This window comes from Lotus japonicus, chromosome 2, assembly GCF_012489685.1.
Source record: "Lotus japonicus ecotype B-129 chromosome 2, LjGifu_v1.2".
Taxonomy (NCBI): domain Eukaryota; kingdom Viridiplantae; phylum Streptophyta; class Magnoliopsida; order Fabales; family Fabaceae; genus Lotus; species Lotus japonicus.
This window is the reverse complement of record NC_080042.1, coordinates 55,182,013-55,326,191: the sequence shown is the minus strand read 5'-3', so window position 1 is coordinate 55,326,191 and position 144,179 is coordinate 55,182,013. Positions and strand designations below refer to the sequence as shown.

The 144,179-nt window shown below is 36.3% G+C and overlaps 8 protein-coding genes, 2 long non-coding RNA genes and 2 pseudogenes across 15 annotated transcripts; 6 read left to right on the top strand and 6 right to left on the bottom strand.

Annotated features, from left to right (window-relative positions):
• The first annotated feature begins 8,109 nt into the window (after positions 1 to 8,109).
• On the top strand, positions 8,110 to 12,861 carry LOC130738403 (uncharacterized). The gene is made up of 4 exons (XR_009019380.1): positions 8,110 to 8,325; positions 10,206 to 10,385; positions 10,980 to 11,064; positions 12,230 to 12,861. It is a non-coding gene; the product is annotated as an uncharacterized LOC130738403 (long non-coding RNA).
• Positions 12,862 to 29,795: 16,934 nt separating this feature from the next.
• Positions 29,796 to 34,965, top strand: LOC130738402 (uncharacterized). Its single transcript, XM_057590379.1, has 4 exons — positions 29,796 to 29,961; positions 33,142 to 33,435; positions 33,825 to 33,984; positions 34,512 to 34,965. Exons 2-4 carry the CDS (start codon positions 33,298 to 33,300, stop codon positions 34,703 to 34,705), a joined length of 492 nt encoding a protein of 163 aa, XP_057446362.1. The 5' UTR covers positions 29,796 to 29,961; positions 33,142 to 33,297; the 3' UTR covers positions 34,706 to 34,965.
• Positions 34,966 to 37,142: 2,177 nt separating this feature from the next.
• Positions 37,143 to 39,808, bottom strand: LOC130735461 (uncharacterized; annotated as a pseudogene).
• Positions 39,809 to 41,184: 1,376 nt separating this feature from the next.
• On the top strand, positions 41,185 to 43,459 carry LOC130738401 (embryo-specific protein ATS3B-like). The gene is made up of 3 exons (XM_057590378.1): positions 41,185 to 41,469; positions 41,624 to 41,737; positions 42,927 to 43,459. Exons 1-3 carry the CDS (start codon positions 41,344 to 41,346, stop codon positions 43,260 to 43,262), a joined length of 576 nt encoding a protein of 191 aa, XP_057446361.1. The 5' UTR covers positions 41,185 to 41,343; the 3' UTR covers positions 43,263 to 43,459.
• Positions 43,460 to 60,112: 16,653 nt separating this feature from the next.
• Positions 60,113 to 64,639, top strand: LOC130738400 (DEAD-box ATP-dependent RNA helicase 7-like). Its single transcript, XM_057590377.1, has 14 exons — positions 60,113 to 60,707; positions 61,114 to 61,248; positions 61,337 to 61,477; positions 61,615 to 61,726; positions 61,902 to 61,972; positions 62,064 to 62,218; positions 62,302 to 62,413; positions 62,597 to 62,698; positions 62,789 to 62,849; positions 62,936 to 63,104; positions 63,207 to 63,303; positions 63,428 to 63,522; positions 63,736 to 63,869; positions 64,137 to 64,639. The coding sequence occupies exons 1-14, from the start codon at positions 60,225 to 60,227 to the stop codon at positions 64,325 to 64,327; spliced, it is 2,058 nt and encodes a 685-aa protein (XP_057446360.1). The 5' UTR covers positions 60,113 to 60,224; the 3' UTR covers positions 64,328 to 64,639.
• Positions 64,640 to 65,794: 1,155 nt separating this feature from the next.
• LOC130738399 (mitochondrial metalloendopeptidase OMA1-like) lies at positions 65,795 to 69,126 on the top strand. The gene is made up of 3 exons (XM_057590376.1): positions 65,795 to 66,930; positions 67,128 to 67,279; positions 68,598 to 69,126. The coding sequence occupies exons 1-3, from the start codon at positions 65,980 to 65,982 to the stop codon at positions 68,845 to 68,847; spliced, it is 1,353 nt and encodes a 450-aa protein (XP_057446359.1). The 5' UTR covers positions 65,795 to 65,979; the 3' UTR covers positions 68,848 to 69,126.
• Positions 69,127 to 73,292: 4,166 nt separating this feature from the next.
• On the bottom strand, positions 73,293 to 89,591 carry LOC130738398 (cysteine-rich receptor-like protein kinase 25). 4 transcript variants are annotated; one of them, XM_057590374.1, is made up of 8 exons: positions 88,801 to 89,591; positions 86,675 to 87,936; positions 75,404 to 75,544; positions 75,197 to 75,318; positions 74,918 to 75,128; positions 74,123 to 74,360; positions 73,870 to 74,023; positions 73,293 to 73,734 (listed from the first exon to the last, which is right to left on the bottom strand). In XM_057590374.1, exons 2-8 carry the CDS (start codon positions 87,825 to 87,827, stop codon positions 73,405 to 73,407), a joined length of 2,349 nt encoding a protein of 782 aa, XP_057446357.1. In that variant the 5' UTR covers positions 87,828 to 87,936; positions 88,801 to 89,591; the 3' UTR covers positions 73,293 to 73,404. The 4 variants fall into 4 exon arrangements, 3 of the variants coding, with proteins under 3 accessions (XP_057446357.1, XP_057446355.1, XP_057446356.1); XM_057590372.1 differs by lacking the exon at positions 88,801 to 89,591 and having other exon boundaries at positions 86,675 to 88,477; XR_009019379.1 differs by lacking the exon at positions 88,801 to 89,591 and having other exon boundaries at positions 73,594 to 73,734; positions 74,235 to 74,360; positions 86,675 to 88,486.
• A 13,335-nt stretch (positions 89,592 to 102,926) lies between these two features.
• LOC130738397 (cysteine-rich receptor-like protein kinase 25) lies at positions 102,927 to 115,561 on the bottom strand (annotated as a pseudogene).
• Positions 115,562 to 122,494: 6,933 nt separating this feature from the next.
• On the bottom strand, positions 122,495 to 124,572 carry LOC130736662 (uncharacterized). Its single transcript, XM_057588464.1, has 5 exons — positions 124,048 to 124,572; positions 123,601 to 123,978; positions 123,336 to 123,550; positions 122,964 to 123,252; positions 122,495 to 122,764 (listed from the first exon to the last, which is right to left on the bottom strand). Exons 1-5 carry the CDS (start codon positions 124,570 to 124,572, stop codon positions 122,495 to 122,497), a joined length of 1,677 nt encoding a protein of 558 aa, XP_057444447.1.
• A 5,458-nt stretch (positions 124,573 to 130,030) lies between these two features.
• Positions 130,031 to 135,036, top strand: LOC130738396 (uncharacterized). Its single transcript, XR_009019378.1, has 3 exons — positions 130,031 to 130,167; positions 131,288 to 131,390; positions 133,806 to 135,036. It is a non-coding gene; the product is annotated as an uncharacterized LOC130738396 (long non-coding RNA).
• Positions 131,916 to 134,730, bottom strand: LOC130738394 (cysteine-rich receptor-like protein kinase 25). Of its 2 annotated transcripts, XM_057590367.1 has the most exons (7): positions 133,863 to 134,730; positions 133,523 to 133,660; positions 133,312 to 133,433; positions 133,034 to 133,244; positions 132,660 to 132,729; positions 132,405 to 132,558; positions 131,916 to 132,274 (listed from the first exon to the last, which is right to left on the bottom strand). In XM_057590367.1, the coding sequence occupies exons 1-7, from the start codon at positions 134,728 to 134,730 to the stop codon at positions 131,960 to 131,962; spliced, it is 1,878 nt and encodes a 625-aa protein (XP_057446350.1). In that variant the 3' UTR covers positions 131,916 to 131,959. The 2 variants fall into 2 exon arrangements, with proteins under 2 accessions (XP_057446350.1, XP_057446351.1); XM_057590368.1 differs by lacking the exon at positions 131,916 to 132,274 and having other exon boundaries at positions 132,416 to 132,897.
• Positions 135,037 to 139,315: 4,279 nt separating the features above from the next.
• Positions 139,316 to 143,099, bottom strand: LOC130738395 (cysteine-rich receptor-like protein kinase 25). Of its 2 annotated transcripts, none has more exons than XM_057590371.1 (2): positions 142,021 to 143,099; positions 139,316 to 140,013 (listed from the first exon to the last, which is right to left on the bottom strand). In XM_057590371.1, exons 1-2 carry the CDS (start codon positions 142,820 to 142,822, stop codon positions 139,997 to 139,999), a joined length of 819 nt encoding a protein of 272 aa, XP_057446354.1. In that variant the 5' UTR covers positions 142,823 to 143,099; the 3' UTR covers positions 139,316 to 139,996. The 2 variants fall into 2 exon arrangements, with proteins under 2 accessions (XP_057446354.1, XP_057446353.1); XM_057590370.1 differs by having other exon boundaries at positions 139,316 to 140,143; positions 142,021 to 143,095.
• Between the last annotated feature and the right edge of the window lie 1,080 nt (positions 143,100 to 144,179).

Here is a 144,179-nt window from a genome sequence, read left to right as displayed (position 1 = left end):
AAAATATCTACATCCTTATTATGATTGTTGTTTTATTCTTAGTATCTTAAATTTTTTATAATTAAAGTATTGATTTATGTATCAAATAAAATAACAACTAGCATGGTAAGAAAATCTCCCCAACAGTTATGCTATGTTTGGTAGAGAAGAGAGAGATAGAGAAGAGAGAGTAGAGAAGAGAGAAGTTGGGTATAGAGAAATAGGTGAGAAATAAAGTAGATTTAGAGGTTGTTTGATATGGTAGAGATAGAAGAGAGAGAGAAAAGAATAAATGAGGTGGAAGAGAGAGAAAAGTAACTTTTTGATTAAAAAATTTTTTTTTAAATGAAAAGTGAAATTAAGTGGGGTCAGAAGCAAATAGTGGCGGTTTAAAACCGCCACTAACTGCAAAGAATAGGGAAGAAAAAATAAAAAAGCAACTTTGTTCAATCTCTTCGCGTTTTGCGAAGACCAGAAGAAGGTGAAGAAACCCACCCTCAATCTCTCTCTTGTCTACAGTATTTTCTTACCAAACAAAGGTTGTTGGTCCATCTCTCCCCTATCTCCCTCTCTTCCATCTTTCTCTCTTCCATCTCACCACAACCAAACATAGTGTAATGTTTTGTTTGTTAGGAGAGAGTTAGAGAAGAGAGAGTTAGGGAAGAAAGAGTTAGGGGAGAGATAGTGAAATCACTCTTGTTTGGTTTGAAAGGAGTGAGGGTAGAGAGAGATACAAACGTGGGATCCACCAGCTTAATTGGGTCTCCCTAATTTGAGAAGAAATTGAACAGTAAAGAGAGGAGTGAAAAAATCACGTGATCTATACCATTATGTCATTGTTTCTGACGGTTTTAACCTTCCACATCATCATTTTGGCTGAAAAAATAATAATTAATTGGAAAAAGTTAACATCTATATCTATATATAATATAAAGCAAAATCACTCCAAGAACCATTTTGCCACGTGTCAACACCACAATGATTTTACTACGAGAGTGAATTTAGGAGTTTTCGTGCCACATGTCATTCTCTCACGCAACGGTTACCATTCCTATTCACTAGACTACTAGAAAGATATTTCCCACCCACTAGAAAGATAACTTCCCACCTCAAAAAATAACTTCTACCATCTAACTTCTCACCCACTCTCATCAGAGATCACATATCTCTCTCCCACTATGTCTTTCTCCTTTGAAAATCACACATCATGTTCCAAAATCTTCTTTTCAACCGTAAAGAAAAACTGCATTCAAAAACACTTCTTCTATAAATTCCCCATGTCTCTTCATAATTCATCCATCACTATTCCATCTAAAAATTACCATGGCTTAGTCTTACTGTTGACGATGTCTCTTCCATTTCAAAATGAAAAGTATGGGTGGAGGGTTATTCTGAAGGTGGTGCAGAAGTGGTTGACTCCAAGTTTCGACCATTCAAAACTTCCTAACTCAATGGTGTTAGTTTTAATGGATGCAAAGGTTCGACTTCCATGTTGTTTTATAATTGATATATCGATTAGACTCGATGTTGGTTTAAAATTTTTAAGTCTATCCTGTTCACTTACCTGTTCTCAATCTACAGGGTGACAAGATCCATGGCACAGTGTGAAAGACTCATGCTTATAAGTTTAATCCTTTGTTAGTTGAGAGTTGAGTATACATGTTATCATATTTCACTGTTAGTGATAGCACTCTTGATTTCCGTACAACGTCTCATGCTCACAAGATATATAATCTTTGAGTTTGATTAGGTTGTTCAAACCCTAACCAATATCCCTATTCATATGTTTATGTTTCTGATATCATGTTCAATGATCCAGATCAAACCCTGTTAGTTGGTGAGATTTCAAACTAAATTTGTATACATCCGTAAGATTATTTGTAATCTACCATATTTTGTTTGTCTTGCAGATATGATAGGGATCCTCACCGACTATAGCGACGAGTAGGAATTCAAAAAAAATCATCAAGTGCGAAAGAGGATTACCATACAGATTGAACAAGAAGGGTAATAATTAGTATTTTTAACAAAAATGCAAAATCTATTGAAATTTTGAATCCATGTCCCAATTATTGTAAATAACAATTTAATCATAAGTCCGTTGAAAACAGAGTGAGGGTTGAGTCTGCATTTTTTGGAAGCTACATCTAGGAGCTACTCTCTGCTTTATCTTCACGCAATTTGACCAACACTTTCTATTTCTTCTTCATAAAAATCAATCATAAGTATTCTGTCTTAAACTTTTGACACTAGCTGCAAAAACGTCTAAAGAGATCGAAAACATTTTAATATCATAGGTTGGTTTTTATCGATATACTATCTTGAATAACCAACACACATTTTCAACAAAATAACCACCCCACTAACCCTACAACTTAATATTATATCTAAATTTTTTAAAAAATAAAGAATTAATCTCTTTTATCAAAATGAATATTATAACTTAATTTTGATAATAATAACTACCCCACTAACTCACAACACATATTTCAAAGCAAATAACCACCACCTCACTAACCTCACATTTTAATATCAATGTGAATTCTATTTTACTTTTTAAATAAAAAATCAATTTTTTATCAAAAAAAATAATACATCTTAATTTTATTAAAATTACTACCCCACTAACCCACAACACACATTTTTCGACCAAATAACCACCACCCTAGTAACCCAACAACTTAATATTCTATCCAATTTTTTTTAATAAAAATGAATTTCCTTTATCAAAATAAATACTATATCTTCGGGCATTCCATGGACAAGATCCATGTCAAGATCGCTCTCTAAAAATGTCTTTTCCCCCTATTTTTTTTCTTCTTCTTTTTTATTGTTCTTTGTTCCTTACTAATCGTTCAATTTTCTCTTTCATTCTCGGTAAAAAATAATTAAGAACTCATTTTTATAGTGTTCTATTATTCGCTTCTCATTCCAATAATAGGTTATTTTATTCTCGATTCACTATGGTTCTTATGTGATTTTTTGATTTTTCTTTTGTACATGTCCTTTCAATTGTTTCTATCTGAGGACAGTAAACACTAAGCTACTTGGGAAACTACCAAAGTAAAGGGTATCGACAGAACGGGGATTTCAAAGATGACGTTTCTGATAGGTTTCAGAAGTTGACGTTTCTAGATGAGAATGAAAAGAAAGATCACAATGTTTTTCAAAGCTCTAGCAATGGATTCAAATTTCATCATCCCCAAGTGTAAGAAGAAAGTGTATAATGTTTACACTGTTGAAGAGATTGGAAGACTCGGAATAATCAAGAGGTTCAATTTCGTTGAAGATTAGAAATAAATTTTTAATTATTTTACTTTTTCTCTCCAACAAGTGGCTTGGAATTGGCTTAATTTGAGCTTTTATATGCTGTAATTTCTATAGTGGAACCACAAAGTAGTGGCATGTTCTATTTCCTTCTTTTATAATTTTAGTGTTCCTTCTTCCCTTTAAAAATCAATTAGAAAAATAAATATAATAATACACTATTACTTATGTTTTCCTTCTTCTATGATCAAGTAAAAAACATATATTGTACGTGGGTCAGTTTAAAATTTATCATTTTTTCAATTTTTACATGCGATTGCTCGAGTCACAAATTTAGCAAATTAGATTACGAAATAAATCATAGCACACAACTTTTAATTTTGGTTTTTTTTTCTAAGTCTGGCAGTCCATTAGATGTATTATTTTTTGTTATTAATTTTTTATGGTAACTTCAGTTATTTAAAATATAATTTCATGTTAAAAGTGCATTTTACAACAATTTCATTTTGTACAAATTCGAGGATAAAGCTCCTACATGCACATACATTTTACATGAAAGTACTTTCATGTTAAAACTTATAAGAAAACTAATTTTTTATATAAATTAACTATTTTTTTCATAAATTTTTAAAGAATCTTAAAATTAAATATATATATATATATAATTATAAAAATTTGATAGTAAAATTATGTTGCTAAACATTAATATATATAAAGATATAATCATAATTATCTACAATTAAATTACACCTTAAAAAGTTACGACGAGGAGGAATATTCTACATAAAAATAATTTCATCTTAAATATAATTTTAAAATATATTTTAATATAAATTTAGTACTCTTCATAATTTCTTAAATATAAAGGTATGATAATTGGATGATAAAATTCGATGTGTGAAGATTAGAATACAATAATATGTGTAAAATTTACATTTATTTATGTTTAAACTAGATGATAAAGAGTTTCAACGGGAATAAACATTTCACATAAAAATATCTTATGTAAAAGTTAATAAAATAAATTTTTTATAAAATTTCACTACTTTACACTATAATTTCATGTTAAAATTGTGTTACATAACAAGATGGACTTACTTTTTTCAAAAATTACATTGTAAAAAGAAATAATAGGAGAGAATATTTTAGTATTGAAATACTGTAATGATAATCCTAATACAAAGTTAAGTTTTTTTATAATTTAAGTACATTATTAAAATTTTATGAATAAGTATATATAAAATTTGTGTGAAATATTGTAATATGAGCATTTTAATTCCATCGAAGTTTTAACTTTCACAAAAAATAGTATCAATATCTCACTTTTTTATAAATCCATGTATTGAACTTTTGATACGTTTCTAAAACACAAGAGGTAAACCCTTTGTGCAATGCACTGTTACACATTTTCGACCAAATAACCACCACCCCACTAATCCCACAACACACATTTCAAACCAAATAACCACCGCCCCACTAACCCCACTACTTAATATCTATGTGAATTCTATTTTATTTTTTAATAACAATAAATTTTTTATCAAAATAAATATTATATCTTAATTTTAGTAAATTAACCACCCCACTAAACCACAACACACATTTTCGACCAAATAACCACCACCCCACAACTTAATATTCTATCTGATTTCCTTGTTGTTTTTTATGATAAGAATGAATTTCTTTTAGAAAAATAAATATTATATCTTAATTTTGTTAAAATAACCAACCCCACAAACCCACAAAACACATTTCAACCAAATAACCACCACCCCACTAATCCCACAACCTCATATTCTATCTGATTTTTTCTAATAAAAAATTAACATTATTTCTTAAAACAAATCTGATTCCTCATTTTTTTAAATCACCCTACTCTTCGACAACACACATTTTCAACAGTTACAACTTTGTGTAACTGCACAATTTTACTTTATTTTCTAAATTTTTTAACGTGTTTTCTATGTTCCTTTGGATTTGGATATTTCTCTTTTTACAGTCCTTCATTTACCGATCTCATAAAAGAGTTTATGTTTCATTACTAATAACATGCATATCATTGTAGGATTTCGAATAGAGAATGATGCTCTCATGAACCTCTGCTTAATTGAAATTAAGAAACTTCTCTATTGCAATGGAAGGCCACTTAAAGAATTCTCATGTATGTCATATCCCCGATTTTCTGAAAATCTACAATTTGAAAACAAGTTTGTTGTCGACGAGTTGAATTACAGTAAACATGAAATGTGTGATACACATGAAGCACTATTAAAGTCTTTGATTACTGAGTAATCCGAAGTGTATAAACAAGGCTTTGTTCAATCATTGAGGGTTTTATTTTTTATATGGATTTGGAGGTTCAAAGAAAACATTTATGTGGAATACATTGTCTTAAGTTTTAAGATCAAAATGACTCATTGTTTTGAACGTGGCATCAAGTGGTATTGTTTTCTTTGTTGTTACTTGAAGGGAGGACTGCTCATTCATGATTTTCTATTTCTATATCAATTAATGATATATCAACATGTAATATCAAACAAGGATCTCAAAAGGTTGAATTACTTAGAAAGACAAGTTTGATCATATAGGATGAAGCATCAATGTTGAACAAACATTGTTTTGAAGCATTAGATAGAACCTGAATGACATGATGAAAACCCGTTTGAATTTTGGTTATGATAAATCATTTGGTGGTAAAGTTGTGGTCATGGGAGGAGATTTTAGGCAAATTCTTCCTGTTGTTCGAAAAGGTAGCCGAGAAAATATCATTGAATCTTCAATTAATTCTTCATACTTTTGGAACTCATGCACAGTATTGAAATTGACCAAAAACATGAGATTACAAATATTTTCTTCATCATCAACCAATGAAGAAACTAGAGAATTTGCATAATAGATTCTCTAGGCTGGAGATAGTACATTCAACACAATTGATGATGCTCAAATCATGATAGAAATACCACTAGATTTGTTGATAGAAAAATCACACGATCATATACTTAGCTTGGTGAATTTTGTTTATGTTAAAATGATTGCAAACATGAAAAATAATTCGTTCTTTGAAGAAAGAGTAATTTTGGCACCAACCCTTGAGAGAATTGAGCATGTCAATAATTTCAAGTCATCCATGGTTCCTGGTGATGAGAAGGAATATTTGAGCTTTGACACTACATGTAAGTCTGTTGAGGACACAGAGGTAGAAGATTCACTTATTAGTTCTTGAATAACGTCAAATGTTCAAACATTACAAACCACATACTTATTTTAAAGGTTGATGTTCCTATTATGCTTCTTCGGAATATAGACTACACATATGTTGGTTTATACACATAACTTGCTTGATAGTAATAGATTTGACAAAAAATGTCATTGCAGCATCAATTCTAACAGGTAAAAAAATGGGAGCAAAACGTTTTTATCCCTCGAATAAGCTTAATATCATTTGACCCTGGATTACCGTTCAAATTCTCAAGACCACAATTTCCTGTCACTTTATGCTTTGCAATGACTACAAATAAGAGTCAAGGTTAATCCTTATCTCATGCTGCCTTATATCTGCCTATACCATTTTTCACTCATGACCAGCTCTATGTTGCTCTTTCAAGAGTGAAATCAAGAAAATGGTTGAAATTATTGATTTGAGACGATAAAGGAAAGGGATAATCCTCTAATTGGTCCCTGTGGTTGAGTGGCCGTCTGAAATTAGTCCCTCCCGTAAAATCTAAGTCCTCGCGTTTGAAAAGTGTGTGGAAATTAGTCCCTCCGGCGAGGACCTGCTACACACACTTTTTCAAACGCGAGGACTTAGATTTTACGGGAGGGACTAATTTCAGACGGCCACACAACCACAGGGACCAATTAGAGGATTAACCCTAAAGGAAACCTCTCAAACGCAACAAACAATATTGTATACCAATAAGTGTTTGACAGCATCTAAAAGGTTCGATTTATAATGATCTAAGTTTTTTTTATAACATTCTAAATTTGATTTTGTACTAGAATGGTGAAAAGTCAAATTTTACACGTTCATCCTTTTATATAGTGGAACCAAGATTCAATACAAGTGAACTACAAAATTTGTATTCAAAGTAGCCAATATTATAACTATAGGAAATTATTTTATTTCAACGCTCATTAAAACTTAATTTTATTTATTATCATATAAAGCAAATCTATTCTATACAAATCGATGTATTTGCTGCTTCCTTAGCACAAGACTTGGATTCTCTAGATGACTAACATTGAAGATTTCTATAAACACACTCATCTACTCATCAGACAAATCATATATAATATAGGGTAGCTGATGTTAGTACTTTATCATTCATTAATTGTTGTTTGTTTGTTTATCTATATTGAAATCTTCAACTTACAATTTTTTGTCATTGCTATATTACAATCACGAAATTCTTATTTTCGTTTTCGTGCAACTACTAATTCTTCTATATCAATCATTATGGATAAAATTCGGAAGTAAAAACTCGCCGTGCAACGCACGGGTGAACATACTAGTTTAATATAAAAAATTAATTTTTTCTCTCTCTTCCACCTCATTATTTTTCATCTCATTCCCATTTATCTCTATCATACCAAATAACCTCTAAGTGTTTAGAAGAGGGATAGAGTTGTTAAAGAAATAATGGATTAGTGAATGAAGAGTCACCCAAACCACATTCCTAAACCGCGGGTTGACCCGCCATGTTTGCGGGGCGCATGGTTTACGTGCTCTTTTTTTTTTGACCCGTCCCGCCCTTCTTTTGCAGGCTTGTGGGATGAGTCCGCGTAACAGAGTTAACATCCCTAATCACACTACACAAATACCCCTTATATCAAACAGTGACTTAAAGGAGTTAACAGCGTTACTTATATTGACAAAAAAAAACCATTACTTGTGACAAAAAGAAACAGCAACAATGCTTCATTAACTAGAGTATTGTTCATCTTCTTTACCTTCACCATCACACAGTAACAGTGCTTCCCTCAATACTTCCCTCTTCCATCCAACAAGCCATGTAAACGAAGCAGCAAGATCATTGAGAGCTTATATCTGGTACAGTGCTTCTCTCCGAGGAGTGTAAGGTACACAATTCCACTTCACGCTTACCCACCCATCAAAAACATGCGAGAAATTTATGTGGTTTGCTTCATTTTGCACTTCTTGATTATCGATGAGTCTGAGTGAAATATTTGTGCTTGATAACCATTTATATGACTGTTTGTGCATATTTTGTGAATTGAGCACAAGGTGTTTGTTGATTTGTCTGACCCAACAAGTTATGGTTACTTTTCTATGTTTGGAAAAATTTCCTGCAACCATTGACTAGTATGTCGTAATTCTGTATGTGTGACTTCAAATGTTTCAACAGGGGAAAATTTACTCTTCACTTTCAATTAGACTAACTAGATTAATCAATTAAGAAACACTATGTCACCAGAGTTAATTCTTTGCTTCTACTAGAAATATCACAAGTTATACCAATTGACCCCATCTATATATTACATTTGAAATGTTATCAAATAGCGGCTATGGCGGCATAGCGGATTTTTGGCTAATCACGACGCCGCTATTGCCCGCTATAGCACGCTATTCCCGCTATTTCCGCTATTCGCCGCCAAATAGCGGCCGAAATAGCGAATTTTTAGCTCACCGCGATCGCGATTTGATAACACTTCTGATTCTGATTTTTGTTATTGAATGGCACTGATGAATAATGCAAAGCACCTTGAGGATGTTCAAACACTTCGATATGTTGGAATAAAGGAGTGAGCTTCTACCCAATGATCTGGATCTCTGGGTTAAGTACCCATCCAAAAAAATGGGTGTTACCTGTGTGTATCCAAAAAGTCATGGTTATTTTTCATCCAAAAAGAAGAAACGATTCAGTTTCCTTTAAATTGAGATTCAAGAACCAAAGACAAAGAGAAAATACGTAAATGATTGAGTTTCTTTATATTTCTAATATAGCGCAACTACGCAAGTTAACGGTGTCTAGTTAAGGGAGGTTAGTGTTTTTTTAAAATCAGAGGGCGTGTGTGTCATATGGGTAAACTTAAAGGGTGGTTAGTGTAATTTTCCCTAATTTTTTTTATTTGGAGGACCATTGCAGCTTCACAAGACTTGGGGTGTTGTGCTTTTAAGATATGGTAGATATAGTCATAGTTGATAATTGTTTAGGTAATATTTAAATTAAGGTCTATCTAAACTTGATGCCTATTGCTCAGACCAAAGGGCTGGATGGAAGTTGTAATTTTGTTTCATTGACATATGATAGATCTATCATTCATTGTCTATTTTCTGAGATTACACCCAAAACTTGGATAAAACTTATTTGTATTGTTATTAATGTGGTATACAAGTAAAGAAAGAAGTTAAAGTTAAGCCACATAAGGTTAGGCATGTGTCTGTAATATGGGCTGTTAGTTTTTTACTATAATCTCATGCTTATTCTCTCTTGAAATTGTTGTACTTCATAGTGTTGAGCCTATGACCATGTTTTATGCTAAATTATGTTATGCTCTGCTTGATGTTCCAGTAAACAGTTGCACTATTTGCCAGATTTCTTCTACTCCTATAAATAACTCTTGTAAATGTTATATATTTTTGTTGTCAGTTGGATCACTTTGTTATGTTCTGAATAGTGATTTAATTGGATCACAGAAAGAGTTTTAAGGAGTTGTGGTTTAATTGCTCTTCTTCCCTTTGCTTTCTCCCTCTCACAACACCACTAATTCTTCTTACTCTTTAATCCAGCCTGCTTTTCATCTTCTTCCTTATCGTATCAGTTTTTTTATTTACTCTTTTTCTTTCTTAGGAGTATTCAAGTGTTTATTATTTTTAAAAATTTAATATTACTGTTTGGGATTTGTTTTTATTTTAGTTTACTACTATTGTTAATTTACTAATGAATTGTTAGCTTGATATTGGTTCTCGTTCCTTTCTTTGTTTTCTTTTCTATCAGAATGGTACCTCACATTGTGAAGACTTTGTGTTGTGTAACACAAATAAATTTGGATATTTGGAGATAGGAGAAGGCTTATCTTTTTCTATTTTTCTTTCAAGTTTTGGAGATGGGAGAAGGTTGAAGCTATGGTGTGTTAGTCATTGTATTTCATCATCTCTCTCATTCCAATCAGCCAAGGTAAGGGTAGAGTCTAGGTTTCTTGATGAAAATTTCATGAAAGCATGATTAAGGGTTGAATCTTTATGATGATGAATGATGTGTGAGAATGCATGAGAGGTTTAGGGCTTGATTATCTGCCATATGCGTGTGATGCCTACTGTTTAAGATGATGAGATGATGGATGCTATGCCTCTTTGCAAATCACTATTATAGATGTCACCCTTGCTATGATTTTTGCTTAGATCTGATTCATGATGATTCATATGCCTAAGATTGATTAAATTCTTAATGATTATGATGAGATGTTGCTACTGGAATTTAGAGGAGGAATATGTGCTGTATGTTTGCTGGAACATGGCCTAGAAACCTTGGACTCAAATGGTTAGAAATTAATTTGAAGGTAAAAGTATCACTGCCAGTTTTCTGTATTGGACAGCGAGCTTCAGAGCCTAATATCACCTAATTCTGGGTCTCAGATGAAAAAGTGATAAACTATAAAGTTGTAGATTTTCAAAATATCTTTCCAGGCATGTATAGTATGTCAACTGCAGCTGAGAAATGAATTCTGGAGACCAGTTTTAATGCACACTGTTCCTGCTGTCTAAATGCTAGGGTTCGAGTAGAAGAGAGACTTGGACAGCAAGGAACAGATTATCCAAGCTTCATTCTTCCCTTCTTTTCAGATTAAGGAATCAAGGTAAGGGCTGATCTCTAGGACATGGGTAGAGTTTAGGGATTTCTATGTGAAAAGCTATGATTTCATGTGTACAAAAATGCGGTTTTGATGGATTTTTCTTTAACTTTTTGATGTACTGTTGGTTGCTGATTGCTACAGGAAATTTTACTATATTTGTGAAGCTTGGGTGATGCCATGATCAGTAGGTTAATGTTTGGCAAATGACCCTAGGTCTTGTGTATGGAAACCATGATTTTATGCCAAATTTGCCTAGATTTTCACATGATTTTAACATGCAATTTGTAACATGATCAGTTATGGAATTTTGTGAGAAATTGCTTATTGTTGATTGGCTGGACATTGGCTTGTGAACTTGATATGGAGGGAAGAAAGTGTTTTTGAAAACCCTTGAGCCCTTCAGGGTTCGACCAAGCCATTTCTGTGGTTCTCGGCAAGTTTTCTTACTTCCATATCAAGCACAAGTTTATGTGTTGGCTTGGTTTATGAAGTTTCCATAACTGAAGTATTGTTATACATGAGAACATGACTAAGTGCTTAGTATAGCTTATATATGCTTAACTTGGTTACTGCCAAAAGGTCGCTCATTTAGCTGTAATTCCTTTTGGTGCTGTGGTTATTATTGTGATTAAGTTGCATAAGTCTTGTGAAAATGTTAAGACTCTAGGTTGACTATTAGAGCCCTAACAAAGAGAATTGAGACTTAATCGCTTGCAAGTAAAATGTGATGTAATTGGAACATAGGTCTAGTGATGACTATGGACCATGAGAACGATGGTACCGTTAGAGACAAACGGTTACTTGCACGCGAGGGTGTTTTGTGGGTTGTACGGTGTGTCCCTACGTGATTTGGTTGACTGCGGTCACCTTGTGATCTTGTGGGCGTACGGTGTGTCCCCCACATGATCGAGGGTTGTACGGTGTGTCCCCTCCGAGAATTGTTCATCTGCGGATGATCGTGATTATGTCCATTGGTGTTGAGGTGGTTGTGTGAATGGTGAGGACGTTAGCCTAACTGAACTTAGGTGACTGACTATGATATAACGTAAAGATTATGCTTATTATACCTTGTTATTTATGAGAATACATGAACATGTGAATGTTTCTATGAGAACATGTGATCTGACCCTGTTATTTGTTTATGTGCTTATTTGGGGGGGGGGGGTAGATGGTGACCACCACGATATTGGAGACTATCGTGAGATGGGAGATCGTTCTGAGTAGGCCAGCAGAAGACCGGCTTTGGGGGACCGACGGTTCCGGAGTCCGGAGAGTCTACGTCGGCGATGCGGAGCTCTTAGGGAGGAACAGATCTGGGACGGTTGTGGAGAGGCAGATCCTTAGGGATGGGACTGTTGTGCTGCTACATCCTTCCGCTAGGTTTCATCAGACTACAGTGGGTGAGGAGGAAGAAGATCCTTCGGAGGACACTACAGTGGAGTCACGGTTGGTCGAGGAGGAGGAGGCAGTGGAGTCTTCACCACCAGAGACCAAGTCGGGAGTCTGTGCGCAGCGTGTACCTGGGCGTCCAAAGTGCTTTAGAGTGGGACCTCGGAAGAGCGTGATAAAGCTGGAGCAGTCTAAGAAGAGAGCGCGTGGAGCGGGAGCTGACGTTCCGGAGCGGGATCAGGATTAGAGTGTTCCTTTTTGTGGCGCTGAGAATTCGTGTCGAACTACTATTTATCATTTTTATTTTCGGGGTTTTCTTTTGATGTACTTGATGTAGGGCTTTAGCCCAAGGTTTCATTTATGTACTTTGGAATTACAGTTTCTTTTAATTACGAGTATTTTATTCAGAAATGCATGTCTTATTTATTCCGCAAATTTATTCGTAAGGTTTAAGTTTCGCAATAATTGAACTTTTGTCATTAAAACAAGATTAATAATTGAACGACGAAAATTCTTTACGAAAATGGTGATGTTTGGTTTACTGTGTGACACTCGAGAAATCGGGGCGTTACACTTTGAACCAAGAACACAAGTCTACCCCAACTTTATATGCTCAATAGGATGTCAATATAAACTACTGTTCCCAATAATTTGTCCTTGGCTGCAGCACCCCTGTTTCTCTTTTCACAATCCATGCTGGTGAATTTTGCTACTGCTTCTAACTCCACTCTTGATAGCATGACCACATATATAATCCCCAGCTTCACACTTCTAAGTGTGATTGTTAGTGCTCTCAATAGTTGCGCAGAAGTTAAGTTGCCACTTCCTTCCTGAGATGACATGGTATCTTGATAAACAACATTCAAATCTTTGTGGTTTTCCCCAAAATTGCATAAGAAAGTCTTATGAATTATCCACATATATTTATCACAGAATTCAATTTCCCACACAAAAGAAAATAGATGTGCATGTCGCCACTTCAGAGTATTGATCTCAAGCCTTTGGAGTCTCAAGTTTTGGAATTCAACTTCTAATTCATTGGAAGAACTAAGCCAATTTGATGGATTACCTGTTTGCCCATGGGTCAGAGGTTCCAGAACCTGAGAAAACTCCAATCTCCTGCCAGGGTCCCATTGCTTGGAACTTAAGAACCTGAGAAAACTCCAATCTCTTGCTTGAAGAAGTGATGGTCAACCACAGAAAATGAGTGTTCATGGGCAACAATCACATGAGCAAGAACATGTCTTGCGTTTTATTGGTGAAGCACATAAGAAGCGTTATAACTCCTCTTTTTCTCAATTTTTTTTTTGCTTTAAACCCTTATTTTATTATTCTATGCACCTTTGCAAGTGATGGGACCCTCTAGGTCCTGAAACATAGCTATGGCAGCTTCAATCTGCTTGTAGGATTTTTCTCATGAACCTTTGTAGTCTTCAAGATTGAAGATAGCAGAAAAATCATCATAAATTACTCACACGCGTCTTGAAATTTCTCCTCTCTTTTAGGAGTTAATACCCTATATATAACACTATCTCAAACTTTTTCAATGACACCATAATTTACATACACTTTCATAACTAGATTCAAGATATGAGCACAACGACGCTTGTGAAAAATCCAAACACGAAATAAATATCATTTAAAATATGGTCAATCATCTTATCATTTGCAGAACAATTATCATGGGTCAAAGTGGACAACATATGAATGCATCAACTCTGGACACAGTATCACAGATTGTAATCGAAGGAAAAAATTCAAGTTGTTGCCACAAAAAGTTCAGAACAAACACCTTTAGCCAAAAAAAGTCCATTATTCATACTGTTCTGGGGTAGATCTATCTGAGGTTGGACAAAGTAAATGTCGAGGTAGAGAAACTTAAAAAAGAACTGAAGAATGTAGAGGTCGTTGTAGGTACGGAGCCAGCGATAGAAGATTTGCAGAAGCTGAGTGAAATTCACAACGCTTTGGCAAATGGTTGTCAGAAGATGGCCAAAGCCAAATTAGAGGTCCAAGAGCATGAAGATGGTCTGAAGAGTTTAGAGGCTGTTGAACAAGAGAGCTGAAACAGAGAATGGTCCTAGTGAGTAAGCAAGAGGTCATGTGTAGTCTTTGTATTAGGATAACTTGGGGAAAATAACATTTGTAGTAGGATACGAACTACCAGAAAATAACTTCAATACATTATAAATAGTTTTAACTTTAGACAATTTTCTTTTATCATTTTCCACTCATCTTCACTAGGTATAGTTTTATACAAGGTTATTAAAACTAGACCGATGAACAAACCGGTGAGGGCACTGGTTCAAGGTTCACTAGTTCAACCGTAATTAAATCGTGGTCCAACCGGTTTTACCGCTATAAAGGAAATATATAATATAGAGTATAACATACGTACACTCGCCATCCTCGATCATGATGGTAGTCTTCCCACATAAGACATTTTTTGTTGCAGCAGCTGGGAACCTCATGATGATCACACTCATAGGACCTTTGTTCCAATCGATGTGTGATAAGAAGCTACTGCTACAAGCCTATCTACTAATTGTCGTTGTTACACTGGTGTTGGTCCTCTTTTTGCTGTGGTGCGCCTTCATATGGACCAAGTCCGCTGCCTTTTCAAGGCTATTTTCCAGACCAGGATACAATCTTTTGGCCAACGTGTATTTCTTTGTGGTGGCCTACTTTTATAACATCAATGTGAATTATCTCTCGCCGTCGCTACAAGTCGCAAAACGTGGATCAAAATCAGAAAATGAAGCTCTTACCAAAGCTTTCCCTAGGCTTGTCTTTTACCTATTCACCCTAACCAGTGCTAATGTTGTTCAGCGTATTGAGCTGAGATTGAGGACATGATTTCTTCATCTGGTAAAGGCCTCCGTGATCACTGGTGAATTTTCCTTCACCGTGAAAATTTCAAATATGCTTCATGTTGCAGGAGACAATGTGTTATCCACACACTATTTCATACACGGTCTAGTATTTACCTTCGGATGGTTCATCCTATTTTCTAATGATGCAGTTGAGGTCATTACGAAAATGAATTAAAGTGGTGACGTGAGGACCTTTGTGATAGTGGTGGTGAGGATTTTTGTGGCGACAACAATGAAGAACTGATGGTGGTGAGGATCTTAGTAGTGACAGCAATACTAGTGAAGAATTGTTGAATGGATCAAGTCTTTTTAATTTTTCTATTTTGCAATCCAATTTCCAATTTAGCGATTAATTTGTACTCTGCAGTACTTTATTGTTCTCTTGAATTTACGGTCTGTATGGTTTTGTTTATTCAACTGTGAGACACCTTATTTGATTTAAAAAAATAATATAGAGGATAATATTGAATAAAAAACAATGTCATCACTACAAATTATACAACCAAAATATTCGGCAAATACAATTATTTGTCTATTGAAATAAAAGAAATCAATTTCAAAAAAGAAATATAAAAAGTCTCTTTAAAAAAAAGAAATACACCGAATCGGCGGGAGGTGGAGGAGCCACCGGATCGGCGGGAGGTGGAGGAGTCACCGGATCGGCGGTAGGTGCAGGAGCCACAGGAGCCACCGGATCGGCGGGAGTGGAGAAGGAACCAGATCCACCGGATCGGCAGGAGGTGGATCGGCGAGGGGAGGTGGATCGGCGAGGTGGAGGTGGATCAGCGAGGTGGAGTAGGAGGAGAAAGCTCATTGGGCGGGAGCTGGCGAGCCATTGGGCTGGAATCAAAATAACTTGTTTGTATCTTGATTTCGAAGCTTAAAGTGTTATATAACTTTATGAGATTAATTGTTTTTTTTTAAATAATTATATAAGATCAATAACAATGACTCAAGTTTATATCAAAAAAAAAAAAATACAAAAAGTCTACTAGCACTAATTTTTTTTTTTGTTGAAAATAACTACTAGCACTACTTAAAAATATTGTCTTAGTAATTAATATAAAGTGGTGGTTTGACTTTTTTTTGTTACATCAGAAAATTAACAGAATAACAAACGACTAAGGAACAACTAAGCGATCCTTCATGATGAGGATCTCCAGCTCCCGAGTGGAGAACTTGGTGAGGAAGCTCCCTTCCTAACTAGCCAATCCGCTGAACGATTGCAATATCTACTAATACGAGAAAGCGAGATGTCCGAGTTACGCTGGGTGGCTTGGCTATGTATTTTTCGTGATATTTATTTCTACATGCCCAAACTTATTCTCAAGTTTAGCTTCATTGTTAATAAAAATTAAAGCCCAAAATAATCAGCCCACCAAGAAACCCTAGTACAATAAAATGCCCCCCATCAGCCTTCACGTTTATCATTCATCTAGTTAAGTAGCCACTTTGAAAAAATTAAAAAAAAAAGCAATCTCCTCTCAAACGTTTCCTTCATAGATACCGGGAAGATGGAGTTCGTGCAATATCAAGGTGCAAATCTGAATACTTTGATGCTTCTCTGGACTTTTCTTCTATCAACTACGTGTCATCTTTGCTTTCTTAAGTTGCAGGAAGAGAACTTTTGAAGAACGACGACGTCATTTCTCAAGCTAGCTCACAAACCGTTGAATTGGAAAACCACCGGTTTTCACCCGGTTGGCCGATTTTTCATTGCTTCGGTTTTCTAACACTATCTCTAGCATTTTCAATGGCACAAAAAATTATAGACACTTTCACAACTAGATTTAAGATATAAGCACAACGCAAGTGAAAAATCCAACTACCCAATAAATATCATAAAATATAATCAATCATCTTATCATTTCCAAAACAATTATCATGGGTCAAAGGGAACAACTTACTATCTAAATTCCAATCCATCAAGCATTGAAGCAAAACATGACCAAAAGCTTTCCATTATGAGGAGCACGAACATGAATGAACCTAATATGAATATAAATCATTAACAACAACATATTTTGAGGTATTACCTTACAAGCCGACGGTAGAACCCATGAGTCAACAATGGAGTGAGTTGTGACGACCATATAACCCTTGTTTTTGCCAAACAAATTTTTTTGAAGAAGTGATGGTCAACCACAGAAAATGGGTGTTCATGGGCAACAATCACATTAGCAAGAACATGTCTTGCGTTTTATTGGTGAAGCACATAAGAAGCGTTATAACTCCTCTTTTTCTCATTTTTTGTTTTTGCTTTAAATCCTAATTTTATTATTCTATGCACCTTTGCAAGTGATTACACAAGTGTGTTGTTCCTTGCTTTCGATCACCTAAGAGTTTTGCTCCACAATGTATACAAATACCTTTCGGGTTTTCGTATAATATTTTACGGCAAATTATGCTCTCTAACTTAGCCATCATCCAATGGAGTAGTTGAACTAAATGATTGTTCGATAGACATTTTACAAATAAATTAAAAAAAATGTCAGTGATCCAGACATAATGACCAGTTTGTCACTATAACTTTTTTATAAATTAGCCATTAAGTTAAAACAGAGAATGTGTAATTTTAAATGAGAACAAAACAAGTCAACAACAAAAGAGTTAGAAGAGAAACAAAAGGAAGAAAAACTGAAAAACAGTAAAAAGAACATAGAAATCAAAAGATCAAAAAGAGGAATGAACAGAAAAATAGAAAAGAAAGTTGATTTTAAGTTTTATAAGAGAGAGTAGAGTATTCAAAAGAACAAAAATAGAAAATAGGGCTTGTCGAATAAAACAAAAGAAACAAGGCACGAAAAAAAGTAGAAAAAAGAAAAAACAAGGGCATGAGAAGGAAGAATATTGAAAGAGATGAAACATAATATAACAAAAAACAGTAAAGTAAGGGGTTGTCTAAATGACCCATGCTAAAATTTGGGTTAAATAACCCATGATCTAGGTGGACCAATCATATTTAAAATAAATTGGTTGAATCTTTTATATTTTATTTATTAATTTATTTATGATTAAATATGTTTTTGCCCCTAACTTATACACATGAATCTAAATTGGTAGCTGAAAAATAAATGCAAAGGCTTTAGTCCTTGAATTAATACTCCATATTTATTATATACATATATACTTTTGATGATAAAAAAACTCTTAATAATTGATTTGCTGGAAAAATGATTTCTCCCTCTTTTAATTCACTGTAGAAATCGGAATGGTTTAATAGGTGTTTTTAAATAATGAATTGTTTTACTTCACTTTTTATTGCATCGAAAAAAAAATGAGAAGACTATTGAGGGAGTATCATTATGTAAAGTGGCAGCGGTATGATAGCTATGCTAGTGGTACATGGTTTGATGGAAGAGGAAGGAGGATGAAGAAAATGAAGAAAAAATTCCTAGGTTTTCAAGATAGAAGAGTTTCTAAGATGAATTTTTGAGTTTTGGAATGAAGATATGAATTTCTAGGTTTTGAAATAATTATGAAAGGAGAAGGATTTAATTTGATGGAATTTTTTTGGAGGGATTGATGAAATAGATGTGAAAAATCCACTTGAAACCATTTTGAATCAAATAAAATTTCAAGTACTAAAGCCTTTGCATTTTTTTTTTCAAGTACCATTTTAGATTCATGAATATAAAGTAGGGACAAAAACATATTTAACCATAAATAAATTAATAAATAAAATATATAAAAAATCAATCAATTTATCTTAAATGTGATTGATCCATCTAGACCATGGGTTACTAAACCCAAATTTTAGTATGGGTCATTTAGACAACCCCCAAATCCCCGTAAAGTAAACGGAGAAGGGGAAAAAGGAAAGTCAAAGCATAATTCAAAGCCCTAAGGGATGTTTGAGAAAGAAATGGTCATCCAAAGATGATGCAAAGTAAAGAGCTAACCCTTAGTGCCAACACTTTTATGAACTCTTTTGATGACTAGCACTCGAAAGATAACCGAGCATGAGATAAAGAGCAAAAAAGTTGGCGTTTGTTTAATGACTTTTTTCTTTTTTCCTTATTCATTTTGTATTCCGATCCTACATTCAATATAGTAGGGTTACTCTCCTGTCACTCTTGAGCACTACTAAACATACTACAAACTGACTTTCTTATTTAAAGGTTAGGAACTTGTGTTTAAAAAACTTCTTTGATATTTTGGCCCTTCCATGTGTTGTTGTCAAGCTCAGCCACTAGTGACAGTGTGTGTCTCCTAAAATCGGAATATCTAAAAGTGTGTAGTGTGTTAGTGTGAATTTATGTTGAGAAATTGATATTGGTGGTGGGTAGTTAAGTGGATTTCTTCTTAAACATGAGGGAATCAGTTTGCCTCTGAATTTGTTAGGATCTTTTACCATGGATTGGGTAGCTAATCTTTCAGGTTTGTTCTTTGATGTTCAGTTTGCTTGATTCCATGATCATACCACACATGGCTGCATCCCCCGAAATAAATTGTTAATGATTAAAAAAATATAGAAGGTAGAAAAGAATGTAAGTAGTAAACAAAGAGAACCATAAAAGGAGTGTTTTGATCATATTTTCAACTTGTTTACAACAAATATTTAGTGAACATAGAAAGTTAAGTTGCTTGTAGATAGACACTTGAATTAGTAGAAAATTTCATGATTTATAATGGTTTTCTTACTAGTGTAAAAATGGCTCTAGTGATTTTAAAATTATTAAAATGCTCGGTTTTTCCCACTTAGAATGAGATTCTTGCAGAAATGTGTTTGTTCTATGCACATGGAGTACCCCAACCCATTACAAGAAGAATAAAGATATAGAGAAGAAAGGAAAGATAGAAAAGGAATAAAATTTGAAGACACACAGAGAGGAATAGCTAAAAGAACAATCTAAATAATAGAGTTAAAGCCATCATAGATTGTGAAACCTTCCTATACTATACCAGCAACTAGCCCAAATTAACCACCTCCATGGCCAAGGCAAAAACTAGACCCTTCATGGTGGAAACACTATAACCCAACCACACTAACATTAGGTAGTTATGCCTGTGTTGATGGACAAATAAATGGTTTAGGGAAAGCCATATACTCTAGCATAGATCAGATCACTAGTGCAGCGTGCAACAATGTAGTACAATTAGTCTATAAATATATATAAACCAGCAACAAATCACAACACATGTCTTGTTTAATTAGCCTATTTATTTAGTGCCAATAATATGCACATCAATGAAAAATAACTTCATTTTGATAATGACATAATAGATGAGTCAACGTCAAAGAAAGAAGAGGCTCGTGGCCAGTGATTTTATATATGAAGATGTTGAATCATTTTACTTTGATGACTATGATTTTGTGCTACATTATCCTAAGTAGGCGTTTGAGAAAGCGAAAAAGGTTATCATGGGACTGTCACGAAATAAGTTTAATTAGAGAAGTGCATTTTCATAGAATTATTTTCATTAGTGACTTAGCCTGTGATGAAAATATTAGAATGGATAGAGCTGCATTCCATAAGCTATGCACAATGTTGAAAATAGTAGGTGGTTTACTTCCTACAAAAAAATATGGGTGTTGTAGAGTTAGTCGTCATATTTTTTACATATATTGGCACATCATGTTAAGAATAGAATGATAAAAAGACAATTTGTTAGGTATGATGAAACAATTAGTAGACACTTTTCAAAAGTGTTATTGGCACTTTCCGGCCACCACCCTGACAGGACCCCCTTTTCGACTCATGCCACTAGGAGCTAGCTCTGCGGTCATGCTGTCTAAAAACGTTGGGAGGAATCCCCCATGCCGCTAGGAGCTCCGCAGTATTGGCCAACCAGCTCGCAGTGAACCTGTCTCTGCAGAGCCGCACTCTAGTTGATCTTCTACTACAAATCAGCTGACATTTATGCAAATGTACGTCTAGGCTTATTCATTTTTGTGTCTTAAAATTCTTATCTTCGTTAAGAACATAACGGTAACTTTGTAGATGGTGACACTGGTTCACAGTCCACTTCGTTCAGTGATCTTTTAAGGGGTAGTAAGTATATTGTTCGTTCCCAAGTGGGAATGCTGGCGATTAAAAATTGATACCCTCAATGTGAAGTTCGATTTAGTCTAGCTCGGAATTGATTGTTTCAAGCTCTTTCATGTGTATGGAATTTTCTTTTTCAACCCGCCTAAAAGCGGGGCGGGCTACCTCGTATGCGATGCGGGTTGGAAAAGCTTAGTCCGTCCCGCGTAGTGGCGGGTTCATGGGCTGACCCGCATAATAGATAAAAACAAGTTTTAACCATTAAAATTATGATTTTAGCTTTAAAAAAACAGATTTTGAACCAAATTTTGACTCATTTTTCTTGTTTGTTTGACATCACTCCTTAAAGCATCTACATCTATCATACTCATTAAAATATCTACACTTCATTTTATACAATTTTCCAAATGCCATATCATCTACACCATTTTACTAACTTTTTACTCAAACCCAACAACTCTTATTATTTATATATTTTATTATTTATCTCCATTTTAATTACTAATTATATTAATTGGAAGTGCTTGTAATAAATACAAGCTCACTTTTCAAGTCTAGTGTAGAGTATCTATTCTCACATACTCATTTTTGTCATGTTGAAATTGAATATGTACTTAATACTAGATACTACCATTGGAGATGCTCTTATATTATATGACTGCTTCCTATATATTAATTCCATTTATTGGTTCAGTCAAGCAAAGTAATCAAGGTGCATATTGTGCTACTGCTGTCCAAGGTTCCAAGTTGCTTCATTGTTTTCCAAGTTAATCAATTTACGTTTTTTGATTTCACCCACCTAGGTGGTTGATCTGTGTGATCAAAATTGAGGAACATCCCTTTGCACCTAAATTACTCTCACCATCACTGTCCCTAACACAATACAAGTAAGTATGCACCTTAAAGAAGAAACCATTAACCATTCTCCTGATGGTTTGTTCTAGGGAGTGGCCAATCTGATATTAAATGGTACTACCACCTTTCTGTATTATCTTGTTCTTTCGTTTTTGAGGATAACGTCCAACTTTTACTTTCCTTCTCATTAATATATTTTTCTATATAAAAAGACACCGATCTTATTGGTATACTAGCAACAAACATGTTATCAGGCTTTCATACACAGGGTTGTCTCAACCAGGGCCGGTCCCGATATTTTGGAGGCCCTGGACAAATAATAAAAATAGACCCCTAACAATATTTTTTTTAAAGAACATTATCTATTTAAATTGTAAATATCATCAACAACTTAAAAAATGTGACTAACATAAACAAAAACGTCATATCCACTTATCTAGTGAATTAGGTAGAAGATACCAAGGAAACCATCACGTTCCAATGCTAATTAAGCTCTTAAATATGACCAACAAATATCAAGTTACTTGTATCTGCAATTCTCTCTTATTAATTGTGAACACCTTCAATAGAGAAGTACAGAACTGGTCTTAAATGCAACTACTTTTTTTTGGGAAAGCTTAAGATTTTTTTTTTCTGAATAATGTAAAAAAAATATTTATTTAGCAAAAAGGGGTGGGAAAAAAATTATTTAGCAAAGTATGGTAGTTTTTGGAGAAAAGACCACGGGCGCGGTGCCCCAGTCAAAAAACTGTGGCCAGAAGTCTGAAAAGGCAACGGTTCCCTCTTAGTGTGGTAGAACCCAGATCTCATAAAAAGCTACGGTTTCTAAACTGTTGCCTAAAGATTTTAGGCAACAGTTTAGAAACCGTAGCCTTTGGAAATTTTTTTTTGGGCCCCTCTTTTTAGAGGCCCTGGGCTGTGGGCCTGCTTGCACAGGCCCAGGGCCGGCCCTGGTCTCAACCCTTAGGCCAGCAAAGCCCTCGCTTTAGGCCCCAACATTTTGTAGGCCCCAATTTTTTTTTTAAAACAAACTAGTATATATTGTTGGGTTTTGAGAGAGAGAACAAACTCAAAGTGATTTGAGAGAGAGAGTAAAAGTGGGAGGAAATTGATTCTATTGATTTCTGTTATGCATTCAATACACATTGACCCTTATATAGTCAACACATTCTAACAACATTAAGACTAATGAGTAAGGCATTAATTACTCACTTAATTAATGCCTAACCCTAACTACTAATTTTGTATTAACTTCCAACACCCCCCCATAATGCAAAATTCTGGACAGATTTAGCAGTAAAAAAACAGCATTAAAAATGCTTAAAAAAACCTACTATCACCATCCATCACTTCACACACTTAGTAACAACTAAGTATTCTACTGGATGAAAGTAACACCAATTAGTCTTCTAAAATCTTTGAACTTGTCTGCACGTAATGGCTTTGTCAAAATGTTTGCAAGCTGTAGGTCAGTACTGCAGTGCTTGATTCTAATCTTCCCTTTGCTGACTTGATCTCTGAGAAAGTGGCACTTGATCTCTATATGCTTGCTGCGTAAGGTCTATAGCAGATCTATTATCCACCAGTAACTCCACATAATCACCAACACTGATTTGCAACTCAAGAAGCAAAGTATGGAGCCATAATGCTTGACATGCAGCTGAGCAAGCAGAGATGTATTCAGCCTCACATGTTGAGAGAGCAACTACTGATTGCTTCTTAGAACACCAAGAGATAGGAGCACCTGCAAAGGTAAAAATGTACCCCATAGTACTCTTTCGATCCACCAAGTCACCACACCAATCAGAGTCTGAATAGGCTACAAGTTGTAGCCCAACCTTCTCATCTTGGAATGGAAACAAGATGCCAAATGATAATGTTCCTTTCAGGTACCTCAGAATTCTCTTGGCAGCTATCAAGTGAGGATGTCTTGGCTCACTCATGAACCTGCTCACCAAGCCAACACTGTATGAAATCTCAGGCCTAGTGTGACAAATGAACCTTAGACTCCCCACCATTTGTCTAAACTCAGTAGCATCAACAAGAGCTTCACTCTCACATTTATCAAGCTTGAGATTCACATCAGCTGGAACCTCTGAAGCATTGCAATCCCACATCTGAAATTTCTTCAAAACTTCCATAACATACTTCCTTTGATGCATGAACAACCCTCTGTCAGTTTGCATGAACTCCAAGCCTAGGAAATATGACAAAGCACCAAGATCAGTCATCTCAAATTCTTTCTTCAAGTGACTCTTGAGAGTTTCAATTCCTGAGATGCTGCTGCCTGTGATCAGTAGATCATCCACATAGAGGCAGAGAAACAAAGCTCCATGTTCCTGATTTGCTAGAGCTTTAAAATATAGACCATGCTCCACTGAGCATTTCAGAAACCCAGACTTGACTAAGAAGGAATCAATCCTTTTGTTCCAAGCTCGAGGGGCTTACTTTAAGCCATAAAGAGCTTTCTTGAGCTTGAGTACCTTGTCTTCACTTCCTTTCAGAACAAAACCAGGAGGTTGCACTACAAACACCTCTTCTTCTAGTGGACCATTGAGAAAAGCTGATTTGACATCTAACTGCCAAAGAGTCCACTTCTTCCAAGTTGCCAAAGCTACTAACAATCTCACTGTCTCTAACCTAGCCACTGGTGCAAAGACTTCAGAGTAATCAAGGCCTTCTTTTTGCATGAAACCTCTGGCAACTAACCTGGCCTTGTGCTTTGCAATAGTGCCATCAGGTCTAAGTTTGGTCTTAAAGACCCATTTAACAGTAATAGGAACCTTATGAGCAGGCAGTGAAACAAGTTCCCAGGTATCATTCTTCTCAATGGACTTCAGTTCCTCTTTCATAGCCTCTTTCCATACTTGACTAGAGAGAGCTTCTTCAAAGCTAACTGGTTCAGAATCAGCTAACATGGCTATAGATTGCACAAGATCTCCCTCATCATTAATAGTATCATCAGTGAACAGTTGATATTCTCTGAGATGTGGAGGGAGGCTTCTCAGTCTTGATGGTCTATTATTCAAAGAAGGAGGAGTAACTGGAGGAGCTCCTGGTTGTTGTACTGGAGCCACTTGAGATGCAGGTTGTTGTATCTCATTATCTTCTTCCCAGTCAAGTAATATACTTGTCATAGTGGGGGACAACTCTTTCAAATCCTTCCATGAGCTGGCTTCATCAAAGTACACATCCCTGCTGAATAAGACTTGATTTGTCCTGGGATTGTATAGTTTATAGGAACCTGTAGAGTTGTAGCCCACAAACACAAGAGCCTCACTTTTGTCATCCAGTTTCTGTCTTCTTTGATCAGGAATATGCCTATAGCAAAGAGAGCCAAATATTCTGAAGTGTGTCACTGAAGGCTTCACTCCTGACCATGCTTCTTCTGGAACCATGTCTTGAACTCTCTTAGTAGGACATCTATTGAGAACATATACAGCTGTAGACAGCTTCACCCCAGAAGCTATGAGGAAGAGATTTGGTATTCAACATGCTACGAACCATATTCAGGATAGTTCTATTTCTCCTTTCTGCAATCCCATTGTGTTGTGGAGTATAAGGAGCTGTTATCTCATGAACAATTCCTTCTTCTTTGCAGAAAGTGCTCATCTCTCCTGAAGTGAATTCACCACCACCATCAGTCCTAAGGACTTTAATGGCCTTCGCTGATTGCTTCTCAACTAGACTCTTGAATTCTTTGAATATAGAAACCACTTCACTCTTCAGTTTGATGAGATACACCCAAATCTTTCGACTCCAATCATCAACAAAAGACACAAAGTATCTACTTCCACCAAATGATGGTACTGGGAAAGGACCACACACATCTGAGTAGACAATATCCAGAAGTCCATTTGCTCTTGAGGGTGTGAAATTGCTAAAAGAAGTTCTCGGTTGCTTGCTGATCAAGCAACAATCACACACTTTGCTAGGATTCTGAATTGGAGGTAAACCTTTTACTAAGTTCTTTGATCTCATCATAGTCAAGTCTTTAAAATTCAAATGTCCAAATCTCCAATGCCATAACCAGGCATCTTCAGTTAAAACTGAGGCATTTAGACATTGAGATTCAAAAGCCTTGAGTTGAACATGGAAGGTTCTATTTGAGGACAGTTTTGTTCTCAAAATCTTTCTACATGAAGGATCAAAAATTTCCAGGAACCTTTTCTTCATGCTAACATCAAAATCCTTCTTAACTAGCTGCCCCAAACTAATCAGATTACTGGTCATGCTAGGAACATACCACACTTCAGCTAATAATACTTGTTGGCCCTTTTTATCACTGAACATAATATCTCCCATACCCTCAGCATGAAGGATTCTACCATCAGCAAATCTAACACTGCTTTTTCTATTCTCATCAAAATTTATTAACCAATCTCTATGACCAGTCATGTGATTTGAGCAACCAGAATCTAAACACCATCTATCATCTCCATCTAGCACACTACTAGTTACCATCATTAACAATATTGGTGTTTCATTAGAAGTTACCTCATGGTCTTCTCTTGCCAGATTTGCTTCATCATGCTGCTTGTCCTTACGGTTTTCACCTTGTCCAGGAGGTGCCTTGCACTCAGATGAAAGGTGACCAATCTTGTTGCAATTGAAGCATCTAATTTTCTTTCTATCAAGCTTTCTTCTGCCTCCACGCCAATTGCTGGAGCTGCCCCTTTTCCCAGATTCTTCATCAGGGTTTTGATCTGACTTGTCCTGATCTTGATTCTTTGCACTGCCAGCCTTCGAATCACTCTTGGTATCTCTACCTTTGCCTCGATTACCCTTGTATCCACCTCTGGAATAACCTCCTTTCTTGGAAGATTGAACCTGCAAAGCCTGATCTTGAGGCTTGTCTGTGGATCTCTCCATGAGCCTTTGCTCATGTGCTTCTAGAGAACCTTGAAGATCCTCTACTTTCAGGGTATCAAGCTTTCTTGATTCCTCAATGGCAACAACTATATGATCAAAATTTGGGGTTAGAGTTCTCAGAATCTTCTCCACAATGGTCTGATCTGTAATCACCTCTCCATTTGCCTTCATTGCATTCGTATGTGTGATCACTCGATTGAAGAATTGAGCAATCTTCTCATTCGATTCCATTTGCATCAGCTCATATTGTCTTCTCATCGTTTGCAATCGAACTTTCTTCAACTGCTCAGCCCCTTCGTTGCAAGTCTCAAGAATCTTCCATGCATCCTTTGAAGATTTCGCAGCTGCAATCTTCTCGAAGTGGGCTTCATCAACTCCTTGATGAAGAAGACAAATTGCCTTGAAATCCTTACGTTTGTTCTCTTTGTGCGCAGCGGTTTGTACTTCAGTGGGCGCTTCACCAAGATCGGAGAACCCGTTCTCAACGATCTCCAAGACTTCTTGAAAGCCCATGATGGCCTTCATCTGAACGCTCCATCGATTCCAGTTCTTCCCATTGAGTACTGGAATGTTCGCCGGAAGACCCATGTTCGTGTTGGACATCGCGAGTCAGCGAAAACCAACTGAAGAACAGAACAATGGAAAGACGGTGGCGAATCAGAACAGGAGATAGGAACGATCGGCAGCACGGCGGCGACCACCATGATCGGTGCCGTAGACGAAGTCTGTGAGGTCATGAATCCAGGCCAAGAAGAACGAAGCTCTGAATACCAGTTTGTTGGGTTTTGAGAGAGAGAACAAACTCAAAGTGATTTGAGAGAGAGAGTAAAAGTGGGAGGAAATTGATTCTATTGATTTCTGTTATGCATTCAATACACATTGACCCTTATATAGTCAACACATTCTAACAACATTAAGACTAATGATTAAGGCATTAATTACTCACTTAATTAATGTCTAACCCTAACTACTAATTTTGTATTAACTTCCAACATATATTTCAAAGGAAATTATCCAAGAATAGACCAATTAAATAACATATTGAGTGCCTATAAGAATGAATCTATTAAGTGCAACATTTATTTTTAATTAAATTCAATTTATTGAGTATTTTGAATTGATAAAAAGCAGAAGAGGAGTGTGACCTTTCATTTGATCTCTTTGAATTCGTCTTAATTTTGAACATTCATTAAAACCTAATGAAAACTCAAATATTGATAGACTGGATTTATTTACAGAACTAAATATCTTAAAAGAAATTATACATGTAGAAAATGATACACCAATTGACATACTTAATTATGTAAAAAAGAATTGATTATTTCCCAAATGCATATATTGCTTATAGAATAATATAACAATTCTTGTAAGTGTTACTTATGCGTAACGTACTTTTTCAAAATTAAAATTAATAAAATCATATATAAGATCAACAATATCTTAGCAAAGATTAAATGAGTTGACTTTATTATCTATTGAAAAAGAAACTTTAAAAGAATCGATTATGATAATTTAATAAACGATTTTGCATCTCAAAAAGCCCAAAAATAAATTTTATTTAAATTATTTATATAAAAAAATTAATTTTATAAATGTTCAATTCTTAGAGTTCGCTTTAGGCCTTAATATTGGTTGAGACGACCCTGTTCATGGATGAGGGATATTGTTCTTCTATGGCACCATCAATTTATATGTACTGTAAATAATCAACTAGCATGTATGGCAGAAAAATCTCCCCAAGAGATCATTAAGTTTTTAGATGAGGGATAGAGTTGTTAAAGAAACAATGGATTAATGAATGAAGAGTCACCCCCAAACCACATTCCTAAACCGCGGGTTGGCCCGCCATGTTTGCGGGGCAGGGCGCATGGCTTGCAGTCTCATTTTTTGTGTGACCCCATCCCGCCCTTCTTTTGCAGGCTTGCGGGTTGAGTCCGCGTGCCCATTTTGACAGCCCTAATCACACATTCACACTACACAAATACCCCTTATATCAAACCATAGTTATAAAACTCGGACCGGACCGGCCGGTTCGACCGGTTGAACCGGGAACCGGACCCTTGACCGGTCCGAGCCATTAAATGGATCGTGCATGTAATTGAACCGGTATGAACCGGTTTGGACCGGCCGGTTCAGGTAATAAACCGGCGACTCGGCCGGTTTTTTTTGGACCGGTCAGTCTTTTTTTTTTTTTTCTGATTTTTCTTTTTTTTTTTTGTCGAAACTGTTTTTAATGGTCAAACTGTAATTAATTTACATTTAATGTTAATTATTTGGTCAAATGATATTCAATTGAGAGTTATTTAAAAAAATTGTCATGGCTAGGACTTGAACACAGGACCTCAAGGAGGAAAGCTAATCCAAATTTCCACTACACCACCTTACTTCTTGTTTAGAAGAATGCATATTATTTTATATATATGATATACTAAGGTTATATTTTAAATTATTATAATTTTTTAATATAAACCGAGTCAAGCAATCAAACCAATGACCCAGTGGTTGAACCATTGACTCATTGACCCAGTGCCTCGACCGAGTCGATCACCGGTCCGAGTCTGATAACACTGTATCAAACAGTAACTTAACAGAATTAACAGTGTTACTTATATTGAAAAAATAAATTCCGTTACTTGTTTTTTATTTTTTTAGGTAAATGTTAGTTGTTAATTTTTTTTAGTAAATTAATCATTTCTGAGTTCGAATCGGAATCCTTCACCCTTCATCCTGCCCGTTGTGACAAAAAGAAACAGCGACAATGCTTCATTAACTACAACTAGAGTATTGTTCTGTTCATCTTCTTTACCTTCACCGTCACACAGTAACAGTGCTTCCCTCAAGCCACGTAAACGAAGCAGCAAGATCATTGAGAGCTTATAACTGGTACAGTGCTTCTCTCCGAGGAGTGTGCCTCAGCCAAGGTACACAATTCCACTTCACGCTTACCCACCCATCAAAAACATGCGAGAAATTTATGTGTTTTGCTTCATTTTGCACTTCTTGATTATGGATGAGACTGAGTGAAATATTTGTGCTTGATAACCATTTATGTGACTGTTTGTGCATATTTTGTAAATTGAGCACACACAAGGTGTTTGTTGATTTGTCTGACCCAACAAGTTATGGTTACTTTTCTATGTTTGGAAAAAATTCCTGCAACCATTGACTAGTATGTCGTAATTCTGTATGTGTGACTTCAAATGTTTCAACAGGGGAAAATTTACTCTTCACTTTCAATTAGACTAACTAGATTAATCAATTAAAAAACACTATGTCACCAGAGTTAATTCTTTGCTTCTACTAGAAATATCACAAGTTATACCAATTGACCCCATCTATATATTACATTTGAAATGTTGTCAAATAGCGGCTATAGCGGCGTAGCGGATTTTTGGCTAATCACGACGCCGCTATAGCGCGCTATTCCCGCTATTTCTGCTATTCGCCGCCAAATAGCGGCCGAAATAGCGGATTTTTAGCTCACCGCGATCGCGATTTGATAACACTTCTGATTCTGATTTTTGTTATTGAATGGCACTGATGAATAATGCAAAGCACCTTGAGGATGTTCAAACACTTCGATATGTTGGAATAAAGGAGTGAGCTTCTACCCAATGATCTGGATCTCTGGGTTAAGTACCCATCCAAAGAAACGGGTGTTACCTGTGTGTATCCAAAAAGTCATGGTTATTTTTCATCCAAAAAGAAGAAACGATTCAGTTTCCTTTAAATTGAGATTCAAGAACCAAAGACAAAGAGAAAATACGTAAATGATTGAGTTTCTTTATATTTCTAATATAGCGCAACTACGCAAGTTAACGGTGTCTAGTTAAGGTAGGTTAGTGTTTTTTTTAAAAACAGAGGGTGTGTGTGTCATATGGGTAAACTTAAAGGGTGGTTAGTGTAATTTTCCCTAATTTTTTTTATTTGGAGGACCATTGCAGCTTCACAAGACTTGGGGTGTTGTGCTTTTAAGATATGGTAGATATAGTCATAGTTGATAATTGTTTAGGTAATATTTAAATTAAGGTCTATCTAAACTTGATGCCTATTGCTCAGACCAAAGGGCTGGATGGAAGTTGTAATTTTGTTTCATTGACATATGATAGATCTATCATTCATTGTCTATTTTCTGAGATTACACCCAAAACTTGGATAAAACTTATTTGTATTGTTATTAATGTGGTATAAAAGTAAAGAAAGAAGTTAAAGTTAAGCCACATAAGGTTAGGCATGTGTCTGTAATATGGGCAGTTAGTTTTTTACTATAATCTCATGCTTATTCTCTCTTGAAATTGTTGTACTTCAAGGTGTTGAGCCTATGACCATGTTTTATGCTAAATTATGTTATGCTCTGCTTGATGTTCCAGTATTCTTTCTCTAGCTATTGCAGTAAACAGCTGCACTATTTGCCAGATTTCTTCTACTCCTATAAATAACTCTTGTAAATGTTATATTTTTTTGTTGTCAGTTGGATCACTTTGTTATGTTCTGAACAGTGATTTAATTGGATCACAGAAAGAGTTTTAAGAAGTTGTGGTTTAATTGCTCTTCTTCCCTTTGCTTTCTCCCTCTCACAACACCACTAATTCTTCTTACTCTTTAATCCAGCCAGCTTTTCATCTTCTTCCTTTATCGTATCAGTTTTTTTATTTACTCTTTTTCTTTCTTAGGAGTATTCAAGTGTTTATTATTTTTAATAATTTAATATTACTGTGTGGGATTTGTTTTTATTTTAGTTTACTACTATTGTTAATTTACTAATGAATTGTTAGCTTGATATTGGTTCTCGTTCCTTTCTTTGTTTTCTTTTCTATCAGAATGGTACCTCATTTTGTGAAGACTTTGTGTTGTGTAACACAAATAAATTTGTATATTTGGAGATAGGAGAAGGCTTATCTTTTTCTATTTTTCTTTCAAGTTTTGGAGATGGGAGAAGGTTGAAGCTATGGTGTGTTAGTCATTGTATTTAATAATAGGTAACACTTTTTGACATTCATAGAATCAAGGAGCTCAACTTTGGTGACTTTTGAGGTTATCAATTATCACTTTTCCGTTTATCAACTATGGTGGATACAAAATGTGATGATAACAAGAAATTGTAGTTTGACCGCCTAACCCTAGCATCCCTAGCCCAAAATATTGCAAGTCTATAGGAGGCCTAAGGTCAAGGTGTCAAGTGGAAGTGGGAAAAGCAGTGGCTTAATGGGGGGGGGGGAGTTAATTAAAGAGAGACCAGCTACGTGTTTAGGGACGTTGGGGCTCAGGTGTAGGGAGTTCCAATATGTTGCATTTTCTGTAGTTGGCTTGTGCCTGGGTAGAGGTCTTATCTACTAGGAGCTTTGTCCTCTGTTCTTCCTTTTTCTGTAATTTCATTCACTTTATATATATGGTCAAACTGCTCCCTCTGTCTGGTAGGAAGTTGTCCTGCTATCATAGTTTTTCTTTTCCTTTTGTAAAACATGATATCCCAAAGCTATCAACTATTGTGCACTGCTTGCTTTAGTTAACAAATATGAAGTAACTATTACTTTGAAATCAATTACCTTATGTGTTAGTATGTAGCTGGTTAAAATGTGTTTTTTTATTCCTCTAATTGCTCCGTAATGCATTTTGCTTCTAGGTTCTGAAGATATCTACCCATTTTTTTTATACATGATTCGTGCCTATTTTCCATGTTTATTTGGTTCCTAATCCTAACTTAAATGTTATGTAGGTAATCAAACACACCGTATATATTTGCAAAACATAGTTGTGGCAAGAAAACTATAGTTTTAACCATCAGAAGGCAAAAGAGAGAGTGAAAACCTTCAGAACAACAAGCAAAAAGTTAATTTTAAACCTGGTTGTCTGAGGAGATCACAATAGAATAAGATGAGAGTTGAGAAGATTAAAGATCTTTGTTTTCTATTTTTCAGAAGATTAAAAGATAATGAAAAACTACAAAAGTCAGATACTAATTATGCCAGACCCTTTAGCTTAAGATCCAATAAACGTTTTTCTATAAGATAATAAGAATGATAAAAGTTGTTCTGTACTACAGGTTTTAAACTGCTTACAGTTTTACTTCAATAAGCTTTTACTTAATATGATTTAAGCAGGTTGGGTCATAATTCCACGAGTAGCCTCACCAATATCCACCGCGGTTGAGCAATGACTGAGTTGAACTGTTGAGTGTCATCGTCTTGTTTTTCCCTCACAATCTAACTGCTGCTTGCTTGTTGCTGCCAACTCTATTCGCAATTTGAAGCTGCCAAATGAAACTGAGGGTTGTCTGCAGGAAACTTTACGACTATGTACGCTATGATCTCAAAGAAATTGCTTTTCCTTCATCTTTGCCTGACCCTCCTGACATGAAAAAGCGCCTGAAATTGAGCTGGGAGGAGCGTATATGGGTATGCTGATTTCCAGTAATTTTTCCCTCTTATATTGCGTCAACTAATTTTGGCTAGTTTTACCTCAGATGATGATAGTGTTTTTATCTTCTGGGTTTTCAATCTTTAGTTGCTTTCCATGTAAGTTTTCATCTTTATCTCAATTCAATGTAGTTTTGTTCACACCACCTTCAAAGGGCCATGTATATTGAAGTGGCCATTTGTTAATTTTTTTATTGATTTCAACACTCACAAAGAACTTATTGTGGTTGTCATGTGCATATGGTTTATTTTATTGATGTTGTCTGGGGATAAAAATGCAGTCTTGGAGATGCTGAACTGAATCGTTGTTAAAATTGAGCGGATCAGCTATTGGTAATTTAAATTGTACTGAAACATTCAGCATTCAGGTTTTGAAGAGGGCTGCTAGGCTTTATGCTGCTAGCTGGGTTCGTGACATTGGTCCTGATCTTCGGCCAGATGATTATAAGAACGATGATATGACTGATGAACCAAATGGTGATAAGGAAACAACTAAAGGAAAAGAACCCTCAACACTGGAGGATCTTGGTACCATCTCTTTCTCTGGTTTATATCATGATGCTATTTGGAACTAATGGTCTTTCAAAATCAAAACTATTATGATGAAAGTACAGTGATGCTTGTCAAAGTGAACTTACTGATTACCTATATGTAAACTTCTGCTCAAGTAATCTTGTGTGAATTATTTAATCTACACACACTGAATATCAAGTCAAATGTGCAATACCCCCCCCCCCCTCTAAGATTTTTTTTTCTTCAAAAAGACTCCATGATGGTCACGAACAAGTCATAGATTTTCTCTAGAACAAGTGTCCTACCCCTTGCTTATTCTGCGCTGAGTAGAAGAATTCTGTTCTTGCTATTGTTGCAGCCCCAACTTCTGTTTTCTTAGTTTTATGCTATGAATCCTATTGTTTATAACCCCCATCTCCCTTCTTTTTGTTTTAGTTTTCCTATCATATTTTCCTAGGTACTTTTCCTATCGTTGCTCTGAATAATGAGTTTGTGATGGTGATTTTGACCAAGCATATGTATCTTTTACTGGAAATATACAGCTGTAGCTGCCAGAGGGGGAATGGAGACTCTAAGACCTGCTTTGCAGCGTGTGTATATGACCAGAGCTGCTTCATACAGAGATGCTCTTAAAAGTTTTATACAAGGGTACCAAGAGGGTGTTCAGCAAGTAATGGAGAAGATAGAAGATTCCAAAACTAAAGAAGATGGCGATATACCAAAAAAACCAACTTGAACTGGTTTGTAGTAGGCAGTGTCTCATTTCTACTCCTGCAGATCCACTGATTATTTAGACTCAAGCATGCAGCTTTCAGAAATTAGTGGTAGTACCGATTTTGTTTGGGCAAATTTTTTCTTATACCGAATTTTAATTTTTAAATTGTGTGCTTTACTGTGATATTAATGGTATGTTTGTTCAACAAATGGTAGCATTAGCACTTTGTGATGCCATGCTTCTTTAATAGCTATTGCAAATGGTATGTTTTTTTAATAGCATTGCATATGGTATGTTATCTATCATATATTTGGAACCAACCAAGTCTTGGTCTAGTGAGGATACAAGTTTAAACACCGAAAAAGTCATATATTGAGAAGGATTGTCACAATTTTGTGAACAGGTGTACACTCAAACAAACACAAAACATATATTTGGAATTTCCCCCTCACACGTTTAAATAATTGGTGACTACAGGTTCAATAATCTCTAGAGGCTAAATAATGAATTTCATGTCATTATCTGACAATGCACGTGATGCATGCCATAGGATTTTGCAATCTGTATTGGTATTATTCTGAGGACTTTGCATTGGAAGTTTTGAACTATTTGTAAGTAATCACATCTTCAAACAACTTTGATGTTTTCACTTTTTTTTTGTTGTCTTTCATCTTATTTTTACTCACTTTCTCTTCGCCTTTCTCTCTTCTTTTCTCATCACATCATTTATCATGTTTTTCACCTCTTTCTTTCTATTCCTATATCTCTCTAAAGATGAAGTTGAAATTGGTGTGAACAAAGCATTTTCCCATCTTCAAATTATGATTGTGAATTTGTCATATTCTTCTTCCTGAGCTTGGTTGTCTATTCTATGAAAGCTAGGCGGGATGGGGGAGTTCTTTCATTTGATCCTACCAGCATTTGCTGTTGACCAAAAAGCATCTGCTGAAGGATGCATAGAAAATTAGTACATTAAAGCTCTACTTTAGCCCCTAGCAGATGAATCATTTATCAACTTAGTTCTTCAAATAAACTTTGTCAATTGAATTTTTCAAATTCAGAATGCACAATTTTTTTTTCCATCCACCTATTTCAAAGTAACATTAATTATCCAACAACTTCTCAACAAGGAAAAAAACATAGCATTGCCTGTTATCTAACAACTTCTGGAACACTATTATTATCTTTCCAGATGAAATTCACAGGGTGTTTGGTAAGCATTTAATATTTTCAAAATTTTATTCAATTTAAACTATAAAAAACTCAATCAGAAAAAAATTATATAGGAATGTTAACATAAAAAATTATTAAAATAATTGTTAACATAAAAAATTTTAAAAATAAATTATTCGAAAGGTATCTCAAAATATTCTAAAAAATGTGAGGTTAGGAATCTAACAATTTCAGCTTTAGTACAAGTTTTAAAAAATTTATTCATGGATATGATGAATTCCCAAGCATGTAACTTACTTGTGATCATGTTTTGAAAAAATTAAAATGAAAATTACTTCTCACTAATACTTCACGTTTTATATTTTTTAATTAAATAATTTTAAAAACATTCATCAGAATAATATATAGAAACCTAATATACTTTTTATTTTATCCGAAAATGATGTGGCTGGTAAATACAAAAAGATATTTAAATAATGAAGTTTTCTTTTAGTACATCGAAAGGGGTTGTCTAAATGACCCATGATAAAGTTTGGGTTAAATAATCCACCATCCAATCACATTGGAGATAAGTGAGTTGGAATTTCTATATTTTATTTATTAATTTATTTCCAATTCATTTATCTCCAATGTGATTGGATGGTGGATTATTTAACCCAAACTTTATCATGGGTCATTTAGATAATCCCACATCGAAAGGGTTGTCTAAATAACCATTGCACCCTCTAGAGATTGATCTCTGCACCTTCTCCACTCAACTCATATTTTCCCTAACTCTTACCACTTGAGTTATCATTTTGGGACAATGAAGTTCGTTTTTGAGGATTGGATAATTTAATTTATATTTGACCGTACAAGATAAAATAAAAACATAAGACCATTTACAATGGTTAAACCCCTTCAACACCACTTTTTATCTTCCCAACACTCAATATCATTTTCTCTCTCTAATTCAACACTCATTAAACTTTTACCCACTTCAATGGTTTTTCATTCAACACCCTACCCCACTACTTTTTTTATTTCATATTCTTATTTAATTTTATATTTTAGTTTTTACGATTTACATAAAATTACAATTATCGATTTAAATTAAATTAAAATAATAAACACTTAACAATTTTTTTTAAATATAGACAATAATTTATTTTATTTCTTTAACTTAAAATGCAAGACAACAAACTAAGCACACAATAATTTATTTTATTTTCTTAACTTAAAATGCAAGACAACAAACTAAGCACACAACACACAAATAACGTAATTAGTACGATACAAATCATCTTCAATCACGACACATTCCAAACTTTGCCCATATGTGCTTCACTAGATCTGCTTGCAGTTCGTGATGAACATTTGGATCACGCAACTCGGATCTAGCACGCACATGATTTGCAAAAGCGAGTAACACCCCGGTCGAGTATGGTTGCGGTGTACTAGATCCACTTTCCCCAGGTTGCTCAAAATCGGTCAAACATTGAGAATATAAGTCTCGTTCATCCTCAACAATCATATTATGTAATATGATGCATGACCTCATGATGATACCCAAATTAGCTATGTCCCACAAGCGAGCTGGTTCACGGATGATTTTAAAACTAGCTTGAAGCACTCCAAATGCACGTTCGATGTCCTTCCGACATCCCTCCTGATATTTTGCAAATAACTTATCGGGTTCGCCTTGAGTAAGTCTAATCGATTTGACGAAAGTTGGATAAGAAGGGTAGATACCATCAGCTAGATAGTATGCCATATTATAGGGACGTTGATTCACAAAAAAATTTACACTTGGAGCCTTTCCCTGTTCCACGTCATCAAACACTGGTGACCGGTCTAGAACGTTTATATCGTTCAACGCTCCCGGACATCCAAAAAAGGCACGCCAGATCCATAGATCATGAGATGCAACTGCTTCAAGAATAACTGTTGTGGTTCCCTTATCCCCTCTAGCAAATTGACCTTCCCATGCTTTAGGACAATTTTTCCACTCCCAGTGCATGCAGTCAATACTCCCGATCATGCCTGGGAACCCTCGCATTTCACTAACATGTAGTATTCTTTGAAGGTCATCTTGGTTTGGTGCTCTCAGGTACACTTGCTCATACAATCGTGTGATTCCTTTACAAAATCTATGTAAACACTCCAGTGCTGTAGTACCTCCTATTTTGATGTACTCATCTACCGCATCTGCTGCCACACCATATGCTAACATTTGCATTGTTGTGATACATTTTGCTAAGGGTGATATACCTTCTTTATTGGCTGCATCAACTCGCTGGGTGAAGTAGTTATCACTACTTGAAAGGTCCGCAACGATTCGAAGGAAAACATGTTTTTGCATCCGGTACCGACGACGAAACATTGCATCGTCATATGTAGGCTCATTGACAAAGTAGTCGTCAATTAGCCTTTGGTTTGCCGCTGCATGATCTCTATTGAGATATTTTCTACTACGAGGTGCACTATCTTCCAATATTTTGTTTCGACGCTCTCTAAATCGGTTGACTATATAAGTTTCTTCAATTTCACAATTTTGAAGGTATGTTGCCATATCAAAAGGATATTCAGATGAATCCATTTGTTGTGAAATTTGAAGTAGATTGGAAGAGTTTTGGGATATTGGTACATCAATGGATCTATGAGTCCATATATATAAGTACATTGAATGGTGGACACTGACAGATTCGAAATAAGTTATCAACTAGAGTTAATAATCGGATAAGAACTAGATTCGATTTGAGTGGTACATATTCAAACACAATAACCCATACATTAAAGCCAAACACTACAGACTTGACACCACTTGAAAATTATTAAAGCAAACACTACAGACCTGACACCAATTGAAAATTATTAAAGCAAACACTACAGACTTGACACCACTGACAAATTATTAAAGCAAACACTACAGACCTGACACCACTTGAAAATTATTAAAACAAACACTACAGACTTGACACCACTTGAAAATTATTAATGCAAACACTGACAGACTTGACACCACTGACAAGTTTGACCGAATACAGACAAATACTCGATTGAAATTAATTTCCAAATAGCTCTTGGGACAACTGCTTCAACAACTCTTTCTTACGGTCATCGAGATGCTCTTCGGAACTTAGCTTTAGATACAATTTCATCAATTGGTTAGCCTCTTGTTGCATCAAGGCTATCTTGTCCAATCGTTCAAGCTCTTTCTCCTTGATTTGTTTGTATTCAGCCCACTCTTTGTCCACCACCTCCAAGACAGCTTCTCTGCTTTTCTTGTTACCCTTTTTTTTAGCTGCCTCCCTACCCATTGGACGAGCAATTGATCCTATAGAGTTTGAGCCACATGCATCACTCTCGTGAGATCTCTTAGATCCACTACTTCCTAAGCCACAATTTCCTCCTACTTGACTACAAAAATGTGGTTGATCACGGAGAGCGTGCCATTCTGCCATCAATGTAAATTGAACATTCTTCCCACTTGCGTATAATTCATGCGCTTTTGCCAAAATATCATTCTCCGACCAACCGCTTCATTGCAAACGCTTAGCGTAAGCGCCAATCCATTTACCCAGTATTTTGTTCATATAATTAAAACGGTGTCGGCATGCAACTCCATCGCATGGAGGATCAAATGAGCAATGCTCATTACAATACTCAGCAATTTGACCCCAATATGTTTCTCCTTTCTGGTTTCTCCCGACAACACTGCTTGTTCCATATTTAATCCACCCGCTAATTAGCACCGAATTTTGTTCAGTGTTCCATGCTGGTGACTGGGTTTTCTTGCTCTTAGGAGTTGAATCCTCTTGATTTGGAGTGACTTCATTAGCAGCTGTCATGTTGGCAAGAGTTATTTGTGTTGAAAATTCAGGAAATTCAGGTGCACAAACACTCGGAAATTTTTCATTCACCATTGGCATAATCATTAAACAGGGGTGTTTGAGATAGATATCTCATCATAGATCCATGATGTGGATGAAAGTTTGAAACAAATGATGACTGGTTAAAATTTGGTGCCAAACCAAAATTATGTATGTTTTGAGGACGTTGGTTGGAAAATTGATTTGGATCTTGATAATTGTTGGGATTTTGGTAGTTGGAAAATTGATTTGGATCTTGATAATTATTGGGATTTTGGTATCTAACTGAGCATTTAAATGAATTCTGGGTGTTGAAATGATAATTGTTGGGTTCCATTTCAAAACAAAGGCTAATAGAAAGATGATAATAATAATAGTGAAAAACTTGGTTTTTTTTCTGTGTCCAAATCAAACGAACCAAGTCTCTATTTATAGAGGAAAAAAAATCATGAATTTTGGTTAAAAAAAAATTTCCAGAAATTTTTTTTTTTTGCAATGAAATAATTGAGTTCAAAAGATTAAGATGATAACAATCCAGACATCCAATCAAGAGGAGCCACATGTCAAAGTAATGAAGCCTTATCCTCTTTCTCTCTCCGCGTCGCTGCTGCGTGTGGTGCACGCGCCTGGCGTGACCACACGCAAGCCGACACGTGGCTCCGAATATCAGACCTTCAACATGTTGAGCTCTCTCAACACCTCTCTCCTCCACATCATCTTCAACAAAACTCTCAACACCACTACACTATCTCAACAAAACTCAACCCCCCTCTCAACACCACCATTGTAAATGGTCTAAGAAGATATAATGAAGATGAACAGAAGTTAAATATTTCAAAAAATAAAAAACATAAGTTGAATTAATACTCTCACACCCAGTGTTTTAAAACTCGACTCGGTGATCGACTCGGACAAGGTAGTGAGTCAATGAGTCACTGATCGAACCAGTGAGTCATTAGTTCGCTAACTTGACTCGGTTTGTATTAAAAAAAATATAAAATTTATAATATAAATAATTATTTATGAACTTTTGTATGATTATAACGTTGTTATATCATATATATAACAAAATATGCACACTATTACACAGAAACGGAAGTGGCTTGGTGGAAAGGCTTCACCCATTCTCCTACCGAGTTGCCGAGTCGTGACCGAGTTGATGGCATCATAACCGGTCCAATTACAGAACAAATCCAACAAGCAGCTCGGACCGGTCAAAGTACCGAGTCACGGTCGGATCGGCCGGTCCGAGCCGAGTTTTAAAACTATGCTCACACCTTTCATCCAAGGAAAATATCCATAAACGAATATAAAATATAAATTTGTCAGGAACCTTGATGCGACGTCCAATAAATATTTTATCATTTTCGTGACCCCATTACATTGATTTGAATAATCAAACCAAACTCGTGCAACGCACGGATCCTACAGCCAGTAAAAAATAAACATTTATCGTGAGAAACATGGACATGAAGCAGGACAACACAACATCATCGCATTTATTACCTTTGATTCCCTTCTTTGGAAGACAACGTTTTTGGCTTTTTGACTTTAAATACCACACTTTTGTAGCCTAATCTGGTTCTAACATAAGAATATCTCTGCACTTTTTGCTCTTCTAATTTTCCCAGAAAGATGATCAAGCAGGTTTTTCTTCTGTTCTGCTTTGTCTCTGGACTCACCCTTTCAGTCTCAGAGTCCAAATCTGCTTCTATGCTGCAACCTCATGTTGCTGAGGACTTTGATGTTGGCTATATTCAGGTACTGTTAACAGTTCTTCCCATGAATAAAAAAAAAAGATACCCTTTATTTGTTTATTTATTTATTTTTGTTAATTTCTGGTGGAGCTGATTTTATGTTGGATATTGAAGGCCAACGTTTTTATTATTTTTATTTTTGTTTGTGTGTTGAATAGATGAAGAGTGAGCATAACTGTTCTTATCTGGTGATGATTACAACAAGCTGTTCTTCACCCAAGTTTACTACTGATAAGATCAGTATTGCGTTTGGAGATGATCAAGGCAACCAGGTTTTGCCCTTTCCTTTCTTCTACTTTCATTTATATATTATTATTTCTTTTATGATTGTTAATTGGTTCAAGATAAAAATATTAAAAGAAATATGAATGGATTTATTGTTTATAGGGGATTTATAAACTAATCCTTGATTAAAAAATTGTTTGGAATTCATTGAATAATTATGAGTAAGATGAAGACAATATAACAAAAGAGATTGACATACCAAATACCAATCCTTAAAGTTTTTGATTAAAAATGTCTTGTTAGATTCTGTTAGAAAAACTGAGTTCCTCTTGGGGAAAACCAGAAAACTGCAAGTGAAGAGAGAAAATTACAGACTTTGCATAAAGACTGTAATGAGGATTTTGGCTCCTCTAGAGGTACTCATTTTGGACTGTAAAGTAAGCTATTATAACCTTTGATTGAGAAATCAACGGTTACGATTTAAAGAACATCATAATGTGCTATTGCTATACATGTGCAAGTATGTGATCACCGATAACAATCAGAACGGTTGGTTTTTCAATCAGCGGCTGCCATGACTTACTTCAATCCCCAAAGTGAGTGAGGGAGTCACTTTGGAGTAGTCAAATCTCTATTACGAGTTTTTCATCGATAGCTTATAAGCTTCTTTCTATACATAGACTGCCTTGCAAACCAAAAGTCTCACACTAAAGTAACATATTTTCAATAGGGTTGTTTACATCACCCAAGATTTATTGTAGGTAAAATCACCCTAGCTTAGGTGATCCAATACTGTTTTAACATATGTCCTAGAAAATTCTAGCTCATATATGACACATGTTAAAATGTGATTAGGTCACCCCCTAAGATAATTTTACCCAATATTTACCTTGTATGATTTAGACAACTCATTTTTGAATACCCAGTATCATTAGTACTAGGCTATCATGACTAAATAGGTAGTTATAGCTGAAAAACAGAGAAAAGTCTCAAAATCTAACAGATTCTCTTGGTGTTTTTTAGCCTTCACTCGTAGGTTCAAGTCCCCAATCAAATTGAAGTCAGAATCATAAGTATTCAGTATTTTGTAAATGATATCAGGCCAAAACACTAACAAATTAACAGCTTGATAGGTTCACTTTTTAGTTCATGTTTTGTGAATTGCAAATTAATAGAAGACTTTTAAAGTTACTCTTTCTTCTGGTTTTGTTTTCCTTTGCAATACTGTTGGATTAGGTATATGCACCAAGACTGGATGATCCAATTTCAAAGACATTTGAGCAGTGCTCTTCAGATTCCTTTCAAATAGATGGTGCATGTGCATCCCCCATTTGCTATGTGTACCTATACAGATCTGGTTCAGAAAATGGTTGGAAGCCTGAAAGTGTGAAAATCTTTGGATTCGATGCAGAGCCTACTACTTTCAAATTCAACACCCCTATCCCCAATGATACATGGTACGGGTACAATTTGTGTGAAACACCTTCTCCTCCGTCTTCTTCACACCAACTTTCTGCTCAGAAATGGCTTATTTGTGTGGTTCTAGGATTTTTTCTTAGCTTTTTGATGTAATGTGAGGCACTTATAGTTACATGTTCCACGTCAACTTTTGATATTACCACTAAACTTATTAGAACTTGTTGCAGAAAAAAATAGGGGCATGGGATGTGTAAAATCTTATTAGTACTTTATATATGCTGATATAGAGACATGAGATGTGTAACACCTTTAACTTTTGTTGGATTATATTTAACTTAGTGTTTGAGTAAGGTGAGCTCTGTATAGAACAGAGTGTTTACATTGGATAGTTGTTGAGCTAAGTTTGGAAGAACATAAACGTTTATATAAGAGGAGTGCTAGGCTGCTAGCAACAAATTCTTTCAAGGTTACACTCCAATACACTCATTATGTTTTGTATTTTGCACTATTAAAGGATTATAAACTTAAGTTAATGGTCCTTGCAAATGTATTAGATTAGTTTTCGTATACTTTTAACTAGCCTATGATTAGGTTGTCAAATCATGTTGATTTCGTATAATTTTAACTAGTCTATCATTTATGTTGATTCCAACTTCATTATTTAAAGGATTATATTTTTTTTTACTTTAAAAAAAAAACTTCATTATTTTTTCGCCTTGACAATGTAACTCTAACATTGTGGTGGATGTGCTTGTCCTCTTCATTCGCTAGTCTCCATTGTTAAATCATTCTCTTATGTGTTTTTTAATCTAACTAGTAAGTTACCCGTGCATTGCACGGGTCGCGGTCGGTTGACCGCAATTGATTTTATTTAACATTTTTTTTTAATTTTTTAATTATTAAACATAAATTAATATTTTTGTGATAAACAATTACAATATATATTTGTGTTTATAAAGTACATATAATATTCGAGATTATTTTAGCACATAGTTTTTTTTTAAATGTTTGATTATTTTTATGATAAATTTATTATGTGCCAATATTTTTTAAGTTTCTTTTCATAACTAATCTCTATATAATATAAAAATTTATCATGATAGAAATAGAGAAAATTCTTTTTGGTACCATAGATATTTTCTCGTTAATTAGTGAAATTATTTATTTAAATATTGAAAAAATAATTTATACTTAAAGTTAATGTAAATTCATTAAGAATTTTTAAAAATTATTATTTTTGTTAGCATAGATATTTTCCCCGTTTATTAATGAAATTATTTATTTACACATTGAAAAACTAATTTCATACTATAAGTTAATTTAACTAACCCTAACTAAATGACGACATATATAACTAATCTATATATAATATAAAAAAATTAAAATTTATTATTTTAGTCAGCATAGATATTTTCCCCGTTGATTAATGAAAATATTTATTTAAACATTGAAAAAATAATTTTATAGTAAAATTTGATATAAGTTAACTCTGTATAAATGAAGATATAACTAATCTCTTTTTTTTTTGACAACAAAAGATGAATATTATTAATATCAAATGCAAACATGAGAACAACCCTCTCATGGCTAAATCATTTGAGATATAACTAATCTCTATATAATATAAAAATTCTTCATGTAAAATTTTTAGAAAAATATTATTTTGGTTAGTATAGGTATTTTCCCATTGATTAAAGAAATTATTAATTTAAACATTAAGAAGATAATTTTATACTATAAGGTAATTTAATTAACTCTAAATAAACGATGTTATAACTAATCTATATAGAATATAAAATTTCATAATGTATGAATTTTTAAAAAAATTATGATTTTATTTAGCATAAATATTTTCCCCGTTGTTTCCCATTGATTAATGAAATTATTATTTAAATATTGAAAAATAATATTATACCAAAATTTAATGTAAATTAACTATGTATAAATGAAGATATAATTAATATTTAAATAATATAAAATTCCTCCTGTAAGAAATTTATAAAAATATTATTTTATTTACCATAGACATTTTTCCCGTTGATTTATGAATTTATTTATTAAAAAATAAAAAATAAAACTCACTTTATACTAAATTTTAATATAAATTTTGTATAAATAAAAATATAACTAATCTCTATATAATATAAAAATTAATTATGTAGAATTTAAATATTATCATTTTAGTTACGATATTTTTCCCGTTGATTTATAAAACTCTTTTTAATCATTGAAAAAATAAGTTTGTAGTAAAATTTAATATATAAATTAATAAAGATATATTATCAAAAAAAATTAATAAAGATACAATTAATCTCTATTTAGTATAAAATTCATTATATAGGAATTTTTAAAAAATAATTTCAGTTACCATATTTATTTTCTTGTTGATTTATGAAATTATTTATGCCCGTTGATTAAAAAAAATTATTATTTTCAGTTAGCATGTACATCAATAAGCTCTTCAGTGTTTACAATTCTCATAAATCATCCCATTATCGTCCAATTCGGTCAAACGATTTAACAAACCATTTTGAACCACAAAATACATAACTCAAACAACATATTTAAACCAAACAACAAAATTAAACAGTTTTAGATGCTTAAAGAAAGAAGGTTGTAGCCTTGCCTATAACAGGTCTTGCCTAACGAAAGCAAAGTGACAGAAAAGCTGCTTTAATAGGTGCTCCCCGTTGATTAACGTGAAGCTTTGTATGACTTTTAGTGAAGACATCTAAGGATTTTAAAGAACATAAAAGTGCATTGGACACATTAGCCCTCCAAAAAGCGATTATACAAAGCATATTGGCTAGTTTCTTGCTTTCAGAAGATGTAAAACTCAGTTCATTACATTAAATTTCCAAAAAGTAGAAAATTTAAGCTTTGAGAATTCTTTAAAAGCCTTGTTGTCAATTAACAGCTACTTAAAGTTATAAATTTCAATTGCAAACCTAACATACTAAAAATCAAACAAAACCATACATGAAAGTACATTGGACACATTAGCCCTCCCTGGATGAAGGACAACAACGACCTACAGCACACACTTAAAACATATACAGAAAAGATTACTAATCTTATCAGCATCTAGAGCCACCTCTAGTTGTTCCAACATTGTCACATATCACCCGAAGGCCTCAGCAGCTTAGAAACCAGATGCAAGTTAGTCTGCAAGAATAAGCATACTATTTAGTATTTAGCTATAGTTTCCATGAAATATTAAGCAATGGTTGTTAAAATCTCCAACCACCAGGATTGTGAGGAGAAAAAGACGCAGATAGGAAAGAAGAGCAACATTAGATGACAGCTATTTAAATAAATGTTGGATAGAGTGAGAAATTCATTGTTAATTGCATTCATGAACTAAACAGATTCCTCTTCTTAATCTTCTCATTCAGCAATGCTTCTACATGCTATTTGGTGAGAATGTCAGAGAACCAAACAAAGAGTTCTACGAATAGAATGACAATAGAGAAAAAAAACACTATATTTGACTTGAATCTAATATTTGACTCTTGACATATATCTAAATGATTGAAACTATTTTTCTTGTCCTCAAAGTTACAAATTACGCGTTGAAGTTGCAAACATCTCGCATTATATGTAGAAAGAAAGGGTTATCCGTCTTGGTTCTTAATGGATTAATATCATCATGTTCTTTAAAATAATTTAGTTGTGGATGGACTTTTACTTTAGAATTGAAATGAGCCTTATTAAATGCTCAAGGAGAAAGTCGAATCAGTACCAAGGAACTCTTTAATTTTAGACCCATAAATAAAAACAGCATTAACAACATCCCCAGCAGCAAGGAATGTATTCAACTGATAGTAAAAAGTAGGAAATACAGAACAATTATAAATCAAGAACAAAGTAGAAGGGATATTATTCAATGGGGAATGAAGGAAGCCAGCAGATTATGCACAATGGAAACCAATTGCAATATATATACTATCTAATTCACCATAAGGAAGATATGATCATTGGAAAATAGCTAACAATCATAGCTCACCTGTATCAGAATGGTTATTTGAAGCAGCTCCACTCGGAGATCTTATCATAGTTCGCATCCAATTTGTTTTGGACTCTATTCTTCTTCTTGCTGATCATCTGTAGATATCAAAGATAAATGTCAGTCAATATCTAAAGAAGTAGCCCAATTTGGTTTTTCAAGAACTTATAGTTCTGAAAAGCTAAAGTATGCTGGTAGTTTCCAACTTCAACTAAAAATCAACAATAGATCAGATTAGTATAATAGTATGGGTAGAATGAAATATTGAGATTTCAATAGAGTATAAAGACGAGTTTTTTCTAAAAAGCAGATTAGTAATAAAAAAAAGTACACAAAATACATAGTATAGAGAGGCTTACTTTGGTGATATAAACACAAACAAAACAACACATGATAGTAAACTTAACATTGGATCTTAGAGGATAATAAATCATGAAGAATAATCAAAATTTATACCATGATTTAAACTTAATATTCACAATTACAGCACATGATAGTAATATGTCATCATTGCAATTATTAGCATGAGTAGTTGAACTGTACATTATTAGCATGAGTAGTAGAAACAATACAATTGAAAGGGGGGAAAAGCTTTAGCAGCAAAAACATGTTAAAGAGCAAATGCAGCTTCTATCTTGAGAATGAACTAACCTTAGAGTTGAGGGATTCTGTTTGTAAAACCACGGGTGATCATATTTCGTCCCGTCAACCCAGAGATTCAGTTCTGTTGCGCAAAATAGAGGAAAGAAGAATCAGACAAAAAGAAACCAAAAGAAAGATATAATTATAAAGATGAAGTCCAATCAATACTAATATCTAATTTTCTCAATTTCAACAATACTAAAATCTAATGAAATTTGTTGAAACTGTGTAGCAATTTGCCAGCCTCCAACAGAAAAATTGTTTGAAATATATGCTTTAATCATTATAGAAGATTAGAACAAAATCCCATACATAAGAAGATGAAAACCAAGGATTGTAACGGAAAATCAAGAAAAAATTAAGCTCAAAACATTATATCTACGCATATTAGGCTTTTGAAGACTAATTTTTGCAGAAATAAAAGAAGATAATAACTAAAATTAGAAAGGGACCTTGGTTATCAGTGAGATTCCCATCTCTAACCTACAACGTATTTAGGAACACCGAACACCAATGAGATTCTCAATTCAAATCACAATGTAAGATATAAACTAAAAGAGCAAGGAAGAAAATTCAAAATTGCAATTAGAATTATCTAACAAAAAATTCGAATAAGATGAAAATGGTTTAACCTTGCATCAGATCCAGACAGTGAGATTTCACGGGTTTGGGTAGCAGACCTAGGGGCAGTGAGGCAGAAATCTTAAGTGAGGGTTTCAAACAGCAGCAGATCCTCTTACCCTGACCGCGCTGCAAGGAAGGAAAATATTTGTGGATTGCGACAAACAAAAAAGGTTATGAGGGGAGCTCCAACTCTTCGGATAGCAAAGAAGACCTTTTCTAACAGATTTTGTCACAAAACAAATGGCAAAGAAGACCTTTCCAGGTAGAGTTCAATTCAAAGTTGTAGAGAAGAAGATTCAGATGAGAGATGCTTGTAGAAGACCAACTTAGAAGAACAACAGATGGATTTTTTTGGTTCTTCTAGAGATAAAATCCGGATTTGGAAAGAGATAAGATTTATTCAATTTTTTATTATTTCTCTTTCTAACATGTCTGACCTTAGCATAACTTTTTCAAAACAAATTTTTGAATTAGGGAGGGAAATTCAAAGAAACAGAGCAGAACTAAAAATGAAGGAGAAAACTTAAATAATCCAAAAATTTGAGAGAAGGACACGTAACCCAGTTAGGGGTTTCTTTTCTTAGAGTATATTGATAATAAAGCTCTTGGACAATTCTTTCGGAACCCCACATGTAGGTGCTGGTATAGTCCCGAAGGTTATTGGTATAGATGGTTGAGACATGGAAATGAGGAGGAGGAAAGGAGACAACATGTGGTCTAGGGATATTACTAAAAGAAAAGACCTTATTATTGGCGGCTTTTACTGAAAGAAAACCGTAGCAACATGTCGTTGTTATCAGGCCATCGGTAAAGTGGTAAATAAATTTTTGGTAGAACTAGTTACCGCCAAATTACAAATGGCTTTACCGACGACCAAAACTGGTGGTAATTTCAAAATTTGAAATTGTCGCCGCCGATAATTTCAAAATTGAAATTTCCGTCAGGGAATAACTTTGCGGGCTTTTTTATTTATTATTATGGACTATCAACAATTAAAACCGTTAATAACTTATAAATAAGCGTTTGCAGACGCTCTTACTCACAACTCCTCCTCCTTATAGAATTTTTTAATTTATTTTTATTCATCAGAAAATCTCCTTAGAATTTTAACATACATAATCTACACAACAAATTTTGATATGCAACTAATAACTCTTTAAACCATAAACCAAAAAACTTGTGTCTAGGAGGGTTATGTTTTAAAGGAATGAGTTGGTGGTGGAATTGGAATGCAGCCTGCTGGTTCCACACCTAAGAATACTTAATTCACAGTTAAGAATACTTAATTCACAGTTCTTCACGACACCTCTTAAATCACAACCTTATGGCAGCCCTCACTCACTATTAGACTATTAAAATTATAGTCATTCCTTTTCCCAACCTTTAAGTATTACTCTCTCCGTTCCTATATAACTGACACTTTAAGGTTGTTGCACAAGTATTAAGAAATAACAATTAATATTCTTAATTTATTAAAATTACAATTTAACTTTTTTTTTTTTTGAAAATGAAATGTATATTATTGATAATGATGCCTGAGCCAAAATTGTGACCCAAGACTAGAGGAAGTACAAGATGTCCAAGAAAGACCATTACAACAGCAAAGGTGCAATAGGAAATGCACAAACCCACCACCAACCCACAGAATAGCTTCTAACAGAATCCCAAGAGGTAGCCTCATTAAAACCTTGCTAGGAAAAACCCAATGGGATAAAAACCTAGCAAGGAAAAAGAGTACCACCGACTTGGGAAAGCCAAACTGCAACTAAAGAAATTAATCAAGACAGTAGTAAATATTCCTTTGCAAATCCGTAGTCCGTAGCAGACTTGAATAGTCATCAGTAAAACAGCTCCAAAACCAAACAGGAAAAATAGCATAAACCACACAGCAACGAGAATAAAGCAGCAACAGTAAGCGAAAAACAGATATCAGCAACAGCAAACAACGACGATAGCAACAGCAGTAACAGCAACAGAAAAACAGATATCAACAACAGCAAACAACGATGACAGCAACAGCAAACAACGACGACAGCAACAGCAGCAACAGCAACATCAAAACAGATATCAGTAACAACAAACACCACAACGACAACAACAACAGCGACAGCAACAGCAACGATAACAACAACAACATCAGCGAATGTCCACAGTATCAGCACCAGCATACAGCAGCCAAAAAACAGCAAGCTCCAACAACAATTAGCGGATATCGAAATCTCAGCAAGGCACCAACATACATTGATATTTATTTTTATTTTTTTTTAAATATGCAGCAGCACCTAAAAGCTTCCCACGGCCTCTTCAGACACCAACCACCGATCCAGGCGAGACCACAACCCGTCATTGCGGCTTGAGAACCAAGTGTACTCTCCATTGTTCAAAGGCAAATCCAATAAGTTGCTGTCCTGCACAAACTGTTGGAAAGATAAATCACCCGCATCTAGAACACCTCCTGAGGACCGTTCGGATCCAAGCAAAACTGCATTAAAATCACCACCAAGACACACTAACCCCCCATGACGCATAACTCGTTGCATTAGAGCCTCAAAACATTGTCTGCGTTCCACCTCTGAATGAGGGCCATAGATATTTCCTACCAATACTGTATTATCAAAATTAGGGAGCTTCACAGTCATTAGAATAAACCATGTTTCAACTGCCACTGTCAAGACCTGCAGATAACTCTCCCGCCACAAACACATCAAACCACCTGCTGATCCCACAGAAGAAGACTCAGCATGCTGCATACTCATACTTTGAGACCAAGAAGCTACTGTACGCTGCCTCTGTTCATTCAATTTAGTTTCATGTAACAACACAAGTTCTGGTTTCAGTTGCATCACTGCCTTTTTGACTGCCTCTCTTTTTGTTCTATCTCCGAGCCCACGGACGTTCCAAGTCAACCACGGACCTGACATATTAACTGAGGTGGGGATGATTTTGACGAATTTGAGCCTCTAAACCACGAAGCATCAACGCTTCTGATCCTCGCGGTTTCAGACCCAATTGTTTACCAAGTAGCCAAGTTCTCTGCGTTCCACAATTTAACTTCTTATTATATCATTTATCTCTCTTATTAATTCTAACTTTTTAATTTTTCTACCATCAATAAATGAAGGGTACAATTGGTAAAGTATAATTAATGCTCTCTTGAACTTTGTAAAGTGGCAGATAATTATGAACAAAATTCAGCTAGAAATAGTGTCAGTTATATAGGAACGAAGGGAGTAATCAGGTTAAGTTTTAAACCCGAACTCGTCTCTATATCCAAAGAAATCTGATAATTAAGATACATGTTTAAGAAAGACTGAGCTACAAAAGGGCGAGTTCATGTTGACTCGGTAGACAAGTTGAATGACAATCTCAAATCTTATAAAAGAATTATAAATACTTCTCACTATGTAAAACCAGTAGTTCCCAATCATATTATGAATTATAGAAGAAGCTACACTTATATTGGATTATTTGCACCACAACTTGTATGGTACAATGTTCTAATCTAACTATACAGTGAGATACATATCTCATAGGAGTGTTCATGGGACGAATTGAGTCGAGTTGTACTTGTCTTTCACCCAATCCTAAATATTGATAGAGCTAGTTTTTAAAACCTAAACCCGTCCAGAAACCCAATGATGTTCAGGTTTATAGCAGTACTGTTTTAGTGTTTGATTGTAAATTGAGTTTTTGTGTACAATTGGAAGGAACTATATTGGAAAGTTTGTAGATTAGCTCGTCGAAATAGGGAAACAAATAATCATGTTTGGTTGGACTTGTAATTATTACCATCAATATAACGTTTGATTCTTTTAGTTTTCCTATGATATGAATATATGATAGTAATGATCTTGACATACAGTAGTAACATGAATAATCCAATTTATTGGAGAGGAAGAATAGGAAAACTTCTAGTTCAAAACAGAGTAGGAAAACTTCCATATGAATCATACTGCCAAGAGAAGATATTGGTTGTTCTGAAGTAGTTTTTTAACTGTCAAGCATGAGATAGCTCTAATTTAAGTGGTAGTCTTTTTCAATAACAGAAAGGCTATGTTTCACTCCATTACCGTGATTTTTTGGTTGCAGGCTTGCAGCATAAAAATATTTGATTAGTTTTCATGCTAGAAAACAGTTTTTTATTAATAATTTAGTATATTGATTTTTTTTAAATTATTTCAAGATTTTGAAGAATATATCTTTTATCTGCAACCACTTTTTTCAATTAGTTATATTTAGTTTTCAAAATAATGTTTTTTTATAAGAGAAGGGTACGCCCCAGCAAACAAAACGCTATTCAGAAGCGGGCAAACAATTAGGAGAAAAACCTAGGTTGTCTTGAGCAATATAGCACTCTCCAAACGGAGAGGAAAAAGTATGCAAGCCAAAGGGAAAACCAGTAGTCACACGAGCTAAATAATCCGCAAGCGAGTTGGTCTCATGATGAACATGCTGAAACCATATTGACCCATGAACCTCCTGCAAATGACATATATAATGCGCTAAATACACGAACTGATGAGATTCATCAAGGGGGTATTGAGGAACTGAACCAGTTCCATGAAATCACTCTCAATAACAACTCTAGGTATCTTAATGCTCATGACCATCTCCACAACATTTAAAACCGCATGCAACTCTACCAAAAACACATTATCCGAAGTTAATTTTTATGTATGATAATTTTCTCCAAACTGATGATATTCAGGGGTGATTAGGTGGATTAATCGGAACTCTGTTAAAATAATATTGAATTTGGAATATAAAAAATGAAAAAAAAAATTAGTAAAAGTAATGCAACATGAAACTAACACTTTGTTTGTTAGGAGAGAGTTTGGGTAGAGAGAGATGGGGAAGAGAGAGAGTTAGGGGGAGGAAGGAAGAAGTATGTGTGTTTGGTAAGTGAGAAGAGCGAGTTAGAGGAGAGAAAAAGTGGTGGGACCCACCACATTTTTTGTCTCTCCAAATTGGAGAGAGATAGGCTGGTCCGTATTTTTTTTTTTTAATTCTGATATTTCACACTTTACTGGCAGTTTGGACCACCAGATGTCACATCAAGCCCCCAGAAAATTGTTTAATATGACAAATTAATATTCTTAATCACAAATGTACTTTATTTGCTGTTTCCGACCGCCAGTAATTGCCTTCTAAACTCTAGAAATGTTTTTATATTACAAATATTCATTTTTAAATACAAAAAGTAAAACTCTCTCCTCTCCATTTCTCTTCTCTTTTTATCATACCAAACAACCTCTAAATCTACTATATTTCTCACATATTTCTCTCTACTCAAATTCTCTCTTCTCTATCTATCTTTACTCTACCAAACAGAGTGTAAGTGTGAAAGAGTGAGTCCCATTAAAATGTTGATGTTTTCAATTCGTGAGGATATATATCTTTATATCAAAGGAAATAAGTGAATTAAACAAAAAGTTTTTGAGGTGAATTAACGAGCCAGTTACTAATTTCTCTCGACAAAATGTAAGGAAGTGAAATTAATCATAACAAAACATTAATATTTATATATGTTTGGATTCATGGTTCGATCCATAGTTTACTGTCTCAAACTTGAAATCCGAAACTGAATTCATCGAATTTTTCCTTCCAAAATTCAACCCTATCCTGTTTTGTATTTTGCACTATTAAAGGATTATAAACTTATGTTAATGGTCCTTGCGAATGTATTAGGATTAGTTTTTCGTATACTTTTAATAACTAACCTATGATTAGGTTGTCAAATCATGGTGAGTCAGAAACCGTAAGCCACCTTTGGTTGAACTGTCCAGTTTTTAAATGTTTTTGGTTTGCTTACCCGCTTATGTAACACCCCGATTTCGGTGGCGTCACTTTAGTAACCAAAAAGAAACTTAAGCAGAAAAAAACGTGAATATTTTTTTTCGATAATATAAGCAAGACTGAAAGAAATAAAGCTCGACTACGAAAGATAACAGAACTAATATACAATAATAATTACAGCCCCCGCTGTAAGTAGCAAACCACGTCACGAGTAAACCTCCAGTGACGGGAAGTAACAAAAAGTAACGCCCGTAGGCAAAATGTACAATCCAGGAGAAAAGGTTAAGTGTCCGCAACACAAACCCTCCAAAGTGAGGATGAGTTAGCCCAAACGGCCTAAAACAAGACCCCCTAGTCCAACCAACTCTCCGTGATTCCCGTAGAGAAACCACACAAAAAGCTATCGGTAGGAAACTACCATGTCCCCAAATAGAAAACATGACGGTCAGAGCTAAGACTCTACTCCTACACTAATCCTGTCTCGAGGAGCTCACACTAACACTCAATCCTACATGCTAGCGTGATCGTCGTCCGAATCTGAATCCAGAACGACCAAGTCTGTGTACACCATCCTCAGCACTCCTTTCGTCAAGTGTCCTAAGCTGTCGACACGATCCTCCATGATCCTCCCCGAGTACGTCGCTCGATGGCCAGCGGGGTCGACCACCCACGCGCCGGAGTCATCCTGATCTATCATCTCGTATCTACTCCCCCCCGAAGGGTGGACCATCGTGAACCAGTCCGCCAAAGACATCTGACAATGGGCGTAGTCCGCCAAAGCACACACAGAAGACGCGAGGGTCAACTCCAAAGAATTATGTAAATAATATTTCCAATAGATACAGATAAGAGATAGTCACTTAGGCTTATAAGTTAGAGATAGCATCCTAGGGTTGTATATTCCACAATGAATATAAACAACAGTAATAACAAATAACATGCATCAAATACGATTAACAAGTATCAAACACACTCAACAACTAAGTCAGTATGCATGGTGCATGAAATGCAAATGTCGGTTAACCCAGTTAACCAAATGCATTCCGGAAAAAGGATGGACATCAACGGATCAGCCCTAGCACCAGCCACGATGGGACCATTTCGGCCCGCGTGCCTCTTACACCACACAAAGGTAGCCAGATCAGCATAAAACCCGAAGGCCTGCCATTTTGGTCTGCTACTAAGAGTCACCTAACAGCGCTCTTACGCGGAAATCCGGGTCTTATGACCATTTTGGAATCCATCGAGGTCCGGAGTTCGTCCCGTGTTAATACCTCAAATTGAGTGCATGAATGCAAAGTGATTAGCCAAACAACGTCTCCGACCTCACTCGACACGTCGCCACGTGTTCTAGCTAACTTATTGTCTCTAAAAAGAATACCCTAAGGTAAAAGTCGATTCTGCGACAAAATACAATTAATCATAAACTGAGTGCAATCACTCATGATAACTCTTCGAGTCACCTGTACTTTCACGAAGTCTCACGCTTCAGTGAAATCTCACACATTCACAAAGTCTCACGCTTCAGTGAAGTTTTATGCTTTCACGAGGTCTCACGCCTCAGTGAATTTACACACTTGCACGAAGTCTCACGCTTCAGTGAAGTTCCATGCTGTTCACGAGGTCTCACGCCTCAGTGAAGATCCATGCTTTTCACGAGGTCTCACGCCTCAATGAAGATTCACACTTTCACAAGGTCTCACGCCTCAGTGAAGCTTCTCGGCTCATCCCTTGGATGGCTAAACAAACTGCTCAAAGAGCGAAGGAGTATCAACATACTCAGAAACTTACAGTTTTCCTAAAACTTGGACTCGACGACAATTCTCATTTTTCCAAAACTGATATTCAATTCCAAAGCTTGCATCCGAGAGTGTTATCATTATTTAAAGATTTAGAGGTTGTTTAATATCTTATGAGTTTTCCTTGTAAAAATAGCTTCCTTTTAGTCTTATCGTATTTCCTACGAGTTTTCGAAGATTCTATATTCCCAAGTAATTCCCAGAGAATGTCTCGATCCACTAAAACAATAACAAGGCCCGAATCTCCGTTCGTCCTGTCAAACTTTCCCAAAATCTCAAAATAAAATCGGCATGACCTGCCCGTTATCCTCACTCTGAAGCATAACAGATATATGTGTAATAGCATAGTTAAGTCAGCACACTCCAACAATCATGGCACATATATCAACACATCCTAGATTAATCATGTAACACTTAGCATATAGGGAAAATATCACACATCCTAGATTAACCACTTAGCATATAACATGTAAGTCAAGCTCAAAAACAGTCAATAGATGAATAATCATCATTGTCAGCCGAAGCCTCAGAAAACATTTCCCAGTCAAACACAAACAAGTGCATAAACAGTAAATCAAGTCGAAAGCGTCGACACCTAAAGCATTAACTAATACTTCAGTGAGTAGCCCTCACCTGTAGATTCTCCAGGGTTCTCTTCGAACGTTCCTTCACAATCAGCTCCTTGTTCCTCGGGAAATTCCTCAAAAGAACCTTTAGAGTAAAAACCACAGAATTCCATCAGAATCTATCAAAAACTCAGCAATCAATACTCACTAAGGTTACACGAAGTAGTATATACTCCGAGGTACGATAATCTAGCGCGAAAGGACAAGTTTTTGAAAAAGAAATTTTCCTCCTCCTCCTAGGGTGCTCTCGGCCACACATGGTAATTGTGTGTGTCGATTTTTCTTCGATCAAACTTGGTTCCTAGGTTATTATTAGCCGTAACTAAGGTTATTCTAAACTCGGAAAAATTATCGGATCGAAAACTGTCGCAGGGGTATTTTGGTCAATATTTTTAGCTCAGAATTTCAAAATTGGAATTTCGAAAAACAAATTAGATGGGGACGTCACCTACGACGTTTATGACAACTAATCCTACTAGCACTAAGCTAAGGCGATAGTTTTCATCCCAAAGGACGGAACTTTGTCCCAAAATGGGTATTTGAAGCAGAATTGAAACTCGACGGTAGTTTTTCGAGAATCGGCGTAATATTATTCGCTCAACATGCTCAGGAGCACGTAGGGAAGATGTTTAGATAGAAAAATGGAATTATCTGGATAGTTTTGCAAAAACCTCAAAACTAAGAGCACAGAAAGACATAGTGAAAAGCTACGGAAACGACGATCAGAGGTAAGGATTAGCGACTATACCTCGATACCTTCAAGTAGCAATTGTTGGATCGACGATCAAGCAAGAAACGGCGAAAATCTTCTCTTCTCCCTCTCCTCTCAAACTCGCGGCCTCTTGGGAAGAAAATGGGTAAGTTTTGCAATTTTTCTCATTTTCTTGCTATATATAGAGGATGGAAAAACGCTGGAAAATGAAAGTTTCGCGATTCCGATTTTTCCGGCTTCATTCTCCGTGAATTCTAAGATAGGTTTTGGCGACAGAATTCCAAAACTCAACAGAGGTTTCCTTGTACTTTAGGTGACTAATGCAAAGTCGGTGTAAAACTATTTTACCCGATAAGTTACTTTTTGCAATGGATGTCGGAAGAGAAAACTTCCTTCTGAAGAAAGATTGAAAACATCAAGAGAAATGGGTGTACGCGTGTGGAATCTTCATTTGAAGCTCCGAATAGAAAAAGTCTTGCTGCTACGACGGAGGTTGTGGAGTGGCACAATGGTGGAGGCTGAGGCCTTAGCATTCCGGTGGGCGATTGGATTAGCTATTAACCTTGGGTCCATACGGGTTTGCTTTGAGACGTATTGTCTCACTCTAGCTCTTTTAGATGTGGAAGAAGCCTCCGGACAGGAGGAACTACTTAGCTACTATTTTTAGTGATTGCATGCTTTCAGTTGTGTCGTTCTTTAGATTTCGTATCTGTTGTTTTTGTTCGCCGTTCAGGCAATGTTGTTGCAGACTTTTTGGCCAGGAATGCCGCCTCATACGCCGGTTTTGTGTGGATTGAGGAGGTACCGCCTGAAGTCGATGTTTTTATAACCGCAGACCTTTTGCCTTCTATGCCCCTATTTAATTGATAGCAGGTTCTTTAAAAAAAAACTATTCTATCATTTATGCTGATTCCAACTTAATGATTTTTTCGTCTTGACAATGTAACTCTAACATTGTGGTGGATGTGCTTGTCCTCTTCATTCGCTAGTCTCCATTGTTAAATCATTCTCTTCTGTGTTTTTTAATCTAATAATAAAGCTTTGGACAAATGGACAATTCTTTCGGAACCCCACATGTAGGCGCTGGTATAGTCCTGAAGGTTATTGGTAGTGATGGTTGAGACAGAGGGAAATGAGTAGGAGGAAATGAGACAACATGTGGTCTAGGGATATCACTACAAGAAAATACCTTATTATCAGCGGCTTTTACTGAAAGAAAACCGTCGCAACATGTCGTTGTTATTAGGCCATCGGTAAAGTGGTAAATAATTTTTTTGGTGGAACTAGTTACCGCCAAATTACAAATGACTTTACTAACGACCAAAACTGGTGGTAATTTTAAAATTTGAAATTGTCGCCGCCGATAGTTTCAAATTGAAATTTTTGTGAGGCAATAACTTTGCGGGCTTTTAAAAATTTTATTACGGACTACCGACGATCAAAACCGTTAATGACCTATAAATAAGCGTTTGCAAACGCTCTTACTGACACAATTCCTCCTCTCCTTATTGAATTTTTTTAATTTATTCTTATACATCAGAAAATTTCCTTATAGAATTTTAACATACATAATCTACACAACAAATTTTGATATGCAACTAATAACTCTTTAAACCATAAACCAAAAAACTTGTGTCTAGGTGAGGGTTATGTTTTAAAAGGAATGAGTTGGTGTTGCAGTTGGAAGCAACCCCATCTAGGATGCAGCCTGCTGGTTCGAGACCTAAGAATACTTAATTCATAGTTCTTCACGACACCTCTTAAATCACAACCTTATGGCAGCCCTCACTCATTTTTAGACTATTAAAATTATAGTAATATTTTTTCCCAACCTTTAAGTATTGATCAGGTTAAGTTTTAAACCCAAACTCATCCCTATATCTGAAGAAATCCGATAAGATACAGGTTTAAGAAAGTCTGGGCTACAAAAGGACGGGTTCGGGTTGACTCGGTAGACAAGTTGAATGAAAATTTCAAATCTCATAAAAGAATTATAAATACTTCTCACTATGTAAAACTAGTAGTTCCCAATCATATTATGAATTATAGAAGAAGCTACACTTGTATTGGATTATTTGCACAAAAACTTGTATGGTACAATGTTCTAATCTAACTATACAATGAGATACATATCTCGTAGGAGTGTTCGTGGGACAAATTGAGTCGAGTTGTACTTGTCTTTCACCCGATCCTAAATATTGACAGAGCTAGTTTTAAAACCTGAACCCGTCCATAGACTCGAAGAAACCCGATGATGTTCAAGTTGATCGGACATGAGCCAGGACAATTCTAGGGACAAGGTCGAGTCCTATACACCCTAATGACCCTTTCGATCACCCGTGACTCCAACCATGATCAATATCCTCTATTCTTAAATAATGTCTCATTCTTTATCTCACAAATTAGATTGTGTCATATTAACTAAGTCATCAATTTGAGGTTATAAATTTTATATCCATATATATTTTTTTTGAGTGATGTAGCATTGGTCTAAAATTTTAAGTGGCTTAGCATAAATAGGATCTTCATCCTAATTTTTTTTTAAGAGTAAAAAAAAAATACTATATTTTTTTTCTTATGTTGGTATTTGTGTGCAGACCAATCCGGGTCACAACAAAAACAACCCATACCACTCTGAAGTAAGAACCCAAAACCGCAAAACGTTCAACACGTGAGAGTGCTAAAAATATCAGGTTATAAATCCAACGGCTACAATCCAAAGAGAATAGGGTTTCACAATCCAACGGCGCACAACAATCCACCTCCAAACCTATAAAATCCCCAAAACCTTAACGAAACCCTTCCTCTTTCATCTCCTGCTTCAACCGCAACTCCCAGCCACCGAAGCAGGAGAATCAAAAAAACCCTCACCGAACCCCGCCGCCACATTCGATCATTCCCACGGCGGCGATGCCTTCTCTACTCCCTCTCTCCAACGGCGCCACCGCCATGAGCGAGAGTCCCAAAGACAAGTCGAAGAAGAAGAAGGACAAGAAGAAGAGCGAAACCGTCCAAATCGACGCCGATTTGGAGGTGACGAGCTCCAAGAGCAAGAGCAAGAAGAGCAGCTCGAAGAAGCGGAAGAAGAGTTCCGATGAGGAGGAAGAGGAGCAGGAGAGGAGTGAGACTAGCTCTGAGCTCGTGGAGCCGAAGGCGAGTAAGAAGATGAAGAAGAAGATTAAGTTTGATGAGGATGGTGAAGAGGAGGAGGAAGAGGTGGTGGTTGAGAAGAAGAAGGAGGATCCGAATGCGGTTTCGAGGTTCAGGATTTCGGAGCCGTTGAGGGCGATTCTGAAGCAGAAGGGGATTGAATCGCTGTTCCCCATTCAGGCTATGACGTTTGATACCATTCTCGATGGTGCTGATATGGTTGGTCGCGCTCGTACTGGTCAGGTCTGTAGTTTTCTTCCTTTCTTTTGATTCTCTGTGTTTGTGAGCTCATGAGTTTTGGAGAATGAAATAATTGTGTAGTTATCTTCATGGATGTAACTTTTAACTAAATAAATTTCTCAAATATAAATTCATCTCCAAATTTTTTAGGTGTGACTAAGTAATTCAGATTTGGTAAAAAAAATCTGGGGATGATAAATTAGGTGACTCTATGATAGATAAGGAACTAAGTAGTACCATGTTTATAACCAAAACAATTTTATTTGAGAGTTAAGTAGAAGTCTTTGATGAGTGTAATGTGATTCGGACCACATGATTAGATAATTTGGAAGCCGCTGTCCGAATATTTTGCTTTCCACTTGTCTGTAAACTTATATTATCTATCTTTTGCTTCTTTGGTAAAATGCAGGGTAAAACTCTGGCCTTTGTGTTGCCCATACTTGAGTCTTTGACAAATGGTCCGGGCAAAGTGGCAAGAAAGACTGGTTATGGGAGGTCTCCGAGTGTCCTTGTGCTTTTACCTACTAGGGAATTGGCCACTCAGGTATGATATGCATGAGCTGGTTGTTAGAGTATGTTTGTTTGCCATTTTATTTATGCGTACTTTTCTGTTGTGGTATATTTTGTGTTAGGTGTTTGCTGATTTTGAAGTTTATGGTTCGGCTATGGGATTGAATGCTTGCTGTTTATATGGTGGTGCTCCATATCATAGTCAAGAAAGTAATCTCAAACGAGGTGTTGATATTGTTATTGGAACACCGGGTCGCATAAAGGTTAATTTTTATTTCAGTAATACTTGTTTGGATACATGTAGTGGTTTTTCATTTTTTTCTATGTGATTGTTAATTACTGCAAAAGTCGATTATAGAAGCTTCACTCTGTATTTAAGACTATCAGTAAATTTGTATAGGACCATATTGAGAGGCAAAACCTTGACCTGAGCAAACTAAGGTTCCGTGTCCTTGATGAGGCTGATGAGATGCTGAGGATGGGTTTTGTTGAAGATGTCGAACGCATTCTAGGTATGATTTTGCCTAAATGTAAATTTTGAAGGCTTTATTGTATGAATATCTGCGCCAACTGTTGTGACATGTCAGTAGTTAACTATCTGAGATTGTCTACTTTTAGTTGAATTTGGTATTTTTTCTGGTTCTGTAATATATTTCAGCATTACAATGATCTGTTTTATTTTTGCAGGTGAGGTAGATGATGTTAATAGAGTTCAGACACTTCTTTTCAGTGCTACTTTGCCAGTCTGGGTTAAGCAGGTATGCATCTATCATCTTTGTCGCCATTTCATGTTCTGATTGGGTTTTATTCAGTTGGATTTTTAGCTTATCCAACATTTTTTATTGCCAGATTTCTACAAAATTTCTGAAACCAGATAAGAAAACTGCTGATCTTGTTGGGAATGAGAAAATGAAGGCTAGCACCAATGTTAGGCATATTGTTCTTCCATGTAGTAGTTCTGCCAGGGCGCAGCTTATCCCTGACATTATTCGCTGTTACAGCAGGTGATTTGTTGTATTCAATTTGTGATCGTCACAATATTAAGTATGTTTAGAGTTTAGAATTGACTTTTTGCATGTTGTTTCAGTGGAGGCCGAACCATTATTTTTACTGAGAAAAAAGAGTCTGCTTCTGAGCTTGCGGGCTTGTTGCCTGGAGCAAGAGCTCTCCATGGTGACATACAGCAGTCACAACGGGAGGTAAAATTATATACAACTTTTGATATGATTATTGATTCTGTAGATTTTCATTGAACGGGTGTTGCAATGGTGACCTGTCCTGGAACCTTTGATGTTGTATTGGACTCTTACGTTTGCTTTATGGTTTTTGTTTTAAATTTGTAATGAAGGTTTGAGTGCCACTCTGTTTCCTGTTCCTTGCAGATTACGCTGAAAGGTTTTAGGTCTGGGAAATTCATGACATTGGTGGCTACAAATGTGGCTGCTAGGGGTCTGGATATTAACGATGTTCAGTTGATTATCCAGGTACTCTTATTCATATATTTAATTTTTTATGATGTTATAAATCATTCTTTATATTCTTGTTTATCTGATGTGACATTGTATCTGATTTAGTGTGAGCCTCCACGGGATGTAGAAGCATATATCCATCGATCTGGGCGCACAGGAAGAGCCGGTATGTTTGGAGTTTGATTATTTGTTAGGATAGAGAGATTGATGTTACCAAGTTTTCCGGTTACATATTTGGCTTTCGTTTTTCAGGCAATACTGGAGTTGCTGTAATGCTTTATGATCCAAGAAAGTCAAATTTTTCTAAAATAGAAAGAGAATCGGGTGTGAAGTTTGAACACATATCTGCTCCCCAGCCTGATGATATTGCCAAAGCTGTTGGTGGGGAAGCTGCTGAATTGATTATCCAAGTTTCTGATAGGTATTTGCTTACTGCGTTTAACAGTGTCTTTTGCTGCTGGGTAGTTTTTATATTATTCTTTATTCTTATGTTTAATACTGCGAACATGTGTTGTAAATGCAGCGTGGTTCCTGCATTCAAGTCTGTTGCTGAGGACCTTCTGAAGAACTCTGGTTTATCAGCTGTTGAGTTACTTGCAAAAGCTCTTGCCAAGGCTGTTGTGAGTCCAATCATTTTCCATATTCTCTCCTTGTCTTTTCCCTACAATTTATTTTTGTTTTACAGTAAAATCTTTATCTTCTCTTTTTTTCTTCTGATCTGGGAAAACATCATGTTATTTGCAGGGTTTTACTGATATAAAGAAAAGATCACTGCTGACTTCCATGGAGAATTATGTTACATTACTTCTCGAGACTGGAAGATCTATCCACACCCCATCGTGAGAACTTAACTACAGATAATTAGGACTATCTTACTTGTATCAGTATCTTGGATGATCTTAGTGCTTATAGTCTTGTGGTTTGGATATATTACTATTGAGTGTAGAGTTATTTAGTTTTCAAGGTTATCAAACTGCACTTGAATTATCAGTTTGTTTTTTTGTCATGCATTTTGTTGTGTTTGACCTTTTGATTTTGTTGGTTGTTATCAGCTATGCTTTTGGAATCTTGAGGAGATTTGTGCCTGAGGAGAAGGTTGATGGTGTGCAGGGTCTTTCTCTCACTGCAGATGGAACTGGTGCTGTGTTTGATGTACCAGCCAATGATTTAGATGCATTCCTTGCGGGTAAAATTTTACCTAACTGTTGACTTAGTATTCTGATCATTTTAAAAAGAATTCGAACTTTTACCTTTTCCGACATAGATATTCTATATGGACTGGCATCCTTAAACTTTCATTGCTTTTCATGAAGATTGTAATTATGACTAGGTCAACCTGTCTTTCAAGCTTTAACTATCACTAGACACTAGTTTACAATTAGCATTGTAAGAATTCAACATGTAGCTTTTAGTCTTGGTCAATATATTCAATTCTATTGTGTTTGCTCTTCAGGTCAGAAGAATGCTGGTAATGTAAGCCTAGAGGAGGTAAAACTATTGCCACGTTTGCAAGAAAGGGACCAATCAAGAGGGGGCAGAGGGGGTTTTGGAGGTGGCGGGAGTAGGTTTGGGAGAGGTGGCCGTGGGTTTTCAAGTGGTGGTAGAGGTTATGGAGGCCGAGGTGGAGGTGGTAGGAGATGGTAAGAGACTATGAGTTGAGTGATCACTATGCTCATTATGATCAGGGAGCATAATGGCATTAACTTTTGCTGTGTTATCTGCTGCCACCACCGCCCCTCAATTTTGCTGGCCGTCTAAAACCCTACATGGGGTGGTCTAATTTTTGATAATTCTTTATGTTCAGTGTCTCCCAATTAGTTCAATTTTGACAGGAAAATGTACTAGTTAAGTTTCTATATGTGACAAACAAGGACGAGTTTTTAAGTGTATGATTGATTATGACATCGACAATGGTGAAAAATATATATATTCTGTCATTTATTTGTGTTTAGCTAATTTATTTTCTTTTCTTCACATGGTTTTCATATTTGCTCTCCCCTGAGCGTTCAATTTTTATAATTCTCTTAATAGAGTAGAGTGGAGTTTGTTTATAAATGAGTTTTACATGTACTCGAATAAGCTGGAAGCTGTAGCTTCTCCTTGAATGCGTGTACAACGATTTGATTTTGATGTATCGTATCAGATTATCAGGTTTTTGAACATTCAACATTCAGGTATATGTTAAAGGACTAATAATAATTTAATCTATGGAGCTCTTTCACTATTATTGTTACATGCCTAAGTAATTTAATCTTATAATTTTATTGTCAGATCATGAAATAATTTGATGAAATGTTAAGCGATTTGTTTGATTAAGAAACAAGAGTTAAGTAAAAAAAACTTACCAAAAATCACCTGAACACTATTTTAGGAGGAACATAGATATAATTAAGACTTGAAAAAATAGCGAATAATTTTTTTTTATAAGTATTTACATATTTAAATCAATTAATTTTGAAATATTATTTTTAGTATCTTTATAATATAGAATTATGAAGCTTAATCTAAATAATCATTTTAGATATTAACAACTATCACAAGACTCGAGCTACAAGTCTCGATCTATACAAAACACACTGGATTTTTTGTGTTTCTTTCGGTTTCATTGATAACAGAAGAGCCGTACTCTATAGAATAGGGGCACTAGCATTTTATTAAAAAATGAAAAATAACTTAGAACCATTATTTGAATGTTGAGTTTCTCTACTAAAAAATTTGAATTTTTTATCTGTGTTTATAAGAAAAAACTTATCTAAATAATATCAAAAGTTTATTTAGATTAATTTTTGATATATTATTAAAAGATTAACTTTAACTAAAATTACATTTCAAAAAAAACTAAAATTTAATTTTTTTTTTTACATCGGAAAGATAAATTGCACCCTCCAGGTTTGATTCCGGACACTCCCTCACCTAACGCATATGTTCCTAGCTCTTACAATTTGAGCTATCATTCGTGACACTAAAATTTAATTTGAAGCTAAATCTTAAAAATTGATTTTTTTATGGTACTTAAAAATTGATTTTCAATTAATGTAGTTTTATAAATTTTAATTAGTTAAAAATAAATTTAAAGGATTTATATATGTAGAGAGTGACGGTGTTGGTCTTCTCACGTGTTTCTGTGTTTTTCTCTGTCTAGATCCTTCGAGTTCTTTGCGAACTCTCCACGTTCTACCGCTTCCATTCACCTACATGTTTCGATTCTCCACTGACCCATGAATTTCGCACTGTTCTAATCCGCTAAATTTCATCATCTTCTTCTTCAGTTTCGATTTTCAGTTTTCGCCATCATCATGTACAGAAGAGCAAAGATTGCTTTCGATGGTTTTCGAAGCTTGACTTTCAGGGTTGCTCCTCAAAATCCATCTTTTCGATGTAACTCGAGGATTTGGCCATCTGGGTATTCGAATTCATGCTCAAAAGGAGCTAGCTCTAATGGGTTCTCTTCGTTTTCTTCAATTTCTCAGAGATTAAGCACAAGAGGTGTTGGTGTTAATGGGGTTAATGGGGTTAACAGGAACTTTAACAATCTGTTTCTTTCTGGGGGTAGGAGATTTTACTATGTGGATCCTTACAATGTGAAGCATTTCAAGCCAAGAGGGCCAAGGCGATGGTTTCAGAATCCTAGACATGTTTTCATTGTTGTGGTGGTTGGTTCAGGTGTTTTCATCACTTTGTATTTTGGGAATAGGGAAACAGTTCCTTACACGAACCGAACTCATTGGATTCTGATGTCTAGACCCATGGAGAGGAGGCTAGGGGAGTCTGAGTTTGAGAAGATGAAGGCAGGTTTTAAGGGGAAGATGTTGCCTCCTATACACCCGGAAAGTGTGAGGGTGATGATGATAGCTCAGGATATCATTGGTGCATTGCAGAGAGGGTTGAGGAAGGAGAATGTGTGGAGTGATTTGGAGTATGCATCACAGAATACCATGTTGGGTGAAGAAAGTGGGAGGGAGGCATTGCATGTGCTGGCTGAAAATGAAGGGAAGATTGAAGGGAAGTGGCATAGGGAGGATGAGATTCTTGATGAGAAGTGGGTTCAGCAGAGTAGGAAAAAAGGTAAGGAACAAGGGAAAGAGCCTAACACTGCTCATTTGGATGGTTTGAATTGGGAGGTTTTGGTTGTGAATGAGCCTCTTGTTAATGCCTTCTGCTTGCCTGGTGGGAAGATAGTTGTATTTACTGGTTTGCTTGAGCATTTTAGAAGTGATGCAGAGATAGCAACTATTATTGGACATGAGGTATAACTGTGCTTGGTTTAAGGCTTAAGTTTACTAATTGTTTTTTGTTGTTTAACATATCTTGGAGACCCATTGCTTACACATTAGATTAGAACTTGCTAATTTATTATTTTTCACTTGGTGGGGTATAGCTTTTCTTGTTTCTTATTGTTGTATATGCAGACATATCAACTTATGTGGGTCTTCCTGTTAATTAGGTTGGACATGCTGTGGCTCGACACAGTGCTGAGGGGATTACAAAGAATCTGTGGTTTTTTATTCTGCAGTTGATTCTTTATCAAATTGGCGTTATGCCTGATCTTGTCAACACAATGTCATCGCTTTTATTACGGCTACCTTTCTCGAGACGGTATACATCATTCATTCTCTCTATTTCTAACCACTTGATTTCTTGTGCTGTTCTTTGATTGTACTAGAGTCATTTGAGGGAAACATAGAGTTTGTCATGAAATGTTGAAATAGATATTCATAAAACAGTGCTGCTGCTCTGGTTTTCCTAATGAATTTCTATATTCCTGTCTGTAGACCAAATGTAGCTAAAAGCTTTGTACAATTTTCCATCAATTTGACTGTTAGAACTTGAGTACTTGTATTTTTCTTAGATGTGAAATTTAATTTGAGTTAGATATCAATTACTATTCTATGAATAGTTAGAGTTTCTGTTACTTTACATGAAGACTCTCATGTCCAATAAACATTAGGTATCTATATGCAGTCTACTCTCAGTTTGGTTAAGCTTATGAAAATAACATATGACCTACCTATAAGCTACTTTCATCTTATTCTATTCGCCTTCTTTGACTAGCTTATCAATAAGTGCTTCTACCAAATATAAACTCTTTTGACTTATTCCAGCAAGCTTCTCGATTAAGCTTATGGATAAGGGCTTACGTGGTAAGTATTTATGGGCATAAACGCTTGCTTCTCAATTAAGCTTATGAATACGGGCTTACATGATAAGTATTCGCTTAATTATTCTGTAACAGGCACACCCTGAACACAATTTCTGGGAGTGAGCTAGCCCAAACCAAACTAATTCATTTGTTTAAGAATGCTCGAACGTTCTTGGAGTTGACTTTATGCCGTAGAATATCTTGAATTTGAATCATATTCTATGTTAGATTTAGAATTTGAATCATATTCTTTGTTGGTCTGAAGTAGTTTTGATGGATTTCATGAGTCTGACATGGCACTTGTGAGATTTCATCTGATGGACAAGTTATTTTATATTTGGTTTTTTTCTGTGGCTGGAGTGTGGATTGGTCCAAAGTGAGAGGGGCATCCTGAGCGATGATTTTGTAGAATTTCCTATAAAATTTTCATTTTTGTGCTGATAGTTTAGTTCATACTGCTTTGTATTTGTATTTATATCAATTTCTTATTATTCATGTTTGACATGGCTACGTTCGTTCATTCTTGAGTGCACTTGTCGTTTGGCATGTACTTTAATTACTTTGCAATGTCTACGCTGGTCCTTTCTGCCTGTCACTGTTGTCTTTTCCATTCAATTCATACTTTTATGATTGTTTTCAAGCTGCTTGTTCTTGTTCTTCATGGTAGATTTTTATATTGAAATGAAAAATTGTTGTAATTATAATGTGATTTTTTATGTAAACTTTTTTTGGTTAGTTTTTTAAGCTTAACCCAAGTTATTTTCTATTTTTCAGGATGGAAATGGAAGCCGACTACATTGGGCTACTGTTAATTGCATCAGCTGGCTATGATCCCCGGGTGGCACCTAAAGTCTATGAGAAATTGGGAAGAGTCACTGGCGATTCTACGCTTGGAAATTATATCTCTACTCATCCATCTGGAAAAAAGAGAGCAGAATTGCTGGCACAAGCTAAGATAATGGAAGAAGCACTTACTATATATAAGAATGTTAGGTCAGGACGTGGGGTTGAAGGATTTCTTTAGGACTTCAGTCTCACCACTCTACAAAATACAAAGCGACTGTTCTTGAACTTGTCTAGGATGTTTTTTTCTTTTTCAATTTAATTTTGTCAATATTTTGGATGGAACTTCCTATATTTGTGTTCAACTGTTCATTATGTGGATTAGCATCTATTAAAGTGACAATGCCCTCTCCACACTTCTCTGAATCCAAAGATTCTGTTGTACATTATGCTTTTGTACAGTTAATACTCTCACCTCTTTAGAGGACATAATAATAAACTAATAAGAAGTAAAATGTAATTTTTTGAGCATAGTAATGATGATATTACCTAACACACTTATTTCTCAATGGAGTAAATTCAATACTCTTTCTTCATTGCTAACCTCTGAACTTTTTAATTTTTGTACATGTCAAGTTTACTTTGTGCATGTTTGGTTCTCATTGGCGAACCTCTGAGTCGAGTATAGATGGACAAACGCGCAGAACCGGCTACTTTTAGATATTTGGGTGCTGCCATCAAGAATCGATCACATTCCCATAATCAACTTTGGGGTCAAGCTGGAGAGTCTAGCTTCTTTGACGGGCTACAATCAATTCTTGTAGCTGAAAGGTCAAATTTATGGAGTGTGTTCAGGTATACCCTTTACTCGTCCTTCCGTTTACAGCTGAATGGTTGGAAAGGCTATCCTGAAAATGTTGGATTCAAATTTTTTAGAGGTGAACTTAGTCTTTAAGAAGATCAATGTGCTAGTATTAGCTTTCAGTATGGGTTTTTCGGTCTGGATTTTCTTCTCATTACTTATTTGCCTATACTGTCAAACTTTAAACTTCTTATTTGCCTATGCTGTTGTATCTGATTACTTATTTTCCTATGCTGTCTTGGAAGTTAATGTTCTTGTGGTGCAGGCATTGTCTCAGGTGCCAATTTATGTGTACCAGTGCATTTGCTTCTGTTACTTTTAACCATTGGAATTACATGATTTTTCTATACATTGCTGATGAAGAAGCATTATTCCTGAAAATTCTTGATAATGTCTCTCCACTCCAGTATGTATCCCTTTCCATTGGTCAATAGTAGGATATGGACCTCAGATGAATGTTTTCAGTTTGCTATTCAATTTCCAAATAGGGAAAAGCTTCTTGCCAACACCTTTATATAAGTAGTTTAGAATCCTTTGTGTATTTGATGAATGTTTGATTGGCAAGAGAGTTTGGAGAACTTTCTATGTGATTTTAGTTGGTTTGGTTTGTCAAAGAGGGCAAGGCTGTTTTGTCCGTGAGCGCAGTATGGTTATGGTAGTAGTATGCTTATATAAGTGAGTTGATTCACCTATTCTGCGGATTAAGTTGATTCGGGTTGGACCCCTTTTTTCCTTTTCATATTTTTTTGTAGTCTTTTTCTCTGTTTTTTGCATTTTCAATATTTTCTTTTTAATTCTTTTACATTTTATATGATTTTTGAAATATTTTCTAATTAAGGTGAACCAAGGATTTGGCCACCTCTCCCAGCTCGTAAAATCCATGACAGCTTGCCTCAGTACATAGTTTAACCTCCAAGGTCTGTCATTACAGATTTGATTTTTTCGCCATCTCCATGGCCACCAAAGAACGGCCATGGAGATGGCGAAAAAATCAAATCTGTATGATTTTTTTGCTGCTGTATGATTTTCAGAACCAGTTCTGGAATGGTACATGAACATCAAGAGGTGGCAGGCTCATTCCAAAATGCATCCAGAAGTTGCGTGAACCCGGGCATGTGCGAAACACATGATGAAGGTCCTTTGATGATGAGAACAGTTAGCGTTACTGCTGACATGATTTTGTTGCCGTTTTGCGTTTGTGGGTAGTGCCTCTTTTCCTATGAGCCAAAGGAAAAATTTGATTGGCAGGTAATTAATTATATTTGTAGATAACTCTGGTGTAGATATCATTTTGGGTATTTTACTGATAGGTAAAAGCATCCCCTTAGCTTAGTTAGAATAGTTAGTAAAGGGTTAGCCTATATATAAGGGAGTGTTGAGAGGGTTTAGGTATCCTTGCTTCCTTGGGGATCATTTGTGTAATTGATTGTGGAGAGTCCAGGTTCTCTCGAATAACCTGGGTTACTCTCAGTAATAACAAAATTTCCTATCTCTTTCTTGGCTGATTCTATCATTTACCTTTTGCAAGGGAGCTGCTTCGGCATGGGAGTCAGGTTTGCTAATATTTTCTAATTTATGGATAACACGCCATTGCTTTGGTTTTCTTCTTTTAGGTATCTGTTTGTCATTTTTCCATTTCAGAATTATGCTTGAACTTTGAACTGTGAACTGAAACTGCTTTTGATGTGCTTTTCTTAACGCTAAAAATGAAAGTTTGAGCTCTAATGATACTGTTATTTGTTCTCACATCTTTCTTGACATCCTTTCTTCAGGTCAAGCATCCTGAGGTTGCACAATTTCTAGGAGGGCACCTATATGCGTATTCAGATACAATGAAGCTTCATGATTATAAAGCTGATTCTTTTGTGTACAAATTTTAAAATAGTCAGCGGTGATATTTATCTATATATCTAGTATAAGCATATGCAATAATTTTCAAAAATAAAGATCTGAAGAATCAAACATGATAATAAAGCCTAATAAGGCTTAATTGCACTTTTGGTCCCCCACGTTTACCCTTTGTGCGGTTGTCGTCCTTAAAGTAATAAAATTGCAAAAAAACGTCCCGTACTTTGTCGAACGGCAGCACTTTTGGTCCCTCATCCATATTCCGTCCAAATTTTAACAGTTTCTGTAAAAAACTAACGTTCTCAGGTTTTCCAGAAACTTTTTTTTTATAAGCTCTTCATCTTCTTCATAACCTTCATCTCTCAAACCCAGGAAATAAAAACCACAACCATCTCCTTTAAACCAACACCCTTCCCTCAACCTCTAAAACTTCCTACAACATAGTAAACCCTTAATCACCCACACCATTCTCCCTCTTTAATCTCCATGCATGAATAGCTTTTCCTTCCCCCACTGAGAGCAAGAGAAACTGAAATTCTAGAGGGGATTCTTTTCAAGATGACCCAGATATGCAAAATGAGAAATCAACATAGACAGAGACACAAGAAATAATTTTAATTTGCAGAAATGGAGGGGAGGGTGAAAGGAACATAAAAGTAAAAAAAAACCCAAATGAACTTGTGGAACAGAGAAGTTTGAGAGGAACCAAAAGAATTAACCAAGGAATAACGATTGGTGGGCAAGCATCCAGTGAATTGCAATCACAAATTTCAGATTTGCAATGCAGATAAAGAAAAAGGGTAATAATTTCATTCAAACAGTTATACATGCAATAACTCAGGACAGGTTGGGATCTGGATCTGTTGGCCCTCTGTTTCATCTTCTCCAAATTTGGGAGTGGGTTTAATGGGGGTTGGGTTGGGGTTTCTAGTGGTGGGACTGGGAGAAGATGAAGAAAATTGGGGAAGATGATGTTTTTGGGGGAGAAGAGAAGATTTTGGGAGAAGAAATTCGGGGAAGATTATGAAGAAAGAGATGGAGATGAAGATGATTGAGGAAAATAAGAGTTTTGTTTTTAGTTTTCATTATTTTTCTCAAAAAACCGTTAAAATTTGGACGTAATATGGATGAGGGACCAAAAGTGCTGTCGTTCGATAAAGTGAGGGACGTTTTTTGCAATTTTCTTACTTTAAGGACGATAACCGCATAAGGGGAAAACTTGAGGGACCAAAAGTGCAATTAAGCCTAATAATAAACTAAAGAACAAAAATTAAAATCAAGGGAAATGTTTTTTGGAGGCTGTAATTGACATGATGGGCATCGTGTTCGTGTGTTAGTGTTCTTCTTGCCAGTATAGCTACCTTTTCATAGAGCTTAGTTTGAGACAACAATGGCGGAACCTCTTTGGAATGAGCAAGTTGGGCGGGCGAGGTGAGAGGACAAGGTTCAGCTGGAACGGAGGGCTGGGTCTCAAGGTTTTTGGTCGCTCTGCACTCCGCGTGAGATATTGATGGGGTGGGTTCTTGGTTGCTCTGCACTCCGTGTGAGATATTCAAGTATTGGATAAAAAGGGGTTAGAAAGAGCAGCTGACAGGAATTGAAGAAGGAAGTTTCAGGAACCTCGGCATAAGCTCAAATAAGCTATTACATGTAGCTTATTGAATTAAGCTCAAATCAGCTTATGGAGGACTTATAAACTATTTTAATAAGGTGCCCAAACACTGACACAAGTGCTTATATGGTAGAATAAGCTCTAAATAAGTTCTCTCAAACGCCTCCTTCCTCTACTTTGACATATAAGCCATTGATGCCATCTTGCAGTAGCATTGTGTTATTCCCACGTCTGGGTTGGTGGGTTTTATATTTTCAATCTCACCATCCTCAAACGTGCCCTTGAATGCATCCCACTCTAGAAGGGAGGGGCAAAGAGAGCTATCGACTCACTCCACTATCAGGCATGCTCATAATGATATCTATTATCGTAGCAAACTTGAATTTATTTGCTTTAACCATAAATTTACAGAAGTCTCCTAAATGAATATTTATTGTTATATACTAAAATTTACAGACTATTGGAATACTAACTTGCTATCGAGGAATAAATTCACTTATAGGCATTTCATTGGTAGAGAATATTGTAGAAGTCTTGATCGATTGAAAGGAACTTAATTCTTGAGCAGTTAGTTGTGCAGACATTCTACGTGAGGAAAATGCCGGTTCTTGTGGAGTTGGTAATTCAATAGAATGACTGCTAAGATATGAAACAATTGTTGTCATTGTCGGTCTAGCATCAGGGTTTTCTTGCACACACAATAAACCAATATGAATGCATTTAATGACTTCAAATTCAAAAAATGCTTCTTTGATAGTTGGGTCCAAGATAGTTAAAGGTGCTTGATCCTTCCATTGTCTCCAAACCTATAAAAAATTGTTAAACTTTATATCCAAAATATATATGTAAGAATGTACTATGTGTTATGAGATTAACTCAATCTATGTGCCTATGAACTGACATAAATATACTTTGAAACCATTGCTATACTATATACTTACATAGCTCAGAAGGCCGTTCATAACACGATGTAATTCATAAGAACTTAGATTCTTTTTTCCAGTAATAATCTCTAAAATCATGACTCCAAAACTGAAAACATCCGATTTCTCAGAAAAATGTCCAAGCATAGCATACTCAGGAGACATATAACCACTACAAATAATAAAAAAAAGAAGTCAATGTCAATTGATCAAAATTGAGAATTTTAAAAACTAAGAGTGGAAATGATAAGGATTAGATTTTCAAACTTACTATGTCCCAACAATTCTATGTGTACTTTCTTGATCTTGGTTTATTTCAACAATTCTAGCTAAACCAAAATCTGAAATTTTTGGAATCATATTTTCATCTAATAGAACATTACTTGGTTTGAGATCACGATGAATAACTTTGAGTCGGGAATGTTCATGTAAATAAGTAATTCCTTGAGCAATCCCTTTTATAATACTGTAACGTTCAACCCAACTAAGAGGCTTTGGCTGCTGAGAATCTACAAAAATCATAAAGGGAGAACGTAATTAGAGTGACATGTTTTGTAATTAATTAGTTGAAGTTGAATTAAGTTAAGTTCATAGTGGCAATATATATATATATATATATATATGTATATATATGAGATGTATCAGACCGTAAGAATAAATTATGACTGTTAGATCTAATCATTAATGTTCAAGATCTAATGAGTTGACCGTTCATGATTAGATCTAATAGCTCATAATGACTCTTCTTACTCTTACAAAAAAGCGTCATTCTCATTTGAAACATCCTTTATATATATATATATATATATATATATATATATATATGAGATGTATCTTATGAAAGTGATGTTTTTGGATGAGACCGTAAGAATAAATTATGACTGTTAGATCTAATCATTAATGTCCAAGATCTAATGAGTTGACCGTTCATGATTAGATCTAATAGCTCATAATGACTCTTCTTACTCTTACAAAAAAGCGTCATTCTCATTTGAAACATCCTTTATATATATATATATATATATATATATAAACAAGTTAAAGAGCTAAAGTTAAAGTGTCAAACCAAATAAAAAGTAGTCAAGACTCCTATTTGTCACATATTCGTAAATAAGTATTTTCTCTTCTTCTTCAAGGCAAAATCCAATGAAGGCCACTAAGTTTCGGTGTTGAAGCTTAGCTATCAATAGAATTTCATTCTTGAACTCGTTAGCACCTTGTGTAGAACTACTTGACAATCTCTTTACAGCTATTTGTCGCCCATCAAGAAAAATGCCCTAAAAAATACAAATAATTATGAATGTGTATAAAGAAGTAAAAATGATTTCTTAAAATAATTTTTTACCTTGTAAACTTCTCCAAATCCACCTTTACCAATCTTATTCTCATTTGCAAAGTTGTTGGTTGCTGCTTTAATCATAGCCAAATCAAAGTGCAACGGCTCTAAAGTGGCAAATTCTTCACAAACTAGTTGAAATATGATTGAATTGTTAAACTATGTTTTCACCATAATTGAAATGAATAATTTTTCTTCGTTTTTAAAGATACATACGATTTTCTTTGATAATGGTCGTATAACTTTTTTTGGCTTTTCTCCTTAGCATGCAGTAGCCAACAAAAGAGGCGGCCATCAAAATAATAATCACGCCAACAACAATCAAGACAATTGTTCGCAATTGACCATGATTTTTTTCTGCACAAAACAATCAACATGTACATATGTACCACTCTCATGGAATCAATCAATTAATGAATATCAATATCAATCAATATAGATTTAAACGAGAGTTGAACTTAAACTTTTGGATTAAATACATTAAGTAATAAAAATATTTCTTTTTATTAAATACATTAGATAATATCTTTCCGATGTAAAAAAAAATACATTAAAAAAAAAAACAAAAAAAACCTACATCCACTTTATTATCCATTATATTAATTACCGATTGTTAAATTTTTTAATTCCTCTTACGGGTCTGGATGCATGGTAGCAAAGGGAATTTCACAGTCAATGAAGCCTACCAATGGCTAAATAACAAAGACAAGGTAGTGGATCGCATCTATCACTGGGCATGGATTTGGAAGCTGAAAGTGCCGGAAAAAGTGCGAATTTTCATCTGGACAATTTTGCAAGATGCGCTGCCAACGAATGATAAAAGATTTCGATGTAATCTAGCAATGTCGCCTTCCTGCACTCGTTGCTCTCATCCAGTAGAAGATGCTTTTCACTGCTTAAGAGAGTGCCCTCATGCCAGGGAAATATGGCTGCGCATGGGGGGCGCTATCGTGGAGCGGTTTTAATAACTCGAATATGGAGAATTGGCTGCAAATGCTAGCTAGAAGTGTCCATAGTTTGAGGTTTCTTTCAGGTTTATGGGGAAACTGGAAGTGGCGAAACAACTGGATATTTGAAAATCAGTCTTGGAACTTGGAGACAGCTTGGCGGAAACTGTGTCATGAGCACGATAGCTTTGTGCTGATCAGCCGCACCCCCAACGACAAAGGAACGTTCATGGCTTCAAGGTGGGAACCGCCGCCTTTGGGAGCGATGAAGTTAAACACAGATGGCAGTTATCGAGGAGAGGAAAATGTGATGGGTTGTGGAGGGCTGTTACGTGACCATGAAGGCAAATGGACAGGAGGATTTGTGAGTCATGAACCAGGTGGGAATGCCATAACAGCAGAAGCGAGAGCCCTCTTACAAGGACTGAATCTATCTTGGGAGAAAGGATACCGCAACGTGAGATGTGAAGTTGATTGTAGTGAGCTCCTAGCAATTCTAGATGACAGAGAAGCACTGCTATATTTCCAAGAAGCTAGGGAAATAAGAGAATGGCTAAGAAAAGACTGGTTTATTGACATTAGCCACATTGATAGAGAGTGTAATGCCTCAGCTGATTGTATGGCCAAATTGGCTGCTAGATCCCCTCCTCCTGGATCCAGGAATTTAGACTCCCCGTTTATGGAACTTGAAACTCTCTGGTTGAGAGACAAGTTAGGTAGCTTTTAGTTGTTTGTTGTCTTTTGTACCCTTTCCGATGAAGCAAAAAAAAATTTTATTTTAATTAAAATTATAATTACTGATGGACTGGGCGGGACATAAAGAAGATTATGTCCCGCCCAAAATGAACAATAAACCATTGACGATAGCCAAGGCGGGAAAGGCAACATGACGAGCTTCATTGCCCTCCTTTAGGTGATGGACCCACAAGCCAGCTGGAAGATTCCTTTGGATTTGTCTTATATGTACGGGGATTTGGGCCCTGATTGTCAGGCCCAAATATAGGAAAGATCCATATCATGACCACCCCCTCTATAAAAGGGGAGGTCATCCACTTGTACGAAACCAACTTTTTCAGCATTAATGAGAATATTCCTTTTATGGTAGTTTTGCTATTTTAGTGCTCTGCTAGGGTTTACTTTTTGTCTTTCTCTTACGTAAGCTTGCCCTAGTACAGAACATTGGCGCCGTCTGTGGGGAAGACTCAGCTCTTCCGGTGACAGAAGGAGGAATCGCGAGCCATGGAGACTCGTTCATACGGCGTAGGTCGGCGCGATCATCGCCGGCGCGGTGGTGGTCGACACGGCGGTCGCGCCGGCGGACGAAACAACAACCGTCCCGTACTGGACGACCAAGAGCAGGAAGCTTCCTCGGAGGGGGTCCACTCAGTGGCGCCGTCGCCGGCGTCATTGGTGAATACAGCTCCGGGAAGACCTTCAGATCTGATCGCTAAATCAGATCCAGGTGTTCGGCGGCGTTCAACGCCGCCTGACTACGTGAACTTGGAAGATCTTAAAACAACTGCTCCACGGAGAGCGCAAGAGGCAGTGACAGGTATCACGCCTGCGGCTTTGCAACAAATGTTAGATACCTTGCAGAAGGTGCAGTCCCAAAACGAGCAGTTGCAAGCCCAAGTTGAGTATCTTACTCAGCGGCAGAATTTTAAGCAAGAACAACGCCTGGAGGCGGAGGATGTAGTTGAATTCCAACCTTTTGTTCCAGCCATCACTAGGGTGGACATTCCAAAGCACCTGCAAACCATGGCATTAGACGCCTTTTCGGGCGAATCTGATCCTATGGAGCATCTTAGATACTTCAATACTAAAATGGTGATCGGCGGGGCGTCGGATGCGGTAAAATGTCGATTATTGCCTTCCACGTTCAAGGGCATGGCGATGCAGTGGTTCATTCGACAACCGCCCTTCTCCATTGATAATTTCACTGATCTGTCCACTAAGTTTCTGACTCAATTTTCCGCCAATAAAACCACAAAAGCAACAATGTTTGATCTTATCAGCATACATCAGCAACCAGGCGAGAAATTAAAAACCTACATGGCACGCTTCAGCAAGATGGCGGTGCAGTTGGAGGATGAAAATCCAGATGTCTGTTTGGCGTCATTCAAAAATGGCCTTCGGGCGGGAGATTTGAATAGAGACTTAACAAGGCGACCGGCGAAGGATATGATGGATCTTCGCGCTCGTGTTCAAGAGTTCATATTGATTGAGCAAGATGACCAGAAGAAACAAGAAAGAGAGGAAGGACGTAAGCAGTCTCAATCTGGCGGTGTTTCACAAGACAAATCTAAGGCGGGGAAGGAAACCAGGATAGCGCAAACCCCCCGTGTACCAAGACCGGGACCATATCACAACTCTAAACCTGGCTTTCAAAATACATGACACAGAAATTCACAAGGTCCCGCTGCTGCCACAGCTGGTCAGCCTGGTGCTTCGCCAACGCCAATCCCACTTACTAAGTTGAATGCACCCTTAAGTACCATTTTAAGGGCGGTTGGACAGACCAACGTTGTGCAGTACCCACCACCCCCACGGCGGCCGCCAGCTAACGTGGACACCAATAGGTGGTGCGAGTACCACAGAGCGTTGGGGCATACGACAGATAATTGCTGGAATTTAAGGCGGGAAATTGATCGCTTGATTAAAGCTGGCCATTTGGCAAACTTTGTCAAAGACACAGCAGCGCCGGAGGTAGCTAAAATCACTCAAGGGGACAAAGGTAAAGGTAAAGAGATAGTTGAAGAGTTGGGCGATCCTGTTGGGGAATGCTCATCTATTGCAGGAGGATTTGGCGGGGGTGCAATTTCAAGTAAGGCCAGAAAACGCTACGTGGCGGCAGTACACTCAGTACAGGAGTCGAACGAAGGCGAGTGTTGGGTGAATCATTCCCCTATTATATTCACCCCTCAGGATTTTGCGCATGTAATTCCCCATGACAACGATCCAATTGTGGTAACAATTAGGGTTAACAATTATGTGACAAAGAAGGTATTCTTAGACCAGGGATCTTCGGCAGATATCATCTATGGAGACGCCTTTGATCGCCTGGGACTAAAGGAATCAGATTTGAAACCATACAGGGGAACTTTGGTGGGATTCACAGGAGACCGTGTCAGTGTGCGGGGATACGTCGAAATTTCGACTGCCTTTGGAGAAGGAGAGTTTGTCAAGAAGTTTCAAGTAAAGTACTTAGTATTGGCGTGTAGAGCCAATTACAACGTACTCTTGGGGCGAGACACCCTCAACAAGGTCTGCGCGGTCATCTCAACTGCTCATTTAACTGTTAAATATCCCGCCTGCAACGGGAAGGTCGGGATATTGCGTGTAGACCAGAATGCAGCAAGGGAATGCTATTTGAGGAGCGTGGCGCTCTATGGGCGGAAGGCCGCCAAGGAGAGCCACCGAATTACAGAAATCTTCCCACAAGAAGGATTTAGCTTGGACCCAAGAGATGATGCTGATGATTTTCGCCCACAACCGCTGGAGGAAACCAAGCAGGTGCAAGTCAAGGATAAGTTTCTAAAGATTGGCAGTGGTTTGACAACAGAACAAGAGGACAGACTAATCACCCTTCTGGGTGATAATCTAGATCTCTTCGCATGGACCATCAATGATGTACCAGGGATTGATCCCAAGGTGATCACTCACAAACTAGCCATACGACCAGGGGCGACCCCGGTCATCCAACCAAGGCGAAGAATGAGTGAAGAAAAGAACAAGGCTGTACAAGTAGAGACTGAAAAATTGATCAAGGCCCGCTTCATCCGTGAGGTACAGTACCCAACGTGGCTCGCCAATGTTGTAATGGTCAAGAAGGCCAATGGGAAATGGCGAATGTGCACGGACTACACGAGCCTGAACAAAGTGTGTCCCAAAGATTCGTACCCACTTCCCAATGTTGACAAGCTTGTGGATGGAGCTTCAGGGAATGAACTTTTAAGTCTCATGGACGCTTATTCGGGCTATAATCAGATTATGATGCATCCCTCGGATGAGGAAAGTACAGCATTCATGACCAATCAGGCGAACTATTGTTACAAGACAATGCCTTTTGGTTTGAAGAATGCAGGAGCTACGTACCAACGGCTCATGGACAAAATTTTTTCAAAGCAAGTAGGCAGGAATATGGAGGTGTATGTGGATGACATGATTGTAAAATCCGCCAGGGCTAGTGATCATGGCGGCGACCTTAAAGAAGCGTTTGAGCAGTTAAGAACATATCAAATGAAGTTAAACCCTGAGAAGTGTTCTTTTGGGATCCAGGGAGGAAAATTCTTGGGATTTATGTTAACATCAAGAGGAATAGAAGTAAACCCAGATAAGGGAAGGGCGATCTTGGAAATGAAAAGCCCAACAAGTGTAAAGGAGGTTCAGCGTTTGACAGGGCGAATGGCCGCCTTATCACGTTTCTTGCCAATGGCGGGTGACAAAGCGGCCCCGTTCTTCACATGTTTAAAAAAGAATTCAAAGTTTCAGTGGACAGAGGAATGCGAACAAGCTTTTACCAAATTGAAAGAAACATTGGCCACATTACCGGTACTCTCCAAGCCAACACCAGGCGTTCCATTAGTGCTCTATTTGGCGGTTACTGACAAGGCGGTAAGTACGGTTTTGCTCCAGGAAGAAGGAAAAAAGCAGAAAGTTATATATTTCGTGAGCCATACTTTACAGGGGGCAGAATTGCGGTACCAAAAAATTGAAAAGGCGGCTTTGGCGATTCTGAAAACTGCAAGGCGCCTCAGACCTTACTTCCAAAGTTTCCAAGTCAAAATTAAAACTGATGTTCCCTTAAGGCAAGTACTTCAGAAGCCTGATTTATCAGGGCGATTGGTTAGCTGGTCAGTTGAGCTGTCAGAGTATGACTTACAATATGAGCCAAGGGGCCAAGTCACAGTCCAGAGTTTAATTGACTTCGTGGCGGAATTAACACCCACTGAAGGAGAGAAGACTCAAGGAGAATGGGTCCTGTCTGTGGATGGATCCTCTAATAACACTGGAAGTGGGGCGGGAATAACCATCGAAAGTCCAGATAAAATGATCATTGAACAGTCTCTCAAGTTCGAGTTCAAGGCGAGCAATAATCAATCTGAGTACGAGGCTCTGATTGCCGGCTTAAGGTTGGCCATTGAATTGGGAGTCCAGAAGTTATTTATCAAAGGAGATTCGCAGTTAGTGGTTAAACAAGTGAAAGGTGAGTACCAGGTGAAGGATCCGCAACTGTCCAAATATTTGGAAGTGGTGCGCAGATTGATGATGGAGGTCAAAGAAATCAAAATAGAACATGTCCCGAGGGGACAAAATGAGAGGGCTGATGTATTGGCGAAGTTGGCAAGCACAGGGAAATTGGGCAACTACCAGACAGTCATTCAAGAAACCCTGCCTCGCCCGAGCATTGATTTGGTAGAAATAAAGTTGAAAGCTGTAAAGTCAGTCAGTGAGGGCGAGATATCTTGGATGGAATCGATTAAAACCTTCTTAGAGAACCCACCAAAGGAGGATGATTTGAACACGAGAGCAAAACGAAGGGAAGCCAGTTTTTACACACTGGTGGGTGGAGAGTTGTATCGGCGAGGAATCATGTCTCCTATGCTCAAATGTGTCGATATCAAGGACGCCCTCGGAATAATGGCGGAAGTCCACGAAGGCGTGTGTTCTAGTCATATTGGCGGGCGATCCTTGGCAGTTAAGGTGATAAGAGCAGGATTCTATTGGCCAACGATGAAGAAGGATTGTTTGGAGTATGTTAAGAAATGTGAAAAATGTCAAGTCTTTTCTGACCTACACAAGGCTCCACCAGAAGAATTAACAACCATGATGTCGCCTTGGCCGTTCGCCATGTGGGGGACCGATATCTTAGGACCATTCCCTGTGGCGAAAGCACAAATGAAGTACATCATCGTGGCGGTTGATTACTTCACTAAGTGGATAGAGGCTGAGGCAGTAGCAACTATCACGGCCGCCAAGGTCAGGAGCTTCTTGTGGCGAAGGATTATTTGTAGATTTGGGGTTCCCAGGGCATTAGTAATGGATAACGGAACACAATTCACAAGTAGTGTTACCCGAGAATTTTGTACAGAAATGGGAATCGAGATGCGATTTGCCTCTGTAGAACATCCACAGACCAATGGGCAGGCTGAATCGGCTAACAAAGTTATCCTGAAGGGTTTAAAGAAGAAACTGGATGAAGCAAAAGGGCTTTGGGCGGAGGAACTACCAGGCGTTCTTTGGGCATACAACACCACGGAGCAGTCAAGCACAAAGGAAACCCCGTATCGTCTAACTTATGGAACTGACGCCATGCTCCCAGTGGAAATTGAAAACCAAAATTGGCGAGTGGCTCGGTTTAATGAAAATGACAACGGAGAAAACTTAATAGCAAATCTAATTATGCTGCCCGAGGAACAACGAGAGGCCCACATAAGAAATGAGGCGGGAAAAGTGAAGGTGGCAAGAAAGTTCTCAACAAAAGTGGTGCCAAGAAAAATGAGGGTAGGAGACTTAGTGCTCCGAAAAAATACAATACCCGATAAACACAACAAACTCTCACCCAACTGGGGCGGGCCTTACAGGATTATTGGCGATGTTGGAGGAGGAGCTTATAAGTTGGAACAACTAAGCGGTCAAAAGGTTCCACGAACATGGAACGCCTCTCATCTAAAGCAGTATTTTAGTTAGTAGAAACAACAAATGTAAATGAAGTCGCACTCTTTTTCCCTTTCTTTGAAAGGTTTTTAATGAGGCGACAATTGTAATGAAGGGACAATTGTTCCCATACGAAGGAAAATTAATGAAAAGATCATTTCAACAGAATCGTATGTTTTTTGAATTTTTATTACGAGTTCATGCAAAGCAAATCGTATCAAGGTATGCAAATACCGCGAGTAAACCTTTCGGAATAAGAAAGTATCGCCTTCAAAAGTTAAAAGCCTTGGCAATTCTAGTGGCCACTAGAAACCAAGCCTCGTCGAAAAATCGGCTAAGGTATATAACAACGAAAGTTGGGAACAACTAAAAACAACGAATGAACTTAAGATGATATCCATTTAAAGTAGAGAAAAGGGGGCGATGCCCATACATGATTTGGAATGAAAATAAAATGGGGCAATGCCCAAAGAAAAATTTCAACTTCATAAAATAAAAACAAATTCAAGCCAGGTTCTCGTTGTTGGCGTTGTTGCCCTGGCTTGTCCCAGCTTGAGGATCTTCCTTCCCTTGATCCTCATTCCTGTGCTGCTCATTCCCATCCTCGCCATCTTCTTCAGGCTCACTCTCATCATTGAATTGGGGAAGGAGATCGAGGCTAATGTCATCATCACCAACTACTTGACCATCCTTGATCTCCTTCAACCACCCAATGCGGGAAAGATCAAAGCCCGGCTCAACTACACTGATCTGCTCTTTGGCCGCCAGAAAGCCTTGAGCATATTGGAGAGAAGCACGCCCTAGGATGGAAGCATTCAGGCGATCATGTTTCTTCTCCAACTTTTGATATTTGGCTTGAATGGCAGTGTGCTTGTCATTTATGGCTTCTTTAAGAGACTTGGTCTTTTGAAGAAGCAGGTCCGAAGCAGCCAAGTCTTCAGTTAATTTAGCACACTTCTCCTCAGCAGATTTCAGCTTGTTGTTGGCGGTCTCAGCATCAGTTTTAGCCTGTTCATAGGCTGTCTTGTAATCAGCTGCCTTCTTCTCAAAACGGTTTTTGGCTGAGATCAACTCTTTCACACACTGAGCCATTCCCGCTACAGTACTGGCGGCAGAAAGCGCGTGATGGATCGCCATGGAAGCAATGTTGGGGGGACCCTGACCGGAAATGTCCTTGTGAATCCGGTTGTCAAAAGTACGGGTCATGAATTCCAGCCCATTGAAGTGAGGATCCGACAAGCTCAGCAAGGGGGGAGGAGCTTCGCCACCAATGGCTGAACTAGGGCCAGCCTGGCCAAATGGAGTTGATGGGCGGTTGATCAGCGTGCTTGGATCTTGTTGAGGGGGCGGGACATTGTCATGTCCCTTCTTTTTCTCAGCTGGACGACTTTTTGAATCAAGAGTTGATTGGTGGAGAGGCTTACCACCAGCAGCACCTGAAGTTTTTTGACGTTTAGGGTCCCTGACGTTGTCAGAACCCGAGGTACCTTCATTCTTCTTCTTCTGCTCAGTTTCGGCGGCCCTCTTTTTCGCCGCCGCAGCAGACTGGGCGAGGTACTCCTTCATCTTGAGTGGGTTCGCGTCAACCTTGCCTTTTCCCATCGTAGCTGTACGGAAAACATCAATTAGACGAGATACATGAACAAAAAGGAAAAGAAGTTACGTACAAAGATTATAAACTTACTAAAAAATTGATTTAAAGTGCCGGATTTCGACGCCTCAATCAAGTCGTGACCGGAAATTACTGGTAGTGTGCGGAGGTAATCGGCGACGCCTTGTTCAGATTCATCCAAGGCGTCGTATGAAACAGATATTTTTCGGCGAGGGTTCTTTGTCCAGTAAAAAGGGAAGAGGGGGTTATTGTCAGAATCTCGGAACAAGTTCTTTATTTCGGGCGACTCCACAACTTTAAAGTATTTCTTCTGCCATACTTTGTAATGGCTTTTAAGGGCGGTAAACCGACTCATGTTCTTACGGGCTAATAGTGGAACCCATTTCACAGAAGTAGGTTTAGTGGTGACTGATTTATAGAAAAGGAAGAACAAGGGATAGGTTGGAGTGAAACTCAAGTGTTCACAAAGAATTTCAAAGCAGCGGAGGAAACCCCAGGCGTTGGGCTGGAGTTGGCAAGGCGCCACATTCAGAAAAGAAAGAACGTGACATATAAACGGCGAGAAAGGAAGTTTAATGTTTAAATCTAAGAAGAAATAGCCATAAACAAAGAAAAAATCGGGCGATCCATCGTCTGGTTCTTTACGCAACAGAACACAGTCATCTTCGCCACATGGGAGGACATTCAACAGATGATCTTCATTATTCGAGGTGGCGGGATCTATCTTCGTGAACCCTTGAGCAGAAATTCGAAGCGAACTAATGCTCCCAACGCTGCTCCAGATAGAATGCAACAGACATTTATCTTCAACTAAATGCACGTCAGAGCGCCATTCAGGTGAAGACAAATCTCCATTAGAGGAGAGAATTGAGTCTACAGAGCCGGCGGGACCGGAATCATCATGGGTAGAAGGCGAGGAATGAATTTCAATTATAGAGGGGGCGACAACTTCCTCCTCCGTGGAGGGTGAAGAAAGTTCTAGGGAAGAAAGGCTAGCGTTTGGTAAAGACATGCGAGGCAGTTTCATAAAAAGAAGATGAACAGAGTTAAAAGAAGAAAGAAGATGAACAGAGGCAGAGAAAAAAGAAGTAAACGAAGAGTCTCAAGAAAGAGAAAAACTAACCAGAGGGAGAACCGTGAATTTGAGAAAGGAGAACGTCGGCGATAGGGGAGCACCGCGCAATGACGACGGCCGGAGGAAGAAAAGGTTCACCGGAGTTCAAAGAAGAGAATGAAAGCTGCGGTGAAAAGGGTTTTCAGAGCAAAAGTTTTAAGAAAGTGAAAAATGAAAAGTGAAAAGGGGATTTTATAGAGAGAAAGGAAGAGAGAGAATGAGTGGGGGAAGATCGTGGGATCGTGGGATTTGAAATTCGAAAAGTTAGGAAGCGAAAAGACATTACTCCTCGAGACGCGCAACTGAAGATTGCATTTATAACAAATGATGACGAAATCCCGGAAAATAAGGAAACGTGCGTCAGTTGAAAAGACGTGGTTGACGGTTATGATTAATGGCGACATATCTTTGAAACGGCAACAAAGGTGGCGAAGCGTGAAAATGGCGATGTAACAACGAAGGTAAAATGGCGATGAACGAATAAACAATAGAGGCGAACTACTAGGTAACATGATGAAGACATTTCAACTCTTTACTCGAGTCTCATGTCTTGGGGGCATGTGGACTGGGCGGGACATAAAGAAGATTATGTCCCGCCCAAAATGAACAATAAACCATTGACGATAGCCAAGGCGGGAAAGGCAACATGACGAGCTTCATTGCCCTCCTTTAGGTGATGGACCCACAAGCCAGCTGGAAGATTCCTTTGGATTTGTCTTATATGTACGGGGATTTGGGCCCTGATTGTCAGGCCCAAATATAGGAAAGATCCATATCATGACCACCCCCTCTATAAAAGGGGAGGTCATCCACTTGTACGAAACCAACTTTTTCAGCATTAATGAGAATATTCCTTTTATGGTAGTTTTGCTATTTTAGTGCTCTGCTAGGGTTTACTTTTTGTCTTTCTCTTACGTAAGCTTGCCCTAGTACAGAACAACTGATATATAATACATTCAGTTTTTCTAAAAAATAATTAATTGCAGTAAATTTTGAGATGTGACAGCAATGTAATGTCCATAGAGAATGGTCTCTAAATGATAGGTAAGAGCTAGTGGACATACATATATGAGTTGAGTGAGGAATGTCTAGTAATCAATACTTGAAGGATGCAATTTATTTTTCCGATGTAAAAAAAAAAAGACTTGACTACGTACCTCGGGCGGAGGATGGCACACCATTTGGGGATAGAGAATTATTAGGCTCCTTGTAAAATAAGAACAACTCAAACCTAAGACTGCAGCTAGGATACATAACTCTTCCACCTATGCTTCCCAAATAAGTCCATGGAATTGCTTCTCCAATCACAACTCCAAGACAACCCTTGCAATCATTGATGGCCAAATCATGTGTACACTGAGCAAGAGCATACAACGTTAGCCCATCATTCAGTTTGGATGACACTGTTCCATGTCTCTCATCACTGTCCCCTGCTTGTATTGCTGCATTATCTACTGTCTTTGCTATTCTAACAATCATGTTCTGTTCCATTTTGTAGATAGAGGTATTGTTACTGGTAATATTCAAATCTGAATACACAGAACTTGTGTCCACTTTGTAGAAGAAATTCCCATTTGAGTACCGAAACATGCAGTGAGTGTACCATATCACAGCCTCTTGGGCTGTGCCACACACTGAAGGTGTTTGATGAATTGCGTCAGAGACACACTTTTGACAGAGGTGAGGGGGGAGGTCAAATTGGCACATGAAGAGGCCATAAACTGTGCCACCCACATCAGCTTTATGAAATTTGGTGTTGGTGGAGTTGGAAGACAAGTAAGAGAGAAGGGTGGTGATGTGTGTTTGGAAAGTGCTATTGGCAGTGAAGTTTTTGTTGGTTGAGCAGTTGTGGGAGAGGTAAGTCGGGTCTGGTGAATCTGCACGCGAGGTGTTCGGTGAAAGGGCGAGCACAGATGATGATGAAACACTGGGGTGGTAGAAGAAAGGGTAGAGTTCATACCTGATATTACAGCTAGGAGATGCAACTCTACCTCCAACCTTTCCTTCGCAACAGTTTGGAAGAGCCCCTACCATTGCACTGAGACATGTTCTGCAATCAAGGGGTGACAAATCTGGTGTGCACTGAGCTAGAATATAAAGGGTCTCATGTCCTGTGAAGGGTACTTCCGTTGTGGCAAACTTCTTGTCACCAATAGGTGGAAGGGCTGCTAAATCTACAGTTTTGTTGATGGTGTCTAACAATAAACGCTTGAAGCTTGCTGGGTTTGAGACATTGCCGCTGTTATGCATTTTAAAGCTAGTATCTTTTACCATAGTGGAGAACAAAGAGGTGGTGGAATACCTAACCATGCACTCTTCATACCAAATATTAGCTTCTTTTGACAAGGGGCACTGTGTTGACAGTTTCCCCCTTGCAGTGTCGATGCATAGTTGGCAGAGATTAGAAGAGACATCACCCCTGCACATGAACATGACAGAGATTGAGTCAGAAGGGTTGTTTCCAGGGGAAGTGGTGTTATAGAATTGGGTGTTGTCGGTGGCATGTGATGATAGGGAAGAGAGGAGCTTTGTGAGGGTCAATTGGAAAGAGGTATTGGCATTTGTTTTTTCGCTGGAACAATCTTGGTATAGATAAAAAGGGTCCTCTTGTGCCTCATTAATTGCGAAACAGAATAAGTTAACAATGATAAAGAGTAAGAAAATTTTGTAGGAATCCATGGATGTGTTGATTGGTCTAATTCAGTTTTTGGAACACTATCATAAATGTGCATGGATATCAGTTTTGTAGAGCTAACGGTTTTCTTAGAATTTTCCATTAGAAGAGGGATAGATACAATTAAGCAAGTCAATCATATGGTAAGTCAAGCAAAAGAATAATGGATAACAAATATGAAAGCTTAGCTTGGGGTGGAAAGCAAAGGATTCATGGAGATAAGGCTCTCCAAATGGGTTACGTTCTCAGTGGGTCTACCCCAACACCAAAAGTTGGTCATGTCATGTGAAAGTGAGACTTTGATTCTCATTTGAGTAAAGATCCATTTATACGTCTTTTTATCTCTCATCTCATTTCCATGTATTTTTCTTTTTATCTCTTTCTGCATTTTCTGTCATATCACATATGTTAGAAAAATAAGTAACATGATATGTGATGTGACATGAAATGTAGAAAGGTAAAAAGAAAAAAATGTGTGGAAATGAGATTAAAAAAAATAGAAGTTTGAATGAATCTTCACTCATTCTTCATTAGGAGAGGAATATATCAAATTAAACAATTCAATAATATGGTCAGTCAAGCAAAAGAATAATGAATGTGATAGCTCACCTTGTTTGACTGTGAATCAAGGCTGCCTCTACGGTGGGTTTATTTTGATTTTGGTCCACGGTGGACCAATTTAGTTTTGGAAGGAGAAGACCAAACTATCCTTCATATCTCAAATTTTTCCTTTTTTCTCCTTCCCATCCTCACCACCTATCATTCTCCTCCAGCGACTTCACTGTCACCATATGCCCACTTCACCGCCGTTAGAACTGAAGACAACCCCCAAACTCAGACATTCAGAACCACAACAACCTCAACACCTCTCCCTCTCTCCCAACCACCACCACTACCCAAAAACCACTGCCTCCTCATCCGCCAACAGAGTTAGAGAATGATAAAAAAACCAGAGGATGATGGTGATGGCGGCGAGCAGAACAGTGCGATGGTGATGGAGGTGGCAAGGTTTGTGAGCCAGACGATGGAGAATCCGCGGCTTCGCGAGGCCGAAACCAGCAGCGGTGAGTGGGGTATGAACAGAGGATCTAGTTGTGATGGGTAGATCGGGAAAGGGAGAGCGACAGCGACGCTAAAACCAGCAAGGAGAAGTGGAGGTGACGCTGGGCTCAGGGAAGAGGAGGTTCAGATCGGAGAGTGAGGTGATGAGCAGTCCCTTCCCAACTCAGATCCTCGTACTTCAACTCTTCCCAGCTCAGATCCAGCAACGACGGAGTTTGTTCCCCGGGAGTGGACTTTCCTCCGACAACTCCGGCGGTAGTGGCAACGCCGACACTGGCGGGTGGTGATGAAGGAAGAGTACTTCTGGAACATGAACAACGTTGATGATGGTCAGGGGTGGGTTGAGGGGGATAAGGGTGTTTTGGTAAACTGAAATATATTTCACAAATAAAATCTTTTAATGTTTATTTATCTAAACCGTTTAAAGTTAAAAAAATTAGATCTAACGGTGTAAAATCAATTTCGTCATTTTGGACCACGGTGGACCAGAATCAATCTTATCCCACCGTAGGCGAAACCGTGAATCAAGCAAAGGAATTGGTGCTTAGTGGGCTCCTCCCACAAAAAAGTTTGTCATTTGGCTGTCCTTCATTTCAGTGGTGAAAGTATAGTTTTAGAGAGCAGCCAGCATTCTAGCTGGTTGTTTTCAACGTTTTTACTTGAATAGCAAATATGTGAATTTTGTGAAGTAGTCAACTGAGAAGCATTATTTTAGGATCAAAAGGATTGTTTCACACTTTCAACAATTAATGTTCCACCTATAGCTATTGGAGATTTGGAGCTCATCATATACAAATAACGCATGGTCATAAACGGTGGGCGAATGGGTAATAAGAAGGAAAGGAGGGAGGGGGGACCTTGATGGAAAGCAGAATTTCTGAATTTTCCGTGTCAGGGTCTTTGGCTGACCGATTAAACAAAAAGTTAATTCCCTATAGTACGTATTAATCTCCTTGTTTTCAGACGTATTTTTTTTCCACACATACACTTTGTTTGGATACGGATTCAGATTCTCTCCGGCAGGAATCCCTCTACACCTTCTCCAACACTCATTTCAACCGTCAGATTCATCCAATGATCCCAATTAAAGAAGTTGACAAGGCATGAAAACGGTGTCGTATTATAGAGACATCCCGGATTCTCCTTCTCACCCTCACGATCCGTGACTTTTACCCGCCACACCTTATCGCTCCCCATGTCCCTCCGTTGCGTATCACGTCTCCCCATGCGACGCTCCTGGTTCCCCATCTCGTCTCACTATTCACCTACAAAGACAAATTCTACTAGCTACCTTCTTCAATTAGTATTATCCTTCCTTCGACATAACCAACCATGGCATCAATTAGAAAAATGCATTTCACACTCCTTTCCTGTGTACTGGTCAATTTCATCCCTATAACAACTAGAGTAATTTGTCAGTTCAGCTCAGGTCTTATAACTTTAAAATGAAGAGCCTTTAAATCTACTTCTTCCTCCTTTTGCTCCATGGAAAAAAGACGGCAGCTAACATACCATATGCAATTATTGATAGTCATATTTTGCTTGCTTGCGGAATGTGCAAATTCTGTTGTTCCTGCAAATTAAACTCTGTTGTTCCAGCTTATATATCTACCATAGTTTCAAAAAAAAAGAGCTTATATATCTATCATGCTTGTCATATTGTGGTTTCTTGTAGAATGACCTTTACTTCGTAGAAGCCACCAATTTGTGTGTGTTTAGTTTTGGAATTACAATTGTGTTAGTTATAGAGAATTGTTTTGCTGACCATAGAGAAATACAACTACAATTGTGTGTGTTACTCATAAAGAATTGATTTTCCCTTGCTGCATTAAAATAACTAGAGTTTTGCAGCTAACACTCTTTCTTTATTATCACAATCTTTCATCGGCATCACTCAAGAAGATCAATATTTGGGGAGATGGATCAATTAAGTAGTGATCATTCTAGTTGAAGAAAACAGAAAGCTGAAGGAAAGTAAAGAACTACTAATGAGAAAAAGAAATGCAGAGGTGGAACTCTTGATATTGATGCGGATAAGGAATGGTTAGAAGAAGAGGGTAATAGAGAAAATCTTATGCAGTAAGAATAATAGCAGAAGCCATATGAAGAGGATTCTAATGTGGTTTGGGAGACTAAAACTATGGAGAGTGCAAGGTAGCATTGCAGAGAAGGAAAAACTTAAAAAAGGTGAAACAAGGATAGTTTGAAGCAATGTTCTGAAAACCGGACCGGTCATTGAATCGGTGAAGGTCCTGGTTTAAGGTTTAAAGGTTTAACCGAGGTCAAACCGGGGTCGAACCGTTTATAGTAAAATAATATTTAAAATATCATTTATTACTAATACTTATATTAACTCTTAAATTTATACCTAGATTTTAATTTAATTACATGTAATATTATAAAGATATCAAGCAAACAAAATAATATTAAGTTTTATAAAATTAACAAATATTCTATGTTTGAGTATATATTAAAAAAAACAACAAAACAGGTGGTACCTTCGAAAGTTTGTGCAAGTGATGTTTATAATTGGCAAGTGATGTTTAACTTTTTTTTGTGTGAATGAACCCAATGTTTAGAATAAAACAAAATGATATAAAACATGTATTTTAATATTTATAGTGTACTTATTTTTCATTATATCCAAATAAAAATAAACTCACATATAGTTAACATGTATATTTTGTTGAAAAGTGGTAGGATCTCTGTTACAGGTGCAAGCACAAGGGTCGAAAATTCATTTTGGTGGGAAGCGTTTGTTAAATCTTATGATAAATATATTTCTTTGCAATTCATTCTTGAAAGATAGATGTGGCTTAGTGGCAAATGCTACTTTTTGGCACCTATGTGTTGTGAGTTCGAATCTTGCTCATGCCTTTTTTTCAATTTTTTCTTCCAAATTGTAAACCGTCCGCTTTGCCGGTTCTGACCGGATCTCCGATCTGACTTCCAGTTCAGTAACTAACGGTTTAATATGCCAACCGAACCGGCTATAGGTCCGGGTCCCGGTCGGACTGGCCGGTCCGGTTCGATTTTCAGAACATTGGTTTGAAGTGTAGTTTTAAGGCTTAATTAAGTTTTTGTCCCTAACCTTAATATAATGTTTGGTTTTAGTCCTCGCCGGCGTAAGTGTGGGAAGTGGACTCTAACATTTGCATTAATGTTTGGTTTTGGACTTTTAGTCCTTCCGCCCGCCTGAGTTTCTTTTTAATATCAACTTTTTATTATTATTTTTAATTAAAAACAATTAAAGAATGAATGAAAGTTGACGGAAAATCAAAACTTCAATGGTTAGTAACAGTGAGGAGTGAGGGGTGTTGTATGCTAATAAGTTTTAAGAGAGACCAGAACTGTCAAATCGTGATAAGTGAGGGACACAAATGCTTTTATTATTAAGCCTAAGAAAGTTGTAAAGTCAAGTATGTAGAACATCTAGAATACGACTTATGTAATTTTTGATAATTATGTATTATTGAATTTTAACGGTTGTACTCTTTGGTATATAACTCTGCTTCAATATATTGAAAAAGAAATATTTACTCGATGGATTAGAATTTGAATATCATTTTATTGTAATTGATAGCTCTCAGGTTTGGTTGGTGTTTTGTTTTGGGTCCACTGCCATAGCTTGAACACAAAAACCACATTTGAGAGTAGTGGTTCATTCAAAGCAAGCTACAATTCAAATAGACTTCATAATCAGTCATCTAATTTGAAACTAAAAAACAACTCCTGGAGAAGGAACTAGAATTTGAAAAAAAAAGCCCCATTTGCTGATTTATCTCACTGATGAACTGAAATTCAATTTAACAATGTTTTTTACTTTTTGTGACTTCAGCGTGGATGACAAAGGTGTTTGACTTTTATGTTATTTTTTCCAATTTACTAAAAAAGAAAGTAAACAAAGGATTGGACTAAAGTCTTGTTTACATTATTGTAAACAGAACTTTTGTTACCGTTGGGTGGTTTCCTCCTTAATTGGGCAACACAACTTTATTTTACCGAAAAAAAAAGATTTAGTTTTTTGGGCCAAGCCATGTTTCTTTTTATTTAAAGGGTTAAAACCCTTGTTTTTTGAAGGGAGCAGCACAGTAATGTGAATCAACGTTGTTTTGAAGCACAACCATCGTAGAGAAGATTTTTGTGAGTCACTAACAGATTTTTCGGTAGATCGTTTGTTTGTTTTGGTTGAAACTATAGTATGCCAATTGTGTCTGTGAGCTCTTTATTTTAACCCTTTTTATTTGAGATTTTATCTTCTCTATTGTTTGGGTGGTTTGCCTTTTTGCTGTCTTCTATTTCCACATTTCTTTGGTGTAGTTTTCCCTTTTTGTTTGGGGTTTTATACTTGTCAAAGAAAATGATTCAATACCATATTGACAAACTAAGGATCCAGCTCCAAGAGGTTAGAAAGATGGAAATTGAGGCAAGATGGGAAAATGGGGCAACCTTTAAACTGAGCTAGAAGAAAATTGACACAATAGTAGTTGAGGGTTCACAGTCTTACAACCCTCAAGCAAATCTACAAAACCAACAATTTTAGTATGCACATAACATAAGAGCAGGATTTACGATACCATACCTTCATAAGTAATTATAACCGTTGGAGTTGTTGATTTCAAGCACCCCATCGCCATAGCGCTTCAGGACGATGGACACGATACGACGCCGAGACCAGAACGGAGAACCCGCTTCTCTTAGACCGGGCCACTCAGTTGGAGGTCCTCAGCTCCGAGAGGGGTCAACATTGATAGGGGATAAAGAGGCGACCAAAAGAAGAAGATCAAGAACGCTGCCTAATCACCGTAACTTCAGGGTGATGGGAGCGCGACAGTGAAAGTCGCAGTAGCGATTGGGAAGAGATTGTAAAATCTCTATGATGCGACACTGTTTCATGCCTTGCCAGCTTCTTCAATTGGGATCGTTGGATGAATCTGATGGTTGAGATGAGTGTTGGAGAGGCTGCAAAGGGATTCCTGCTGGAGAGGACCAAAATCTGTTTGGATACATAAAAAGAAAGAATATAAAAGGAAAGAATGTAAACGAAAAATGAGATTATTCATGTATAGAGAACAATGAAGACGATCCAAGCCCAAAACCCTAGTAGAAGTATAGTCTTGTAATAGTTTAGCCGCCAAATGTATAAATAGTCAAAAAGTCCTTTCTCAAGTTACAAACTTTCTCTTTTATAGGGGTACAAGAAACCCTAATCTAACCCTAGTGGACTTATTGGGCCTTATATTTTCTCGGCCTAGAAGTCCATACAGGAATAGCCCCCACCCTAGGCGGTTATAGGAGTAGCCCCCACTCTAGGCGGTTACTTTCTAAGCCTAAACACCTAATTGATAGACTTTCCCCTCCATTATTTCCCTTGCCATTGGCGCACCCCTTCTCAGATCTGTGCAACTCCCTGCCGTTTGGGCTCTGCTGCTTGCGCTCTATATTTGGCTATCATTTGCGCTCTAACTTTCACGCTCGACCAACTCCATCATTTCTCTATTCGAATCTACCCTTTCTCCTTTGGTCTTTTCTTTGTGTCACTGTGAGTTGTTGTTTTTGTGTGTGTCTTATGGCTTGGGCAAGATTTTTGGGTGTTTGTGTCGTTAGATCTTAGTGTGCGTCTTCCACGTTGATGCTTGAATGGCTGACATTATCTTTGAGCAATGAGCATTGGTTTTAATTTCAAGTATTTCTTGCTCTGTTATTAAATTCATTGTCATTTTATAGCTATGTTTTGGTTGTCATCACGAGTGAAGGAGTTTGTGGTTGTTGCTGAAGCTAGGGTCACTGGAAAGGGGTGGCTATGACCATGCTTGTTGAGAAATCGTAAGGAATGGACGGTGATGAGGTGTTTGGGATGAGGTCCTTCTATAATTTCTCAAAGACTTATGCCAAACTAAAAATATTTTTTTAATTAATGAGTTTGACTGGGTCATCTTGTGAGTTGTGATCATAGGTCATAATGGGGTTATGCAACGTTATAAATAAAAAAACTTTGGTAGAGGGCCCCGCTCTTTAGAGGTGTTGTGTCCCTCTTTTTGATTATGTTGCCTCTATCTTGTCTTTTGTTAAGGATTTTTTAGTTTTTATGGTGATATATACTATATATAATCATTTTGCTTAAAAAAAAAAGAAAAACTAAAATCTTATTTAATAAAGAAATACAATCTAATCCTAATTAATACATAAATAATGATAAAAATAGAAATATTTTAAATTAATCGTACAAATTAAATTTTCCTACTACATAAATAAAATAAGAAAAGTTAAAACAAATCAAATTAGCATCCATATCCCAGAAAAATGGCTATAGCACATGATCAAACGATAAGCAAATGATATTAGTGCTCTTTATAACATAAATTGTACACATTTTTTGTGACAACTCTTAAAGGCATAAATTCCATGTTTATAGGAACTCCATCATGATAAGGAGAACATGTAATTAAAGGAAATGAATTACAATTAGTGAAAAGCAATAAGGGTTTGTTTCAGAGAGCTTGTTTGAGAACACTTAAGGATTACATGCTAAGTGCTCATTGGCATAAACACTTAGTTCCTCTATACCACACACCCTAAACATATATATAAAGGGAGTATCATATGAGAAAACATTTTTTATATGAGAAAGATAGGAATGATTCACAGCCTTTAGATTAAAACAGACGGACTGGATTAAAACATTCATTTAAAGACCTCACGTGCTCTCAATTCCTAATTCTACTGCTTTCTGAAACAGTCCACGGTTTCTGGAAAATTCGTTCTCTAATTCGTTGCACCGTACGGCGTACCCCTTTGCAATTCGTTCTCCATAACATTGAATCACTGTTCTTGTGTGTCCACACTACCGCTGCAATCACGCTCCATTGTTCGTCGACGGAGTTGCCCCGCACGCCCTCTGCAATCCTTGTTTCTGTGCGTCGTCGTTGCCTCTGCAATCCTTGTTTTTGTGCGTCGACGCTGCCTCTGCAATAGTTTTTGTGCGTCGTCGCTGCCGCTGCAAACCCAACCCCGTTCTTGTGTGCTAATTGAGCAAAGTTCAAGTTTTTATCTCAGCAAATTGACAATGACAATAAACAGGGAAACCCAACTGGATCTGGCCATGAAAATGAAAACCCAGAAATGTATAAATAGAGGAAAACTTTCTAAATGAAATTCCCTACCAAGTACCAACGCATGATGAATGCAAGGCACCGAGCCACATTCAAAGTTGATTCAAAACCATTCCAATCCTCCCCAATCCCACGTTGCTGTTTCCTTGCTCAAAACCATTTTCTTTGCTATTTCCTAATCCTAGAATGCAAGGCACCAAGCTATAATTCAAATCAAAACCACAACTACTGAACACCATACAAAGCTCACCCCAAGAATTTCAACAGAACAGCAAACAGAAGGTGATTTTGGTGAAAGAGGCTTGCAAGTTGCAAGCGGTGATTTGCTAAAAGATTGTGGCGGTGGCTAGAGATTAGATACAGTGAGAGTAATAGGAATGTAGAGCACGTGAGGTCTTTCAATGAATGTTTTAATCCAGACCGTCTATTTTAATCTAAAGGATGTGAATCATTCCTATCTTTCTCATATAAAAAATGTTTTCTCATATGATACTCCCCTATATATATCAAGCTTTGAATAGGAATGCTCAAATATTCTTGGAGTTGTTTGTACCCTACATAATTTGTACAATTTAAATCATATTCTATTAGCCTGGAATAGTTTTGATGGAATTCTAATAAGTTTTGAAATTTTATATTTTATGAGCATAATGAGTTTGATATGGCGCTTGTGAGATGTAATGTTAGGACTGTAGATGAATTTAGGGGTTAGGAAAATATGCCGTGTTAAATAGAGAAAATTGGAAAAAGTAAATTAATCGGTTGGATAGGGAAGGGAGGTTGTTCTTCCCTGTGGGCTAGTGGTTAGTTCTCTTGGGGCTTAGCCCCTCCATGTAACCAAATCAATTAACAATAGATGAAGAATATATATACACATAATGAGGATCAAAGTTGAATAAATAACTCACTGTGGAAATTAATTCTGATTTCATGCTATGGGAGTTAATACCATTTGCTTTGGTCTGGTCGTTGTGGCTAGACAGAAATAATCTGCTTTTCCAAAATACCACTTTCAATTCGGAAGTGATTCGGGATCTTCATCTCATGAGAATCCTTTGGTGGATCCAAGCGTGGTGGCCTTCATGTCCTTTCTCCTCCTATGATTTTGCACAACACTTTGAAAAACTAGGGCTTCCTATAAAGCCTGACTCAATTGAGCGGAATATTGAGTGGCAGCCACCGGAGGGCTCTATGCTTAAATTTAACGTCGATGACTCTTCTCAAGGAAACCCTGGTCCGAGTGGCATAGGAGGGGCGATAAGGAGCAACATGAGAACAATTATTAGAGCCTTTTCGAAAGTTGTTGGGTGTCATTGGGCATTCGAAGCTGAGGTTTTTGCAATTTTACATGCTCTAATTTTCTGCAAAAACTTCTCTATATCTCATATTGCGATCGAGAGTGACTCCTCACTCGCTGTGGGATGGGTAAATCAGAGAGTGCATCGTCCATGGAAATTGATAAATGAGCTTCATCAAATTGATACAATTATTAGAGAGGTGGATTGTTTGTGTGTGTCACATATTTACAGGGAAGCCAACTCTGTCGCGAATGAATACGCCAAAGAGTGTTGCAATCGTGTTGTGCCGTTGTGTGAGCTGCACCACCATCCTGAAGAGCTTTTGTGATTATGCCTACAAAGCTGTTCTGGAAACCTTATCTGATGTGAATTGATCTGTTACTTGGGCTGCTGTGCTTTCGTTTTCTCTTGTTCTAGTCCTAGTAGCTATAATGTTTAGTCTTTAGTCTTTTGCTGAGCATTTATCTGTATTTTTGTTGTTGTTTCTGTATTGATCGATGGTTTGTATATATATAATTTCTCTTGCAAAAAAAAATACATAATCCATAAGGAAAAAATACTATTTCATTACTACCCTAACAATATTTCACAAGAATTCGGAACCTTTATTTTCCAAAATTACACTTAAAAGTAATTAAACTACTAAAATATCACATTTTCAACCTTTTCTCGTTCGCTTCCTCTCATGGAGGATTCTCGATCTCTATTGTTCTTCTTCTGGTTCGCTCTCTTTCGTTCTTCCGGTTAGCATTCTCGATCTCTCTCGTTCACATGTGGTTCGCTCTCTCTCTCTCTCTCTCTCTCTCTCTCTCTCTCTCTCTCTCTCTCTCTCTCTCTCGTTCACCTACTGTGGTCCACGATCTCTCTCGTTCTTCTCGATCATGTTCACGTTCTCGATCTGGTTCAAAGTGAGTTCTCGATCTTGTTTGCATTTCTCTCTCACTATTCTCGCTCTTAACTGGTTTGCTTTCACTCTTGATTTTGATTTTTGTTAATTAGGTTTTCATATATTTTTCTTTTTCCTTTGTTCAATTATTGCACAGTTTCGTGATTGTTAAGTTTTCATTTTAAACCTCTTAGGGTAGTGAGTGGCAGAGGCAAAGAAAGAGGTATATGAACCTAGTAATATGATTTTCCTTGTGATGAATTCATTATTACAACACCTATGCTCAATCAATTTTTTCTCCACAGTTTCTTTTCTCGTTTTGTGTTGAGCTCAATTCTAGAGCCTCTTAGTTGAACCGCTCTTTGATTTTCCTAAATTTTGGATTCTATTAGATCAACTTGGTTGTTTGCTTTGAAACTGTATCACTCATGCTTCAATTTACGTTTTTACTTTGATTTTTTTTTTGCATGCTCTGCAGTTGAACATGGTTATGATTTGAAGTCATCTAATCCTTAATCTGAACAATTTGTAAACGGTGGCGATCTTTGATGATTACTTTCTTCCTTTAAATTTTGATTTTAAGGAAAAGAAATAAAAAATAAAAAATTAGCTTAGATACAGCTTACCAAATAAAGAAAAGTAATATTGCTGCAATTCAAAGTGAATGTGATACTGTTGAATTTACTGTATCTTTTGTAACTTTCTTACTTTTTCCTCCACAAGAGTTCATCAGATTCCGGAAAAGAAGAGTAGGGTGGAAGGAAAACTGAAACCATATCTCATGTACTAATCGAATTAACCAAAATTGTGTCGTTTATAAGATCTGAGAAACTTGAATTTCAAGATTAGTGATTGTTCTTTGTTTTATTCCTTTTTCCGGTACAATTACGAAGGTGCTTTTTGTGGGGAGGGGGGTAGGGTAACTCACTTGGTGAGTTAAGGGAAATGAAGGGATGGCAGGGTGAAGGATCAGGGTTCAAATCTTGGTGAATGAACTAATTTACTAATAATTAAGAACTAACATCTGCCTATAAAAAAAGCGAAGGTGCTTTTTATCCTTTTAATTTTTTTTAACTATGGGAAGCTTCCTACATGGCGACAGATTGTAGTTATTGCCGGATACAAGCTTCTTTGAATCTTTACTATTTTTTTAATTGTTTTATTATTGATAACAGAATCTCATTTTGATTCTTCCATTCTCAGAAATAGAATTGTATTAAGAATGGTTGATAGCATGTTTTTTTTTTCCTCTGCTCTTATAATAATGCCCTGCTATCAGCCTCTTGTAGGAACAGTTGATAGCCTGTTTGTTTTTGCTGTTGGTGATGTTGTCATGCCCTGCTCTTATTTTTCGAACTTGTGGATGAAAATTATATATATGCTAAGTTGTATGCTATTTGAACTTTTGTTTACATTTCAGACTTCTAGATGAAAATTATATATGCGAAGTTGTATGCTATTTGAAAATTATATATACTAAGTGGTATGCTGTTTGAACTTTTGTTTATAGTTTAAATGATGAACTATATGATTCACATTTTAATGAATGAGAATTATTCAAACAATTATGCTAAGTTGTATGCAGATCTCTTGACATGAAAATCCGATGTAGAGGAACTAAATGTGGTCGAGTGAAGGGTTGCACTTATTCACCAAAACCTGTTTTAGGTATACTTATATTGCAATTTAAGTTTTATGTTAAGTTAAATTTATAATATATGTGTTTGGACTTAATATAATGCTTGGACTTTGCACACTGAAAATTATATTAGGAAATGACATGGTCGAGAAAAAGTTTGCAGTGATCCACGACAACCTTCCCAATCGTGTAGGAGTCCAACACCACCACAACCTCTTTGTTTTCCCCAGGTATATACATCTATTTTTTATTGGAAAGAGTTTTTTATTTGTCTAATTTGATATTAAAATGAGGTTTTTGGGATTATATCTGAATTTACTGACAAACATTATGCTCAAATAGATGTAGCAAAAATCTGGACAGATCAAGCATTGTTGAAGAAACTTGTCAAATTTGGTAAATATGCTGAGTTTTGGTCTCAAAGCCAAAATCTGAACAATTGTGTGAAGGATGTAAAGAACGAGGGGAAGTAGAAAGGGGCGGTTAAAGGGCTTGAGGCCTTAAAAAATAAGTTGTAATTTTTAGATTTTATTTTCTGAAGAGGATGATTAGTGCTATGGCATTGATGGTGATGAAGATGAAGCAGAAGTCAAAGAGGTGTAATTCACTAGGCAACAAGCAGCTACCAACATTTTAAAGGCTAAACATAAGTTTTTGGTAGCTAAACACGTTTTCCTATGAATGTTGTGCAAGTTTGCTATAATTTGTTTGGAGGCTAAACTTCAAAATTCTTGTAGTGGAAATATACAAACACACATACTATGAACAAGTAGTGGGGAAAAATAGTACAAATATTATCAAGAAAATCAAAATTTTGTAAAGCTTAGCATATATAATTTTCATCCACAAGTCTGAAATGTAAACAAAATTTCAATTAGCATACAACTTCGCATATATTATTTTCATCCACAAGTCTGAAAAATAAGAGTAGGGCATGACAACATCACCAACGGAAAAAACAAACATGTTATCAACCGGTTCTTACAAGAGGCTGATAGCAGGGAAAAAAACAGGCTATCAACCATTCTTAATACAATTCTACTTCTGAGAATGCAACAATCAAAATGAGATTCTATTATCAATATTAAAATAATTAAAAAATAGTAGAAATTCAAAGTAGCTTGTATCCAACAACAACTAAAATATGTCGCCATGTCAGGAAGCTTCCCATAATTAAACAAAATAAAAAAGAACAAAAAGCACCTTCGTAATGGTACCTAAAAAAGGGATTAAACATAGAGAAATCACTAATCTTGAAATTCAAGTTTCTCAGTTCTTATAAACAACACAATTTGGGTTAATTCAATTAGTACCTGAGATATTGTTTAGTTTTCCTTCCACCCTACTCTTCTCTTCTAAAATCTGATGAACTTCTGTGGAGGAAAACATAAGAAATTTATAGAAGATACAGTAAATTTAACAATATGTCAAATAGTATCACATTCATTTTGAATTGCAGCAACAATACTTTTCTTTATTTGGCCAGCTATAACTAAGATAATTTTGTAGTTTTAATTTCTTTTCCTTAAAATCCAAAGTTAAAGTGAAGACAATAATCATCAAAGATCGCCACCGTTTACAAATTGTTCAGATTAAGGATCAGATGGCTTCAAATCATAACCATGTTCAACTGCAGAGCATGCAAAAAACAATTTCAAAGTAAAAACATAAATTGAAGCAAGAGTAATACAGTTTCAAAGCTTACAACCAAGTTGATCTAATAGAATCCAAAATTTAGGAAAACCAAAGAGCGGTTCAACTAAGAGGCTCTAGAATTGAGCTCAACACGAAATGAGAAAAGAAATTGTGAAGACAAAATTGATTGCACATAGGTGTTGTAATAATGAATTCATCACAAGGAAAATCATATTACTAGGTTCATATTCCTCTTTCTTTGCCTCTGCCACTCACTACCCTAAGAGGTTTAAGATGAAAACCTAACAATCACGAAACTGTGCAATAATTGAACAAAGGAAAAGAAAAAGAGATGAAAACCTAATTAACAAAAATAAATATTAAGAGTGAAAGCAAACCAGTTAAGATCGAGAATAGTGAGAGAGAATTGCAAACAAGATCGAGAACTCACCTTGAACCAGATCGAGAATGTGAACATGATCGAGAAGAACGAGAGAGATCGCAGACCACAGTAGGTGAACGAGAGAGAGAGAGAGCGAACCACAGGTGAACGAGAGAGATCGAGAATGCTAACCAGAAGAACGAAATAGAGCGAACCAGAAGAAGAGCAATAGAGATCGAGAATCCTCCATGAGAGGAAGCGAACGAGAAAGAGACATTGTGCGTGTCACGAACGAAAAAGGTTGAAAATGTGATATTTTAGTAGTTTAATTACTTTTTGTAATTTTGGAAAATAAGATAAAATAAAGGTTGTGTAACTAGGATTTTACTGGGTGAAAATATTCTAGTTATATTTAGAGGCTAAAGTTCCAAATTCTTGTTGTGTACTCCCACTACTCAAGATCCATCTATCTGACAGTGGGTTTTCTCTACCGTAACGAGTAACATAACATAACGAGTTTATCATTAGTTTACCAAAAGTGATGTGACCTACATCAAACATGCTAAGATCTCACTGAAACACAAATTGTTATTTTCAAATTATACCAACAGATGATACAGATTACAAGTATTATTTTTCTTAATCAACTTGCATATGAACCATTTCTAGTATACACCACTAGTTCTCAACAACAACTTCACTTAAAGGAAAGCTTGAATTACTATCGAGGAAGAAATTCACTTATAGGCATTTCATTCATAGAGAATGGTTTAGAACTGTTGGTAGACTGATTCGAACTTGATTCATGTGCAACTTCTTCTAGATCCATGACATTGTGTAAGAAAAATGCAGGTTCTTTTGGAGTTGGTAACGCAATTAAAAGACTATTAAGATATGAAACAATTGATGTCATCGTAGGTCTATCATCAGGGTTTTGTTGCACACATAATAAAGCAATTTGAATGCACTTATTGACTTCATTTTCTGAATAATTTTCCACAATATTTGAATCTAATATGGGTAATGATGTCTGGAACTTCCATTGTCTCCAAACCTGCAACAATTTGTCAAATTGAGTAAGTTTTTTTACAACCGTTTGCATTTGAATCAATTCAAACGTACTTTGGATATATGGCATATATGGACAATGCAATAAGTAAAAAGTTATACTCACATAACTAAGAAGGCCTTCAACAAATCGATGTGACTCATAAGAACTCAGATTCTTTTTCCCTGTAATAATCTCTAGAACCATGACTCCAAAACTAAAAACATCTGATTTCTCTGAATATTGCCCAAACATTGCATATTCTGGAGACATATAACCACTATAAAATAAAATTTCAAATAATAGCAATTTAGTTGAACCTTACCTTTAAAAAAATCAAAAGGAAATGATAAGGATGAATATTCAAAACTTACAGCGTTCCAACAATTCTACTTGTATCTCCCTGGTCTTGATTTATCTCAATAATTCTAGCTAAACCAAAATCTGAAATTTTTGGAATCATATTTTCATCTAGGAGAACATTGCTAGGTTTCAGATCACGATGTATAACTTTGAGTCGAGAATGTTCATGTAAATAAAGAATTCCCCGAGCAATTCCTCCTATAATATTGTAACGTTCCAACCAACTTAATGACTTTTGTCGTTGGGAATCTGAATGAAACATATTTTACAATAAATTAGTTAAATCAAATCAAGTGCATAAAAAAGTATATAGGCATAATGCATGAAAATGTTGAGTATTTTAAAGAGTTTAAGGTAAAAAAAGGCCTAACCAAATAAAAAATAATCAAGGCTCTTGTTTGGCACATATTCGTAAATAAGTACTTTCTCTTGTTCTTCTAAACAAAAACCGATCAAGGTCACAAGATTTCTATGTTGAAGCTTGGCTATTAATGAAACTTCATTCTTGAATTCACTTGCACCTTGCCTAGAGCCTCTTGAAAGTCTTTTTATTGCTACTTGTCGCCCATCAAGGATTCCCTAAAAATACATAACACTATTTATATGACTCACTAGAACATAAAAAATAAATGCTATATAATTTTCTTACCTTGTAAACTTCTCCAAATCCTCCTCTTCCAATCCTATTGTCATACGAAAAGTTCTTTGTTGCTATTTGAATTGCAGCCAAATTGAATTGCAATGACCCAAAAGTGCCACTTTCATGACCAACTAGATGAAATATGATTGAAATGTTAAATCATGTATTTAGACTTCTTAAAACTTCGTAAGTATATATTAACTTTTTATTTACATGATACATACAGTTCTCCCTAAGAATGGTTTTGCAACTCCTTCTTGTTGTTCTCTTTTGTAGATAGTAGCCAAAAGAGAAAAGTATCATTGAGATAAATGTGGGTACACCAATAAATATCATTCGCAACTGGACTTTTCTCTTTTCTGCACAAAACAATAAACATGTAACATCCCTTTTTGCAATATTAGTAGTCAACACACATCTATTTGTAAATAAGTTTTAGTGGTTAAAAACAAAAGCATATTGTTTCTTGAACATTTTCTATCAATAAAATGCGTGAATGTACTTTAATATTGAAATAAATGGTTTTCAAAAACATCCCAACTCTTGATCACTCATAATATGTTGACAATATCGTGAGAGATGAGTGATGACGGGAGACCATTAACGATATGTTTGGTGGACATGATAAAAAGACAAGATATGATAGCAGTAATCCTATCCTGCTGTAATATGTTGTTTGTTGCGCCAGCAAGATATGATAACACTATTATGTCCCTTATAATATCCTGTCTATCGTGTGTAAAAATTATCCTGCGGGAAATTAGGATAGAAATTATCATGACAAGATAAGATATCAGTTTATGAATATTATGAATTTTTTATATCAAATGAAAATTTAATACATTTTTCATTGTTTCTATCATATTCTATCAATATTCAGTCCACTCAAACTCAGAATAAGATAAGAGACTATCCTGCTCTTATCATATCATGTCCTTATCCAATCATTTATCATATCCTACTCTTATCTTATCCTGACCACCAAACGAGCCCTAATAAGTTATATGAACTTCTTTTAACTTATACTCCCTCCGGTCTTTTTTATAAGAAGAGTAAAATACACTTACCTCCCTCAAGGTTTGCTAGAAAAACACTCCACCCCATTCTTATTCAAAATATACACTCCACCCCACTCATTTTATCATGTTAACTCCATCCAAAAGATGCTAACGGAATATTCCATTCAAATCAAAATTATTTAATGTAAACTTATTTTTCCATTTCTTTTTTTTTCTGGTTATTTTTTATTTTATTTTTTTCAAATAAAAATTGTTTAACGTCAGTTCTATTTAAAAAAAAAAAACGTTAGTTTCAACAAAAAAGAATATAACATCACAATTACTAGTAATACCCAGTTTATAAAGGATTTTTATAAATAGTGAATTATATAAAAATATTTCGAAATTAATTTCATACTAATTAAAATTTCACCAAATAAATACTAATTAAATTTCTTTTTCCTAGATTTATAAAAAAATGTTGCTTATGAATTCTTTGAGAAATGTACGGATATTATTTAATAAAATTCTCTTATCATATATCAATAACATCCCTCATTTTCAATTACTAAAAGTAATATATACTTTAACATTTAACATGTTATAACCAACGCGATCATATTATCCAAATTAATTAATTAATTAAAATAATAATATAACTTTATATTCTTTTATGGAGTGGAAGTTTAACGTACTTTTACCAGAAGTTTTAATTTAAAACTATTTCATACATATTTATTCTTGAATTATTTTATAAAATGGTTACTTTATATACCAGCTCCAACAGTATGTAAGCATTGAGAATATTTGTTTGGTCAAATATTAGAAAGTGACGTTTTTTTCCGAAAAAAAAATAACCAGAAAAAAAAGGAAAAATAAGTTTACATTAAATAATTTTGATTTGAATGGAATATTTCGTTAGCATCTTTTTGAATGAGGTTAACTTGATAAAATGAGTGGGGTGGAGTGTATATTTTGAATAAGAATGGGGTGAAGTGTTTTTCTAGCAAACCTTGAGGGGGGTAAGTGTATTTTACTCTTATAAGAAACATTTTGAAATTTTTTTTTGGTCCTTTTTATACGAAACACTCTTATAATCAGAAATTTGCAGAGCAAATTGAATTGAAGAAGAAGAATCGTATTGAACAAGATTGAAAGTATATGGATTTACAATGTACAGCACTTATTTATACTAGCTATAATAGAGTACACCATAACTATTATGTTACTCTACTACACCCTATTCTATTTTCAAATCAGTTAGCCATAACTGCCTCTTGCTGAGTTGGCTTGCTTAGCTGTCAAATTTGTTATAACAGAATTGCTGAACTGTCCACAACTTGTATCAACCCTGCTAGGAATCACTTCAGAGTTTGTAACTTGTGTGAGCTTGTTTTCTTCATTGCTTGGTACCATAGAACTTTCCTGATGTTCATTCAATAGCCTCCCACAAGCTGAACCATGGTAGATATCTAACATGTTGAGCTTGCTTAATAGGAAAGAGAAAGGTCCTACTGAAAGAGCCTTTGTGAAGAAATCTGCCACTTGAAATTTTGAAGAAATAGGCAATAACCTCATTAAACCAGCTTCTGATTTCTCCCTTACTATGTGGCAATCAATCTCTAAATGCTTAGTTCTTTCATGAAAAACAGGATTAGCAGCTATATGAAGGGCACTTTGGTTATCACAGTAAATGACTGAAGGTTTTACAGGTTCAATCTGAAGATCCTTTAGCAGATAAGTAAGCCATTGTAGCTCACAAGTGGCTGAAGCTAGGGCTCTATACTCTGCTTCTGAGGATGACTTAGATACTGTCTGTTGTTTCTTTGATCTCCAACAAATTAATGACTTTCCAATGAAGAAACAAGAACCAGTCACTGATCTTCTAGTGTCTACACAACCTCCCCAATCTGCATCACTAAACCCCAACAATTGTACTGCAGAGCTCCTTGGAAAAAATAACCCTTTTCCTGGACTCCCTTTCAAATACTTTAGAATTCTATGAGCTGCAGCATAATGAGTCACAGTTGGATTGGAGAGGAACTGACTTAGCTGCTGAACTGCAAAGGTTATATCAGGCCTGGTTGTAGTAAGATAAAGTAGTCTTCCTATGAGTCTTCTGTATGAAGAGATATCCTCATAGGGTTGCCCCCCATCTTGAGATAATCTGGAAGATGGATCAAGAGGAGTACTCACTGGTTTGCTGCCCAAGACTCCAGAATCATGAATCAAATCAAGACAATATTTCCTTTGACACAAAGAAATACCTTTGGCAGAATGAGCAACTTCTAAACCCAGAAAATACTTTAAGACTCCTAAATCCTTGATCTTAAAAGCATTATCCAAGGCTGTTTTGATCCGTGTAAACTCATCCAAAGAATTTCCAGCTAAGATAATGTCATCCACATAGATAAGCAAGACAGTAAAACTCTGGCCTTGAGTTTTAGTGAACAAAGAATGATCAGAATGTGCTTGCTTATAACCACAAGTAACTAACAAACTAATGAGCTTGGCATACCATTGCCTACTAGCTTGCTTAAGTCCATATAAAGACTTATGAAGCTTGCAGACTTTTCCAGAATCAACACAAGAAACCCCTTCTGGTACCTTCATATACACATCCTCATATAGATCTCCATGAAGGAAAGCATTATTGACATCTAGTTGATGCAAATGCCAATTGTTCACAGATGCAAGGGCTAAGACCATTCTGACAGTAGTAAGTTTAGCTACTGGTGAGAATGTGTCAAAATAATCTATCCCTTCAATCTGATTATAGCCTTTAGCTACTAAGCGAGCTTTGTACCTCTCTACTGTACCACCTGCCTTCCTTTTGATTTTATAAACCCACTTATTACCAATAGGTACAACATTAGGAGGTAGTGACACTAGACTCCATGTTCCATTAGCCTCTAAAGCAGAGATCTCTAAATTCATTACATCTACCCAACATTTGTGTTTGGAAGCCTCAGCATAAGTGTGTGGTTCAGAATCAAGAGACAGGGACATGACATATGCATGATGTGGAATAGACAAATTAGAGTAGGACATATAGTTAGAGATAGGATATTTAATACCTGAAGATGTTTGGCTAGCTTTACAAGAAGAGGAGGCTGTATGAAAAACATAGTTTCTGAGATGTGATGGTTGATGTCTAGGTCTTGTAGATCTCCTTGTCTGATCAGAAACAGAAGTTGCTGATGGAGATTCTGGACTTGGAAGAGGCACCTGAACTGATGTAGCATCTGCTGAGGGAATTGAAACTGACAAGTCATCCAGAGAATTAGAGGAAGTTGCAGGAGAAGAAGTCTCTGACATAGGATCAATACTAGTGCCCTGAGTATCCTCATTCTCAGGTGTGAAAACAGACCATGGCATTGCTTCTGACTGATGATAAGGCAAAATATGATCATAGAAAATGACATTTCTTGAGACACTCAAGGCTCTACTCATCATATCCAGCACTACATAACCCTTTGTTCCAGTTCTATATCCTAGAAAAACACATTTTCGAGCTCTAGGATCTAGCTTGAGCCTAGCATTATGTAGAGTGGATACATAACACAAAGATCCAAAAACCTTGAGGTCTGTCAAATCTGGTGGCTGCTTGTATAAAAGTTCAAAGGGTGATTTATTATGCAGAACTACAGTTGGTACTCTATTGATTAAAAACACTGCATGTTGCATTGCATAATTCCAGTATTGTTTTGGCAATTTGGACTGAAATAATAATGCTCTCCCTATGTTTAAAATGTCCTGATGTTTTCTCTCCACTCTCCCATTTTGCTGAGGACATTCTACACATGAGGTTTCATGAACAATGCCACTTGAAGCATAAAAATTATGAAGTGTAAACTCAGGCCCATTGTCTGTTCTAATAGTTTTAACATTAGCACCAAACTGAGTCTTAGCATACATCACAAAGTCCTGAACCTTAGAAGATACTTCTGACTTATGTTTCAGCATGATTATCCATAGATATCTAGTATTATCATCAACAACAGTTAAAAAATACTTATGACCATGTACTGTTGTCATGGAAAAAGGACCCCAGATATCAAATTGAAGTAAGTCAAAAGGTTTGACAGCTTTATTTATGCTCAAAGAGTAAGGTAATCTCTTTTGTCTAGCCATATGGCATACATCACAAACTAAAGCAGTGGCTAATGCCTTATTTACATGAATATAAGGATGAGACTTAGTCATAGCTAGTAGTTTATCTTTGGACAAATGTCCTAATCTAAAATGCCATAGGACTGAACTAGGTATTACTATAGAAGTAGCTGTAGTAGTAGCCGTATTAACCCTTGACTCTGCCTGTGCTTTCTGCTCCTCTGGCTGACCCTCTAGACCATCAACCATCAAGTAGTATAAGCCTCCCTCTTGCTTAGCCAAACCAATCATCTTCTGGGAATTGAGGTCTTGTATCAAAGAGTGTGAGTAATAGGATTGAACAACACAAGATAAGTGTTTACACAGTTTAGAAGTAGAGACAATGTTAAAGCTAAATTGTGGTACAAAAAGAACATTTCTTATGGATAACAATGGAGAGAAAACCACAGTACCAGCCAAATGAGCATTGACAATAGTACCATTAGGTAACTGGACATGAATAGGACTTATCTTGTAATATGTGTGAAATAAATCCAATGAAGAGCACACATGATCAGTGGCTCCTGAATCTAATATCCAGGAGCTACAAGCTTGTGCAGAAGTAGTATAAGAAGATAGAATTATGGTTCTACCTTTCCCTGTAACATGAGAGGTATCATGAGACTTATGCTGTCGGACCAATACGTCGCGGTAACCAGTGAACGTAGATGATAACGAGACTCAGAATGGGAGATCGAATTGATGCATTGGAGGCACAGATGGGGAACGTGACCACCACGTTGCAAGAACTTGCTATACAGCTGCAACAACAGAGCTTGGTTTTAACCGAACTCAGCAAGCAGATAAGCCAGAAGGGAGCGACTCAGGAAGGTGAGACCTCTGTTGTTGAATCATCGCAGAGCGAGTCTCGTCTTGCTGGTAAGAAGGTAAAACTTCCGGTGTTTGAAGGTGAGGACCCCGTGGCGTGGATTACGCGCGCAGAAATCTATTTTGACGTGCAAAACACTCCTGATGAGATGCGAGTGAAGCTGTCTCGATTGAGCATGGAAGGTTCCACAATCCACTTGTTCAATTTGTTGCTGGAAACAGAGGATGACCTTCCCTGGGAGAAATTGAAGAAGCCTTGATGATAGCGAGGATGTGGGCCTTGATGTGAACAATAAGAAGCCCAAGGTTTGGAGAGTTTACAAGAGGAAGCGTGGGAAGGTTCTACAAGAGACTGAGCTGGCAGATATTTGAGGAAGAGAATATTAAGTTAGTTATGATATAAGGGGGAGAGAGTAGAGTGAGGAATCATCATCATTGATCTTTATTTTTCTGTTATAGAGAGAGAACTGGACTCACTAGTGAGAGGGAAGCCGTAGTGCTTTTGGGGTTGATAATAGCCTTTATCAACACTTTTTCTATTCTCTGTTATCTCTGCAATTCCTTTTCTGCTAATACAATTGCATGGGAGGCCTATACTCAACCACAAAAGCTAGCTCAAGAGTTGAGGTTTGCACAACCCTTATAAACACTTGATTGGCCTTATCTCTAGCCAATGTGGGACTTCTAACACACCCCCTCACTGTGTTGGTATTCTTTGACGATATTCTAATTTACAGCAAAACTGAAACTGAGCATTTGGGGCATTTGAAGATAGTGTTATCAGTTCTGGAACAACATTGCTTTGTGGCTAACAAGGCAAAATGCAAGTTTGGCTGTCGTCAGATTGATTATCTTGGCCATATCATATCTGGGGAAGGTGTGGCAGTAGACCCTGGCAAAATCCAATGTGTTTTGGAGTGGCCCGAGCCTAAGACTGTTAAAGGAGTTCGTGGTTTCTTGGGGCTTACAGGGTATTATAGAAAGTTTGTGAAGGATTATGGGAAGATTGCTAAACCTCTTACGGAATTGACCAAGAAAACTCCTCCACTTTCACCTCCCTCTTCAGGGGACACTCATCCCAGTGGTTTTTCAGTTCAGCAGCAGCCTAGTCACTCACCTAGTCATGGATCATCTTCTGGATCAGCACAGCCAGGTCATAATAATTCTGCAACTTCTTCTTCTACTGGTGCAATTGCTCAGCCCATTGGGAATGTTCATCCCATGCAAACAAGGGCAAAATCTGGTATTGTCATGCCCAGATTATTTCCCACACTTCTCCTAACCCAAGCAGAACCTACAAACTCTACTCAAGCATTAAAGGATCCTAAGTGGAAGGCTGCTATGCAAGCTGAATATGATGCCTTGATGGCCAATGGAACCTGGACTTTGGTTCCACTCCCTAAGGATCGAAAGCCTATTGGCTGCAAATGGGTATTTAGGGTTAAAGAGAATGCTGATGGGACAATTAATAGATACAAAGCAAGGTTGGTGGCCAAAGGATATCACCAAGTGAAAGGGTTTGACTACTCAGAAACTTTTTCTCCAGTGGTAAAGCCAATTACTATTCGCATAATCCTCAGCTTGGCTATCACTAAGAAGTGGCACATTCATCAACTTGATGTGAATAATGCTTTTCTTAATGGGGCACTTCAAGAGGAGGTCTACATGACACAACCCTCTGGTTTTCTTTGTAAAGACAAGTCTTTTGTGTGCAGACTGCACAAGGCTCTCTATGGCCTCAAACAAGCCCCAAGAGCTTGGTTTGAAAGGTTAAGGGCAGCTCTAGTTAAGTATGGTTTCACTCCTAGCAAATGTGATCCTTCCTTGTTCACTTTCTACACCAAAGGTTGTGTTATCTACATTCTTGTTTATGTAGATGACATTATTATTACTGGGAATTCACTGCCATTAGTTCAACAAGTGGTGAAGAATCTTGATTCAGAATTTTCTTTGAAGCAGTTGGGGCAGCTAGACTATTTCCTAGGTGTTCAAGTTCATCATTTGAAGGAGTGAAAAAATCAGTAACTGTGGATGAACCTTGTCTCAAATTGTAAATCTCACTTTGCAATTCTGAAATTCTAATCAAATCTACTTGTGAAAACCGTTCCTTCAACTCATTCCAGACATCAATGACATTTTCAATGTAAACTAAATTCTGTGCAATAGAAGATGTAACAGAATTCATAATCCAAGTGTGAACTAGATTATTGCACCTGTCCCAAGCATAGTAGAGAGGTTGATCCGCATCTGGAACTGGAATGCTTCCATCGACGAACCGAAACTTGTTCTTGGAGCTCAATGCTCTTCGCATCGAACGCATCCATGTCTGGTAATTTGAACTTGTCAGTTTTGGTGTGACAGAAACCGTAGAAGGTCCATCTCCTGGATGAACGAAGTATGGGCTCAAAGGATCAAGTGAAGGATCAATAACTCCATTGTTGACACCTGAAGATTCAGCGTGTGCGTTGTTTGCCTTCCTCGCCATGAAAAAACGAACCAGTAGATTGAACCAGAAATTGACTCAGAGAGAAGTCAATCACGAACAGGAAGAAACAGTACCTCAACAGAATTAAGAATTTGGAAGCAAGAAATTGAGAAATTTCACCAATCGATCAACACGAACACAAATCAACACATCACCGATCAGAATCATACGACCACGATCTTCATGCTTTCCATTGAAACCCTAAGCGAGAAAGAATGATGCAGCGGAAGATAGCAGAGCCCCTGTGTAGGAGCTCTGATACCATCAGAAATTTGCAGAGCAAATTGAATTGAAGAAGAAGAATCGTATTGAACAAGATTGAAAGTATATGGATTTACAATGTACAGCACTTATTTATACTAGCTATAATAGAGTACACCATAACTATTATGTTACTCTACTACACCCTATTCTATTTCCAAATCAGTTAGCCATAACTGCCTCTTGCTGAGTTGGCTTGCTTAGCTGTCAAATTTGTTATAACAGAATTGCTGAACTGTCCACAACTTGTATCAACCCTGCTAGGAATCACTTCAGAGTTTGTAACTTGTGTGAGCTTGTTTTCTTCATTGCTTGGTACCATAGAACTTTCCTGATGTTCATTCAATATATAAAATTAAGTCAAATAATTCACATTCCAATGCAAAGAGACATATTCCTCATGCAAAAATTTGGAGGGAAATTGCAAGCACTCAATAAATATTGTCAACATTTATGATCATTAGCATGATTGTTCTTGTGAAAAGAAAAATACATCATTGAAATTAAACATAATAGTTTATTTTATAAAATATATTAGTTTCTTTAGTTTGTGTGATTTTATCAAAGTTTTTCTTATAAAAATGACCGAAGGGAGTATTGTTTTGCAAACAACTAATTTACCCTTTTAAGTCAATTAAATTTTTAATTAAGCACAAAAGTTGTAGAATTTGTGTTATTTGAAATTTAATTTAGTTCGTCAACAGTTAAAAGCAACATCAAGAGAAATTTAATTTCTATAAGTAATGATTTTTCCGACAGAAAAAAAAAAAAAAAACTAGTACCTGCAGTTGGCGGCGGTGCTTCATCACCACCATCTCTATAAAACTGAAACAGTTCAAACCTCAAATTGCAGCTAGGATACACCACTCTCCCCCCTACACTCCCCAACCGCGACCACGGTATCGCGGTTCCCATCACATCCGCCAAACACCGCGTGCAATCATCGCTCGACAAATCCTGCGTACACTGTCCAAGAGTATACAGCATCTGCAAATCATTCAACCTCATCACCTTCGTTGCATACCTCTCATCACTGTCCTCAGTCTCAAACAGCAGCTGAGCCAGCGTGTTCGACAATGCAAACGTGAAAAAATTCTGCACCACGTTAGTTTCGCTGTTACTGTAGTTATAGTTTCCACCATGGTCAGTGATATTCAGCTCGGAAAATACTGGACTCTTGTCCACTTCCGAGAAGAAAAGCCGGTTCGATGCCGGTTCGAGTATCGAACCGTGCAGTGGCTGTACCAAATTATGGCCTCCGGGGAGGACCGGCATTCGGAGGCTATTCGGGATGTGGCTTGTTGGACGCAATGTGAGCATAGGCGGGAGGGGAGGTCGCCGCGGCACATGAAGAGGCCGTATACCATGTATGAGACGTTGGCTTTGTGGAACTTGTTGCCGGCGGTGGCGTTGGCGGACAAGTAGGAGAGGAGGGTGGTGAGATAGGTTTGGAAAGGGGTGTTGGTGGTGAAGGTTTGGTTGTTAGAGCAATTTTGGGAGAGGTAGATAGGGTCATCTGTGAGGTTTGAATCTGCACGCAAGGTGTTTGATGCAGGGATGTAGAGAGGTGAAGGGGCGATAATGGAGCGGTAGAAAGGGTAGAGTTCGTAGCGAATGTTGCAGCTTGGGTATAGAATTCTTCCTCCTAGTTTTCCTTCACAGCATAGTGGGATTTCAGTTATTGCTCTACTGAGACATGTTTTGCAATCATGGGGTGATAAATCTGGTGTGCATTGAGCTAGAATGTAAAGGGTTTGTGATTCTGAGATGGTGACTTCCTTTGTTGCAAACTTCTTGTCATCAATTGGGTGGTTGGCTGCTTCATTTGCTGTTTGGTTCATGGCTGTGGACAGTAGAGGATTGAAGGTTTCTGGGTTTGAGATGTTGGCGAGGTTTGTGAAGTGAGAAGAAGGCTCAGTGGCCATGGTGGAGAAGAAAGGGTGGTTGGAGTATCGAACCATGCATTCTTCATACCAAATGAAAGCTTCTTGGGATAAGGGGCATTCAAATGATAGAAGCTGGGTTGCATTGAGCTGGGTTGCATTGACAGCACATTGTTGACAGAGGTGAGAGCCGACATCGCCGCGGCACATGAACATGCCATAGATTGAGTTTGAGGGGTTGTTTCCAGTGATTGTGGTGTTGTAGAATTGTGTATTGCTTGTAGCATTGGATGATAGGTAAGAAAAGAGGGTTGTGAGGTCAAATTTAAAGGAGGTATTTGCAATGGTTCTGTTGCCGGAACAGACTTGGTGTAGATAAAAAGGGTTGTACTGTGCCTCAGTGACTGAAAAACAAAGGAAGCTAGCAAGGATGAAGAGGTAGAGAGTGTTAAACGATGCCATGGATGGGTTATTGGGTCTGTCAAAGTTTGTGAGCACTACTATGGAATGAAACATGGATAAATGTGAGTTTTGTAGTACATGGTTTAAATATAAAATTCTTCAGTGGCAGAGAGATTCATGCATACAAGCAAGTCAACGGTAAGTCAACACAAAATGGTTGATAAAATCATAATGGGTGGAAAAGCTTAGCTTAGTGCACAGACTCAAGAAAGGATTGTCGGGTGTTAGCCAAAAGTTTCCTCAAAATATGTTCATTAAGTTTGGTGCTTACTTGGGAGGGCACCCTCCTCTGATGTTCTCTAGTTTTTTTTTGATACATCGGAAAATTAACAAAGACAAAGAAAACTAACTAAAGAATGGACAACGAGTCCTTCAAGAGAAGGTACTCAACATCCGGGTCAGGAGACTCAATGACCCAAGCCCCAGAAGATCTTGCTGCTGCACCTCTCCTGGCAAGGTAGTCTGCTACAATATTGCTCTCTCGATGCACACAATTGATCCTGACGTTCCACTCTCGTGCTAGAAGCTGACGAATAGAACCAAGCACAAGAAACTCTGCATGTCTTTGAGAAGCTGCTTCATCTGTTATTATGGAGGCCAGCTCTGCACAATCAACATCACAGATCACTCGCCTAAACCCCTTCTCCCAGGCTAACTGGAGAACATCTCGCATCGCCACGGCTTCTGCTCTGAACGCACTATCTCCAGCCTCCCCGGAGTAGCAGCCCACCACCCAACGGCCAAGGTGATCCCTGATAATTCCACCGCCACCAATCCGCTGATTACTATCACAGAAACTCCCATCAGAATTGCACTTCACCATGTTGGTTGGAGGAGGAGACCATGCGTTACACAGCAAAAGATCAACCTCCTGATGTTCTCTAGTTGAAATGCATATATGTAGACAAGTTTTATTCGTACTCCATTTTAAGGGAAAATCAAACTTTCACATCCCAAATCAAACTCCACCGAGAGATTTATAGGGAGTAAATAGAGAAATAAGTTATATGAGATGTAATGAGATAGAAAATGCAAAAAAGAAGAAGAAAAATGAATGAAAATAAGATAGGAGAAGTGTGAATGAATCATTAATCCGTTTTAACTTTTAAGTGTGAGTGGTGTGAAGAGAAGAGACAGATAGGAAGAAAAGAGGAGAAAATAAAAATGTAATAAATGATATAATTGAAAAAGAATATTATTTTGAGCATATATCTAATAAATGTGAGTTTATTCAATAAGATCGTAACTGCTTTTCCATGGACTTTAATCTGCATATGAAGAAGAATATTGGAGAAAGAACCGAAAAGAATATCAGTAATGTGTAGAGCAATCTGAATTATGTTTAAAGAAATAGAAGATTTCATCATAGTTAAAGCGGAAATGATTTGTGGACATACGATTTTAGTCCACCACCATTCGACATAACTTTGTGGTTGTTTTATCACTAGCATTAATGTTTGTTGCGCTTAAAAACCTTCACTAAAGTGTATAAGAGTGGAGTGGTTAAAGTGGAAATGATATATATGTAGACGTACGATTCCAATCGATCACTTTCCGAGTTCCAACACACAACTTTGCGGCAGTCTTTCACAGCCGCTAATATTGCATCCCTTAAAAACCACAATTAAAGTGTATGATTATTGGATTTTTTGTGAAAATGGTATTTTTATATATAGGATTAAACTTAGGTGTCGTGTCATAGATCATGTTATTATTGTTTGCCAATGAAAAAATGACACGCAAGTTATACTTTTCCCAGTCACTAACTCCACTAACTCCATTAACATTTTTCGATTTCTCACATTGTGTTTTGTAAAAAAAACAATCCTCTGACTTTCTCTTCTCCCCTCTACCAACCCCACCTCGTTCCAAACTAACATTTTGTTTGATAGAATAGAGAGAGGTAGAGAAGAGAGAAGATGAGTAGAGAAAAAAATGTGAGAAATATAGTAGATTTGATAGGTTATTTGGTATGTTATAAAGAGAAGAAAAAAAATGAGGTGGAGGAGAGGAAAAAAAAAAAACAATTTCTAGCGGTATACACACTATTTTCTAGGGGTTTACGAAAGCCAGTATATGCATAAGCAGGAAAGGACAAAGCAAGCTCGCTCCGTCCCCCATTTCTCTTTCTTCTGGGGAGATCCAAAAAAGATGGTTGGGACAACCAACAAACTTCCCTCTCTCCTCCACGAAACAAGGTTACTTCTCTTCAATTTTTTCTAACTCTCTTCACAAGCCAACCTCTACTAAACAAAGCATAAAACTAGTCATCTACACCCCATTATCACTTTGTCAACGTGGCAAGTTCTGTCACCCCTCATGCTTTCTCTCCATTCCTGCTCGAAAGACATGGAGGCTCGAATAACGTAGTCAAATGCTTTGTCTCGGGGCATCTCCAAAAGAAGCAGACCCAGATCCGAGTTTTCTAGTGAGGACTCGTCAAAGATCACCCGGTTTGCTTTATGTTTTTTAAATCATCACAAAATGAAAAATAGAAAAAAAGTACTTTCTACTCTATGTCTGTCACAAACTGCTCTAGAAAAGCGGGCTCTAGAAAAGCGGGTGTTTGAAGTGGTAGCGGCCTAGCGTTTCGTAGTTGGCTAATCTTTTTCCATATATTAATATAACCACTATACATATTTTTCTTTTAAGGTGAAAATTTAATTTTAATTAGTGCTTTCGGATATTAAGGCTATGTTTGGCATGTCATTTCAGCTAGCTTATAGCTTATTTGACTAGCTTAAAAGCTTTTTAAAAATGTTTGGTGAATGAACTTATTTCAGGAGGTTAAAGCTTTTTAATAAGTATCTTAAAGCTTATTGAATTTATTCTCTTTTTTATCCTTCATTTTAATAAAATTCTATCATTATCCTTTTTATATTTATAAAAACACTATACTCTAATTACTTTTATTTTGAAATAATTACTATTCATTTGCTAATATAAAATTTTAAACAATATTTTGTTAATTTAGAAAAATATAAGTTTAATTTATTTTATTAAATTAAATAAAATAAAAAAACGAAAATAAATTAAAAGTGAATATTATAGTTTTTAGACGATAAATAATTTGAACTATAAAATGTTTAAAGTGGTAATTATTTTTATATCATATATGTTTTAAAGTGTAAATAAAGTAATGTTAAATGGAAAAAGAATTATATAAGTGTGACTTTTTATGTCATTTTACTTTGCTCAACAGTTAGTTTTACTATACACTTTTTTTCAATGAGGTTGTTTTTCAGTTATCAACTTTATTTACACTGCGTAATTTAACATTACTTTATTTTCACATTAATACTTATATGATATTAATATTAAAATTATTATAAATATTTTATTTCACTCAAATTATTTATCATCTTAAAAATATAATATTAGTTTTTACTTATTTAATTTTCTATATTTTTATTAAATTAAATAGAATAAAACAAATAATTAGTAATTTGTAATATAAAATTATTTATTTTATTCTAAAGTAGTAATTATTTATGTGTGGGAACAGTGTACATATGAGACAAGTGTGATAACCGATAAATAAATAACATTTTTTTTGGTACATAGGAAAATGAGTAGGTAAATAGGTTTAGTAAAAAACATATAAGGCTAAAGGTGAAATTTTGATAAAATAATAAGGATAAAAATGAGAATATATTTAATAAGCTATAAGCTTTAAGCTTTAAGCTACCTGAGATAGCTTATGGTTCCGTTTGGATACCAGCTTATTAGAGCTTATTGGAGCTTATCAACTAAAAAAAAGCATCACATGAGCTTCAATAAGTGCTTTTTTGTTTGCATCCAAACAGGCTCTATAGCTTAAAGCTTTAAGCTACTGAAATAAGCTCTTTCACCAAACATTTTTATAGTGCTTTTAAGCTAGTCAAATAAGCTTTAAGCTAGTTAAATAAGCTATAAGCTAGCTGAAGTGACATGCCAAACATAGGCGATGTCTTTTAATTTTTGTCCAATATATAGTTTATGATTGTTCAAGATTGTGTTATTTTAGTTTCCTTTCGTTCTTATCTTCTGTCATGATGATAAAACTAAGCATCAAGTGTAAAAACATAGCTGAGTGCGCAAATTAAATAAAGGATTGTCGGTCAAAAGTCGCCAGAAAATGGCTTGGGTGCTGCTGGGGTGGGCAGCCTCCCGGTACAAAAAGAAAATGTGACATTAGTTCTCTAATTGAATTGCAAATATGTCATATTTTCTAAGCTTTAACGGGACATCATTGTTTTAAGACCCAAAGCTAGCTTCGTGCATGTTTGCAAAACACTATTAAAGTCTTGTACTATTCTTATAATCACGTGAAAGTGAAGCACCAACTATTTGCTGCTTTTAGGAGACTATCGTCTCTTGAGGATAAGACAAAAGAGCACTTATCCAAGTTTCACTACTGGGAAAATACTAGATAAGTTTTAATGATATTTTGGTCAGTATCTAAAGCTCTAAGTGTAATATATGATACTATTTGAATAAAAACCAATTAATTACCAAATGCATTCTTCAATTAATGAAGAACATTTATCTATGTTATAAACTACTCTCTCCGTTCCTATATATCTGTACAGGAATAGAAAGTTCACATAAATTAAGGAAAACAATTAATTGTGTTTGATTTTCATAAAAGTATTATTTGTTTTTTTATTTCACCATTTAAAATGTATTTTATCTTTCTTCATTTATTGTTTCTGTAAGGGGATTTCTTGGAAAAACATCAATTAATGCTCTCTTGAAACTCTAAGTGGACAGATATATAGGAACACAATTTTTTCTCCAAAGTAGACACTTAATAAGGAACAGGGGTAGTACTTCCTAAGTCATGGTATATGTTATTTGGGAGGCTAGAAACACTCTTATGTTCGTGAATCAGGAGTTGTCTCTTGGCCACGTTCTTGCTCGAGTGGCATCCCTTGAAGCATTGCCACGTCCAGCGGTTGCACAACGCTCTCCAGGGACAGATTTAGTGGCTTGGTCGAGACCATCGGCAGGATGGGTTAAAATCAATTTTGATGCTTCAGTACGACGAGCCATGGTGGGGTTTGGTATGTTGGCAAGGGATGAGGAGGGAGAGCTTTTAGCAATAGCAACCTTAGCTCTGGTGTTGATGCAATCTGCAGGTTTAGCAGAGGTTCTTTGCCTGAGGTGGGTGATGAGACTTGCTCTTGATTTGAGGTTTTTCTCTGTTTATTTTGAAACAGATTCGTTGCAGCTTTATCAGTGGTAGAGACGTTGAAGGAGAGACTCTTCCTATCTTGATTTGATTATTGCATACTGTCGTCTTTTAGCTTTATCTTTTACAACATTGATATTTTATTTGTTCGTAGGTTCGGCAACAGTGCCATTGACTTTTTAGCCCGAGAGGCCTCCTCCTTTTTGGTTTGGATAGATGAGGGACTGCTTGGTCTTGATCATTTTGTTCACCCCAATGCTTTGGCATCTATGTCTGCTTGTTTTTATGAAATTTTGTTTTTTTCAAAAAAAAATTATTAGTCAACCAATCAAATTTTAAAAATGTGCAACATCAATCAATTAAATTAAATAAAAAATAAATTTTGTCACATATTTAAAATCTGATTAGTTTTTTTTATAAGCAAATGTTTTTTATATTTAAAATCTGATTAGTAGATTGTGTAAAAAAATTACAATGTCAATGTATAAAATTATTCTCTTTATTTTATGTGTTAAACTTCCATTCATTTACCTAATTTGTCAGGTCTGTCTCCTAGAACGAGCCCATCCTTCATAAAAAGGGGCGATTTTCAGAAAAGCCACAAGTACATGGAACCAAAAATGGCTTAATCGCACTTTTGGTCCCCCACGAACGCTATATGTGCAACCTGGGTCCCCAAACTTCAAAAATCCCATAACGCATCCCCAAGGTTTATCTCCGTTAACAATTTTCGTCCCCCACCTCTTTTCCGTCCATAAACTAACGTTTTTGGCTTATGTGGCTTTTTTTTGTGATCTGGAAACCATATAGGAGAGAGAGTGCCATGTCTGTTTATTAATAGTCACATGTGAGGCACGTGATGCTCTTCATCTTCTTTCCTCTTATCAACCCCTCGATGAAGCCCTCATTCAGCCCCAATTTCACTCAGCTCAAGAACCCTAGAAATGGGAGGATCGCGTGCGACGCCGAATCAGTGGGAATACGAGGCTCAATTGATTCGAAGGGAGCTGGGATCGCAAAGGAGAGGATAGTGCTCCCATGGATTTGCTGGGGATCGAGAAAATTCGTCATTTTGCTCTGGTTTTGAGAGGAACCCTAAGGTTGTGCTATGCGATTGTAGGGTTCCAAGTCCTGTTGTGACAACATGGACAAGGGTGAATCGGGGAAGGAAGTTTTATGGATGTGGTTTGTTTGAGGTAACATTTTCATTTCTTCTCATTTTCATGTTGTCATATCTCTGTTATCTCTCATTTTCAGTCCTTCGTTAATTGTAGGTGAATTGCAAGAAAGTTTGCAATTTCTTCCAATGGTTTGATGCTGATGAGAGTGCAAGGGAGAAGAAGTTGGTAGTGGTGTTAACAAAGAGGATTGAAGAGAAGCAGAAGATGATTGTTCTGTTATCTGGGACATTGGTCATTGCCTGGTTTGCATCATGGTCTTGGGAGTAGCCTATGTAAGAAAGTAGATGAATGTGATGGAACTTTTGTAGGGTTTAGGGAGATGAATGGGATGGTATCTATGTAATGGTATCTTATGTCATTTTGAATTTGTAATGGAATCTATGTACTGGTTGTAATGGAATCTAGTTCTGGTTGTAGTGGAATTCCTGATGTTATGCAATGAAAGTTTGGATGATTATGCACTCAGTATTTGACATGGTAATAATGCAAGTTTGCTACTTTTATGTTGTCCAAAATTTGACATGGTAACAAGATCATATATATAAGTAACATCATGATATCAGTAAAACATCAACATAACATCATCATATCAAATAAAACATATCAGTAAACTGATTAAGGTTCCAACATAAAGCCACATAAGGCACAAACTGATTCAGGTTCCAAAATAAAGCCACATATGGCACAAACTGATTAAGGTTCCAAAATAAAGTCATAGATGGCACAATTTAAACTACTTAGTTGCACTACTGAGTTCCAAAATAAAGCCACAGATGGCATGGAATTACAAGTCTTAGGTACTACTACATTTTAAACTACTGAGTTGCACTAATTTGGCTGATGTTCCTCTTCCTGCCTCTTCTTCTTGGTGCTGGCTGTGTTGAAGATGCATCAGGAGGTGGAGGTGGTGGTGCATGAGATGAGCCTGCAGAAGGTGGTGGTGGTGGCTGAGATGAGCCTGCATGAGGTGGTGGAGGGTGAGATGAGCCTGCAGGAGGTGGTGGAGGTGGAGGTGCCTGAGATGATGAGGATCCTACTTCAAAAGTATTGTGCCTCTGTTCAGGTTGTAACACTTCAGTGTTTTGCTGCAATATCATAGACAATCCTCAATTAGCAGGACATCAACACACACACACACACACACACACATAAAATTCATTGACAAATCCTTAGTTAGAAGTACATCAACACACACACACATAAAATTCATTGACAAATCCTCAGTTAGCAGTAGTTGAACAAACACACACACAAATAAAAGTCATTTTACAAGTAGATATTGACTTGATTCCCTCCAGGTGGAATGATTCTGTCTGCTAGCTCCTTTCCTCTGCAAGTCCTCCTATTGTGTCCATAATTCCCACACCTTCTACACCTGATAGTAGAGTGGTGCCTCCTCAGCCTATTAGGGTTGGTTGACTCATCATTGGCTCTGTTCCTCTGTGTTTTAGGCATGCCTGGCTGCCTTCTCACATATGGAGGATTGAGAGGAAGTGCCTCAACCTCTGGCCACAACTTTGGTCCATTGTTGGGTCGGATAAGGTGAGAGTAAGTGTTCAGAAAGGTATGTCTCCTGAAAATGACACACATAATCAGACCAGTCCAAGCATATGAGTGATGAAAAAATTAAAAACAATGTAGTAGAGTTAGACTTACTTGTAAGCAAGATGGACATAGTTCTCTAGGGCGTGATGGTTGAACCACATGCAAGCAACAACATTTACACAAGGAACTCCAGAGAGATCCCACCTCCTACAAGCGCATGACCTCTGTTGCAGGTTCACAACATACTTGTCATTGTCCCTAACTGCTTCAAACTCAGAATATCCACTATCTCCATCCCAATTGGCTTGCCACCTATCTGCATAGTTCTGCAAAGTTGGCTATTCCTCCACCTCATCATCAAATCCCTATGTCTTACAATGCGGCCGGTGAAGTAAAAATTCAAACCCTCCAACAGTGTTATGATGGGCTTGTCCCTACATTCCAAGATGTCTCTATTGAAAGCCTCACACATATTGTTGACCTGCAAGTCACAATGTGTGTCTGTGCTATAGTGAGACCTTGTCCATTGTTCAGGTGGAATCTCCATCATCTCTGTCCATGCAGCTTGATTCAAACCCTTCATCACATCCATTGCAGCTCTCCATTCTGGGACTGTGCTTGCCCTAGCTGCACTCCACAAAGCACTTTTCAATTCTTGTCCTGGGAATCTCTTCCTGAAGTAACCATACAGAGACTTAACACAAAATCTGTGTTCAGTGTCTGGCTCAATTGCAGCAATTGTAGGACCCAAGCCCTGCACACAAATCATTGACATTAGACATATTAAGTATCAAATTAAAGTAAAAAAAGATTAGAGTATTACCTTCTGTCTATCAGAAATGAAAGCCCATTTTTGCTTTTTCTCTCCATTCAAATCAGCCAATAAAAGATTGAGGAACCATTGCCATGAGTCATTTGTCTCAGCTTCAACCACTGCATAAGCAATTGAAAACATCTGGATGTTTCCATCTTTACCTACTGCAGCTAGTAATTGACCACCATACATACCCTTTAGAAAACAGCCATCCAACCCAATTAAGGGCCTGCAAGTAGTAGCAAAGGCTGCCTTAGTTGCCTTGAAGCACATGTAAATCCTCTGGAAGACAGGACCATGAATACCCACTGTGCTTTTGATGATGCATGTTGATCCAGGGTTACTCCTCACAATCTCAGCAGCATAGTTCCTGAGATGACTATACTGCTGGATACTTGCTCCATGAATCATTTCCAGACTTTTCACCTTTGCCCTGTATGCTTTGAACCTTCCAATGACAATCCCCCACCTAGTCCTTGCCTCAACAATCAAACTAGTGACCTTCAAGTCAGGAGCGTGTCTAAGAATTTGCATGAATTTAGTTGCTAACCAGAGGGTCTTAGCTTGTCTATTGGTTCCTGTCCTACAACAGTTATGCTCAGACTTGAAGCTCACCACCCGCCACAAAGGCCTTGTAGGAGTCTTGCTGATTCTTAGGTAGAATGGACACTCAGGTACTCATCCAACCACCACTCTTTTCTTGTCATTTTTTTCAAACTTCAGATTCTTCTTGGTCTCAAGTGCAAAGTCTTTCACAGCATCTCTAAACATGTCTTTGTTTAAGAAAGTTTGGCCAATTTCAAATTTCACATCTTCACCATCCTGAGTAGGCTTAAACCTATGGTATCTCTTCCTCTGGCCCAAATCATCTTCACTTTCATCTGGACTTTGTAAATCATATGAGTTTCCATCCTCATCCTCAAAGTCTTCAAATGTTGTAGGATCTGGATTCCTTAACTCTTGCACAAGTTCAGGCCCATTTAAACCATTCTCAAATGTTGGATCTTGAGGAACAATTGGTAAATCCACAAATGACTGTGGAGGCAACACATGTAGCCAGTCCCAGTCCTCTTCATAATCACTGTCATCTATTGAAGTTCCACTTGATGCCTGAGAGCTATCATCATCTGGATAATACTCATCATTAGAATCTGTTGCTTCACCCTGAATTCTATTTGCCTTCTCCTTGCCTTTCTTTTTGTTTCTCCCAACTTCTGCCTCTCTATCAGTCACAACCTCTGGCTCATTCACAACCACCTTAGGCTCATTCACAACCACCTCAGGCTCTGGTTCCTTCTCAATCTCAATCACCTCAGGCTCATTCACAACCACCTCAGGATTTAGCTCTATCACATCAGGTTCCTTGTAAGCAAGCAGTGGTGTTTCTTCAACAAGTTCATGCTCTTGCACAGTGTGTTGAACATAGATATCTATTTGACTCTCACCTTTCACATTTGCAGCCAATTGTCTCACATCTTCATCATTGTTCAGAGGCTTTAAAATAGCACACTCATCACTTTCCTTGTGCTTGTACCACAACCCATCATAGCTGAGATATCCAAGTGCTTTGACCAACTTGCCCACATCAATTGTAGAAAATTCATCAATATCCAACGGTGAAAAATGATCAACTGACCCATTTTCATATAGCATGGATGGCTGAAATGTAGGTGCACCCCCATGATGAATGTTCAATGATAACTTATGTGACACAGTTGGCCTGAAACAAGACAAAATAAGGAACTATTACTATATTCAACACAGATTCCAATTAAAGAAATTAAAGAAACCATAAAAAATTATCCACCATGAATTGAAAAATCCTTCAACAACCCCTCATACAACAGACAACGACACAAATAAAGACATAAAGACAATAAAGAGAGTAGGCAGAATATTAAAGAATCCTAACCTGGCCGCATAGTTTGGTGGTAATGGATCCCCCAAGTCCCAAAAGTTGTTGCCAGTGCTTTTCTCAGGGACCACCACACTCTCCTTTCTCGGACTTTTCCCCCTTTGTGGGACTTTTCTTCTTGTGTTCCTTCCTCTTGACTGGAAGTTTCCCCTTTTCACTCTTCTTCACTTGCTCATCCCCCGTTCCCTTCGTCCTGGCCATGACAGACACTTGCTTCTTACACCTTCACAGTCGACACCAAGAGGTCGTCGATCTTCTCTCGCCGCACAACCTTGCTTCCTCCGCTGTGCGATTTTGGTCAATTTAGGGTTTCTAAATTTGAAGCTAATTTGGGATTTGAGACTATATTATAAAATTTACTCACGTGCCTCTCACATGTTCACTCTCTCTCCTATATGGTTGTCAGATCACAAAAAAAAAGCCACATAAGCCAAAAACATTAGTTTATGGATGGAAAAGAGGCGGTGGACGAAAATTGTTAACGGAGATAAACGTTGGGGATGCGTTATGGGATTTTTGAAGTTTGGGGACCCAGGTTGCACATATAGCGTTCGTGGGGGACCAAAAGTGCAAATTAAGCCAACCAAAAATATGTAATCGCCACCCTAATTTCTATGATAAAGCTGTCTTTGTTAGTATAAGATTCAACTATAAGTTTACTTTCACACTCCAATTGTACTTAAAATCTAGAGAGCCTAAAAAAAACTTAAAATCTAGAGAGAAAGGAAGAAATAGAGAAAAATAATACATATGATAAATGATATGAAAACATTAAAAGAGAGATATAAAAGAAAAGACGACTGAAAATGAGCTGAAAAAAAATATAAGTGTGAGTAAATTAAAATCTTAAAAATAAAGAAGTTACACTCAAAAGATCCAAGGAGTCAACTAGTATTTATTTGTAAAAAACTAAAAATCATTGAAATACATAAATGAAGCTACACAAATTACACTAAATCAAAACACACTAAAATATAAAACAGTTATGCCCTTCTTGATTTACCACTTTTCTTTCATTTTTATTTTGTTAATGCAACATTTAAGTTTTGTAAGTATAAATTAAATAAACATGCAACTTTTATATATTGATACCCTCTCTTTTCATATTTTTTTTTTCTTTTTCTACCGCATTAGTTATAATATATTTGATTCCTCTTTCTTCTATTCTTATCTCTTTACTTTAGGTAGGGGTGGCAAAATGAGTTTGGCGCGCTGGGCCAGCCCGTTTAGCCCACCTTTTATGGCGGTTGGGTTCAGACTTTGAACCCAAATTTTAAAGTGAGCTATGATAATCAATAATATAACACAAAAAATGGGGGATTTGAATTGTGTTCTTTTAAAACTTTGATTTTTCAAAAGATTATAAGTTTTCAAAATGTTTTCAAAATCGATTGGTTCAGCGGATAAGTAAAGAAGTAAACAATATAACACAACCAATATATTCTCGTTCACCCACAAACGATAGGGCTACGTGCAGTCCTTGGCTTAACCACGACTTAACTAAAAAAGTATACAAAACTTCTCCTACACCAAGTATTAGATAGTCTTTTCCCAATCAAGTATTCTACAGGACTTCTCCTATACAAGTGTTCGACATGACTTCTCCCAACCAAGTATTCTAAGGACTTATCCTTTACAAAGTATTGTTCAGGATTTCTCCTAAGATCTTCTTCAAGATCATTTGACTGTACAGGGTTCTCTTATCACAAGAGGGATAATAGAAAATGCTAAGCACATGAACTACAAAGTGTTTGAGAGGATTTGACTCTGGTGTATACTTTGAGTTTTGAATCTATAGAGATTTTATAATAGAGATTTGACTCTTAGGTGTTTCTCTCAGACGAGGTTAGAACTTTTCTTGATTTCTTGGAGAAGAATAGAAGTTGATCAATGTTAAAGCTAAGTTTCTTACTTCTAAAATTATTCAAGTCCTCCTTTTATACTTCAAGAGCTTCTAGGTTTTGTGGATAGCTGTTTGAGCGTGTAGAGCATCTTGAGTTCTAGCAGTTGCATCAAACAGTCTTCTCGTCAGGTGCATTAAATGCAATGTGTCTTTTGCTGAGACAGAATGCTACAAAGTGTATCTTGTCAGTTGGTTGGTAGCATATGCAGTATCGTTTCAGCCATTTAGTGAGAGAAAGAGGAAACTCTATTTTGACAACATTGTACTTATTTCTTTGATCAATGTGCTTTGTAGAATATCACGTGATTCTCTCAAGAATTTCAGAGAAATATCTTCAATTTTGAACATGTCGCTTTTTCTCTAGACATTATCTTCACTAGGTGTAGGCTTCTTTTTTGTTAAACGAACTCGCAGTTTTGACTATTCTTTGCTTGTATTGTCTGCTTTGTAGCTTTGACCTTTCTTCTCTGAAATGGAGCGTCTTCTTGCATAGTCTTGTACTCTTGTACTTTGGACATCAGACGATGAGAGATGTGAGTCATAAATGTGGTTTCCTGAAATATAATTCATATGAAATTTTAAGCATTGCACTTACTCTTGAAAACTGTTATCATTCAAAAAGTGATAAACGATGTATTCAGCGTTTGAACTTAATAGGCTAGCCCAACCCAACCCAAATTTGGCGGGCTAATGGCGGGTTGGGTCGTGTTAGCCCGCCAAAACCCATATTTTCACCCATTTGTAGTTTATTTTTGTCTAAAAATATATAAATATTGTTGGCTTATTATTATTGACTGAAGTAAACTTTTGTTGATGATTGTATAGCACATTTATTGATATTAAGAAGATTAAGTGAGTCTGTATCAAAGAAATAAGTGACATTTACCAATAATTTGGTGAACGTCATCGACACTTACACTAATGGATAGTTGATATTAAGATAATAAGATTACAGTTACATTTTTAAATAACAACTCATGGTAAATATTTGCTTGATATTGTCATCGGTGAAACTTTTTTGTTGAGTTTATAACCTTTAAAGATAAAAAACAAGTATAATACTGTAATAACTCTAATTTCTACATGTGTCAATATACAAATGCTAAAAGTGGGCTAGCCCAACCCACTACATTCTCTAAGTGGGTTAGCCCGTTGGTATGCCAAAATATGATTTAGGTTGAGACTTTGAACCCAAATGCTAAAAGTTGGCTAGTCCAACTCGCATTTTGGCGGTCAATGACGGGTTCGGTCTGGCCCACCCCGCCAACCCATATTGTCACCCCCCAACTTTAGATGTGAGTGAAATGAGTGTGAAAAATTCACTATTCATAAACATGTTGTTCTTCAAGAAATCAAACCTTGACTCATGGTAAATATTTGTTTGATATTGTCATCGGTGAGATTTTTTTGTTGAGTTTATAACCTTTAAAGATAAAAAACAAGTATACAAGTGCTAAAAGTGGGCTAGCCCAACCCACTACATTCTCTAGTGGGCTAGCCCGCCGGTCTGCCAAAATATAATTTAGGTTGAGGCTTTGAACTCAAATGCTAAAAGTGGGCTAGTCCAACCCACATTTTGGCAGGTCAATGACGGGTTGGGTCTGGCCCGCCCCGCCAACTCGTATTGCCACCCCCAACTTTAGATGTGAGTGAAATGAGTGTGAAAACATCACTTTTCATAAACATGGTGTTTGATACATATTTCACATGTGAAAGACACACATGGTATTAACTTAAGCAAAACCTTAATCACTACAAGAAGATTTAAAATTTGCTACCACTTAGCTCCCATTTTGTCCATCAGCAAATTGCAAGCAATTTTGCTACCTATTAATTGAAATGTCATTTAATGGTATCTAAATGATACTCCTTCCGTTCCTATATATAAGTCACAAATAACTAATTCTCTTAGATTAATAAAAGTAGTTACTAGTAATAAATTTGTAAAAAAAATGATTTACTTTCCTAGATTACCGTTATTTACTTTCCTATGATTTTCTCTCTCCAAGTTAATACTTCTAAAGTTTATCATCTCTTTCATATTAAATATGAGGGTCAGCTTGGAAAAAATTATTTAATGCTTCCTAGATATTAGAAAGTGACTTATATTTTGTAACAAATTTTTTTCAAAAAATGTGACTTATAATAGGAAACGGAGGGAGTATCACTTTATCATTTTCTTTTGTTTCCGAATTCTCTTCGGCCCCTGCATTCTCGGTCTCCCCTTCGCACTTGTTCTGGGCTCGTTTTACATTCTGATCATTTCATGCTTTTCCAGAGCTCCTATGCTTAATGACTTTCAACAAATCCTGTGAGTTACCATTTTTTAATTTAGGTTTCTTCTTTGATTTGATTTAATTATACAAACTATCAATAGTATGTAAGCTCTCTTCTTTGATTTCCTCTTCCACTTCAATTTGAAAACCCCAGTTTCTATTTATTTTCAAATTTATTGATTGAACTAAGAACTTGTTTGGTGTGTTTGAATACTTGTATTCATGGTGTTTGATAATATGTCAAACTGACTGCTACAAATTAAGTGTGAGGTTGGATGAACATAATTTCCTATTGATTGTAACTGAAGAAAGTAGAAATTTGATTAAATATGAATTTTATGTAGGATTCAAGGTTCCAAAAGGATAATGTTCTTGTTAAGAATTTTTTTGGGGAACTACCTAATTGCATGTATAGGTGTGTTTGGAACTGGGTTATTAGCTGTGGCTTTCTGATTGCATATATAGATGAGTTCTTCTATTTATTCAAATAAGACTCTGTATCAGCTTGCTTTTATAGTTTTACTTTCTCATTATCCTGATCTCTGAAGCACGGACATGCCTAGGAAGCGGATGCGCGACACCGACACACTTGGGACACGTGTTGGAAGTGTCCGAATAAAAAATAAATTTTTTTCGGCACGCACACGGCTCGGACACAGTTTGAACACTAAGCCGACACTCCTACATAGCTAGATACCCAAAGTGTTTGAGTTATGTGTTCTCGAGAGTTTTGTGTTTTGTTCCATCTGAAATTTTGTTGTTTTTTTTCCCATGAGTTTTGTGTTTAGTTCTTTGTTCACATGAGTTTCTCACATTCTTGTGATTTTACTAGTTTGTTTGAACTTTGAGCCCAATACACTATTTTTTCAATGCCTCATTCCACTATTTTTGAAAAAGTATATTAGTTTTTATTTTTATATATATATAAGCCGTGTCCCTGTGTCTACTTTTTGGATTTTAGTCGTATCCTGTCCTGTGTCCGTGCTTCATATATCATGATAAATTTAAATATGGAGAAGAAATCAGAAGATATTAACCTAAAGTAAGTGAGTTCAAGATTTGTATTATTTTTTATATACTAAAAATATGTTTTGCATACTCCTTGCATTATGAAGCCTCCCTCATTCTGTTCATTGCTCTGGCATGTGTTTGAAGAGCGCAAAGCAAGAGGTTTCCCCATTATCTGGACTAGAGAGAATTGTGGATGCAAGTTTACTGATGTTGCTGGGCTTGGGAAAATAATGCTTTCTTTACTCAGGTTTTCTTTACCTAAACAACTTCCTTAGCCTTATTATTATAAAAGTTTAAAGGACAAATTAAGTTTACTATCTCTGGCATTTTTGGCAATGTTGCACTTGCATACATATTTGATTTTCTTCTTATAGTTTCATAGTTTTTCATTTAAGCTAAGATAAGTCTTGATGGTTCATGATAGACATTCATGTTCAGAATACTACTTCACTTATGGATCAACCAGCCACAATATCCAAATCTTCGAATGAGTCTGATTTACATTCATGTAGGATCCTGTATAAGTGTAGTTACCCCAAAGTTAATGTTAGGGAGGCATAACTAAGTTGAAAGTATGTAAAGAAAAATTTCTTAACAGATCTCATGCGCATCATAAAATAACGAATTCTTAAAGTACTTAGTAGAGTTTCCACATGTTTACTTTAAATTGTGTAGGATATGACTAGTTCTCAATAAAAACATTTGTATTCTTTAACATAAGCTATAAATGACACGTATTCTCTTCCTTAATACATGTTAAGTTATACATATCACTTGTTCTTAACAATGGCACATAAAAGGAAAATAAACTAATTACTATCGAGGAAGAAAAGTACTTGTAGACACTTGATTGATAGAATTGTTCCCAGACTGAGTAGAACTTGATTCTTGTGGATTTGGGTTCATCCTAGTGTGCAAGAAAAATGTAGGTTCTTGTGGAGTTGGCAAATCAATTGAATAACCACTTAGATATGAAACAATTTCTGACATTGTAGGTCTATCATTAGGGTTATGTTGAACACATAATAGGCCAATCTGAATGCACTTGATGACCTCAATTTCAGAATAATTTTCTTTGATATTTATGTCTAAGACACTTAAAGGTGTTTGATCCTTCAATTGTCTCCAAACCTGTAACATTTTATCAAATAAAGTATTAAAACTATTACTCTTCTTTGCATTTGAGACATAATAAGTGTATAATAAAGATATTGCCTAAAGGGAATAATGCAAGGAAACTATTGATAGATATGATACTCACACAACTCAAGAGACCATTAGAAACAGGTTGTGGTTCCCAAGAAGTTAGATTCTTTTTCCCGGTAACAATCTCTAAAATCATGACTCCAAAACTGAAAACATCTGATTTCTCCGAAAATTTCCCAAGCATTGCGTATTCTGGAGACATATAACCACTATAAAACAAAGGAAAAATTGAATGTCAGATGAGCTAATTGAAATATACCTTTTGAAGAAGTAAGAGAGGAAAAGATAGAGATGAAAGCTTAAAACTTACTATGTTCCAACAATTCTATTTGTACTTCCTTGGTCTTGATTTATTTCAACAATTCTAGCCAAACCAAAATCTGAAATTTTTGGAATCATATTTTCATCTAATAAAACATTACTAGGTTTGAGATCACGATGTATGACTTTAAGTCGGGAATGCTCATGTAAATAAATAATTCCTTGAGCAATCCCCCCAATAATATTATAACGTTCATCCCAGCTTAATGGATTTGGCCCTTGAGAATCTACAAAATTATTTTAGCGAAGCATGTTTTCCGATCAGTCAACTGAATCAAATCAAGTTCTTTAAAAAGCGTATATAAATTATGCACGACTCTAAAAATCAATGGATTAAAGAGTTTAAGGTGAAATGTGTCAAACCGAATAAAAAGTAATCAAGGCTCTTATTTGGCACGTATTCGTAAACGAGTATTTTCTCTTGGTCCTCAAGACAAAAGCCAATGAATGCCACCAGATTTCTATGTTGAAGCTTCGCTATCAATAAAACTTCATTCTTAAACTCGTCAACACCCTGCTTAGAAGTTTCTGAAAGTCTCTTTACAGCTATTTGTTGACCATCAAGTAGAATGCCCTAAAAACATATAAAACTTTAATTGTGATAAACAGCTGTAATAATAAATTTTATTGGCTCTTCTCACCTTATAAACCTTTCCGAATCCTCCTTTTCCAATGTAATTTTCTTGAGAAAAGTTGTTTGTTGCTGCTTCAATTATGGGAAAATCGAATTGCAATGGCTCTAAAGTTGCACTTTCTTTACCAACTAAACCAAAATTCAATTGTTAAACAGAGTGGTCAAACTTGTTAAACTTAAGAAGCACAAACGTATAAGTTCATTTTCATAATACATACAATTTTCTCTGAGAATTGTCAAATGACTCTTTCTTGCTTTTCGCTTTAGGAAATAGCAACCAAAGGAAAAGAGCATCACTAGAATAACCGCAGGCACAACAATTAAGATAATTGTTCGTCCTCTGTTACTTTGTTTCTCTGCACAAACAAGTCACACAATATCTCATTTACATGGAGTAGTAATGGTTTAAAATGCATGGAAAGTCATCATATGATGATAACAACTTGATATGTGGCTCCCTTCCTCTGTTGATATTTGACTTATGGTTCATGTTTCTTTCAGTAGTAAAATTTGATAAATTGTGAAAGAGTACTTGAGTAGAGTCAGGACTTCACTTACCAGTAGATCGTGATGGAGAAGTAGTCTGAGTCTGAGGCGAGTAAGTGTTATTTGTGGTGGCAGAAACTAGTGGTGGTGCTGGAGTGGGTGATGTAGAAATGGTGTGATAGAAAGGGTCCGGTTCATACCTAATATTACAGCTTGGATACATAACTCTCCCTCCCTTCTTTGCAACACAACACTTTGGAAATTCCCCTATCGCATCACTGAGACATGTTCTGCAATCACGGGGTGACAAATCTGGTGTGCACTGAGCTTGAATGTAAATGGTGTGAGATTCTGAGTCTGAGACAGTTACTTCCTTTGTGGCGTACTTAATCTTCTCATCACCACTTGCTGCTTCGTCTGCAGTTGCATTCATGGCCTTATACACCAAATGCAAGAAGCTTTCTGGGTTTGAGACATTAAGGGGGTTCAAATAGACAAATTTAGGCTGCGTATCGACGGCGGAGAAGAAATTGCGATTGGAGTAGCGAACCATGCACTCGTCATACCAAATCACAGCTTGTTTGGACAAGGAGCACTCTGAGAAGAGTTGCAGAGTTGCGTCCCCGATGCATTGTTGACAGAGTTGAGAGTCATCGTCGCCCTTGCACATGAAAAGCCCATAGACGGAGTCAGATGGGTTTGTGCTACCAATGACTGTGCTGGTGGAGAATTGGGTGTCTCCTGTGGCCTTAGAAGACAATGAAGTGAGGAGGGTTCTCAGATCAAATTGGAAGGCACTGTTGTTGTTGGAGATGGTGGTGGTGGTGGTGTTGGAGCAAATTTTATATAGATAAATAGCAATGCTGTCCTCTGTCTTGGTAGGTGGAAACCTGAGGAAGCTAATCAGGATGAAGAAGAAAAGAATGTTATAGGAAGGCATGTATGTGTTATATTGGATCTTCTGTTCACAGCCGTGTGTGGCTGGATATATAGAATAGAATGATTTCATGGTAGCAATTTTAGTTAAAAGTTATTCTTCTCAATTATTGTGATACCAAATAATTTGTGTTTGAAGTTTACAAACATATTTCCTAGTATAAGAGTTGTAGACTTAGGTAGATACTAGTCAAGCAAGGCATTTATGAGACAAGTCAAGCAAAGCCAGTAAACGATAAGGTCTACATAATGATGTGGTTCCTGGCACAGCAAGTTTCTCAATTGATGATCGTGGGTCCTTTGATTTTAATGGTGAGAGGTTAGATTGCATAGCTAGTTGTGATTTTCTGCTTCTCTGTTTGAATTGTAAACAACCGTTTTGGTCCTGCTTTCATCGAAGTTGATAACTGATAATTATTGTTCTTAAGGACCCAAATGATAGCTTCAAGCTTCCAACTAATCTCCCACATCTGAGCTATTGTTCTTCTTCACAGACACAAAGACAATATAGTAGGAACTAGTAAGGTTGCGTGCAATCCACAGGTAATGTACTGCATTACGTGGTGGCAACAAATCAATTGAAACATTTTGATGATTGCAACCCCTACATGTCTTGGATAGGCATTCAAAACCATGACAATGAAGCAAGCAATGTGAATCTTACAAATTGTTTATACTCCATAATTATAGACTTATGTACTACACCACACTAATTAATATAACTAATAATATGGTCAAAGCTTCAAAAGTTGTGGCTGTTCTTTTAGTATGTAGCGGTAGTGCTGCAATATTTGAAGCTGTCCATAGTGGTGCCTCAATTCTAGAGTGGATGACTTTGTCTAAGGGGAGAACATTTTCACTTAAATTTATTTTTGTTAAAGTTTTTTTTTATAAAGCAAAAGGTATATTGGCTAAATGCTTGAGAGCTGAGAGCAAGACTCTCAAGCAGGGAGTACAATCCAATTACGGGGAGGAACATTTTGCATGAAAATGCTTTCAAGTTAAAACTAATAGAAAATCTTTTGTTATAATTTTAGTACTTTTCTCATACCTTTTAAATAATTTAAGTGTAGATATACATAATCATTATAATTTGATTGTGAATATAGGGCTTCCATGGGGAATTAGAGAAAAATAAACATATTTAGTATATATTTATTAATTTATTAATTATATAGTAAAAAGCTCCTACACGAGGAACATTTTGCATGAAAATGCTTTAAAGTTGAAACTAATAGAAAATGTTTGTTATAATTTAGTATTTTTCTCATACATTTTAAATAATTTAAGTGTAAATATAAATAAACATTCTAATTTGATTGTGAATATAGGGCTCTCACGAGGAATTAGAGAAGAATAAACATATTTAGTCTATCTTTATTAATTATATAGTAAAAAGCTCCTACATGAGGAACAATTTGCATGAAAGTATTTTCAAGTTGAAACTAATAGCAAAAGTTTTAATACATTTTTAGTAATTTTTCCATACTTTTAAATAATTTTAAGAGTAGATATACAAGACCATTTTAATTTGATTGTGAAAATATAGATTCCACGGGGAAGAAGAATTATATTAAAATATTTTCAAGTTGAAAATAACAAACAATATAATTTTAGCTTTGCTTTCATAAGTTTAAAGGTATATATATATATATATATATATATATGAAATTTTGACAACAATTGGAATAAATGAACATATATAACTTATATTTTTTTATGTTTAAATTTTTAGATGAGAAAGTATAATAAATTATTGAGTCGCTAAATTTCAGTTTTCTAAGCATCCAATCAGCATAACAATCGCACAATATAGATTAATTCAGCTTCTAAATGAACAAGTTATTGGAATAATTAACAAATTCTTTATACATGAGAGAGAGAGAGAGAGAGAGAGAGAGAGAGAGAGAGAGAGAGAGAGAGAGAAGGGGGGAGAGGGAGGGAGGGAGGGAGGGAGGGAGAGAGAGGGGGAGGGAGGGAGGGAGAGAGAGAGAGATTAATAACGGAGCTATAAGTTCAAAAAACTGAAATTGGTACACCTAAAAGTTTATGTGGTTTCCTTTATTTATTGATTGATCTACTGATCTATATTGTTTTACAGACAATATGATAGTCTATTGTTACTAAAAGACTCTCTTTATTTGGCGTGAATCAAGCTAGAAGATCTACTTACTTACATTGATAGGCAAATAGAAACCAAGTTACGGGAAATAAGGTTTTGCTGGTGCAAATAATTGTTGGTAAAAACGGTTCTAAAGGAGGAATATTTTCAATTAAAGGCTAAAAAGCACTTTTGGCCTTTGATGTTTCAACTTTGTGCAAATTTTGCCCCTACTCTATTTTTGTCGATGTTTCTACCCCTCATGTTTTCAAACAGTGCACCGTCTACCCCTCCGTCAGTCAGACGTTAAAAAACTAACGGAATGAACTGATTTGAATTTTTTTTATTATATTTTTTGGACCTGTCACGCGGAAATTATAAGTGAAATTGGAAAAAGGGGCATGGGAGATTCAAACTCAAGACTTGTAAGTAGCAAAACATGCATTTAACAAGTTCAATTACATACATAATTGATATATACATCAAGCAAATTTAATTTATATCATTTCTTTGATCATCATCAACTTCATATACATCTCTTCATCTCTCCAATCCACTCAGGAACCTATCCTGAGAAAGTCTGACTGACAAAGGGGTAGACGGTGCACTGTTTGAAAACATGAGGGGTACAAACGTCAACAAAAATAGAGTAGGGGCAGAATTTGCACAAACTTGAAACATTAGGGGCAAAAAATGCTTTTTAGCCTAAATTATATAAATAAAATATTGTTTGTATATTAGCGTATTGATACATTAATCAACTGGTAAAGTATTTATGCTAACTGAAATACTAACTTTTTTTTATTAATTTCAAATAAACTTCTTAAAAATTAAAATTTGATAGTTTTGTAACTATTTCAGCAAAGGAAATTAGGAATAATTATTCTAATTTTTAAATATTATTGTAATATTATATAATATTCTAATCTTATTAATTTTCACGTTTTAAAATTTATTCCTATTGCCAATATACTTTTAGCTTTCTAAAAAAAAAAAAATTTATTCCTATTTTGACCGGAAAGAACTTTTAATTATTGTTATTACTGTTAAGAATTTATAAAGTAATATCTTATTTTGTTAATTCGGATGGTGGAGTTATAATTAAATATTTTTAGAATAAAAAATATATAAAACTATGATAAATATGTTGTGATATTTTCCACGGTATCTATCAGCCATTTTCGATAAAATTTTCTACATAAGTATATGCTATATGCTATTTTGATACTTTTTAAATGATTTTAAGGGAATATATATAAAAGCATTATAATTTAATTGTGAAAATTGGGAAGCTAGAGGGAAAAACATTTTCAGTTATATTTATTTATGTTTAAGTTACAAATTAAAAAACTCATACGAGGAGGAACATTTTGCATGAAAATGCTTTCAAGTTGGAACTAATAATAGAAAATGTTTTGTTAGAATTTTAGTACTTTTCTCATACATTTTAAATAATTTAAGAGGAGATATACATAAGCGTTACAATTTTATTGTGGGGAATATAGAGAAAAATAAACATATTTAGTCCATATTTATTAATTATATAGTAAAAAGCTCATACATGAGGAACATTTTGCATGAAAATAATAGAAAATGTTATGTTATAATTTAGTACTTTTCTCATACTTTTTAAATAATTTAAGAGTAAATATTAATAAGTATTTTAATTTGATTGGGAATATAGGGCTCCCACGAGGAATTAGAGAAAAGTAAACATATTTAGTCTATATTTATTAATTATATAGTAAAAAGCTCCTGCATGAGGATCAATTTGCATTAAAATACTTTCAAGTTGAAACTAATAAACAGAGAATCATTTTGTTTGGTTTGGAATTCATAAAGATGATCCACACATTATTCATGTTGGTGTCATGAACGAATTAATTCCGTGAAAAAATTCTCCAACCATAAGTCACTTATTAAAATTTTGCAATTGTGTTTTTTATTTTTCTTGGCGGTTAACAATTAGATAGATTGGATTTTAAATCCAACAATTTTGTATGCTTCACTGGAATGTGGTGTTTTTCCACCAGAGATATCTATTGCGATTTTTAGTTAAATGTTCTTGCTTTTTGATAAATATATTATAGTATTTTATATAAGAGAATTATTATTGCATCTTTTAAATTTTTTTACTCGCCCGTATTTATTTAGAGTTTAGAAAATCAAAATGATAGTGTAAAAAAATGTAATTTAATATGTAATCCATATTTTCTATCATCTTATTTGGAAAAATGAAAAACAAAAATAAAAGGATAAAAACAAAAATCATATAAATTATTGTATTATTATATCATAAACAAATTAAAAATAAATTAAATTATGATTAGATTTTTTTTTCATTCATACAAAATAAATAATTATATATATTAAAAACAAATTATTATATACTTAGAAATATGCCCCCATGCATCGGCAGGGGTATACATACTAGTAGACTTATGTACTACACCACACTAATTAATATAATTAATAATATGGTCAAAGCTTCAAAAGTTGTGGCTGTTCTTTTAGTATGTAGCGGTAGTACGTGCTGCAATATTTGAAGCTGTCCATAGTGGTGCCTCAATTCTTGAGTGGATGACTTTGTCTCAATTCTATACGGGAGTGGGTGCATGCTTCTTTGAGGCAGAACAAACAAATGTGTCTATTGTCTTCATTACTTTCTGATGTTGACTATATATGAAGCATTTTGAAATAAATTATTTTGCATTTCATATATTCCTGAAAACTAAATTCAGATAAGCAAAATATTATTTGTATTGAGTTAATACTTTTTTTTGAAAAAATCATTGATTAAGTCAGTCTCATCAAATTAAAACTAGTTAACTTATTGTTTTTAATAAATAAAAAAGAAAAAGGAAACAGTGAATTGTGTTACCAAGTAGAAACATATATATACGAAATTCTTTATTTCGATTGAAAATGAGAGTTAGATGATATTTAGATATGAGAAGTTTGTGGAGAATGAGAAGAAGAAAAGTTACAGAAAGTGCAAATATGATATTTATGCTTGGTTAACTACTTCAGCATGCATGTAATGTCTTCAGTGTCTGATTGCTTTGAGCATGCAATTTACTCAGGATTTGGATTCTTCTGCGTAGCTTTCTTAAACTCTGATTTCTTCAGAAGGTTGGGTTCTTCAGAATCTTGGCTTCTTCAGATGAAGCTATAGCCACCAAATATCTAGGTTTCAAATCAAACATTAGTACGTAGGATGTCATTTTTTTCTTATCAGCTTCAATGTTTCTTCTACTAGAGTGAAAACTGGCTTTAAATATTTCCTCGGTTCCTCCTGTCGGTTCCTCCTGAATTTCTTCAATATATCATCAGCATAGTAGAACTTAGTATATAAAGAAAACTTCAGTTTCTTAATAGATCTCACACACAAATTTTAAAATGAAGAAAGTTAAAGAACTTGATTAGAAGAGTTTCCACTTCATTATATATCGAGTGGGATTGAATAGTCCTCAATAAAGATCTTTAAGTATTCCTTTCAAACTAACCTCATATAAACTAAAAATTACAACTAGTCTTTTCCTTAATCCATTGAGTTATACATACCACTTGCTCCCAACAACGAAACTTCAAAGGATAATTAACTAATTATTATCGGGGAAGAAAAGTACTTATAGACACTTCATTGATAGAATTATTCACTGATGGAGTAGAACTTGATTCTTTTGGAATTGGATCCATCCTAGTGTGCAAGAAGTACAATTCAATTTTGGTTCAGTTGGTAATGAAAGTGCAACTTTAGAGCCATTGCAATTCGATTTTGCCGTAATTGAAGCAGCAACCAACAACTTTTCTCATGACAATTACATTGGCAAAGGTGGATTTGGAGAGGTTTATAAGGTGAGAAAATGTGATAAAATTCATTTCCATACTTCATTTGTCACAAATAATTTTTTTTATATATTTTTAGGGTACTCTTCTTGATGGACAACAAATAGCAGTAAAGAGACTTTCAGAAAGTTCGAAGCAAGGTGTCGATGAGTTCAAGAACGAAGTTTTATTGATAGCGAAGCTTCAACATAGAAATTTGGTGGCATTCATAGGCTTTTGTCTTGAGGAACAAGAGAAAATACTCATTTATGAATATGTGCTAAACAAGAGCCTTGATTACTTTTTATTCGGTTTGACACGTTTCACCTTAAACATTTTACATAGTAGATTTTAAAGGTATGCGTACTTTATATATGCTTTTCATAGAACTTGAGTTGACTTATTGGAAAACATTTTTTTGCTAAAATGATTTTGTAGGTTCTCAAGGGCAAAGTCCATTAAGCTGGGATGAACGTTACAATATTATTGGAGGGATAGCTCGAGGAATCATTTATTTACATGAGCATTCACGGCTTAAAGTCATACATCGTGATCTCAAACCTAGTAATGTTTTATTAGATGAAAATATGATTCCAAAAATTTCAGATTTTGGCTTAGCTAGAATTGTTGAAATAAATCAATACCAAGGAAGTACAAATAGAATTGTTGGAACATTGTAAGTTTTAGACGTCATTTCTATCTTTTCTTTTCTAACTTCTTCATAAGGTTATTTAAATAAATCATCTTACATTTGATTTTTCTTATGTTTTACAGTGGTTATATGTCTCCAGAATATGCAATGTTTGGGCACTTTTCAGAGAAATCAGATATTTTCAGTTTTGGTGTCATGATTTTAGAGATTGTTACCGGGAAAAGGAATCAAAATTCTTATGAATCAGAACGTGTTGGTAATGGTCTCTTGAGTTATGTGAGTATACTGATTTATCAATAGTTTCCTAGCATTATTTCTTTTGGGTGATATAATTATTGTACACTTAGATTAAGTCACAAATGGAAAGAAATGTAATAATTTTAATATTTTACTTGATATATTATTACAGGTTTGGAGACAATGGAAGGATCAAACACTTTTAAGTGTAGTAGACCAACATATCAAAGAAAGTTGTTCTGAAATTGAAGTCATCAAATGCATTCAGATTGGCTTATTATGTGTTCAACATAACCCTAATGATAGACCTATAATGGTAGAAATTGTTTCATATCTTAACCGTTATTCAATTGATGTTCCAATTCCACAAGAACCTACATTTTCATCTAGGACTTCTTTTAACTTTTATCACTTTCACTAGTAAAATTCTATAAACTGTTAAAGGGTATATATACTTGAGTAGAGTCAAGACTTACCTGGAGATCCTGATAATGGAGAAGCACTCTGTGCTTTGTCACCAATATCCCTGTAAAATTTGTTCAATTCAAACCTCACATTGCAGCTAGGATACATAACTCTCCCTCCCTGCTTTCCTCCACAGCACTTAGCAAATTCCCCTATTGCCCTACTGAGACATGTTCTGCAATCACGCGGCGACAAGTCCGGCGTACACTGAGCTAGACAGTAAAGAGTCTGATTTTCCGAAACAGTTACTTCTTCCCTCGTGGCAAACTTCTTCTTCTCATCACCACCTGCCGCTGCATCTGCAGTTGCATTCATGGTCTCAAACACCAAATGCATGAAGCTTTCTGAGTTTGAGACGTTAAGGCTGTTTGAGAAGCTAATTCTCGGCTGTGTTTCCACAGCCGAGAAGAAATTGCGATCGGAGAAGCGAACCATGCACTCCTCATACCAAATCAATGCTTGTTTGGATGAGGAGCACTCTGAGAAGAGTTGCAGGGTTGCGTCTCTGATGCAATTTTGACAGAGTTTAGAGGGGATGTCACCCCTGCACATGAAGAGTCCATAGACGGAGTCAGATGGGTCTGTGCTGCCAATGACTGAGGCATTGGAGAATTGGGTGTCACCGGTGGCTTTAGAGGACAGTGAATTGAGGAGGGTTCTCAGATCAAATTGGAAGGAGCTGCTGTTGTTGGAGATTGTGGTGGTGTTGGAGCAGATTTTGTGTAGATAAATAGCAATACTGTCCTCTGTTTTGGTAGGTGGAAAACTCATAAAACTAATGAGGATGAAGAATAGAATGTTATAGGAAGGCATATGGATGTGTTATTGCCGTGGACCTTGTGGATGGATATATAGGATAGAAGGGAGAACGAGATTAGGATATCTAATTTGGAAAATCTTCTAGTGTTTTTTAATGTACCCTGAAACACGAGTAAATGAACTAGTAACTCACACGAGATTATTCTACTTTAAGCATAATTATTGGGTTTGAGCCCTAAAAATGTAATATATTAAATACTTGGTAGAGAAAAATTTGCATTTTTTTTTTTTACGGAATTTTGCGTTTATTATGTAAAACTTGTTATAACAAGTCATATTTAGAGATTCAAGATTAGACATTTTTTAAGGGATTCATATTACATAAACCCTATTTAGAAAAAGAAAAAAACACACTTGAGATAATATGATATGACATAAGATGATTCGAATAAGAGTTTTAATACATTCACACCTCACTTTCTCTTCTATATCATTTTCACTTATTTTTAGCATTTCCCTTCGCATTTCATATCACATCACCTCTCATATTATTCATTTATCTATCTTTTCATCATATTTTATTAAGATGGAGTTGGATTCAAAGTGTCTAACATGATTTTTCCTTTGAATTCAGAAGTAAGGGTTGTAACTTTAGTTGAAAGTTATCCTTCTCATCAATTGTGATGCCAAATTAGGTGTGCTCGAAACACTGGTTTATTTCTTAGTGTATAAGTCGTAGAGTTAGGTTGGGGATTGCAGATAGATAAATGCATGCAAGGCATTTATGAGACAAATCAAGGGAACAATAAACGATAGCGATAACGACAAATTCATTTGGTGACCTTCTTGGGTCCTTTGGTTTTAAACTTTTAATGATGTAGCTAGTGGCTGGTTTTCTGCTTCAATGTTTGAATTTGGAAACAGGAAACATGAACATTTTTATGGTCCGTGCTTTCATCTAAGTTTTTAAGTTAACTGACAATTCTTATGTTTTGTTCTTTAAGACCCCAAATGGCTTTTCAGAAAAAAGATCCCAAATGATAAGCTTTCAACTAGTCAATTGATAAAATAAGACATTTTTTACACGAGGAAAGCAAATTAAGGCATTTATAAATCATAATTAAATTTAAATTTAATCTATATTAATAAGATGATTTTAAAAATAAATGTAAAGTTAAAATTTTACTTGCCAGGGATTGATCTCGATTTCAATTTCTAGTGCCAGAAATTGAAAAAGTTTGTTTAGTAACAAAAAATATACACATATATTTATTTATATTTAATAGTTAGTTTATTATTTTTAAACCAAAATATATTTTTTATAGGTAAATATTAGTGGTTAATTGTTAGTAAGTTTACACAATATTTTATCTAACACAATATTTCTTTTAGGAATATTTCTCTGAAAATG

Bases quoted from the DNA above. Each gene is read 5' to 3' on its own strand.
- LOC130738399 (XM_057590376.1), top strand. From the start codon at position 65,980: ATGTACAGAAGAGCAAAGATTGCTTTCGATGGTTTTCGAAGCTTGACT. The intron at 66,931-67,127 runs GTATAACTGTGC...CCTGTTAATTAG, and splicing joins CAACTATTATTGGACATGAG to GTTGGACATGCTGTGGCTCG. The intron at 67,280-68,597 runs GTATACATCATT...TCTATTTTTCAG, and splicing joins CGGCTACCTTTCTCGAGACG to GATGGAAATGGAAGCCGACT.
- LOC130738398 (XM_057590372.1), bottom strand. From the start codon at position 88,196: ATGGATTCCTACAAAATTTTCTTACTCTTTATCATTGTTAACTTATTC. The intron at 75,319-75,403 runs GTATGTATCTTT...TATTTCAACTAG, and splicing joins GACCATTATCAAAGAAAATC to TTTGTGAAGAATTTGCCACT. The intron at 75,129-75,196 runs GTAAAAAATTAT...TGTATTTTTTAG, and splicing joins GATTTGGAGAAGTTTACAAG to GGCATTTTTCTTGATGGGCG.
- LOC130738401 (XM_057590378.1), top strand. From the start codon at position 41,344: ATGATCAAGCAGGTTTTTCTTCTGTTCTGCTTTGTCTCTGGACTCACC. The intron at 41,470-41,623 runs GTACTGTTAACA...TGTGTTGAATAG, and splicing joins TTGATGTTGGCTATATTCAG to ATGAAGAGTGAGCATAACTG. The intron at 41,738-42,926 runs GTTTTGCCCTTT...CTGTTGGATTAG, and splicing joins GAGATGATCAAGGCAACCAG to GTATATGCACCAAGACTGGA.
- LOC130738402 (XM_057590379.1), top strand. From the start codon at position 33,298: ATGAAACTGAGGGTTGTCTGCAGGAAACTTTACGACTATGTACGCTAT. The intron at 33,436-33,824 runs GTATGCTGATTT...TTCAGCATTCAG, and splicing joins GCTGGGAGGAGCGTATATGG to GTTTTGAAGAGGGCTGCTAG. The intron at 33,985-34,511 runs GTACCATCTCTT...GGAAATATACAG, and splicing joins CTCAACACTGGAGGATCTTG to CTGTAGCTGCCAGAGGGGGA.
- LOC130738395 (XM_057590370.1), bottom strand. From the start codon at position 142,822: ATGCCTTCCTATAACATTCTATTCTTCATCCTCATTAGTTTTATGAGT. The intron at 140,144-142,020 runs GTAAGTCTTGAC...GATATATTGAAG, and splicing joins TCCATTATCAGGATCTCCAG to AAATTCAGGAGGAACCGACA.
- LOC130738394 (XM_057590367.1), bottom strand. From the start codon at position 134,730: ATGCCTTCCTATAACATTCTTTTCTTCTTCATCCTGATTAGCTTCCTC. The intron at 132,730-133,033 runs GTTTGACACATT...CAAAAATTTCAG, and splicing joins CCTTGATTACTTTTTATTCG to ATTTTGGTTTGGCTAGAATT. The intron at 132,559-132,659 runs GTAAGTTTTAAG...TTTGTTTTATAG, and splicing joins AATAGAATTGTTGGAACATA to TGGTTATATGTCTCCAGAAT.
- LOC130736662 (XM_057588464.1), bottom strand. From the start codon at position 124,572: ATGCAAATTCTTAGACACGCTCCTGACTTGAAGGTCACTAGTTTGATT. The intron at 123,979-124,047 runs GTAATACTCTAA...ATTTGTGTGCAG, and splicing joins TCATTTCTGATAGACAGAAG to GGCTTGGGTCCTACAATTGC. The intron at 123,253-123,335 runs GTAAGTCTAACT...TGTCATTTTCAG, and splicing joins TATGTCCATCTTGCTTACAA to GAGACATACCTTTCTGAACA.
- LOC130738400 (XM_057590377.1), top strand. From the start codon at position 60,225: ATGCCTTCTCTACTCCCTCTCTCCAACGGCGCCACCGCCATGAGCGAG. The intron at 61,973-62,063 runs GTATGCATCTAT...TTTTATTGCCAG, and splicing joins TGCCAGTCTGGGTTAAGCAG to ATTTCTACAAAATTTCTGAA. The intron at 62,699-62,788 runs GTACTCTTATTC...TATCTGATTTAG, and splicing joins ATGTTCAGTTGATTATCCAG to TGTGAGCCTCCACGGGATGT.